The sequence below is a fragment of the Mesoplodon bidens genome, assembly GCF_964165515.1.
Source record: "Mesoplodon bidens genome assembly, chromosome: 6".
NCBI classification, from domain to species: Eukaryota; Metazoa; Chordata; class Mammalia; order Artiodactyla; family Ziphiidae; genus Mesoplodon; species Mesoplodon bidens.
In genome coordinates, this window is record NC_138162.1 from 116,633,254 (window position 1) to 116,758,786 (window position 125,533).

Here is a 125,533-nt window from a genome sequence, read left to right on the forward strand (position 1 = left end):
TTTTTTCTTACAGTCAGCTTTCCTATGAATCCTCACTCCTTGTTTCAGTATTAGTGACATGGCAGCAATGTCTTCCCTAATGTGTAAAAAGTCCACACCAGAAACCTTCCAAGGGAAGGTGTGGAGAAGTAAGGGGAGTGAAGCGGATGGGACGCATCCCTCCTTACGGGAGAGATAGCACACAAACAGGAAGAGCGTGGATGCCACGTGAACTGTACAGAGGAAATGTCTTCTCCCTGGCACTAATTTGTTTATATTTAGTAAGGCTTTATTATGTGGTGGACTTTGCTAAATACTGCAGAAATACCAAAGAAGTGTAAAAGGACTCTTGTCCCCGAGAAATGATCATGTACCTGGAAAGACAGCACGAGCATAGAAAGCAGTCATCTAGAGGGCGGTTAGGGGCTGAAGTCTGAGATGCTGAGCGGGACCTGCCCTGCCTGGGGCACCCGAGGTCAGTCCTCAAGCCCGAGCTGGCTCCTTCTTTCCATAAGAACACAGGACAGGAGCACACCCAGGTCCCTTCGTACCTACAGAGCACTGAGGTGACACCTGTCACAGTAAATTACATCATCAGCCAGCTCAGAGCATCACTATTGCTCCGGTATTATCTCGGCTTTGTTAACGGTATTTGTGTCTGTGTATTTTATTGATTGTCTTATTAATGAGTAATATTGTGTGTGGAGGGCAGTGGGGAGGTTGAGGCAGCGTCCACGGGAAAGACCCCCCAAGCCGTGAGTAGAGGCAATGGGTGAATAGCTTCCCAGCCTGGTTTCCGGTTCCCACAGACACGACTAAAACTATGTTTAAAACGCAAATGTTGGGCTTCCCTGGTGGCGCAGTGGTTGGGAGTCCGCCTGCCGATGCAGGGGACACGGGTTCGTGCCCCGGTCCGGGAGGATCCCACATGCCGCGGAGCGGCTGGGCCCGTGAGCCATGGCCGCTGAGCCTGCGCGTCCGGAGCCTGTGCTCCGCAACGGGAGAGGCCACAACAGTGAGAGGCCCGCGTGCCGCAAAAAAAAAAAAAGTGTCCAGTAGGGCAGGCTGCTTTGGTTTAATCTTCTGGTGTGTTTAGAGGGTAGGTTCGGCAGGGGGAGACCTGAGTGATACAGGAAAGAATAGACTCAGACTAGGGAATTCAACAGCGGGATGATCTAGAGGGTGGATCTGTCAAAACTAAGAAAAATCAATTCATCTGCCCAAAGCCAGACACAATTTTCAGTGAGTCCTCAGGAAGTGTGACATAAACTGCCATTTAGCCACAAAATGCCTTTTTTATTTTTTTAAAAAAGTATGTATTACCTATTGTTATGTTTGGTGATTTATAGAGTTATTTCATTGTGAAATGATGAGACTAGTGATTTTTCTTTCAAAATCAGCAGTTCACATGCTGCTTCTTCATCTCCTACGTGACCATCTCTCCCCTGGTCTGGGCTCTTGTGCTTTAATCCACAAACACAGTCACATTTGTCACCAAGAGTTTGCATTTACTAGACTCCCTAGCTACTACTTTTTTCTCCAAATTAAAAAGAGACAAATAAAATGGTAAGTGCAGCCCTTGACAGCTACAGGAGAGTGAGCTAGAACTTCAAACCTGGGGGTGTCCTGGTTACTGCTGGGTCTGGCCCTGTGTTGTAATGCCTATAAGGGTTCCTGTCAGGGAGGTCCAGGAGGAAATTCCAAAAGCATCAGGCAATACAATAATTGATACTTTCCATGTGGTTTTCCCCGTTTCTCAGAAGAGGTATGGTCTCAGGTTTTGGATTCTCTTTTCAGGCATGTTTTTTTTGATATAGTAACATTTGAAACCTTGCTTTTCATCTCCAAGAAGAGCAGCAAATGTGCATGAAATGCCTCTCTAGGAGTTGCAGAGTGGTGTGCTGATAAGCTCTGTAGTAAAGAATTGCACTCAATTTTGTTCCTCCTGGAAGACCCGATAATTTTCTTCTTGTAATAGCTATTGTCATCTTGTAGACCATGCTAGGAAGCACTGTTATACATGAAAGGGAAGGCATGCAGCATCTGGACCATCAGACTGGATTATAATAAAAGTCTTTTCATTGGACAGGAAGAAACATAATGGAGAGTGCATAACAATAAGTGTTTTTTCCCGCGACACCTGTAAATTAACTGCATATCCTGAATATAAACTGTTGCTGAGTTTTAAGATGCCTGAGATAAAAATAAAATAAATAAACCAGAGCTTATCAATTCAAGTCTCATTTTCATGCTGTTTCCCACAGAAATACACTCCAGGCTTCCAGAGAAATCTCTGGACTTTTCAAATGAACATTCTGAATGTAGCCGAGCTCCATGCCCTGGCTCCTTATTTCACCTGTATAAATAGGTGTGACCCACTGAAAACTGCAGAGATGCAGTTATGTGCCAGGAAAGTACAATTGCAGACATTTTTTTTTTTTCCTGCAAACTGGGATGAAGCCCTCCAGTGGCTAATTTAATCAAGCAGTGATTCCCTACCTAAGCAGAAAAGCATGCAAAGAAGCAGCTTCACTGCAGCTGTAGCCATGACAAGGTGCTCTGAGTCTAAGAGACCTAGGAATAAACAGCCCTGTGACAAATACACATTTCCCTGGGAAGAGGAAATAAAGCCTGAGGACAGAAGGAACAGAGTTTACCTCCTTACTTTGTGGGTGACCTCTGAAGCCATTCTCATCAACTTCATGGCAGTGATTTACCAAGGGAAAGGCCCGGAATTCGGTGCCGCGTCAACAGTGAGAGAATATTTGTGCCTAAAAAAAGGAAACCCACCTATTTCCATGACTCAAATGTCCCAAATGTTAAACGAAAAAGAATTTTCCATTTATCCAGAAATAATTTATCTGGCAGGTGCTATAGGTTGACTGATTGTGTGCCCTGCAAATTCATATGTTAAAAATCTAACGCCCATTGTGATGCTGTGAGGAGGTGGAGCCTTTGGGAGGTCATGAGGTCATGAGGGCAGAGCCCTTATGAGGGAATTAGTGCCCTTATGAAAGTGACCCCATAGAGCTCCCTCGCCCCTACTGCCGATGCGGGTACAGGTACAGCGAAAAGACAGCCGTCAGCTAGGAGGAAGTTCCTCAGCAGACACGGAATCTACCAGCGCCATGATCTCGGGCTCACTGCCTCCAGAGCTACAGGAATAAATGTCTGTTGTGTATAAACCACCAGTTCGTGGGCTTTTGTTACAGCAGCCCTAATGGACTAAGGCAGACGTTGGTACCGAGAGTAGGATGCCGCTGTAACAAATCCATAAAAATGTGGAAGACGTTTTGGAATGGGGTAATGGTGAGAGGCTGGAAGAGCTTTGAGGTTCCTGCTGGAAGAAGCCCAGTTGCCATGAACAGACCACGAAGGGCGATTCTGGTCAGAGACCAGAAAGAAAAGAATAGACTTCTAGAGAAGGCCTCAGTTTTTTAGAGAATACCTAAGGAATCCTGAACAGAGTTTTGGTGGGAATATGGACAACGAAGCCCATTCTGATGAGATCACAGATGGAAATGACAAACAGATGACTGAGTGATGGAGGAGAGGCCAACCTTGTTACAAAGTAGCAACGAGCTTAGAGGAATTATGCTCACCTGGGAGGGTTTTGTGTCAGGTACAGCTTTCCAGGGGTGAAACCGGATATATGGCTGAGAAAATTTCAGTGTCAGAGAAATTGCCTGATGCCTCTTGACTGCTTATAATAAAATGCAAGGAGAGAGGCATGACAAAGATGGAATTGTTAATCAATTATTGTGAGAATCAGGCCTGCCCCTCCCATCACAGGCCCTGAGAGCAAGGGCCTGGGGGCGACCGATTTCAAAGGAGGGGGTCTGCCCCACCCCCTGCACTCCATCGCCCCCCTGGTGGAGCAAAGCTGTGGGGAGGTAGCTGCCTCCTCCCAGACTTCAAAGCATGCCCCCAAGAGCCTCAGGTCCAGGCAGAGAACCGAGGGGGGAGTGGGGCTCCTGCCAAGAGCCCCAGCTAGGGCCACGCCCAGCGGGACAGCAGAGGGGAGCCAGTGGACTCAGCTGTGGTGTGGTGAGTTCCTGTGGAGAGAGCCGCATGCCTGGGCTCCCACCCAGCAAAGCCCCTGGGGCAGGCCCTCTAGAGCCCTCCAAAGGGGGCCTCCAGAATCCCCGTCCCAGTGTGTCTGGAAGGCAGAACCTCCGCGAGGTGGGCCAGAGGCCAGAACACCAGGCCCAAGGTTATTCCTGAACCTTGAGGCGTGATCCACCCTTGCCCTGTTGGATTTTGGAGGTGCTGGGCGCTCTGACCTTCCTATGTCTGTACTATGCCTGCCTCACCACTGTGTTTTGGAACCAGAGATTCACGGCTGGAGTCTCCCCCACATCTGCTTTCGATGGTGTTTAGAGGAGACTTTTAAAAAATAAAATTGGAGGGTAAGGAGAATGACCTCATCCAAGACAGATATTACTCAGCAGAATTCGGTTGCATTCTTGCAGTAACTGCTCCCCAAGCTCCCATCTCCTGTTTCCTTGGCTGTTTTCCTCATTCTTGGTCTTGGCTACTGCTTTTGATGCCCCTCCCCGCTCCGCCCCATAACATCACCAGGTGAAGTCCTTGTTTCAGCTGAGCTTGGTCCCCTAATCAAGTACTAATCAGTACTGCCCTTTGCTGCTGTGTCATTTGTCATTTCCTGGTAGTAACGCTACTTGCTCAGAATTTTAGGTCTGATCAACTCTGTGATCTTCTAAGAATAAAACGATAAGAGCAGTTCTTTGAAGGAGGCTGATCTGGAGCAAGACATCTGGAAGACTGGAGTGTGATAAAGACAACGTGACGCTTCTGCCTCTTTAGGTGGATACGGGATTCTCCGTGTCTCCAGGACTCTTCAGTCGCCTGTGAGCTCCTGGAACACACCACCTGCATCCTCTTGGCTTTTCCAGTGCCTAACACAGTTCTGACCCATAACTGGCACTTAATAAATGTTTCGAATGAGTAAATGACTAAATGGATGGAGGGAAGGGTAACTATTTAATGGTGGTGATGGCTATTTGCTAATGGAGATCAGCCAGTCAATTAATATTTATTGAGAACCCATGATGTGCCACTTTGTGCTTGGAGCTAGATTCCACGAAATTGTAGTAGAGAAAAGGTGCATCAGCTGGACCTGTAATCCAGTGTGAATGTGACGGCTCAGGCATCTGTGAAGCCTTTTTTTTTTTTTTTTTTTTTTTTTGCGGTACGCGGGCCTCTCACTGTTGTGGCCTCTCCCGCTGCAGAGCACAGGCTCTGGACGCGCAGGCTCAGCGGCCATGGCTCACGGGCCCAGCCGCTCCGCGGCATATGGGATCCTCCCGGACCGGGGCACGAACCCGCATCCCCTGCATCAGCAGGCGGACTCTCAACCACTGCGCCACCAGGGAGGCCCTGTGAAGCCTTTTTAAGAGGCGTTTGGATCGTCCTCCTAGTGCTAGCTAAAGGATAAATGGTCCCAGGGCTACTGATCTGGATTAAGCATAGCTGGACAGACCAGGCAGTTTAGTCACTGTTTAGTTGGTAGTCTGCCAGGGTCCAGTGGTCACAGATAGGGTCAGCATGCAGTATCAAAGATTAACTCAAGGGCTTCCCTGGTGGTCCAGCGGTTAAGAATCCGCCTGCCAATGCAGGAGACACAGGTTCGAGCCCTGGTCCGGGAAGATCCCACATGCCTCGGGGCAACTAAGCCCGTGTGCCACAACTACTGAGTCCGTGTGCCTGGAGCCTGTGCTCCACAACAAGAGAAGCCACCGCAATGAGAAGCCCGCGCACCACAACCAAGAGTAGCCCCCGCTCACCGCAACTAGAGAAAGCCCACACGCAGCAACGAAGACCCAGCGCAGCCAAAAAAACCCAAAACACACACACACACACAACAATAACAAAAAACTGAAGTGGATTGCATCAAGGATTTTACATTAAAAAAAGATGAATTCGACAGCTCATCTGCAGTCCATCAGTGTAGCAACCACCTGGGACCAGCTCTGTCTGACTTTTGATCTGGCAACTTAGACAAAAATGGACACTTCCCACCTCTCCCTGTCCTCTGGGTTTAACACAATCACCTGGGTTTCCCTAATTAGGTGCCTCACGATCAACAGTCCCTACAAGAAGTCCTTTCTGCCAGGACAGGCTAGGAGCCTGAATGCCCTAGGGGCTCTGGGCCTTATCAATGCTGGTGCTACCCTCCAGGGGTGGGCAGTGCCTTGTCAGGGGCTCATTCCTGATTGGTAGTGTTAATGGTTCCCACATCCAGAGCCTCATACTGCTTCGGTAGGAGCCTGGTTTCACCCCAGGACCTGGAATTGCAAGTGCATACAGTCTTGTCTTTTATTTGCAGCAGCTCTCATAACAAATGCAGAAAGACGTGTTTATTCCAGAGGCCAGTTGTGACGTCTGTTGCCTTGAAAGCATTAAAAAGATTGGATATAGGGCTTCCCTGGTGGCGCAGTGGTTGAGAGTCCGCCTGCCGATGCAGGGGACACGGGTTCGTGCCCCGGTCTGGGAGGATCCCGCGTGCCGCGGAGCGGCTGGGCCCGTGAGCCGTGGCCGCTGGGCCTGCGCGTCCGGAGCCTGTGCTCCGCAGGGGGAGGGGCCACAGCAGTGGGAGGCCCACATACCGCAAAAAAAAAAAAAAAAAAAAAAAAAAAAAAAAGATTGGAAATAAATATTCCTTTTAAAATCTTATCTTGGATCAGGAGCTTAAAGTTAGCTGAATCCTAGAATCAATCACTCTTAAGGAATAGAGAGGAATTCTGATTCCATTTTCATTGTCTTTTATTAATCCATGTTTCACTAAGTCTAACCCTAAATAGTAACCCCAGTGACTTTTAGCTCTAAAAAAGATATTCATTTGGTAACTACTATTTTTGCAGTGTGTGTTTTCTCAGTCTGTACTGTGATTAGCATCCTTTTCTATTTTAGCATTTTATTGGGTCTGAGAGCCTTCAACTATGCGATCTTAAACATTTCACTGATTTTACTTGTCAATTCCCCTGTTTTCATAGAGAATTTTCCTTCAGAAGTCCACCAGCACCATCACCAACAAAAATATCTGTTTTAAAGTATGTTGGTGATAATTGTGTTACCCCAAATTTGGCAAAAAAAAAAAAAAAAAAAAAATCCAAAGAATTACTCTTTTCCCCCAGCAAGGTCAACAATCTTATACAAGTCTATGGACACACTGTAGCTTAATTCTAGGCAGACTTTAGTTTGTCTTAGTGACAAGCTTTTATTAACAAAAAAGAATACCTTTCAAAGATACAGATCTCAAGAGGATCTTATTTAAGACCGACTCAGTTAAGTAAAACAAAAGCGTGGGTGGATAGAAATTGTGTGATTTCAAACCATTAAAGATGAATCAGGACTGGGCAAGAGGGGCAGAAAGAGGAATCTTTTAAATGAATACAGACGAAGGAGCACCGGCCTTGCCCCAGTGAAGGCCTGGGGAGGAAGGGGACCTCCGCAGCGTCCGAGTCTGGGCCGGGGTCCCTGTGCCCCCGGAGAAGCTCAGGCGGCTCAGCCCGCGGGACGCGCACGCGCGTACGAAGGGAACACCTGCCAGGCTGGCCGGGTGGGCGGGGCCTCGGCCGCGCGCTCGGTTGTGGGGGCGGGCCCTTCCCTATATTTGTGTGCGCCGGGGCGCGGAGAGGTGATTGGTCGCCCTTGAACCGGAAGCAGTCGGCGGCGCACGGTTTCTCGGCGGGACGGGCTTCTTGCAGCGGCTACAGGATGGTGGGTGGCGGCGGGAAGCGCAGGCCCGGCGCGGAGGGGCCGCAGGTACCGCGCGGAGGTCCAAGGGCGGTGGCGGGACTGAGGGCGGCGCGGCGCGTTTGCCCCCAGCCGGAGCGGAGAGCGGCGCCTCGCGTTCCTGCGTCTCCCGGGGGCGGGCCCGGGGCGGGTTACATCCCGGGGTTCCCCCGGGGCCGGGTTGGCGCAGTCAGGAGCCCTCCCCCGGGGGGGCGGGTTGACTCAGCCCGGTCCCCCCACAGCACGCTCCCCCAAGCCTCTGGTCCGGCTGGCCCCGCCGAGTGTAGAAAGAACCGCGGACGCCCCGGAAGGAGGGCGTCCCCGAAGGCGGGAGACGCGGCGGAGGGGTGGCCGGGCGTAGCGCCGAGCTCGGCCGCGGGGAGGCCGGGATGGGGACGGAGGGGCGTCGGCTCAGGCTTTCCTGCGACCTCACACGTTTTGTCTCCACTGCAAGAGCGGCAGGGAGTCAAGCAGGAAAGAAGTAGAGGTTTCCGAAACTCCCTCTGGCTGCGCTGTCAGCTGGATGGGGAGAGACGGTGCAGGAGGGCCGCGTTCTGGGCGTTCTTTACCCCGGCCCCGCTCCCCAGGAGCGGAAGGGTTAAGGATAAGGGCAGCCCCTGAAGGGCCCAGCCGTCCTAAACTCTAGTTATTAGGGATTTGGGGATGCAGCCAGCGTGTGAGCTCAGGCAGAGCTGAAAACACCCTTTTCTCCCTCTGAAAGGGCAGTGAACTTCTTTGCCAGAGTGTTAGTCTTAGAAATAAAGCATCAAAAACTACGATGCGTCTACAGAGACTACGGCCAACAGTAATAGCCAGCATTTATGTATTCTGTGCTAGCACTGTTTGTGTATTTTTACAAATAATTTATTCCTTGTAACAACCCTGTGATAGAGGTACTACACAGGCCTTTTTTTTGTAGATGAGAGAACGGCACAGAGAGGTTAGGTAACTTGCCCAAGGCGACAGAGCTGGAAATGGGAAAAGTCAAGAATCAACCACGGCAGCTTAACCATTATGCAACACTGCCTTTCGGCAAGGTAGATTTAAAGCTCTTCTTTCTAACATCTTAAGTTTGAGCCAGTCTTTGGAAGTCTCACCAAAGGCGGGCATACACACAGAGGGGAGGCTGGGTCAGGACTTGACATGCTCCTGCTGTTGTGTGTTTGCAGCGGGCCAGCCCACCTGGGGGGCCAGCCCACCTGGGGTTAGATGCCTGTTCTCCCACTTTCTAGTTGGGGACCCAGGGGAAGTCAGCTAACCTCAGTTTCCGTGTCTGTAGAATGTGGATAACAGAATCTAGCTCATAAGGAATTTCTGAGGACTAAATGAGTTAATCCATAGAAGGAGTTTCGCACAGTGGCTTGGCACCATAGTAAGTGCATAACAAGTAGCTATTACTTACTGTTTTTACTGTTACATGTATTACTGTTTGCTATTATCACCATCGGTTTTTGGATCCATATTTGAACAGCCTTCTTGTTCAATTTAATTTTTTATGACCTCATATAGACATGTTATAATCCTTGGCGTGATACACTGTTACTCTTGGTCATGGTCCTGTTTTACCTGATTTGTTTAATAATACGACAGACACCTGTGAGGCTGTTGCCCAGGCCAAGCGCTGAAAGGCTGACCGTGGCGCTCCATCTTCATGTTGCTCACCTGTCCTGTCTGCCTAACTCCTTCCTGTCGACCCCATTCGGTGTAGCTACGATCCTGAACTGTTTGTTTTCCTCTGTCTTCTTTTTATGGCTTTATCACCCATGAGTTGATGCCTGAACAGTATTTTTTGAACTTCATAAAAAGGCTATCATGCTGCATATAATCTTCTGGGACGTTTTTCTTCATTCAGCATTATATTATTAAGATTGATCCATACTGTGTGTGGCTCTATTTCCTTTGCACTAAGCGTAATATTCCATCGTTTGAAAGTCCTGTAACCATTCTGTCAACAGGCATTTTCACTTGTCCTGTTTTCCACTCGTAAAACAATGCCATCAAGAACATTCTTGTATATGTCATCTGGTTCATAAATACACTTTGCAGACTTTGAACGATACCCAAAATAACATCAATAAACTTGAGCCTGCTGGAAGAATGTGAATATGAGAAACATCAGGTTAGAATTTCTCAGTCGTGACCCCTGTGGACATCTGGGCCAGATAGGTGTTTGTTAAGGGGCCTCTCCTGTGCACTGTAGGCTGTTTAGCAGCATCCCTGGCCTCTCCCCACTGAACGCCAGCAGCACCCCCCCCCCAAGTTTGTACAACCGAAAAGGTCTCCAGAAACTGCTAACCGTGTCCCCTTGGGGGCAGGTACCTCCGGGTTGGGCAGCACTGATGTCCTGATAGCTGGACAGGAAGGGAAGGATCCAGGTGCCCAGAAAGAACAACACGTACGGCCACTCCCGAGACTGAAGATGCGTCCCCTCCCACCACGCGTTTTATTCTAGTGGGAATAGGTCTCAAATGTAATAAGCATTCTGAAGCCTAGCATACTTACAGGGTGAACCTATACTGCAGAGCTGCTGGAGCTGAGTTTTATAACCTAGTCTGGCCTTAAACGACCTTTTCTGAAATCATTGTTTTAACTAGTAAATCCCGTTGCATCCAGTTATTTCTGGCAATTTGCTTCTGGTGTGGGCACTGAGTCTGTTTAAACGAAAGGCACGATGACACCTGTTTACCAAAACAGGGCAAAGCCTGCTATTTTCTTATTCCTCTTTTCCTGCTGTTTACCTTTTCTTGTATACTTTTTGGTTTTTTGTTTTCTGCGTTTCCATTATCTTAGGGAAATATGTTTAAAGAGTTGCTGTGTGTGTCCCTCTTGACACCTATATATTATAAACTGTTCTTTTTTTCCTCACCCAAAAGAATCCCCAGATTTTACTCAAATACCATGTATAGAGTTTTAAAGGAAACTCATAGAGTTGGGGTGAACAAAAATGAGCAGTATTATTAAGCAGTCCAAGTTGCTGACATTACTTTGGGAGAAACAGTTTTGTGTGTGGGTTTTCAGGGTGAAACAGCAGTCGCCGAGAAGAAGGGTAAATGTGGTGAAGCCGACGTGCCCAGTGACCTTCGAAAAGAGGCAGAAAGTCATTACGGGCTTTCTCTGCCTGAAGACTTCTATCACTTCTGGAGGTTCTGTGAAGGACTTGACCCTGAACAGCCAGCTGGTGAGTTGCTCCAGAATCTTTCTCTGGCTTCTGCCAGTGGAAAAGACAGTAGGAAACTGGACCCAGGATCTAAACAGTTCATGGAAAAGGAACTTTTCCAAAGATGTTTCAAATGAGAGAAATAAAATGTTATACTAGCAAAGGTACATTATTCCACAGCATGCTTTGATGAGAGTTTGAAAGAAAACAAGCACATACTCCTATGTGTTCCAGGACTTTTAGTGTGACCTAGCAGTGCTGCTCCTAGGAACTTGTCTTAAGGGTTAGGTGAACCCAAACTATGTTAAATGATACTGAAACAAAAAGCAGAAAATGGCTTAAATGCTCATCTGTTACCCATCTTTCAGTGGACATATATAGTTTTAAAAGAATCAGGCAGATTTTTAAGTGATGACAAAGTATCATGCCTGGAATATTTCAAAAGAAAAAAGGAGAGTGTGGCATGTGCTACCGTTAGTATTTTTAGGTCCAGAAAACAGAGAGAGAGAGAGAGAGAGAGAGAGAGAGAGAGAGAGAGAGACACACACACACACACACACACACACACACACACACACACACACACACACACACACACACACACACACACACACACACACACACACACACACACACACACACACACACACACACACACACACACACACACACACACACACACACACACACACACACACCCCACCCCCCACCCCCCACATACCTCCCATGTGCGTAGACCCTCTCTGAAAAGGTAACACTAAAAACTGATAATGTGGTAACAGTTACTTTTCATTGTTACCCTTTTGTACTGTTTACAGTTACTTTTCATTGTTACCCTTTTGTACTGTTTAAATGTCTTGAGGTGGGGGGAAGCAGTCCCAGAGACTGCTGACGAAAATGTATACTGGGAGCTAACTGAATTTTGGCAGTATATCAAAACACTGCAACCGTGCAGCACCTTCTCTGAAAGTACTCATGGATGTGTACAAACGTGTTAGCAGAGATATTCACTGAAGCATCGTTTAGAATAAAAAAGAAACAGTAAATGCCTAGCAATGGTAGACATATTAAAGAAACATTTAATAGCCTGAGAAACTATTCAGAAGATTTAAATGAGGACAGGATGAAGAACAAAAAAAACACTACAAAGCAGCACGATCTCTCCCTTTATCTATATATTTATATCTGTCTGTATGGGGGGAAATTAAACTGCCCCCATGCTTGTTTTCCACATTGTTTCCTCCTCCAAGAGTTTTCTTCCTCTCTCCATCCTCACCTCCTTGCATATCCAGGTCCTGCCTGAAGTGCTTGCCTCCCTCTTGGAGGAGCACGAAGGCCCATCTGATGCTGTAAACGTGTACATTTGAACAGACTTGATGACCGATCTGTGGATGGAGGAAGAAGGTGGGCTCATCCAGGATTAGGGTGAGCCGGATGGATGGTCAAGGAGGCAACGAGTCGAGAGTGATCATTAGCTGAGGTGGAGGGAAGGGGAAGGAAATACTTACATTAAACACCTTTTAGTTAAATGGTTCGTCCTCATGTGCTGTCTGTCTCCTCTCCCTTGGTCTGGAGGTGCTACAAATATTTGAGGCCAACAGCAGCATAGTAATGAGACAAGGTAAAGGTTTGCAGTGCATAGGAACACACAGCAGTCTTGTTTTGGCCAAAGTAAGAAACAGCAGGAATGTTTGAAATGTCATCAGTGGTAAAGGTACGAGGGAATCCTAAATGTAAGTGCCACATCTTCATTGCTCTGATTTCTTTTCCACTGAGTATTTACAACTAACATCTTCACGTGTAACTAAAGGCTTCTTTCTTTTCCTTTAGAAGCTCTTTTTTAAGACAACTGCTTAGAAATATTTTCTGAATGAAATGCAGTATTTTCTGTCTGCCTCCAGAAAGGCACTGTCTAAATAAACATATTTAATTTATAGATTCACTTTCTGCAAGCCTCGGACTTCGATTAGTGGGTCCTTATGATATCCTTGCCGGAAAACATAAAATGAAGAAAAAGTCAGCAAGCCTGAATTTTAACCTTCACTGGAGATTTTACTATGATCCTCCTGAGTTCCAGACCATTATTATTGGAGATTCTAAAACTGAGTTCCACATGGGGTATTTCAGGTAAAGGGTCTTTTCTTCTCCTAAAATACAGCTACCGTCCCTGTAACGAGTGTAAGCAGATGGTCACTGGCCTCACCCCACGTGAGGGACATGTACCCTCTCCTGGTGGGTACGCAGGCTGTCTGCCCTTTTAACCTGCTAACCTCCCCTGGGAGGGGTGAGCTCGTTAGGCTAAACCTCTCCAGCTTTTCCTCTGTAGTTATAAACTGTTTTTTTCCTTTTGAGTTCAGAAAAGCTCTTTTAGCCTAGGAAAGGTCATTTAGAGCAGCTGCTGTGACTTAAGTTGGCCTTGTGCTTCCAGGGGCCATAGAATTAAGAACGCGCTTTGGAGGCAGGCTGGTTCTCCTCCTTATTACCTGGCTGACCCTGTGCCAGTGACTTTCTGTGACTCAGTTTCCTGTCCTGTGATCATCAGACACGCCTAACGGGAATGTTCGGAGGGTTAAATGATACATGCAGGAAGCTTAGACTCTTAGAAGTGGGGGTCAGGGGTGGCTCCTCCGCCTGGAGCAGCGCTGGCGCTGACAGAGAGGCCAGGAGAAGAGGACATGGAGAAGGGGTGCAGGGGAGCCAGGGAGCCATGGACGCGCGGGGCTGGGAGCTGGGGCACCTGGGTCTGCTGGCTTCCCGCCGCCTCACCAGGACCTCGGCCAGTCGCTTCGTCTCCATCGGTTCCCTCAGTCGTAGAGTAAAGGGATTTGTTATAGATGTGAACCGGCTCCTTCCGCTGTCAATGTTTTATGATCCTTTCTGGCCTGTTTCTTTTGGTTTTTCCACCTTTCTTTTATTCACGGACTGTTAAACTGGGGTAGAGATGATTGTGTATAATTTCACCTCCTTTTGACAAGCTTTATTCCCTCTTCCTTTGCATTCAGGTATAAAAGTAACTAGGTCCTAAGAATCTTAATTTTAGATTCGTTATATAAATAAGATTTGTCATAGTTATTCATAAGAAAACTAGAGCTTAAACCTGGCAAATCCATTGGCAATTTTTTGAAACATGCAGATATAATTTGTTGTTTATAGACCTAAAATTCTGCTTTGCTGATAATACAAATTATGGGCAGCTAAATTTTTAATATCTTTTGCTTAAACAGGGATTCTCCTGACGAACTTCCTGTATTTGTCGGTACAAATGAAGCAAAGAAAAATTGTGTAATTGTTCAAAATGGAGATAATGTGTTTGCTGCAGTCAAGTAAGAAAATGTTTTATTTCAGTATGTCTCCTATTTATATTGATTTACAATTTTTGTACTGTATCAGCCCGTCTCTGAGGGGAAATGAGGTAACCAAAAATTATTAGGTACCTGGAGATCATTTACGTGACTTTTGCAGGCATCTTATCCACACTTCAACTTTTCGCCAAACAACAGACCTCTTTTATAACTAACTATTTAATGAAAATATTACTTAATCTTGACCTTGTTTGTCCCATGGCAAACTCAAAAGATTTTTTAGGCATCTTAGGTCAAACAGTCTTGAAGAGTTCGTTCCGAGAACCCGTGGTATGTGGTTGAGACGGAAGGTTGAGTGCGGTGAAGCCACGGTCGGCACATCGCAGGGGGCCGGCCGCTGGGGAGCCGGAGTGCCAGCTGCGGCCACACGAGTGCTGCGGGACCGCGTGGTCTGGCAGGACCTGCGCCGGTGAGAGGGGGCCCCTGCCCGCCGCCCCTCCACCCGGGAGGCTGAGACCTCTGCGTGCGGGTGGGGCCGGAGCTGGACCTCCACCCCCCGAGGTCAGGGCCCCATGTCTGCAGCTGGGTGGGGCATTGGCCCCACCCGGAACATGAGCTGAAGCGCAGGGCGGTGGTGCGGCAGCGCTGGGGCGGCTCAGAGCCCAGCCAGGGAGCCGCCCACGGACACAGACACCATCTGGAGCTGCCACAGCAGATGGGCCGTGGACACTCTAATAAAATGAAGAGTGGGCGGCTTGAGCAAAATAAGTAGACCATGTTTTGTGTGACCTTTTTACCCTATTTCTTTTTTAAAATTCTTTGATTTATTTATTTGTTTTTGGCTGCATTGGGTCTTCTTGCTGCATGCAGGCTTTCTCTAGTTGTGTCAAGCAGGGGCTACTCTTCACTGCAGTGGTTTCTCTTGTTGCGGAGCACGGGCTCTAGGTGTGCAGGCTCAGTAGTTGTGGCATGCGGGCTTCAGTAGTTGTGGCTCGCGGGCTCTAGAGCGCAGGCCCAGTAGTTGTGGCATGCGGGCTTCAGTAGTTGTGGCTCGCGGGCTCTAGAGTGCAGGTTCAGTAGTTGTGGCACGTGGGCTCAGTAGTTGTGGCTCACGGGCTCTAGAGCGCAGGTTCAGTAGTTGTGGCATGTGGGCTTCAGTAGTTGTGGCTCTCGGGCTCTAGAGCACAGGCTCAGTAGTTGTGGTGTGTGGACTTTAGTAGTTGTGGCATGCAGGCTTCAGTAGTTGTGGCTCACAGACTCTAGAGCACAGGCTCAGTAGTTGTGGTGCACAGGCTCTAGAGCATAGGCTCATTAGTTGTGGCGTGTGGGCTTCAGTAGTTGTGGCGTGTGGACTTCAGTAGGTGTGGTACGCAGGCTTCAGTAGTTGTGGCACACGGGCTTAAGTAGTTGTGGCACACGGGCTTAAGTAGTTGTGGCTTGTGGGCTCTAGAGCACAGGCTCAGTAGTTGTGGCATGCAGGCTCAGTAGTTGTGGCACGTGGGCTTAGTTGCTACGCGGCACGTGGGATCTTCCCGGACCAGGGCTCGAACCCATGTCCCCTGCACTGTCAGGCGGATTCTTAACTGCTGTGCTACCAGGGAAGTCCCTACCCTACTTTTTAAAAGACTTTCATTCCCTGTGATTTTATAGCACAAATTTGCAGTAAACAGAAAACTAAGTTGATCAGTGCACCTGCTGGGCTGCTGTGTGCATACTGGTGTATCTAAAGGGCATGGGAGATGTCCCAGAAAGGCTCTTTTTTCTCTTCTGATAACTCTGAAATTTATAGAAAACATTGCTTGCTGTTTATAATTTATAGTTCTTTACATCCTTCAGATTTATTGTTGAATTTAAATTGGTGCTGTCTTTATTGGAAACAACTAAAGTTATTTCCTTATTGTCTGTCTCTTGCACTAACATGTAAGTTCATGAGGGCAGAGGCTTTTTCTTGTGCACAGCACCTGCCTTGTAGATGCTCGGTGAATCATTCCACAAACACTCTGACAGCAAAAACAACTAAGTTTTCATTAGTCCTAGTGGTCTTACAAAAAAAAAGGAGAAAGATACAGTTGTTATCGAAAATAATGCAAGATCGTTCTGGTATTTTTTTAGCTTACTGGAGAACACAGAAAAGGAAATAGAAAACAAAAATACATTGGTAATAGATTTATAACTTAGGTGAAGACCAGCAAGTGAGTATATTTGAGTACCTAATGCTATTTCACACAAAAAATGTTTTGCACCTCCAATAATTTATCTCAAACATAAAGGTTAAAAGCTTATTATACTTTTCAAGTGTTACAGTATATATAGTATTCTTTTTTTTGAGACTTTACTTAAATCAGCTAATCAAAACAATTTCTATATCAGCCTCAGTAATGTCTTTTAAGGCAGACCAATTGTTATACACAAATTATTTTTATGCCCAGGGAAACTAGTTCTCTTTGTGTAAGATTTAATAGTAGCCAAAGAAATGCAAATTTCAGCTAGCAAAGATGAGTAAAGATTAAAGAATGGTAATACCCAAGGATGGTTAGGGTATAAGAAACCTTTCTGACATGTGTTAATTGGTAAGACGTTTGTGGAAAACAGTTGGAATAAGGTTGTTTAAATATTTTTTCAAAGATTTCTTAACAGATAATGAACATTGCCAGCTAATATGGTATACCTTAAATCAGCGATTCCATTTCTAGCTATTTATCTGAAGAAATTTTGGATGGGTACACATAAATATCTGTGTATATTTCAGACTGTTTATAAAAAGGAAAAATTAGAAAAAACATACATATCCAGCAGTTAGAGAAAATTAGGTAACTAAAGAGAAAATGTCCATAAAGTGTAACACCAGGATATTGATCTGTTGTTTTGGGAAGGAGTTGATACATTATGTGAAGAGGTCAAATAACAGAGCAGTGTGGAACGGTTGGTTCCCTTTTCACATCCTCTAATGCACATGGAGAGAAATCTAGATAGATTGAAAGTTTTAAAATACTTATCGTTGGACAACAAAATTAGGAATGATTTTCTTTTTATTCTGTTCTTTTCCCTAAAATAATTGTAGCAATAGTTTGGACCTCACAAACCTCCTAAAAGGTCTCAGGGGTCCTTGGGGTCCACAGACCACTATTTGACCACTGCTGTTTAGTTAATGGTTTCAAACCTGACTACACACGGAAGCCTCCCGGGCTCGTGGTTAAGAGCTTCACCTCAGCTTCATTCACTTCAGCATGTCTAGAGCAGGACTCGGGAACGTTCTTTAAAAATACATGTTCCAGGGCTTCCCTGGTGGCGCAGTGGTTGAGAGTCCGCCTGCCGTTGCAGGGGACACGGGTTCGTGCCCCGGTCCGGGAGGATCCCACATGCCGCGGAGCGGCTAGGCCCGTGAGCCATGGCCGCTGAGCCTGCGCGTCCGGAGCCTGTGCTCCGCAATGGGAGAGGCCACAGCGGTGAGAGGCCCGTGTAACGCAAAGGAAAAGAAAAAAAAAAAATACATGTTCCAGGTGTATCTAAGTGTAGATATACTTAGAGATCTCAAACCTGTATGTCTATAATTTTAATTCTTAAGTTTAAAAAATTCATTTCAAGTGAATGAACATTCATTTTAACGAACATTTAATGAATGCTTCCTTTGTACGGGCCCGAAAACCATTTAAAACACTTGGTGCATAGTACAAGAGTACGTGCAGGCAGGGTATCGGCTCTTGGGTCGAGACGCGCTGCTAAATAGTCTCTTTTCCTCTTATCTGCATCCCCCAGCATTCTCTGCCACCCTCCGTTGCTGTACTGGGTACTTTCAACCAGGAACCCAGGAGGTTCTGACGTGTAGTCACGTTTAAAGCCATTAACTAAACAGCAGCTATCAAACAGTGGGGTGTGGCCCCCAGGGGTGCCTGCCCACTTCCCAGGAGGCCTGTGAGCTGCGAACTCTGGGTGATGACAGGGTGTCGTTCTCACACCAACAGCACAAAGGTGGAGGCGGGTAAGCCCTGCTGGAGCCTCGACGGGGTCGGGGCGGTGGACCTGGTGGGCAGTGGACCGTGGGTTATCACAGCTGGGACGTGACGCGGGTGTCACTACGGAGGTCCGTGATGACACAGTAAAGGCGGATCAGATCCCTGCCACTGGGCACGTGTCTTCTTAACGTCCTGTGTGACGGGAGGGGAGGTACGGAAAAGGCACTTCTGCACACTTAGGGTTTGTCTCGAGGAAAAAGGTCTTGTGAGGCCGAGTTGTGAGCTCAGCTTTTTCCACTTTGCTGAAGAGAGGGACTGGCAGACACTGGTTACTCTGACGTGAGTGTTTGGCCGGCGTCTCAAACGAACCGATGGAAACAACTGACTGTGTTGCCAGTGTTAAAATTTAAGATTTCAAAAGCAAACATGAGAATTGGGGAGAGTTGTAACCACCCTTGTGAGCTTGACAGCTTCTCACTTCCTGAAGACTTCGCTAACGAGGTTGGTGGTACTATTAATGAATGTGGTTTTTTCATATTGTGATAGAATGTAGTAAATCAGATACAGTGAAAAGGGTCACTCTTTGGGACATCTGCATAACTTAGTGAACCAGTGTTTTCTGCATGACCGCTGCAGGACTCACTCAAGGTTCACAGTGTCCCACTAGGTTTAATGGGACAGCACAGAATGTTCTGGCTGTTTCTGTGTACACATTGCAGCAGAGTATTGGATTGTAGGTTTGAAGCTGAGAGACAAAAGCTTAATAAACTGGAACGGAAGTGGTCCTATAATGTGGTAAGGATGAGAAGACCAGTACCGAGGGCCGTCAGGAGACGTGGACGTCTTCTGAGAGGGTGTTTCCCGTGGGCCTGATGAAGGCAACAGCCTCCCGGGAGGAAGGGTGCTGTGGACAGAACAGCACAGTGAGGACAGCAGCCCGGGGCCCTGGCGTCGCCGGTGTGCTTTGTATGGTCGTTGTAGATAGAGCCTCTTGATTACTGTGACGCTGTGCTGTAATCATGAGACCGTGGTTTTGGTGGTCTTGGCTTCTGTGGCACTTTAATCCACGCACACTGATTCTGTCAGCTTGGGTAAGTTGATTATCCTCTGTGCCTCAGTTTCCTGATCTGTAAAATGGGGATCAGAATAGCACCCACAGCGCCCAGCCCATAGCAAACTGCTGAATGTTAGTGGTGGGCAGGAGCGGGTTTCCTCCTGGCAGCCTGGTAGTGGCTGCAGGAAGGGGACCAACTGTGTCCAGCTGGGCACTGTGTCCAGCTCTTCCTTTCGCTCTTGCTCTGATGGCAAAAGTCTTTTTTTTTCTTTTGGAGTATAGTTGATTTACAATGTTGTGTTAGTTTCAGGTGTACAGCAAAGTGAATCAGTTATACATATACATATATCCACTCCTTTTTAGATTCTTTTCCCATATAGGCCATTACAGAGTACTGAGTAGAGTTCCCTGTGCTGTACAGTAGGACCTTATTAGTTATCTATTTTGTATATGGTCGTGTGTAGATGTCAGTCCCAATTTCCCAATTTATCCCTCCCCCTTACCCTCTGGTAACCATGTTTGTTTTCTACATCTGTAACTATTTCTGTTTTGTAGATAGGTTCATTTGTACCCTTTTTTTTAGATTCCACATATAAGTGATATATGATATTTGTCTTTCTCTATCTGACTTAGTTCACTCAGTATGACAATCTCTAGGTCCATCCATGTGCTGCAAATGGCATTATTTCGTTCTTTTATAGCTGAGTAATATTCTTTATCCATTCCTGTGTCAGTGGACTTTTAGGTTGCTTCCATGTCCTAGCTATTGTAAATAGTGCTGCAGTGAACATAAGGGTGCATGTAGCTTTTCGAAATAGGGTTTTCTCCAGGCATATGCCCAGGAGTGGGATTGCCGGATCATCTGGTAACCCTAATTTTAGTTTTTAAAGGAACCTCCATGCTGTTTAACATAGTGGCTGTACCAGTTTGCATTCCCACCAGCAGTGTAAGAGGGTTCCCTTTTCTCCACACCCTCTGCAGCATTCTTAACATAAAATTATTTCCGTAACTGGCAATAATATATTGTACTATTCACATACCTTTAAAAAATATTTTTTAAACATTTTTATTAAATAAAAATATTTTATTTTTTTTGGAAACTGCTTTTTTTAAAGAAATTACTGTTGATGACAGAATGTGTCATCAGCACATTGTACGGAAGCACAGTGGACTTCTAGGTTGTGCTTTTGTATCAGCTTATAGAATAGTTCTGCTTTCCTTTTATAGTTTTTAAATTCATCTTAATGCAGATTTGAAAGTAACACTGAAAAGAATCTGCTGATGCTTAAGTATTCTAAACGTCCTCTGGCTCTTTAAAAGTAGAAAATCCTTTTTGGTGTCTCCACACTCTTTTCTTCTGTTACGTCAGACTTCTCCAAGGCGGTACGCCGATCTTAGCCTCAAGCGACGAGACAGGAACTTGGCTTAACCTCATTTTGGTAATACCCTATGTCTTTGTTGTAGACATTACAGAGATAATACAGATAAATCTTGTTTGCTGTTGCTGTGACTGGCAGCTGTTTATTAATAGTGCTTTTCTCTTGCTTGAAGAACCTGCTCGGGATTCTGGGGGCTCTGGTGGTGGTTCTGCGGTCTTTCCCTCGCATGGAGTTTGATGTCTGTAACTCGGCTCCCCGTAACTTCCCAAGGTCTGTGTGCTTAGCACGGTGGCCTGCGTACTAATGAGGGCTTTTACTTCTTTTTCAGATTATTTTTGATGAAAAAACTTAAAGAAGTAACAGATAAAAAGAAAACTAGTCTCTTGAAAACCATAGATGAGAAACTCACAGAAGCAGCCAGAGAACTGGGGTTCTCACTGGAACAGAGAACCGTGAAGATGAAACAGAGAGATAAGGAAGTATGATTCATGTCTGTTCGTCTCTGACGCTTTTGCTGTTCTTTTTTTTTTTGCGGTACGCGGGCCTCTCACTGTTGTGGCCTCTCCCGTTGCGGGGCACAGGCTCCGGACGCGCAGGCTCAGTGGTCATGGCTCACGGGCCCAGCCACTCTGCGGCATGTGGGATCTTCCCGGACCGGGGCACGAACCCGTGTCCCCTGCATCAGCAGGCGGACTCTCAACCACTGTGCCACCAGGGAAGCCCCTGCTTTTGCTGGTTTAATGGGGGGTTTTCCTCTCTCCACTGCTTCCCACCTGCACCTTCTCCCCATCTCTCGCTGCCCTGTCCTGGAGAGAGCTGGACGCTGCCCTTGTGGGGCTCCCGCGGAGGCTGTCCAGGATCTGGCCCGGGAGGTCCTGCAGGTGGGCGGCCAGGCTGGGTCACGTGACGCAGTGCCCTTGCCGCGGGTGCACAGCTCAGCCAGGCCTTCTCACTCGTGGATCTTGATTTACCAGTTTCTCCTGTAGAAGAGTGAAAGCGGCTTTTGCATAATATTTGCTTGATTTTCTTTTTTCAATGGCTAAGGTCTGTTGATTTCGTGCCAGGTGTTTTGGGGGTAGATGTGTAAAGGTCTGCCTTACAGTGCCTTATAGTTATAGCCCCTCAGGCAGTTGGCGTTTGGGAGCCGTGTGTACTGAGGTGTGTAAACTTCTCCGGGAAATGGTGCATGAGGAGGCCCCTCTCCTTTGCCTTATGGAGCCCACCAACCAGCGCTTCCCTTGGCGCCTGCAGTGTGAGTGGTCTTGTAAACAGCAAATACTTCTGGGTTTTGGATCCTTTGGGTTTTTCACTTATAATTGTCAGAGTAAGTTAATAGAGACGCTAGAAGAATTCTGCCCTGGGGTAAATGAGAATCGTGTAGGAGTCTGTCCTAATAACCCTGGGGAAGGAGGGCGGTGTTCACCGGGGTCGGGGCCGCCAGCCTCTCAGCAGCGTCTCCTGCGTGTGCTGCTTCATCTGAGCGTCCTCGGCCAAATGACCCGGAGTCAACTAGTGCTGGCAGCCAAGTACGTCAGCTTACTTAGTTAGTGAAAATCCTACTTCAGTGCTTTTTCTGATCTCGACTCGGCTGCAGGGGTGATGTTCTGATAAGTTACAGTCCCTGAATCGCAGTCTTATCAACTCTTTCTTTAGTCCTTGAGATCAGAAGCAGTTTCTAAACAGGTTGTTCATTTGAATGAAACTCCTTGCAATGGGGCGTTTTTCAGTTGCTCTGAGATTTCATATTGCCATTTCACCTTTCTGGTTTTCACAGGGAGCCTCTCCCACCTTATAGGGTAGGAAGGTGAGCATTTCTCACCCTGTTGTGACGTATTTGTCCTAATTTGTCTTGACTGAAGACTAAGCTGCTCTGAGCAGAACAGCTGCCAGCAGCACATTCTGTCACCAACAGTAACTTCAGGTGAGGCTTCATTAATTCTTCCCCATAACTGTAGATAGATAGGAGTCTAATGTAATCTGAGTCTTAATCTAAACTTATTACATTAAGTTTCATAGGAATGTTTGTCCTGGCCCCCTCCCCCCATGAGGTTTCTTTTTAGTATTTGTTTTTCTTACAAAAATCGCCGGTAAACACAAATTCAGAGAAAAAAAGAACTTCTAATACAACCGTGATTTTATCTTCCCAAAGACAACATGTGGTAATAATGCTTCCAGATCCTTTTCTAAGCTTATTCTTTTATTGTTATTGTGAGATCTTCAGGGAATAATTATTTGTTTAGTCCTGATTTTTTCAACTCAGCTCCACTAGTACATGTGAGTTAGTGACTTGGTCCTTACGTGTGAAACTAGCACGTGCATTCTAGGATGATGGAGCCCTGCACGGCACACGAACAATCTGTGTGTTGATACCAGCCGTGCCTTACAGTGCTTTGGCCGGAAGTCCTTGTGAGCCACCCTGCGACTGACAGGCAAGCGCAGTGGGTCTGCAGAGGCTTTGCTGCTTGTGCAGAATTTTACATGACAGGCCTGAGACCCAAACTCACACCTTTCATAGCTGGCATTCCGTTCACCCTGTCTGACTAGCTGGCTGTGTGCCACTTCACCTCTTCCAGTACCCAGATGTCACTTTTAAAATCGACATGGAGTTAATGTCGCTGTAAAATGAGGGTCCATCATTCTATCCACCTCTGGTTCTGATGCCTCACGACATCACCCACCCTTGGGCAGGGTTTTCCTAAACTGGTAATCTGATTCTTCGTAATACAATTAGGATTCTGATGCTCTACTAACAACTGATACCTCTTTATGGACAATTAGTACAATTTCTCATCAGTGAAAATACGTACATGGCATGGATTTTGTTGGGTGTCACAGCCGTGCCATCACTGTTCCCTTTTGCGTTCATCGTCAGCGCTGCTTTGTGAACGCACTGTGGTCATCACACCATGTGCTGCATGGCAGGTCTGCCTCGTAAGGGCGCTGTGTTTATGTTCAGAGTTTAGGGTGATGAAAACTCCACACGTGCAGACAGCCTGCCATAAATAACGGTTCACACCTTTATTTGCACACTTACCTGATTATTTCCTTAGAAGAAATTCCTAGATGTAGTATTGCCAGGTCCAAAGTGGTTTTTTAAAAAAATTTATACAGGTATAAAAAAAATTGTGTGTGTGTGTTTGTTTGCAGAACTCCCCCCCAGGAGTTGGACTCCTTTGCACCCCACCTGCAGGGGCTGTGCGCCCCTTTCCCTGGGTCCTCGCCGGTGCTGGTCCTACTAATCCCTTTGGTCTTTCCATCCTGAAATGTATAAAATGATCTACCATTGTTTTCATCAGCATTTCTTTGATTGTAAAGGACATTAAGTCGTTTTCATTTCTCCACTGGCCATTTATATTTCTGTGAACTGCTTGAACTTTGCCCGTTTTTCCATCAGGTTAGAATTACTTGTGTTTTCATTAGGGTGTTAAGTCTTTTCCATTATTTGTAAGACTTGCTTTATAGTTTAAAGACATTCATCTTTATTAACTTTATTGTTATATGTATATATTGCAGATATTTTTCATCATTTAATTTGTGTTAATTTTGTTCTTGGGTTTTACTTGATTTTTTTTGTTAATTTTTTTAACCTTTGGCTGCATTGGGTCTTTGTTGCGGCACGCGGGCTTTCTCTGGTTGCGGTGAACGGGGGCTACTCTTCGTTGTGGTGCGCGGGCTTCTCATTGCGGTGGCTTCTCTTGTTGCGGAGCACAGGCTCTAGGCACGCGGGCTTCAGTAGTTGCAGCATGTGAGCTCAGGGGTTGTGGCTCATGGGCTCTAGAGCGTAGGCTCAGTAGATGTGGCACACAGGCTTAGTTGTTCTGCGGCATGTGGGATCTTCCCAGATCGGGGCTCGAACCCGTGTCCCCTGCATTGGGAGGCGGATTCTTAACCACTGCACCACCAGGGAAGTCTGATTTTTTTTTTTTAAATGTAGTCAAGTCTATAAGTCTTTTCCTTCTCCAACCCAAAATCATATAAAATATTTGCCTTTTCTTCTAGTAGTTTTATGGTTTTATTTTTACATTTAATCCTAAAATCCAACTGCAAGTTATTTTGGTATCAGGAGTAAGATACAACATAACTGTGACTTCATTTGTTTTTTCCCAAGGGGTGAGCAGTTGTCTTGGGACTTGTTTGGAATAACCTGTCCCCTGTGTTGCTTAATGAAAGACAGTGAAAGCAGCGAGAGGGTGGAGAGCTGGTACAGAGACTTGGGGGCGAGGACCTTAAAACTGAGAGCGTCCTTCCCTCAGGAATGTCACTGGACTGCACAGAGAGATACTGGAAGCAGATGTTTTGTTCAGGAAAGACCTAAGAAGAATGCCACTAGTGTAAGAGAAAAACGCAGACTGGAAGGGTTATGATGGGGGTTGTGTTTGGACCTCTGTTTGTCTTTGAAAATTAACACTTAAGAGAAGCTCACCGGTTTATGTTATTTGCCTCCACGAGGGGCACCACAACACTAGAAACTGCCCTACTTTGGGGAAGTTTGCTGACGAGCCTGAATTTTCTAGGTAGGAATGGGGGACCTGAATTTCATAAGATGGAAAGGAGTTCTGCCTTCCACGTCTTCCTGCTGAGGAAAACCATCCCTTCTCCTTCAGGGCCCAGTCCCGCAGGCTCTCTGCCTAGAAGATCCCATGGCCGTGGATGGAACTGACACCGCGCCCTGCTTCCTGTAGTGGGACGCACAGCGCAGACTCAGACAGCTGACACAGCTAATGAAAGCCGGCTGTTTCACTGTCGTACTTACTTCAAGTGCTTGACTTCTAGCTAATTTTAAAGGAAAGAAATAATATTAAACTTGTGCCCTGGGGTCCAAATTTACTGAAATAAAAGGACATTGAATGTTGCGTTTTGGCAGAAGTCTTGAGGGTTTGTGTGTGTGCTTTGTTTTGGGGTTTTTTTCCCCCTGTTGTTTTTGTCTATTTACGGTGACTAAATTTTGTTTTTTTTTGTTTTTTCCTTTTATTTAGGTCGTGACAAAGACCTTTCATGGGGCAGGCTTGGTTGTCCCAGTAGATAAAAATGATGTGGGATACAGAGAGCTCCCTGAAACGGATGGTAACGTATTTCTCACGTGAACATGTGCGTGTGTGTTAATGTATGTGGAGAAAGGTTTCCTTATGTTGAGAAGTAGGTGAGGACATGTGCCATGTGGGGGACAGTCACCTCCCCTTAGTGCAGAAGGACGCAGGCTCTACGGTCAGTGAGGCCTGAACTGAAGCTGGGTTTGCTGCTGTGTAGCCTCAGCAAGTTATTGAACTACCCGGAACCGTGGTCTTCTTTACCCGCCACGCGGGTAGTAATGGTGAATACCATCCGTAGGGATGTTTGGGGTGTATCTGAGCACGTAAGTGCTTAGCACACTGCTTGCCTGATAGCGCTCAAAACAGAGTATTTTTACAAGTTTAAAGAATGTGAACCTCTGGTCTAGGTGACTTTTTCTGAACTATTTCAGAGCCATTGACATCGTAGCCAACAACGTACAATATAGTAATTAGTGAAACAGCACATGTTTGTATAGTGCTTTGTGAACAGTCTTTCATCTGTTTGTAAGTCTGTTGAGCTTTTAGAAGCCAGTGCTGAGTTACTTCATCTGTAAGTATAAAAACGACACGAAATCTACTTATTGCCACGTTGAAAAGAGGACGAAAATCGCTTCTCAGCTCCCCGGGCCCACCCCCCTTTACTTGAGCACCCCGAGGGCACCACCTTCTCATCACCCTGCTCCCTGGGGGTCAGCGGGGCGAGGGGCCCACAGCGAGAGGGAATTAGAGGTGCTCCTGCGCAGCACGTAAAATGCAGGCCCTCCCTTGTTCAGAAAAGACCTGTGGCCTCAGCTGCCCTCCGCCTGGAGGACTCCCAGGGAAAAGCATTATTGCACATGGGCCCCGCGGTGGGGGGGCTGAACTTGTAGTCTGGCTTGGTTTTAACTCACTTGGATGTAAAAACTGCAGCAGCATTAAGTTTTTCCTACATTGACCATGTGTAGAAATGATACTGTTTCGGATATGGTGGGCTAAATTAGATAGCTTAAAATTACTTCCACATTTCTGTTTTGGTGTGATGCCAAGGTGGATTAGATGTGCTGCACGTGCGCTGCACATGCTGGGCCTTCCTGGACCGCCCCCCTGAGGCCGGAGGGGAGAGGGTCTCTGTCCCGGGGGCGGGGGGCAAACCCTGGTCTTTGCCGCCTCCCTGTGAGCCACTCCACCCCGAGCTTTAGCAGCTGCTTTACTGTCCTGTTGGGGAGACTGAGGGCATTTGTTACAGCGATCGCGGTGGGTGTTAAACCGCGGTGCCCTGGAATAAACCGTTACCTCCCCTGGTTGGGGTTCTGGGTTTCATGTCCAAGGTCACTTTTAGCTACTTGTACTTTTTTCTAACATCCTAGCATTAGATCCTTCCGCGGTCTGATTATTTCTGAATGAGGAGTGGTGGCAGACATAGTTCAGGATCTGGTGTCTCGCTGTTTTGTTGGCCAGGAGGTGTATGTGGCTGGTGGTCTGTGGACGGTGACAGGGCCCAGCGGGTCACAGGAAGTCTGCTCCTGCCCAGCCTCCCCCGAGGCTCTCGACACGCAACACTGTGACGCGGCCCGGGGGAACCACTTATTGGGCACTGGATCGTGTGGTGGTTGACGCTGTCGGGGACGTGTACACGGCGTTAACTCAGTCCTCGCCCAGGCCTTGGCGCGGCTCTTACTCTCACGTCCGGGAGGCGGGGACCTGAGACGTGACTGAGTGTGGCGTGGTCGCCGAGCCGGCGACCTGACTCCCCTGAGCTGCAGCCCGCGGCCCCGCGGCCGTGCGCCGGGGGCGGCGGGGGTCAGAGCAGAGGCACTGAAGCGCAGTGGCCGTGGAGGCGCTCGCACGGTCTCGCGTTTGGGTTCTGAGGCGACGCGCTGCAGTTGCCGGTGGAAGAACATGTCTGTCCTCCAGTAAACGCGACACTGCTGTCTGTCCAGCGCAGCACTGCCTGCCGCGGGGCGGGGCCGGAGCGCAGCCCGTGAGCTCACGCGCAGGCTGTGTGCCGGGGCGCGCGTTCCGAGGTCAGGCCCTGGCAGACGCTCACCGCGTCGTCAGCCTGCGTGTGTGGTTGGTGTCAGCGGAGTGTGCAACGTCAGGCCCTCCTGCGAGAAACGCGGCACCGCGAGCTCCAGGCGGGGCTGTTCCCGTCGTGACCGACCCCCGTCCCCGCCGGCACGGCCGCCCCGCGTCCAGGACCGTGTCTGTTGCTCCGAGTGAGGGATAGCTCGTCCGCATTATCGGATTTTCCCAGGTTGTCAGAAAGGAAGTCTAATGAGGCATCGTTCGGTGCCTTCCTTCTCACGTGCCTCGCGGGAGCTGACGCGCCCTGGCATCCGAAAGCAGGGAGAGAAACGTTCCAAGTCAGATAGAGATGTTAAAGCACTCGTTTTTATTTAGATAAATGTTAGCAGTTTTCTCTGTTCTCACCTCGGATTACACTTTGGCCGTAGCTGCACTTCTTTCCCCCACTTTGGTAAAAGTACTGGTAAAGGTTTAATTCTACAATGATTTCTTGTCTCTTCTATGTCTTTTTCTGGCTTTTAAGTAAGGTAGGAGGGGGCAAAAAGAGCAGACTTTACTGTCTGGATTTTTTTTAATCCCTCGTTCTCCATATTTTGTTCTTTCCAACCATTTACAAATGGGAAAACACTCTTAGCTTGAGGGCAGTTAGAAACAGGTGGGTCAGGTTTGGCCATAGTCTGTGGACCCTGGACTAGCCCAGGGAAAACCTCTGGAAGCTGGTGTGATTCCTGATTGCAGCTAGGTTCCACTGTGCTAATACAAGAAGTCTTTTTTGTTAAGTAAGCCATTTTTATGCTTGAATCTTAAGTAGAAAAACCATGGCCGTTGTAAAATACAGTGCCAACCAAGGAGGCGCCCGTTGCACTAGGACAGTCATGAGGAAACACCCAGGTTACCGTCTGCACCGTGGTGGTTACAGGCAACCTCGTGTCCTTGATCTTCCAGCCAGTCTCAGGAGAATCTGCAAGACCATCGTGGAGGCCCCCAGTGATGCTGAGAGACTCAAAGCTTTTGCTCCTGTTCAGGAAATGATGACTTACGTGCAGTTTGCTAATGATGAGTGCGATTATGGGATGGGGCTGGAGCTCGGGATGGACCTCTTCTGCCACGGTTCCCACGTGAGTGAGCACACCCCGCCCCCTCCCTCCCCTGCGCCCCCCCACCTACACACTCCCGCTCACTGCTGTCTGCAAGTCCAGCGCGCAGGGTATGGATTCAGCTTGAATTTCAAAATGAACATTTTGAAATGATTTTTAAGCAGATGTTGTGAGCATACTTTTTATTTGAAGTTCCTCTTGTACTCCGGCCGAGGTGAATGACCCGGATGTTCTGCCCAAGTGACTTAACTAGCCACGTGCACGGCTGTGCCTTCACTCGGGGGTGGACACGCCTTCCTGGCTCCACCTCACTTTCCTTGGGGGGTTTGTTCTTGTGCTTGAATTCCTGGATGAAGAGTCAATGGTGTCTGTAAATTTGCTGGAAATTCTTTAACGTAGAGGAGTTGCTGTTTTACCCTGAACTCCCTGCTCGTCACGTAGGAGAAACGTACAAGGCAGCTGCAGGAGGCCGCTGAGCCGCGGCTGGCGGGGGGTCGGGCAGGCGGGCGGAGTGGGGGCCCCGGCCTGCGTCCCGTCTCCCCAGGAATAGCCATGTGAGCGTGGGCCGTGCTCCCCGCACCTCCGCGCCACCTGGGGCCCTCCCAGGCCGTCTGCCCGCTGTGGAGACCACCTAATTCTCCCTTCACCTACCGTGTCACCCGCGGCACAGAAAGAGCCCCGGGTGCTCAAGGCCACACGGGCAGGCGGCTCCTGCATCAGCCTTTACCCCAGAAGCTGACTGTGCAGGCTGTGGAGTGCAGGGTCACCTGGGGACACTGCGGGGCTGGAGCAGCGCCCCACCAGCGTCAGGGTGCCCCGGGGGCTTGTTCCCCACAGGCTGGCGCGCCCCCGACCCCCCAGTCCCCCTGGGCCTCACCGAGTTCCCTTCCCGCGGGGGCCTGAGCATTTGCGTTTCTGGTCGACAGTTACTGGGTCAGGCTGACACCACTGTCGGGGAGTCTGTTTTGGGGACTCCTCGCGTAGGGGCTGTCTGTTAGCAGTAAAAACAATCAGAGTGGTTAACAGCAAAGAGAGTCAGTGACCGATCAGAATAGCTCTTGACCAGCTTCACAGAAACTCGGTTGTCTTGAGAATCCAGCAGCATCGGAGAAGGGACGGTGGAGCCGGCAGCAGGCGCCAACGGCGGTGCCCTCCCTTGTCCTCGGAGCGCGTCTGGGCCCTTGACAGACGGAGGCAGCGACTTCAGGGGTGGAGGCTGACACGGGGCGTGGGGAGAGAAGGAACTGAAGACACGGGGGGGCCTTCAGTGCGACGTGAAAACTCACATTCAGCTCCGTGTTCTGACGGTGCCAGCTAACGGAAATGGTGACTGAAGTCTTAAGTGGTGGGGACACGCCGACGAGAAGGAAAAGGCATTTGAGCGTATTGGGGGCCAAAGGGGGTGAATAAACCGTATCTGAGGGAATAAGGACGCTTGCAGTGTTTACTTGGTTTTCTGGAGTTTCCTTCAAGAAGTGCCCTTCGTCCTGAACAGCTGCACGATGCCCCAGGGACGGTGCCAGGCACTGTCTCAGAACTCACTGTTGTCATGCAGACGCTGGCTGAAACCCAGCGTGTGGGGAGCAGGCTCTGTTAGCAACTGCTTTTTCCAGTATATTACCTGCTGCGTCCTCTGGCTAATGTCATCTTTTGTTTTTCAGTATTTTCATAAAGTTGCTGGCCAGCTTTTACCTCTTGCGTATAATCTGTTGAAGAGGAATCTCTTTGCAGAAATTATTGAAGCTCACCTGGCAGACAGAAGCAGAGAGGACGTGGACCAGCTTGCAGCATGAGTGGGAGGTGCCGCTCTCGGGCGTACAGTATTTCAGAGCTTCAGTATGAAACGGGATGTTTCGTTTTTAAGGGGTACGGAAAATAAATGGACGGAAACATTTGCTAACAACTTTCCTGAAGCTCTCGTGGCCGGTTTTCTTTCTTTCACATGCAGTCAGAGCATGTGCGTGGTGATGCCCTCATCACGTGTGAAGAGGGGATGTAGCCGCCGTGGTCCTCTCCGATGTCATAGGATGTCACGCCTGACACCTGTGGGCGAGCACACGGTCCTCCCCTCCCGGGAGTGAGTCCTGCTTCAGCCTTTAACACATAGGCAGCGAGGAATGTGTTTCTGGGACTTGAGGTGACAAAAGCTTCAGCTGTAAGCACTGGGCTTCTGGGCAGCAGGGAGGGCACAGGGGAGCAGACTCAGGACCCACCCCGGAGCCTCCACAGCTGCATCTGAACAGCAGCTGCAGGCACGCGGGCCTCACCCCACGAGCGTCCACTCGCTCCGTTAGGTTTATTCCTTGCAGCAGCGCCCCTCGGGCTCTGTCTGTACCTGACAATCGACACAGCGTTAGGGTGTCGACACAGTATGCAGTCAGGGTGCCATTCAAGTTTTCCATTGGGTTTCCAGTACAGCCTGTGGGTAGCTGTGTTTGACCAGCTCCAGATCCTTCTTCAACCTGACAGAACGTCCTTCACCTTAAAACCTCAGAGCTCACAGTGAAACACAAAATAACAGCAAACTGTGGATTGGGCCAAAGGGCCCCTTAATGAGGTTTCCCTTGTGAGGTTCAAGGTGGGAAAGCCGCAGGTCACCTGGCTCACCCCCCATCTTGCAGGCCTGACTGGACCTGCCCGCAGAACTCTGCAGAGTTAACTGGGTCAGCCGCCTCCTTAGAACCCACCTGAGACCCGGGCTCTTCATGGCAGAGGGCGAGGAGATGGGCAGGATCAGGTGCCCCTGGTGAGGCTGTGGGCTTTCAGGCCCCTCAGTAGCGCCAACCCTTGGACATACGCGTATCTGTTAACCACCGTGGCCCACACTCAGCGCCCAGGGAACCCACGCTAGCACGGTCTGGGGAACTGCCTGGTGAGATGCCCAGAAGTTGGGGAGCCCTGACCTCTGGGGCCACTAGTCCCCTCTGCTGCAGCCCACGTGCGCAGCCGTCCTCCCGCTGTGGGCAGTTAAGACTCAGCTGATGGCGCCTGTCCCTCCCTTTCACTCCTGTCCAGGAACGTCCTCGTCCTGACATCAGGGCTCCCGTTCTAAGAACGGACGGAGTTCCCTTACGTGACACCCTGCCTGCGGCCACCTGGGCCCAGCTGAACACTGAGCTGCTGTATGTTAAAACGTGACAGGAACAACCAGCTCACACGTGCTTTGATTCAGAAAAAACCAGATCACATTTGGTCTTAAATAACAACCTTTTAAGAAGCTCTTGAGCTTTTTCCCACAGATTTCTTTCTAGAGTGCTTGTCAGTAGTGGCAGTATTTAGAAATAGTTACTAACACATTTATCTAAAATACTGATTACGAAACTCAAGTGTCTTCCACTAAAACGGTTTGCTCAGCTAGAAATCCTAGGTTCCCTTAAACTTGCTATTTGTTGATCCAACAATCTCAAATGTGAGTTTTTAAAATTTGCCTTCTTGTGATCAGTAATGCAGATTTCAACAGGATTTCCTACCAAGGGATAAATGAAAGGGGACAAAAAAATTCAGCTTTTCATCCATACCTTACACAAACCTGAGTGCAAATCTTCAGAAAGCTGGGTATACTGGAGCCAAGACAGGATTTGGACAGGAGTGCCAGGCACGTGGCAGTTACAATTTGGATGCTACAGCTGTGAGCAGAGCTTCCTGAGGACAAGAGTCTTGTGAAATAGAGACATCTCCAGTCTCAAAGCCCAGCGGTTGGGTCCGAGGGCTGGCAGCGCGTTTCAGGAGGGACTGGCCTTCCAAGGACCGAGCCTCAGCCGTTTGAGAACAAGCTCCTCCCGCCAGCCCGACACCAAGCACTCCTTTTTCTACCTTTTTCCTGCACTGAAGGCACAGTCCTTTGAAACCTCGTTTACTAGATATTTTTATCTACTCTTCAATGGCTATTGCGGCCTCCAAATGCCACCTGCCTTCCTGTTCATTTTAAGTACGTGGGCTCTTTCAGCAATAAAGCACCTTGACCCAATCAGTTTAACAAAATCATTACCTAGCTCAAATTTAAGCTCACACCTGGAGCTTGAGAAGTTTTTTCTGTGTTAACCTCTAACACATGTAGAATGATTCACCCAAGAAAATAAGCGGAAGCAATAAACCTCACCCGAGACCGTGATCTCAACTGTCTCCACAAGGACACACCCCCTCGCTCCAGCTCAAAGCTCCCGCTCAAGGCCGCCTGTCCAACCTGCTCCCCGCCCCCTGGAGTCCCTCCTGCTACTCAAGGACCCCCCACCCCGCTCTCAGAACAGTGAGTCTCCCTCAAACATCCCCACTGCTTAAAAGAAGCAAAATCCAACTGAGTAAACCCCGAAGACCTTGCTGGCTGTGTTCAGCGATTCATCCCATCCAGCGAGCAGGAGGGGGTCCGAGGGGCTGTGGAAAACGGGCGGCCCTCCTGGGCCCAAGGGGAGACGGCGCCCTGTTGGGGCTCAGGTGACCTACCTGCGGGGGGCAGAGGGGCCCGTGGCGGATGACTTCACTGGTGCTGACCGGGCACCTCCAGGCTGCCGGGGGCTGGACCTGCCCTTAGCTGAGGGACTAAGCCGTGCTTTGGTGACGTGGGCTTGGTACAGGGCCTCCATCGGGGCCCGCGGTGTCCTTATAACACCACGAACAGCAGCACAAGCCATAGTATCCCGCAGCTTACTCACAACACAGCACCGTCCATCACACACCGCTCTCCCGAAGGCGGCCCCGGATGCATTCAGCCCCTTCCCGTCTCCGCAGGACTCCCTCCAGTCACACTGCGGCCGCCCGATCCCGCTGAACCTGCCCCGGCCAAAGTCATCGGTGACGTCCGAGGGGCCGACTCGTCCTCACTGACTTCACCTGTCGGCGACCGTGACTCACGCGCCCGGGCGGCCCACCTCTCCCACGAAGGGCCTCTGCCCCCGGCCTCACGCTGCCCTGGCCGCTCGACCCCACGGTGGCCTTGTCCTGCCCCCGAGGAGGCTCAGGTCAGGCCTGCGTCCCGAACACGGACCTCAGACACACAACCGCCCACCGGACGCCCTCGCCCAACCCAGCCGGTGCTCCGAGCTCCCTGGCCCGAAGCCCGGGAGACCTGACGGCCGGCACCCCGCTCCAGCCCTGCACGTCCCGAGGGTCCGCACGCCCCGCCCCGCAGGCCGAGCCTCAGGAGCGCCCCCCGCCACGCCACGCCCCGCCCCACGGTCTGGACCCACAGAGCGGCCGGACGCCTGCCCCGCCCACCCTGCTCCTCTCCCGCCCCGCCCCCAGCCCCGCCCCCCCCTGCCGTCCACACCTGCCGGGGCTCCCGCCTCGGGACGCGTGCTCAGCGTGGCTCCTCCCCCCGCGGGGAACTGCGTCAGCCTGCCGCCCCCACGGTGCGCTCACGAGTAACCCTGCCCCTCGGACACGACCAGCATCCCCGCCCCCCGTGGCTCGTGTCCCCCCGACCCGAGTCACCGGCCGGGACAGCGCGCGGTGCCCGGGATCGCGTAAACACACGTGCTCGGCAACCACCAGACACGTGTCGGCATCTGACACCCCGCGTGCCGGGAGGCCTCGGGAGCAGGGAGCAGCGCTGAGCACACAGTCGGTGCTCCGGCACGTGTTGAGCAATGACACAAGGCCCACCGGGCGCGTGGGGCCCGGGCTCCTCCCGCCGGACACCTCAGAGGCCTTTCCACAGCGCACCCGTCACCACCTCCTCGCAGGCAGTTCTCTCAGCAAACCTCTACACTTGTTCTTAGAAGCACACGGTGCCGCTGACGCACGCGTCTCCTTTCAGGGGTGTGACTGCAAACGGAGAGCCATCTCTCTGCGGGCCCGCAGACGCTGCCGACCCCATCGCTGGTCCGTCCACCCGCTGTCACCCCAGCGTCTGTCCCCTGTCGCTCCGGCCCTGTAACGCGAGAGACGCGGGACGACCCTCCCCCAACTTCGAGGCTGCGCGCCGGGCGCCTCGGCTGCACCACGGCTGTAACCGCGGGGGGCAGTGACAGAGGGAATCAAAGGCCAAACCACACACTGTCATACAGATTTTAATAGAGTTGCTGATTGACTCATCACAGTAACCATTTTTACTGTAATGATATGCAGCTTTACTACATGAGTATAAATAAAAACAGATAAATACAGCTCTAGGCAACATCACAGATTAACAAACTAAGCATTCTTCATGAGCCAAAACTGAAAACAATGCTGAATAAGAAGAGATGCTGACACCCTTGCCCATTCTCATCATACCTTCTCTACAAGGGTACTCAAATGAGGCGCTCCACCCACATCGGTCAATCTGTTCGCCCATGAGCCAGGCACATCGATCTCATGGTCTCCAGTGTTCCCTCCATTGGCTGAAAAGCAGACACACCCCAACGTACCAAAAGGAAAAGTGGAACAGAGTGACGCAGACAACCACAAGCGCGCTGGAGACATGGCCCCCCTCCCCTGTCTCAGCAGGGCGGACACACCGAGAAGAAAATCAACATCCGCCCGAGATGTCAGTCTCTGAAGCAGGACCTGAAATCGGAAAGGAAACGTGGGAGACAAAATCCACGCCACGTGTGACTTCGTGAGGCCACGCCTCTCGGGGGCAAATGCACGGATGACAGGTCGAGAGGAGACGCACAGGACCATCATTCAGGAAGGACTGCCCTCCAGACACCAGCAAGAAAGCGTGGAGGCGGCCAAGAGGGGAGGAACGGGGACAAAACACTAACTGCAGGCAAACAGCAAAACTCAGAAGGTCTCGCGAAATTCCTAACATTTTGCTCAGCTCTCAACTGTCACTCTAATCTGGCCTCATGATCTTATAAACCTTCCAGATCGTAAAGATCTTCCGTGATCTCACAGATCTTGCAGATACATTAAGAACCAGGAAGTGAAGAACCACTGCTAAAATGTAAAAACAGCTCATTGCCAGTTATGTTTCAGAAAATGTGCCCGTAAAAATTCATTTTTGCCTCTTTTAGGCCAGTGCTTCAAGTAAACTGCCTTTGCCAATAGTGAATTAAGACCACGATTAAGTCAGATATTTCCAAAACCCACAATTCCAAACACATCCCAGTACATTTTCAACTCATCCTGCAAAAAAGTGCAGTGTGGATTCAAAACGTCACTGGACACCTGGACGCGACCTATGCAAAGATTCACAGGTTCTGTTCAGATTAACGTTTTAACTGCCACCTCTGCAATTCTACTGTTTTCATTTCATTTTTTTTAAAGGTTAACAGTATTTAACTTTTGGTTTTAATCTGCAAAATAATATGTAGTGTTTCAGCTTCCAGTTAATGAGTCAAAATGGACAGGTCAGAAGACAACCCAGGGGATGGCAGTGAAAGATCAGAAAAGGTTTCTGTACACATCTGATCACAGAGAAATAACCATAACCACATCTTAAACCCTTGTTCCCACTGTAAACTTTGTTCATATCTCCATATTTCTAAGTCTGAATTAGTCTACAAAAATCACATTAAAAAGGTAAAATTACTTAAGTGAGATATTAACTGATCTGTATTTTATAAATTTTAATCCATAAAAATATAAATAAGAATGGTAAATTTTTAAGAAAGAAATATACATTTAGTGCAAGTTATGAATTACATTTCTTCTTCAGTGTCAGCAGTAAAACACCTTGAGGAAAGAAAAGAAAAAGACTGATCTAATTTCAAGAAAAAGAAAATTCCAGTGTTTAAACATGCAACTCATACCAGGTGCAGCTAAACAGAATTCTTCCTTCTCGTCACTGTCAAGGAAGCAGCATCTTGTCTCCTTACGCTCAACAGTACGTGTGTATTATAGGAGTTTTAGAAACAGAAAATCTGCATACGACCAGGTCACATTATCCATAAAGTCAGAGAGGGGCGGAAAAAAAAGCAAAAAGAAAACTGTTTATCCTCACAAGTCAAGTTCCCCGTCGTTGGTTCTGAACCACACGGCACCCGAGCAGGAGCTCGTCTCTCCTCTGTGGAGGCCTTCCCGGTGCCACGGCCCGTCGGCGCCCACATGACTGCACCGAGCATCTCGTGACGGGGCAAACTACAGGGTTAAGGGCACAAGAAACACTCCCTTCTTCTGTGTGAAACCTCAGTACAACCTCAGTACATCTCAATATGAGAAAGGACTGCTTCCAAAGGGCACACCAACTTACAGAGGCTTTGTTAGAGCGCGCGAGAGAGGGGCGGCGGGGAGAGGGAGAAGCTCGTCCGGAATGTAGAAAGGTAGCGCCTTAACTGTACACTTCATGAGTTAAACAGAAAAGTTTTGATTAAAAAAGGGCAAGACCTTGCAGTCTTAGAGATGGCTCGATTCAGAGGGATCCCTCCCGCAACAGGCACGTCTCTGCGGTGCTGGAGAGCAGCCCGGGGGCCGGGGTCAGGCTCGGCCGCCCTCCCCGTGGAGGGAGGTCCAGGCTGCACCCCGGGCTGAGCGCATCCAGCGCAGACAGCAGACCACGTGGCCCCCTCGTGGGATGGGAGATACTCACCGGCCTCCTTCTCTCCCTCCTTTCCCTCCCCCAAACAACTCCCCCATTCCACCAGCAGGACTGCAAACCACGCTGCAGCAGCCCGGCTTTTCTATTTCCTTTTCGGAAGGGGGTTAAAGCGCGGCGCTGCTCAGCAGGCGGGCCTCCTCCCCGGCCTCCTCTCCCTCTGACGTCACGGGACTCAGTTGAACATTATGGACGCGGGGTCTTGGTTTGCCGTCTGGGCCATATGACGGAGGATATCTTTTTTTGTGATGATACCAAGGAGGCGTCTGAAAAGGATAAACAGAAGGCTGCCGTTAAAATCAACAGGAAAAGAAGAGAGGAGCTAACTCCACAGCTAAACCCTTTTTGTTGACAGGAGTACAGCAAAGCAAGCAGCCTGATTCTGTATTTTCTAAAAGCATTTTATCGGTGAAGATAATTAAATACCCAGCACCCATCCTTGGATATAGCGAGTACGACGTCACTAACAGCTCGGTGTCCTTTCCCCGAGACTGAGGATGGGCCCCCGTGAAGCAGAGCCACTCTGAGTAACGTGTGCCAGCGAGAAAGGGACAAAGACGGGAGGATGTAGAACAGAAAAGGACGCTGACCCCACCTGAGAAGGAGGATGTGTTCCCACCGCATCAAGAAAGACGTGTCTGATGACCAAATCCCCTCAGTGTTCCGCTTTTTTTAAAGCCAAAATGAACTAACTTTAAAAAAATAACTTAAGGATTGCCCAGTCGTATGCAGAATCTACATGAAAGCACATACAATTGCGATAAAATGCATATAAAATGGTCAACACAGAATTTCAATCCCAAACTTCAGAATCCCAAGAATAAATCTCTGAGACAACCCAAATTTCTAGTACAGTCATCAATGTCTTCCTTTTTTGATTTTGGTCAAAAAAGTTCAGATACAGTGCTTTTATGAAAGTCTGAGTTGTTAATGCTTACATTAAAAGATAGGTGAAAACGTCAAGAAGCAGTCCTGAAAGATGATTATAGATGAAGCAGAAAGCAGAGTGGATGGGTAGCTACTTACTATTCTGGTTAGTAGCTTTTTTTAAAAAAGGATGCATGAAACACTTGTGAAGGGTTAGCGCACAACAGGGGTGCCTGGTCGGTGCTGGACTGGGACAGGTCTCACGGAGGGATGGCAACTGCAGGGCAAGACAGTTCCAGGCAGTAACGGCCAAAGCCAGGCCACTTATCGGATGATTCAAAATCATCTCCAGTCATGACCCCACTGGGACAGAGAGCCAGTTAGAACCACCGCACATGGCTCTCAAAGCTGCTGACAGCGTTCTAGAAACAGCCTGCGAAGGGCACCGGGGCCCACGCCCCAGGGCTCTGCAGGTACGGCAGAGAACGGAGGCCCGTGACAACCACGTCTGAGCCAGAGTCCCCACAAGACGGCCAAAGACCAGGGAACAAGACAGAGACGGGGCGGGGCTGGGGGACACTGTAAGCAGAGCGGCTGTCCTCGAGGGCACGTATTTGCCGCAAGAACGTCCAAGAGGGTCCGCTCGTCCGCCGACCAACTGCCTACAGCCCCACAGCCCCAAATCCAAGGAAAGACCCTGACGGGAGGTGGGACCCGCTGGCCCTCCCTACGGTGGGGCCTGAACACGCCCCCAGCCTTGCGGACAGACTGCGGGCGTGTGGGGGCGGGAGGGTCACGGCCCCCAGGTTCCCGCCTCGGCCCCGGCGGTCTGGCGGCGTGTGCCCGGGTGCACGGTCACATCACAGCGCGCCCCCCACCCCCGGGTCTGGGGAGCAGCTGCGTGATCACCAGGGGCTCGGCGCGCCGCGTCAGCTCCTCCAGATGCTCTACCATGTTCTTCTTGGTGATGATCCCCAAGACGGTCCTGCAACAGACCACGTGATGCTAATGACTGCGGGAGAACTGAGGCGGGAGGGGCTTCCAATCATAATGATAGAGAATGCGAGAAAAAATTAAAACATGAACCATAAGAACGCTTTCATGAGCTTTAGGAAAACAAACACAAAAATGATCTGAAATCCCAGGTCCCACTGCACGAATTGTACTGACTTTCCAAAGTGACATGATCCTATTTGAAACACTGGTGGGTGGTTATCCTTTTTAAATTAAAAATCAAAAGCTCACAATGACGATGACTACAAAAAAGTACAAAGAAACAGCATCCATCACAGCTACGAAACTCTGAAATGGAGCTTCATTTTCTGCGTTCTTCCCACAGAGGAGAGTGTTTCTCTCATTTCTGAAATGTCGCCCGCGGCCCTCCTCACTGGGCCCACCCCGCCGGGGAAAAGGCAGAGGCGGCTCAGGCTCCTCAGGGTCTGGCCTCCAAGCCTCTTGCACGTCAAGAGACTTAAAAAACCCCGTCACTATTACTTGGAATTAAAATAAAAGAAAACGCACACTAAATAAAGCTGACTAATACACGCGCTCCCTGATTTTCAGGACCTGCCAAATTCTGCTTCTTAAAATAAGCTTAATAAAAATGATTTTTTGATTTTATACATTTTTCTCTAAATAATGATTATTTCTCGGTTAATATCATTATTATAACATCAAGCAAGATGATGAACAAATTCTCATGAGGGTACTTGAAAATAATTCAACTGCTTTTTAATCATTAAAACAAAATTCTGGTAACTGGCTTTATAATGGAAGTGAATGACTTCAACTACAATGTATGGCAATACAGACGGTGAATGTCAAGAACCCTAAAAAGCTTTCATCTTTGAATTCTGAAAGCCCATTCAGCGTGCCCTTCAGGGTGACTGGATGTCCCTGTGATCCAGTTGAGTCAGCTCTGTATGGCACTGCCTCAGACCATCCTGACTTCCCAAAGAAGTCACAGGGGACCTCATTCAGTCAAAGGCTCTGGTCCCCCACCGATGTCAGTTATAAAGCTGTCACTGGGGGATGCTCGGGGAGGGGCGGCAAACAGGGAGGGTAGGGAATGGGAAAGGCAGAAACAGGTTCTTTGCTAATGTTTTCTCATTATGTTTTAAAATAACATACTTTGGGCTTCCCGGGTGGCGCAGTGGTTGAGAGTCCGCTTGCCAATGCAGGGGACACGAGTTCGTGCCCCGGTCCGGGAAGATCCCACATGCCACGGAGCAGCTGGGCCCGTGAGCCATGGCCGCTGAGCCCGCACGTCCGGAGCCTGTGCTCCGCCACGGGAGAGGCCACAGCAGTGAGAGGCCCGTGTACCGCAAAAAAAAAATAATAAAATAAAAAATAACGTACTTTTCCTTAAGAACAAAGACAAACTAACTGAACAGTTCTCAGAGCATGGGAGCCAGTTTCCCTCCAAAAAGCTAAAAAAATGCACTACATAAAATAAACACTAACTCAATAGATGTTCTTCTCTGACAAAATGTTTGAGGTAAAACAGACAAAAACCATCTATTCACTTGCATTTATAGCTGGAATCAAGAAATGTGAGCATCTTGACAATTCAGGAAAAGAATCACAGTTTAGTTCTTACTCATTCTTTTCCACCCAGTTACATGCAATGATTAATTTCAGTTAATATGTTAGTAACGTCTGCCAAACCGCAAGGTACACAGTGAGGACAGTCACGAATTTATTAAAGACACAATGGCAAATTTATAGACTTCTAAAGTAATCTTCGTATTTACCAACAGCCCTAAAAAGGAGGAAATACACATATTTCCTCTCTTTAGTTACTGGAGAAAAGAGATTTGATAGTAATAAGGGCAAATCCAGTGCTGCTTTATTACTTTCAGAAGTGCAAGGAAAATCAATGCAAAATGGGATTCACGTAGGAAACAATTTTCTGTTCCCTGGGCGGGGGGCAGCGAACACTGACCTGAGAGTGAACAGGGCGTGACCCAGCATCTTCCCCAAGTATCAATACTGGTTTCCAAGAAACACCAGTCCCAGGAGTTCCTCTGCGCCCGTTTTCCTCCCCTAAAGGGTGCACGTTTGGAAAACCACGTTTGCTGTTCACCCCCCTCTGAGAAGCTCCACTGTATTTAATCCAACCCTTTACAAACGCATATGGTCACGGACCTCTTTTTTGAGCCATTCTAGTTAACATCCTGCTGGTTCCACCAAGACTAAAAGATTTTGAGAAATTCTGCTAATCCGAATACACAACGTGGGGAACCTTCAACGCTGACCGACACCCGCCTAGTCTCACTTTCTCCCTGCATCTCAGAGTCTAGGCTCCTCAGGTCTTCTTCCCCCCAAATACACAGTTATTTTCCACCTCGAAGGGCCCAGCATGAACTGTAACATATTGACCATTAGACTCTCCACTGAAATGCAGAAGAGATGAGCTCTCTTCTTTTATCTACCAGTCTATTTTCCTTGAAGGACATAAGTAAGGAAAATATAATCAAGGCCAATAAACACGAAAAGCCACCCCCCCACCACGCTTTCTTACAAACAGGCCGGATCAGGTAAGATCTTCCTCAGCTGTCCCCCGCCTCCCCCCTTCACTCCTCTCCAGCGTCCGTGCTGCTGAGAACCTGAACTCCGTCAGCAGAGTGCACGACGGGCATGAACCCACACAGCCTGTGACGTGCTCCACCGGGACTGCAGAAGGACATCCACACTTGTTAAGACACAGGAGGACAAGCCACGCCAGGCACAGAGAGCAGCACAGAGCAGGTCAACGTTCAATAAGCCAACTCACTCCACCAGGCTTCCAAGCGAGCCATTCAATACTAAAAGGACCCCAAACCTCCATGAAAAGGTACTCCATTTAGCGTGTACTTATTAAGCTTTTTAAACAATGATGTCTGGCACCATTACTCTTTAAATCAAACATTAAACAGAAGAAAGTAGTTATTTCACAACATACACCTCTTCTCCCATCAGCATCTGTGGCATTTGATCGTCGGACTCCCTGCCCTTGATCAAGAGCTGCAACCCTCCAATGACTTATTTCCTCTTACCTAGACTTAATCTTAACTGGTTGGCACAGTGGAAACACCAATCATGGATCGAGTTCTCTAGCTTTCTGCTTCTGTTCCTAACCCAATACAGGCTAAGAAAGAAAACAGCAGTTTAAGGAATCACAAAGAAAGAAGACAGACTCTATCGGTCAATCTCCACGTAAAGCAGCAAGAGGCTGGGCTTCCGAGCTGGAAGGCTACCTGACCCCTGAGCTACGCCATGCTGATCACGTGCCTGGACACATCTCCCCAGCCTCGACGACCACCTCTGTGCAGGGGGCCGCAGAGGTAAATGAGAAACTCGAGGGAGGTGTCCCATCGGGAGGTGTTCACTTTCCCTCCTTTCTCGACAGAGGGGTCGTGTGTTTTGTCCCTACGGGACTGTTTGTTAAACCGCTGGGTCCTGTAAGTGTGCGGTGTTTCCAGGAGCCTCACGCGGTGCAGGGGAATCATCCCGCCTACACACAGTCCAGCCTTGCTGTCATCCGCCTGCAGGTAAAACACTGTGCCTGAGGATTCCAAGTAGGAAGAGCCACACAGTAGGGATCAAGGGGCCCGGAGAGAAAGGGCAGGAGGCAGATGCCAGCCCAGGAGCAGGGGAGGGACGCCGGGCTGAGGCCCGTGCGCCGGGGCGGGCCCGCAGTGCGTCTCCACGCTGCCTGACACCCGCCAGGCCATGCCTCCCCACACTCCTACCGTGGGGAAACACGTGCAAAGTTTACGTGCAAAGGGCAGAGAAATCAATTTATACATTTTAAATGCACTGGTGTTCATCTGCCAGCTCCTTATTCAAAAGATTTGTGGATGGAGACCACAGAAAAGCAGAAACAAAGCGTCTGCAAAAGGTTTTCATCTAATTCACAAACCTCGTTTAATTATATATGCTTTCCCTCATTACGCGATAAATCAAAGAGTAAACAGCAAAACATTTAGAAAGCTATTACTGTACTGGAGATGAATACTCTAACCATGGAACACTTACAAAAAGAGAACAGGGCGCCGCGGTGCTCCAGGCCGCGGGCTCCGCCGCCCTCTAAGAGGGGAAACGCCCCCGGCCGGGCCCCGCCCATCCCGCACCAGGACGCCCCGGCTCCCTGCAGCTGCGAAGTGCCCCTGACAAATGTCACTTCTTGTTTTGGCAAAGACCTGGCAGTTGACACTCTGCTCGCCATTGGTAAGTGGGACTCCGAGGACCCCCCTCCTCCCGGGAGGGCGATGGGGCTGACCGGGCCCCCCAGAGCGTCCCGCAGGCTGGCGGCGGCCCGGCCAAGCACACTCACCCGTTGTGCGTGACCAGGCACTGCCGCAGGCCCAGCTTCCGGAAGATGTCCACCACGATCTCCATGGGCGTGTGGTCCGTGACCGTGAATGGGCTCATGTCAAGGATGCTGCGGAGCTTCAGTGGCCGGGGACTCTCTGCTGGGAGGGACGGGGTGTGCTGTGCAAAGCACACGCGGGAACTGCCCACTATCCCTTCCTGTTTTTTTCTGGCACTCTCTGAAGAGACAGAGAAGACCAAAAATTAAAAAGCGGTAGGTTTTCTTTGGTTTGTTTTGTTTTCAGGACAACCTGCTTATTCAGAGATTTAAAACAATAAATAAACGTATCCTTTTGTTCCCCTCTTTCTTTTCCCATCTTCCTAACCAAGAAAAAAAAACGAATGAAAAGCCATTTAGCAATTTCTTAAGTTAGACAGAATTAGAATCCACGAATAACAAATCATCTTCATGCAGATAAAATACGTGTGGTATACTTATATCATGGTATAATTTTCTTTGCTGTGGTCTAACTTTGGGGGACAAGGAAGCATATTGGGAATACGGGCTTTTAAAGGTACACAAGTAACGACAGTACCACTGACTACAGGAACGCACCCCCGAGCGGCCTGCCTGTGCCGTGGGCCACTCCTCCTGCCTTGGAAGTGGGAGAATCGCATCCTTGCCTGGACCGTGCTGTCTGTCCTACCCCTGTGAACCAGCTAGTTCTTCCTCTTTTCTGATGTTCAAGCTTAATTTTCCAGGTGCGTCATGAGGTGGGTTGAAAGTACAGCTACACACGTAACGGACGCCGACCGACTTCCGAGGTTTATCTGCACAGGCTCCGTTCGTTCCCGCTCTTCGGGGCTCCGCCTCAAGTGCTCCTGTCCTGTGCCTACTTCCTCCCTGCCACCTCTCAAACTGTGAGACAACAGGTGGCCAAGACGCAGAAAACGGCAGAGCAGGGGCAGAGGCCGTGGGGAGGAGAAGGAATCCCACGAGAGGGAGAGAATACACAAGCAAAGTGAGAGAGCTCACACTCCTCGTTAGTATGAATCCAAAGCTGTGTGTACAAATATCGTATCTGTCATACTGAACATACTCTGAACGTGAGTTTTGCCACAGAAATACGTAAGCCAAAATAACAAGCATCAGCCCTACACGAGCAGTGAGCCCAGCTCATACACACACACCGCGACGCCTTCTCCTCCTCCCGTCCAGCAAGGCCCTGCTTCACTGTGCGGTCACGGTCAGTGACGTTCTAGCGCTAGGGCTCCCTAAAGCACCTCAGAAGCACGAGAAGGGCACAGAGAAAAAGAAAGCCCATCAGCAACGGACATAAATGACTTCTGGAAAATGCTCGTGAAGCTGCTTTTGGCCCGTAGAAGCATCAGGCTAGTGGCTTGTGGACGGAGGAACGGAGGTGCTGTTAGCTTGTATGACAGTTGCTCTGTGAAACCTGGTAGTGACAGATTCCAAAAACACCCCCCAGGGATCTACAGCTCTTTCACTTGTATTAATTTTAGAAACCAAAAAAGTCTCTATACTCATAAAATGGTGCTTCAACTACCTGAGCAGGTACAAAGCTAATTTTAACTCCCACAAAGAGATAAACAAAAGGCTGGTCCACGTACTGCAGTTCGGATTATTGAGTAAACGCTGTTTCACAGTCTAAGGCAGATAATAATACTGCCATGGGAAAAACCTTCAGCAGATCCTCTCTCCCAGGTGCACAAGCTAAACCTTTACTCTGAACAGAAGCTCCCGAGGGGGCAGGAGAAAAGTACAACGAGGGCAGCAGCCTAACTGTCACCATGCCATGTACCTTTCTAATCGTGTTCAACACGTCGGCGGTATTCGAGTTCTCACGCATTAAGAATCTCCCTGTAAAGCTCACAGCTCCTAGCACGTAATCAGAAAGGAGCAAGTACACTTTTATACCTTAAGGTGGAAAATAGGAAAGATGATGCAATTCACACTATAAATGTAGTATTAAATATATGCTTCATTTTAAACAAATCTATAAAAAAGCATTCAGCCTCACTTTTACATCTGGACAAAAAAATGCAGGAGAAATATCTCTCCATTTGGACTAAACTTTAACACAGTAAACTGTCATCTACTCCTGGTGAGAGTCCATGGCAGAACCACGACTTCGTGCAATCTGGAAATACCTTACAAAATTGCAAATGCACTACCCTCTGGTCCAGCGATTCCATTTCTAGTATTTCCCTACATCTGCATAGGCAAAACGTCAAGTACACAAGGTTATCAGATATGTGAGGCGGCAATTTTTATCATAGCAAGGCTGAAAACATCTTAAATGTCCATCAGCGGGAAGCAGATTTTAAAAAATCATGATGTATCCCACAATACATCCACTCAGTGGAGTACTGTGTAGCTGTTAAAAATAAAATGATTTGGAAAGATGTACAAGAAAACATTGCTTAGTGAAAAAAACAAGACACAGAACAGCACGTATTGGGTAGCATGTTATGACTTGTTTTTAAAAAAGGAGAAAACGTATACACTTACTTACACAGGCAGAGAATGATACCTACAGAAAACGTAAGAAGCCAAGGAGACAGCTGCCTACGGAGCTAAACTGGTGATTACGAGGTCGTGGGTGAGAGACTTTTCACTATATACCTTTTTTTTCTTTCTCTGTATGGCAATTCATCACTATAAACTTTTAATCTTCTCAAATTTGAACTATGTGAATGTACTATCTACATACAAACTAAAAAAAGGGACTTCCCTGGTGGCGCAGTGGTTAGGAACCCGCCTGCCAATGCAGGGGACACGGGTTCGAGCCCCGGTCCATGAAGATCCCACATGCCGCGGAGCAACTAAGCCCGTGCGCCACAAACACTGAGCCTGTGCTCTAGAGCCCGCGAGCCACAACTACTGAGTCGCGTGCCACAACTATGGAGCCTGCACGCCCTAGAGCCCATGCTCCACAACGAGAAGCCACTGCAATGAGAAGCCTGCACGCTGCAACCAAGAGTAGCCCCCGCTCACCACAACTAGAGAAAGCCCACGCGCAGCAACATAAATAAAACGCAGCCAAAAATAAAATTAAATTAAAAAAAAGAAACTAAAAAAAAAATTTTAACGATATAACATAAAATTTAATGCCGAGTTTATAAATAAATTTGGAGAAAACTGCTCTTTTAAAATCTTGAGTTTTCCACCCCCAGACAGTATATAGTTCACAATTTATTCAAGCATTCCTTTAGGTCCTTTGATAAACTATTTTATATAAATATCTATAAACTATTATATACAAAACTCTAGTATACAGGTCTATTTCTCCCATTCAAAAACTAAAACTTTACCAAAATATATGTTGGCAAATATTTAAGGTATGTTAAAAAAAATCATGCTGTGACTAACCCTTCTGATGACATGAGTTGCTATTTCACACATCTAAAGTACCCCTATTCCCTTAAACTGACATTATCTGCTGGTCCCCAATGGTCTATTTCTCAAGACAGTAATAAAATCAACTTTTAAAAATCTGTCCACAGAATCAATGGGAATATAAATAATTCTTAACTTTACCACTTTATCTTTTAAAAACCTGGGCTTATTTTCCTTTAAATTTCTACATAAATTCCAAAATTCTGACCCTTTTCTTTTTTGCTTACTATTACAACGTAGTGAACAGCGAAACTTTCTCTGACTGTAGGTCGGCCGTGGTGACGGCTCAGAGGCTGAAACACTTGAACACGGCCACGTCTAACACACACTCTGACCACTCGGACAACTACCAGTCTATTAGCTCAAGGGAATGCTAGGCTTTGAGCAAGTCTCCCAAAGCTGCAGCCTTTCCTTAGCTGAACTGGATATTCTGCATAGGCTCTTTTCTTTCTTTCCTCTTTTTGCTTGAATAGCTCTTGTAAACTGAGAGCTTCCAGTTTGCCTTGAGATATGCTGCCCATCTACACCATCTAGCCTTCCCTCTTCAAATGGCTCAAGAACTGAAATATTTTACAACCCTTTGGCCACAGAGGTTAAGTTGGAGGGAGGTGACTGGCTTACAGGAATGACCTTTGGGGACAGGCTGAACGCTCTACATTTTCAGCTCCGAGTCCTCTACTGAACACCAGGAGTGGCTGGACGAAAATACCCTCTATCACAGGGGTCCCCAACCCCTGGGCCACGGACCAGTACCGGTGCGCGGCCTGTTAGCAACCAAGCCACACGGCAGGAGGTGAGCGGCGGGCGGATGAGCAAATGAAGCTTCATCGGCCGCTCCCCATCACTCGCACCACCGCCTGAGCCATCCCCCATCCCTACCCACCCACCCAGTCCGTGGAAAAACTGTCTGCTGTGAAACCAGTCCCTGATGCCAAAAAGGCTGGGAACCGCTGCTTTAAACTATATATTACAAGTTAATACTGTAAATCTACATCCAAAAATTGAAAAAGCAAAACCCTACGGATCTGACATGAGACACACCAAAGATGATGGAATTTTCAACAACCTGCATTCAAATAAGCCAACTTTATTAACTACAAGAAGGTATTTAGCTGTATGCCTCGGCAGTTACTAAGGCCTTATATTACATGCTATTATGAATACTGTCAACAAGACTTATCTGAGTGAGAAAAGAAAGAGCCGGACTCCAGTCCCTGATAACAATGCCAAGTCAAAAGATAAAACAGTATTTAGCTGGAAAGCATCCCACAGAAAAGGGTAAATTCCCTTCCTAAAGCACCTAAGATATTACGAGACATAAAATACACCACTTGTCCCCACGAACCCAACCAATTAAATTTTATAGCTTTCCTTTCTTTCAGAAATCTATTACATATTTATATTCGTCCACCTAGGTATCTAGATACCAATAGACAGAGCCGTAGATAGACGTATATGTGTGTGTAGTTCTTTAAAAGGGTACCTATTGCAATTGTCAGGTCTCTTCTGAGGGCAAATCCCACTAATCTCTGAGACTCTTTGGACATTATGACAGGAAAGCCGTTGTAGCTGGTCTCGTTAATCATGTTTTCTATGTCATCCACGGTCATGTTGTCCTGGGTCAGGACGGCCAGGGGAGGGTCACTCCTCCGAGGTCTCATGACGTCGGCAGCCAGGGTAGTATGAGTGAATTCTTCTTTTGCATCCAAGAAAGGGTATCCGTTTAGCCGGATGTGAGCTTCATAAATGCCTTCCCGCCCAAAGGCATCTCCAACCCATTTACTGGTCATTACTGCGGCCATCAGGGGAACAATATACTCCAAGCCTCCAGTGAGCTCAAAAACAATGACCACCAGGGACACAGTCATCCTTGTCACACCACCTGAAAAAAATAAGACCACAGGTCAGCAAGGGCAGGGTCCTCACCAATCCACGGTGGAAGAATTTCTGCACTAGGCAGGCGGACACAAATTATAAACGGAACTTAGTGCAAAGGATCATTGCTATTTTAATAAGATCTAGAGAAAACAATCTTCTTTGTTCATAACACAGAAGACTATTAATATAACATTTTTTTTTTTTTTTGTGGTACGCGGGCCTCTCACTGTTGTGGCCTCTCCCGTTGCGGAGCACAGGCTCCGGACGCGCAGGCTCAGCGGCCATGGCTCACGGGCCCAGCCGCTCCGCGGCACGTGGGATCCTCCCGGACCAGGGCACGAACCCGCGTCCCCTACATCGGCAGGCGGACTCTCAACCCCTGCGCCACCAGGGAAGCCCCTAACATAACATTTGAAAACTGGTTTACTTCAGATAAAAAAATCACAGCTGACCAACTAATACAGTTTGCCATTTTGGTTTAGCGCTTTCACAAAGACATAATTTCACCGCTATAAAAGCTTACAATTAATCCTTAAAGAACTTGGTGAAGCACATCATAGCTAACTTGTTTACTACCAATTTACAAATTAAACTCGTGGGTAGAATATTAAATTAATACATTTCTCCCCTCTAAATCTCTTCAAAATGAATAAAACACTCTGACGCCTTGCGGTTTCTGTTAACAGTGTAATGCCCCCGCTTAGAAAACTCACCTGAACTATTCCAGGTACCTACCAAATCACCACTGTGAACCCTGCTCCCTGCTGAGGCCTCCCTGACCCAGGCCCCTCCACCCACGCTGTGTCTGTCCCGTGTCTCTGGCTATCCACACCTTATCTTCCGGCTATGCTGGTCTCATTTCCAACTGTGAAGACTCTGGGGGACCCACTGTCGCAGAAACCACCACACACTCAAAGCCAAACCCCTCTCCTCCCCCAGAGAGCTCCCATCCCGGCCCCCAACTCCAGGACCAGATAGCACGTTCCTCCTGACAACCCAGTGGCCACTCCCGGTTCATCCCTTTACTCTATCCCAACATCTAGACTCTCACCTAGTCCCAGCTGATGTGCTCTGCAAACATCTATCTAGGGGCCCCTTTCTCAGTATTCTCTCTATTACCCACCTAGTCACACCCTCAAGTCTCAGCTCCTGAATTTGAATACTGTTTCATCTAACCTCCCGTTACCTTCCACCCACTTTATAAGCCATGTCCCCAGGTTAATCTTCCCTAAGTGCTACTTTCACCATGTTGCTCCTTTGCTCAAAAACCTACCAAGGCTTGTCAGTTGATACTGTGTGAAGCTAAAGCTCTTCCTTTTTGTTTTTTAACCTAAAAATAGAAGGGAGAAAGAACCTACTATATGTTAGGTATCTACACTATGCCAGGGATGCCCTAGGTGGTTTACAAAGGCTTTTGTTTTTTTTAACCAAGCACGTATTTTACCCGGCACTGTGCTAACAGCTTTATATGCATTTTATTTTACATAATCCTCAAAAACAACTGTAGGAAATAAGTAGTTATTATTTCCATTTTAAAGATAAGAAAGATAAAAATCAAGCAGTAAAGGAATTTTCCCAAAATCATCCCACTAAAAATGGCAAAGCCACAACCCTGCCACGGATCTGACCAATTCCAAATAGAAATTCATCCTGACATAAGTCACTGCCTCCTTCTCACCAATCCACCTTTCTTTCCCAAAGTGCCCAAAATGCACTCTCTACTTCAACACTGCCGGGTTCTCCAAAGCCCCCCGCGTGCCGAGTTCACCCGTCCCGACCTGCTGTCTGCACATCACTCTCCTCTTCAACAAAGGTGGCTCCTTCAAGCCCTGCTCCTCTTCCAGAGCCCCTGCCACCACCCGCCCTCTGGACGCCCGCAGGGCCCATGACGATGCTCCTGCACTGGAGCCTTGTCCCCCACCCACGTCTCGTGAGGGGAGGGCCCACGCTCACACTTCGCTCTGTACCGCCCACCGCACCCCGCGCGGCGCTCAGCACCAAGTGGATGCCTGCTTGCTTCTCTGCAGAAAACGATTATTCCCAACACTTTCCTTTAATATTACACTTTAGAAGATCAATAACTACACAATTCTGGCTCACTGAACAAAACTGAGTCAAAATACCAGTTGTAATTAAATATTATAACCGAAGTTTAGTTGACATTTTAAATATAAAATAAAATAATGATTTTTCATGTCCAAGAGGACAAGAAATAGACTCTTAAGAATGTAATGCAGACATTTTGCTTTTCTTTGCCTTAGAACACTAGTTAGCTTTTTCCTTCGGCTGTAAATGCATCTTAAATGGAGGCAGCCTTGCAAAGGACCTTTTACTAAGGCTGACGGGGAACCTCTGCAGAGGCGGAGTAAAGGTACCCCGAAGCTCTGCTCAGTGCTAACCCAGGAACCCCGCTAGAAGGGCTGCAGGTAAGCCAAGCACCCGACAACAAAAAAACAAACACCTCCTTGGCCAGGATTCAAATCAAGCCTCTGTTGTAGTGAGATGTTTTCTGCCTTACAGCATCACGTGATATTAAAAAGATGTTACCTGCTCCTATGGTTTTGCATGAACAAGTGTGCAGGGGCTGCCGAGATGAAAACCAGTGCCGCACAGGCCACACGCCTCGCCGTGCCCTCCTCCCCCACCCCGCTCCTCTCTCAGCCACAGACACGCGCGCGCACGTGCAGGGCCCCGTTACCTAAGCACGCGGCCGCGCCGACCATGGCGTAAAGGCCAGGGGTGATGCAGTCGGCCCCGACCTCACACCACTCCTTGAAGATGAACCAGTCGTGGTGATAGTAGGCCAGCTGCTCCACTGCAATGCCCACGATGCGGCCGGCGATCGCGCCGATGGCCATGCTGGGGATGAACAAGCCGGACGGGACCTGCAGCGGGGCAAGAGCTCGGTGAGGCACGTCCTCTGCACGCCTGCTCCAGACCGACGGTCTAAGCCTTGAGGCACAACGCAAAATCCTGGTGCAAAGGGAACTACAGCAAACCCTTGTTGTAACTGTAAGGGCAATAATCCCACCAGCTCAGTTACAAAGTAACAACCCACACTCCCCAGCCCAAAGAGAAGGTGACCCAAGGGTTATTTCTCCTTTAGCTCAGGGGTCTCTTCATGCCGGTCCCTTACATACACACACACATGAAATGATTAAAAGGCGCACAGTTTTCTTGATTCAATTTAGTGAGGAAACCAGGAACAGTACAGACCAACTATTTAACCAATATTAAAAGACCAACAAATCCAACCTGCCAGGCACGAAACGAGCCCAGCACAGAGCAATACGTGTTGACGACTGTGTCAGGTCATGAAAAGAATATGCACCTAGAAGGGATCAAAACAAACATTTCACTCTCCCACCAGGTAGGCCCTCGGCCAGAGTGGAGGGCAACGTGGGCCTTGGCGGCCTGCCCGCTGCCTCTGGCTTCCGCGGGAGAAGCTGGATTTACAGAGCAAACTCCCTGCAGAAGGGGGGCTTTAGTGGCTCTTCTAACTTGATTCACTATGAAAAAAGGGGAAACTTCACGGCTTTTCTATGCCTTAACCCTTATGCCCAGCGGACTAAGGCAGAGCACAACAGGAGAGAGAGAGCGTGGTTCAAAGGCTGCTGCCGCTGCAGTCTGCTGAGCTGCAGCTGTCCTCCCGTGGCTCACGGTGGTGTGTCACTAGTGAATGGTAGCAGCTGCGTCAGCCACAGGGGCCGGCCTTTAAAGAACAAGGGTCCGAAGGACAGACATCGGATTCCCACACACATCACTGACGATCGTAAGAATTATATCTCTGGCAAATCACTAACTGATGAATGTTATTTCTCACTTTCATAAATTCAAAAGAAGCGATGTCCCAGGGCACAAGGCCTAGCTGCCTGAAACCCCTGGTGGAAAGGCCTGGTGCCCCCAGGCCTAGTGACTGAGCTCTGAGCCCACAGGGCCCTCTCCAGCCAACATCCCACAGCATACAGGAGGCAGACCAAGGGCTCCCCACAAACACCCACCCCCGAATTCCTGGGCATCGGTCCGCGGTCTGCCGCAGGGCTGTTTAATCAGCTGACCTGAAAACAGGAGGTTACCCCGATGATGTGGCTGGGCCTGAAGTAATCACAAAGGCTTTTCAAAGGTGAAAGAAGGCTTTAGAAGAGATCGTGTCAGAATGCTGAGATAAAGCAAAGACTTGACCAGCCATGGCTCTGAGGATGAAGGACGGGGCCAGGAACCAAGGCACGTGGAGGCTGGAAAAGGCAAGAAGACGGACTCTCCCCCAGAACCTCCGTGAATCCCTGTTTGCACCTTCACTTTAGCCCAGGGAGACCCAATTTGGATTTCTGATGTCCAGAACTGTAATAAATGTATGTGGCTTTGTGGTAATTTGTCACAGCAGCAACAGGAAGCTACTGAAAATGGTTTTAATGGTTTTAAAACATGATGATGAATTCTCTGACACCCCTTCCCACTCTGAGGTAGAGTGTGCGTCCCCTCCCTGAACCCGGGGCCTCTGTGACCACACAGAGGAACAGAACTCAACAGGAGGCATGCTGCAGGACATCCTTGGCTGGGTTAGAAATGGTCCTCTTGGAACCATGCTCTGGGGACCCTGAACTGCCACCATGTGAGGAATCTACCCACCCTGAGGCCACCAACAGGGAAAAACCAGAGACAGCGCAGGAGCCCAGCTGTCTGAACCTGCGCAGCCCAGGTACCTGACACACGAATGGCTCTGAGATGCCTGACACACGAATGGCTCTGAAATGACCCGCCGAGCTGTGTCTTGATGACAACCGTGGAACTGACCACGAACACGATATGCCAAGCTGAGACCTTCCCATCTTACTGACCCAACAACAAGAGCACAGTAAGCGGTTCTCTTAAGCTGCTGGGTTTGGGGTAAGTTGTTAACCCAGCAAGAGATACCATGTTCAACAATATATCCTAAAAAATTCTTTTCATTACTAAAACTTGAACCCAAAAGATAACTTTTTCAGCCTACATTTATGAAGCAACCATCTTTAGATAAAACTTTCATTTCTCGTTCCACATACAAGTTCTGAACACACCAAGACTACTTACGTATCACCTCACAGGCGCACCTACCTTGATACCAAAAGTAAACACTGTCATTATGATTTTAAAGATGAGTGCCAAGCATAACTGCCATATAGCTGAATATACGCCAAGGCCTGCTGGACGATCAGGAATGTCATCAACGATTTTACTGGCGTTCATGTCATTTCTGTAGTCACAGAGAGAAGAGGATTCCAGGGGGCCGCAGTCTGTAAAAAGCTCTTTAATCAGTTCGCTGGTGTTGAGCCTCGTGTAGGGATTAGGGAAGGCTGCCACAGCAGTGATGGCTGCAACAATGATGACCTCGAGAACAGGATACTTTCCAAACTTGGTGGATTTGCGTCGGCGACACCAGGCGATATTTGCCCTAATGAAAAAGGCTCCCCATAGCCCTCCAAATACCCCGAGGAGAATAAAAGGAAACAGTTCAAAAAGGTACCATGGTGTATGATACTCCACATAAAAAAGGACCAGACGGCTATTACCAAATGGATTGATGGATCTCAAAACAAATGCAGCCACTAAAGCAGCAAAAAATGATCTCCATAAAGTTTTTAGAGGAAAATAATAGCTAACCTAAAAAAAAAGGAAAAGAAACGTTAATGCTATAATTTTCTAAGATAGTTCTGATATGTTATAACTTGAACAGTAAACGTCAACACTCTACATTTCGCTGCAGCTAGAGTTTACATATCGTGGATTTTACTGTGGTAAGAAAAATACCACTAGTGAGTAGCTTTGGCTACCACATCATTACTAATTCACTGCGTCAACTGATTTTCAATGTCTAAGAATTATTTAAAATACCGAGCATCGTGTTAGTTTTAAAATGAGCTTCATGCCAATTCAATCATGGTAGTTAAGAATAAATGTACCACCACCAACTCCTGTTAGTTCATAAAGAAGTATTTAATTTCCCTCTTAGGTATTAAAGCAAAAAGAAGAACATAAACAACTGGGGGGGAGAAAAGTAAATGTTAAACATTTCTAAGTCACATTTTTGTGTAGATGTGTAAAAACTCGTAAGCACCAGTGAGAACACAAAAACAAAATATTCCACTGAGGCGACTAGAATTATTTCCTTAAACATCAATAACTGCCACAGAAATAATCACACAAGAAAAACTTTAAAAGATGACTTAGAAACTGATTAAAAATCTTTAAATAAAAACAAGGCTATAATTTAGCCAATAAGGATTGTTTCCAATATTTTCTATTTGTGCTTACTCTTAATTATGTTCAACAAAGTTAAATTTTAAATAATCACTAACATTTTATACATGAATAATATTTTTTAAAGACGTTTCTCAATAAAGAACGTATATATTACTTTTCATGACTTTTTAATGTAAGAAAGTGAAAAATAACTATGAAAATAAATTTGAAAACTTAAAAGCGAAGTCTGTATCTATTACACTAGCTATAAAACTGAAAAGTTCTTTTTTCTCAATAAAGAACATATATATTACTTTTCATGACTTTTTAATGTAAGAAAGAGTGAAAAATAACTATGAAAATAAATTTGAAAACTTAAAAGCAAAGTCTGTATCTATTACACTAGCTATAAAACTGAAAGGTGTGCCAAAACACATGTGTAATGGTAATTATACATAATTTTAATTGCTGGTGGTGGTTGTTTTTAACCTACCTCTTCCAGGCTGAAAAGAACTCCTCCGATTGGTGCACCAAAAGCTACAGAAACACCTGCAGCTGAGGCAGCTGATAGCACCTACAAAGAGGATGTGGGTTATTTCACATGTTCTTATCAACTCAAATATACCAAACACAAATTCTTCATGTTACTCAAATTTTCGAAATGCCCTTCTGAATTTAACTCACATGTCTCCCTCTCTCCAAGCAAAGGCAAATATTTCTTCTAAAAAGATCTTCTTCTCTTCTGCTTTAATTGAAAGGTCACTCATATTCAATATTCAGTCAAAAAAAAACATTTGTGTGAGATATACCAATGTAATAAGCAGGATGTAAAAAAAAGGCAATGACCACAGACAACCTTCGAGATGTGTGCTTGAGGACACCAGTGGAGAGACCAGTGGAGAGAGCTGTTTGTTTGTTTTTAAACAGGATATATTATTTCTTCAGATTTTGGAGCTCACTGTTGCATCATTAATAATTACTCTAGCCCACATCCTAGTGAAATGTCCAGGGAACTTAAAACCTATCGAGCTCCCTACAGGTTCAGTTCCCTAAGTCCTCTGAAGAGACCGCTACTGCTCGCATGGGAGCCTCAGGTGAGGGTACAAACCATGGCCACCCAAGGGCGCACGCCCAGCACAGGTCACAGCGAGGAAGAAACAGCACTCAGGGTCCTCCCTCCAGTCCCCAGGTGGCCACCAAATGCTGCCCACCTCCCACCAGGGCGAACGAAGCCAAACACACATATCAAGTCACTGGGCATCTACTGGTAATCAAGTACTTTTCTAAGTCTTTATTCCTTTTACTACTTTACTCCAGTAAATATCTGAGGCTACCAAAGCATTTCCTCAGATGGTGAATTCTGACATCTCTGAAAGAGAAATTTGAAATAATAAATTGTAAGTGTTAAGAGCATGAACTCCATAGTCAGGCTCCACAGTCAGTAGTTGGTAAACTAAAAATGAACAAATACTTGTTTTAATTAAATTGTACCCAGCTTTAGAAGGCAGACTGCTTATTTGTGGGGAGGAGGGAAAGCAAATCTAACTTACTATTTTGTTTTTTTTTTCCACCAACAGGATTGCAGACAACAGACTTAACTGAATTCTCTGATTCTACATTTAATATAATAGAATTTTACAATCAAGCTAGCACCCACATACCTAAAAGTCACAGATGTTTTCATCTGTTTCATAAATATCTAAGAATCACTTAATTTAAACTCATCAAGGAAGTGGTCAAGGGAAGAAGGCCAAAACACGAAGCCTAAATGCTTTCAACTAACCTGCGAACTCTAGTCATTTACACGCCAAGGTGTCAGAATCAAGTTAATGTCAAAAACATTACTAATCTTCACAGTGTGCACATTAAAATCTGGGTGAATTTAATTTCTATCATGTTTTCTAATAAATTAATTTTTGTACTTTTAATGAATAAATAAAAATTAAAATCTTACCCCACAAATGTCAAGGTACAATAGCAAGTAAAGGAACTGCACTGGGTAGACAAATGCAGTTGAGACTGGGGAAACAGGAAGGGACTGGGCTCCCAAAGTCTAGAGCTAATAAGAAGGTCCCAGGAGCCCACTTTTCTTCTAGAAAATATCCACAGCAACCTAGAAACATCAGGGGAACTCTATGATATATCAAGTTTAAAGGTCTCCTAGAAGACCTCAGGCAAGAGGAAGTCCTGTTTCCCCTTAACGTGAATCTCTGATGTAACCTCAGGAGGTTAAAGACCCTTCGAGCTTCCCTAAGGTGCCAGAGAGCTCTCTGAGATGACACACCTCTCCCACTGGGCATCAGACACCTCCTCCAGAGGAACACAGCTGGTGAGATGGCCCACCCCAGGAGAAACACTGATCCGGATAAACAGGAGTAAAAACAATGTTATATTTGGGAAACACTTCAGAGGAGGAGAGGTGTCAGGCAAAGCAAAAAAACCAAATGCAAATCTTTGTGAAATTCAGCTGAAACCAATGGACACCAGGCCACCTAAACCTCCCTGAAATACAGGAGTAAGCCGCACTGGGGATGGACTCCAGATATTGGAGATCATTTAGAACACATTAAAATTGTAATCTGAATATAGAATGTATCCAATGTGATCCTTACACGAGGAAATTCTTCACCGATTAAGTCTATGTAACAGATGTTCGTCTGTCAAATAAACAACAGAAGACGCTTACCTCTCTTTTCTTAGCTTCATTTGTGCTGTACTTCGGAAAGAGGTAGGAAAAGATATTTCCACAGCAACAGGCAACGTGTACCAAGGGCCCTTCTTTACCTAAACTCAAACCTGATGCCACAGCCAGTACTAATGTGATGGTTTTAATCATTAAAGTCCATTTTCCCAAGTAGCCTCTGATGATGAATCCACTCAAAATAGTTTTAATCTACAAAGGAAAGATCAAGGCAGCTTAATTTCCTTCAAGAAACATGAGACCTTAACTAATAGATCACTCTCTTGTTTTACTCACCCTGCAAACTTTGGTGGACAATGGAAAGATGCACAATTCATTTTCTGAAACCTTGAACTATTATGCTCTATATAATAAATCTGTAATGTATTCTAATTCTCTTCCCCAGCAAGGATAGAAGGCAACCCTATTTCATGAACAAAACTAAAATACCAGGCCATGTTAAGGGGCTACAGACTTCAATGCAAGGGGTATAATTACATAACCAGCAAATGGTAAATTGGGATATTTCTGTTACAGACATATAATACAGTTAGATACATTTCAGACATTCTGTGTCAGAAATAAAGATATTTTGCCTTTAAAGATATTGTGCCTTCTCAGAGTACTGTAATAATGTGTAATATTTTCCTATATATTAAGGATGAGTGACAACTGCTAAATACTACACAGTATTGCTCCTTATCAAAGATATTCTTAATTAACACAGCTTTAAAATCACTAAAATTGTTTTTAAAAGCAATGCACTAGAAAAAGCTAGTAACTTATTTAAGACAGAAAAATAAAAAGGGAAAAGAAATAAGTTCACATCATGTTCAATCCTAAGTATATTCTTCTTTAAGTCATTGTTGATAAAAAATAAAATCCAAAAGTTTGTACTATGGACCCACTATGATCAAATATTTATTTTGAAGTACAAAAGGGTTATAAATGTTATCTGCCAAATTCAAGGATTATTAACTTATCTAATTAAAAGATAGTTATAAAAAGAAAATGAACGTAATCAAATCCAGTTCATATGAGCAAAACATCAACTAAGTCACCAAAGAACTTTAGGCTGCAAGATATTTTCCAGGTTCTTGGTGTTAGCTGAGTGCCGATATTCGTTTAGTCATGTGCGAAATTAGTGGTGAGGAAAAAAAATCAACCTCCACAACAAACAATGAAATGAGTACAGGGAAGAATGTCTTTCAACGATGTGTACTATCAGCTGATATTTAAAATATTTTCTTTTTCATATTACAGACAAACCACTTCCCCAGAAAAACCACTACTTTTCCCCCCTACAGGCAAAAAGATAAGTATCACAACTGCAACATGCTGATGACACTAAACACTGCATGGCTTACCTCTGGAATCCCAGAGCCACAGGCATATGGAGCAAACACCTTCACCAGGGAAACGGCAAGAAAGGCGAAACTCAAGGCCCAGAAGATGTACATTATGTAGTTCATGATGTACGAACCAGGACCCTAAGAAACAAACAGTTCAATAGCATGAACTTAATTTACGGGCACCACTAATTCAAGTGCTTGCCACCTAAGCAGCTTGGGTAAAACCTGTAGAAGGCTCCTGGTTTACTGCCACAATAATAAAAGCTTTACATGAACAAAATATTTAAGTAGAGTCTAAAAACGTATTTGTATACGTACCAAGGAGACCATCTATTTAATATTTTTCCTAGCTTCTTCCTGATCCTCAAAGTCTTGTGGCCAAGAATCTCAGCTGCACTTCAATCTCCGCCAACCCACAAACCACTTTTTGGAAACAGTTGGTGAAGACAAAACTACCTTCACACTCAGATTTCATTTTGCTGCGATTCTCCTGAAGATTAAGTGAGAAACAGCATACTGCCCATCTCACCAGCAGATATATTCTTTTTAGTGCTAAAATTCAGCTATAACAATTTAAAAAACATAGCCATATTTTACCATGTAGCCATATATATAAAATAGAATACTGTAACTTCTAAAATGTTCTTTATAGAACATCAACAATAGTAAAATACTCATTTAAAAACTGTCATCCCACAAAGAAAAATCTAGGCATTTCTGCAAGATATCTCCAGTTAGAAGGCTTATTTTCACTAAAATTTTTGATAATTCATACTTCCCAAACAATTGTGATGAATTATGTTCATAGGCACTTTGTGGGTACACAGCTCCTACTGCACTTCTTTTCTACAATAAGAAACACATTTTACGTCATAACCCAGCAGATTTGTACGTGGCTATGCAGTTAATAGAAGAGCCTCTTGAAACAGTACCTACATTTTACTCACGGCAACGTATTCTCATATTTTCCATTCTATCCTATTACATTTCTTTCTTTATTTTCCTTTAATGCAGCTGCAGTCATCTAACATGTCATTAATTCTATAATTAAATGAACTGGAGACTCATTTCACGGTATCAATTATTAATTCACTTTGAGACAAAGCAAGACTCACCTCCGCTTGCCCTATGATTAACTCCGCCCATGTTTTCCACTGTGGACATTTATCCCTCTCCTCAAATGTGGTTTCATTAGACCCCCAGCAACACTGTTCGTGGTTGTACCACAGTGCGCTAAGGCAGATGCCCTCCTTGAGGTCAGTCATCCAGTCGGCGGCGATGTCTATTAAGCCAGCCAATGCCCCTGGAAAAAATGTTGGAGGTGGTGAAAACAGGCAGTCCATTTCTGGGGAGCCCAGAACTATCAGGTTAAAAGGGTCAAGGAAAGCTGGGGACTCCCTACAAATCAAGGGCCATACAGGGAATACTACACAAATTTAAGATTTCAAATCGTATCAGAAATAAGTTTCTATTACTTTTTAAAAAGTGTAAATAGCTATTCTTTAAAATAAAGTTGTTATTCTTTGCTTGAAATGAACACTACTTACACATCATTAAAATTCACTGTGAATTTTAAAATGTGTCGGAATCTTCCAAAGACAACCACCTGGCGGGAGGGGCTCATCTCAGGCTGTGAAGTCACAGTTTTTACTAGTGTGTTTTCATCTGAAACCTAATCCGTAGATTTACAAAGGATCTCAAGCTCATCAAAATGGAATATCCGTTAGAATTAGTGAAACTCATGGCATTAATGAATTACTGTAACAGACTATCAGGTTTTTGTTTTTTTTTCTTTTAACAGAAAATCAAATACACCAAGATCATCTTACTGACAGAATACAGAGAATCCACAGCTTTATGGTCAAAATCTAGGTCCTTCTCATATGAAAAGATCAATGGGTCACATAAACGGCAGCCAGCCAGTAAGGGGTATCAGACTGCCTCTGCTCTCTACACACATTTTAACTTTCCCTCATGCTCTTCGGGACATAATCTTCCACAGTGGAAGCTGGAAGTCAGAATCACAGCCCATCGTGTTTCTTTTCACATGTTCAACCACTATTAAAGTCTCACCCAGAGGGCCTCTGGGCACGGCGCAGCCCACACGGAGCTTAAGTGCGGGCTCTGACCGTGGCCTGCCGACTCTCTAGCTACATGACCTCGGTCAAGTCGCTTACGCTCCCTGTGCTTAGTCCCCTCGGCTGTTAAGACCCAGACCATAGGACTGCCATGAGGCTTACACACACGTAAAGCTTTCGGAACAGTGCATGACCCACAGGAAGCACTCAGTAAGCATCAGCTGTTTACTGCAATGTTAACATTAAACTATACTTCACTCATCATCGGGTCCAAACCACGTCTTTTACAGATAAAGAAACAGAGCGAGAAAGGTCAGCCCAATTGGATAGACACGTACGGGGACAGAGCGAGACTAGAACTCTGAGCCTCCTGCCTCCTCGTCTTATATTGAGGAAGATTTTTTTTGAAGGAAAGAAACAAAACAAATGCTTCTAAAAATCGAAAAGTACCTGAAAAAAAAAAAATGGCAAGAAGGACGGGAGAACTATTTATTATCCTGTTAACCAAAAAAGGGTTACATTAAAAATTTTCTTTACCTGATGCCAATCCTGTTAGTGTTACTACTAGCCATCCTGACCACGCATCATACAAACTTTTTGTCATTTCCCATGCTGATTCTTTCTTTTTGCTGTTGATCTGAAATTAGAAATGTTTATGCTTCATTTTTCAAACTACGAACAGAAGCCAGAATTCTAGACTCTAACAATTTTCTCAGTTACTATACATGGAACAGTGCTTTCTGAACTAAATAATGGGATAAGTGAGTTTGGCGCAGAATCACGAGGTCAGGCACCTGTGACCCAGATGACAAGCATTTACCCAGAAATCTGTATGTTTAACAAGAACCACAGGATGAGAGCAAAGGGGTCCACAAACCACATAAAGTCTGACAGAGATTGTTTTAAACTGAATCAATCTTAGCTGGTATACATCTTTTATATTAACAGAAATAAGACATTACAGCTTGAAACGTCTGTCATTCCCTGCTCATTCTCTGCTTCTAGCAGTTAAGTGGAACATAATAGTCTTTAAAAGGTAAGGTCCGTGAATAACAGTACTATGCCCATAAATGGAGTACAAAGCAGTCATGTGAATAAAGGGGCTGCCAAAATGTGTAGGCCTGTAATATGCGGGCATGGAGCACTCCAATCCCAGGGGAAGGGTCCCATCACTGTGTAAGGCAGAAGCCTCGTCTACACATTCAGAGCAGGAGGTAAGATTCACAGGACGGCAACAGACGTGACTTCTAGATCTCACTCTAAGACACAAGAGGGCAAGTCTCTCCTCTCTTCCTAAGACACAACCCCTGACTCGCCCAAACCTCTGCTGTCCTAACTACCATGGCTGCTTTACAAATCCACATTCTCGGGCCAGGACTTCAGTGCTCCTTCATCCCACAGGCGGGCTACAGCCGGAATTCAATGATCTGGCCTATTTCAAACATTTGCTCTATTTCAAGCCACAAGGCTCCATTCAAAAGACTCAGTAAGTTCTAAATTGAACGAGGCAATGTTATTCCTTCTATATTATAAGCAACGAATCACAGATATTAACCATTCTTTAGAACTGAAAGTAGGTCATTCCTTTCAAAAACAATAAACCTCATGTTGCTTCTTCCTCTAAGTAAGAATAACTATAATGTTTAATAAGATATAACATTAAGTAAAAATTTGAAAATCATCTAAGTGTTCATCAATATAGTACTGGTTAAATAAATTGCAGTACATCTATGTCATGAAAAACTCTGTAGCCACTAAAAAAGAATGAGATAAATGCAGTACCATTTGGGGGAGAAGCAAGGTATAAGTGTGTATAGGATGCTACCATTTATCTGAGAAAAATAAGTAAATAAATATATATGCTTGTATTTTAAAAAATAAAGGGACAAAACATAACATTGAAAGTGTGAATCATTACCTGTAAGAGGAGGAAGGCAATAAGTTGGGAGGCACAGGGACTATAAAAGAAAGTAATTTGTATGTATAACCCTAGTGGGATAAACACTAAGGACAAAAAGTATCGTAAAAAAAGAAAACACTAAAACTCTTCAGTAAGCATATTGCTGGCGAGAGTGCTGGCAGCATTATTCTGAAATAACACATCTGCTGTGTGTGTGCTGTGAGGAGAATCAATGCACGTGATGCTGAGGTTCTGGGCTTGGCTGAAAGGAGATACAGGTTTAAGGACTAGAAGTCAAATGAAAGCCCTCCAGCATTTAACTTAAATTAGACGGTTCCTCTAAACTTAAGAGGCTAGAAACGAGGGCCAGCCTGCAAGCAGTAAGAGCCTCCAGCGCTCAGGCTGCCTGTGTACCATTTTCCTTCAAAGGAACCAGAGCTCCTTGGAGAGGTCCAGGTTCGGTGCAGGAAACGTGTAACATGAGCCAGGATTATCTTGTCTTCCCAGAATACATCAAAGTGTACTAAGCACGGGCCAAAGGACTCAGACACCAACCTAAATCAGCTGCCACTGGTCAGCAAAGGAGCAACATGGGCATCAATAAGGATACTAATTGTGATGATTAAAACACATCAAATATGTTTAGACCTAGGAAGATACAGAAACAGCAACCAAGCAAGCAAACCAAACCCTCACTGGTCAACTCTGAGGATGCTAGGGCGCCATGAGGTGTCAAACCTCCTCCCTTCTCTGTACAGCCCGAACCTGAGGGAGTCCAGGTAACTGGTGTGGGAAGGTTCTCTTTACAGAGAAAGTCAAGCTAATGAATAAAAATGGAATGAGAATTAGATTGCTACCATCCTGCGAAATAATGACATAAATATTTGAAATGAAATAATGCTGAATTTGCTTCAAAATAAGCTGGGGTAGGAGGGCTACAAGGATAATTAAAAGTTTAGGGGAAAAAGGAATTAGATAGCTATACACACTGAAATAGACAGTTTTCTTTTTTTTTAATTTGATGCTTTAAGAACAACAGTAAGAACATCTACATGTAGAACTTCCCAGCTTTAACAGAGTTTTATGCTTATATAAGCATATATTAAAGCACTGAAAATGATATTTGACTTACTTAGAAAGAGACGATCGATGTGAATAGCCAGGACACTCACTGACTACTTCACTTATTGTTATATTATTTGAAATGTTTTCAAGGACCATGGACTACTTTCATAACCAGAGAAGAAAAGGGATGCGTTGTGGTTTTAGTTTCAGTTTTCTCTGAAATTTTATAAACACGGTATCTATGGACCCTTTCCTACCCCTCACTTGAGAACACATTTAAACCCTCCCTGAATATGTCAGTGACTCTGCAAAGTAATATACTTCCAAGTACAACTGTGTTTACCTAACAATCACACAAGGTACGGAATTTAGAGTATGTGTGATTTAGGCACACTGGATTAAAACAGTGGTTCTCAGGGGCTTCCCTGGTGGCACAGTAGTTAAGAATCCACCTGCCAATGCCGGGGACACGGGTTCGAGCCCTGGCCAGGGAAGATCCCATATGCCGCAGAGCAACTAAGCCCGCGCACCACAACTACTGAGCCTGTACTCTAGAGCCTGTGAGCCACAACTACTGAGCCCATGTGCCACAACTACTGAAGCCTGAGCACCTAGAGCCCATGCTCCGCAACAAGAGAAGCCACCGCAATGAGAAGCCCGCGCACCTCAACGAAGAGTAGCCCCCGCTCACCGCAACTAGAGAAAGCCTGCGCGCAGCAATAAAGATCCAGCACAGCCAAAAATTAAAATTAAAAAAAAAACAAAAAAAACAGTGGTTCTCATGGTGTGGCCCAGACACCCTGTGTGTCCCTGAGACCTTTTCTCAGGGGTCTTCAAGGTCAAAGCTATTTTCATAGTAATATTAAAACATGATGTGCCTTTTTCACCATGTTGATGCTTTCACTGATAACACAAAAGCGATAACATAACTGCTGGGTCCTCAGCAGAGTCAAGGCGGTGGCATCCAAACACCCTGGCAGTCATCACATTCTTCACTGCCACTTAGAGCTAAAAGGTAAGTAAGTGCCAGTTTCACTTTGAAATGTCTTTGAGGAAAAGCAGTAAAAAGTATTGCGCCCAGTCCACTGAGGCTTCCTAACACTGCGTGTGATGACTGAAGTATACACACAGCACTTCCGATGCACACTGAAGCCAGAGGCGAGGCCTTGAGGAAAAGCACCTGTGTGATCTACTTGAGCTGCAAAATAAACCGCTTCCATGGAACACCCATATTACTTGAAAGAAAACCACCAAGCCATGGTTTTTCAGACTTGGAAATTTGACAGGTATTTTTCTCAAAAATGAACCAAGTAAGCCTGTCATTTCAAGTAAAATGTGTATTTGTTTCCAATGATAGAATTTGAGCTTTCAAGTAAAAATGAATTTTAGAAAACTTGTAGCCATCACTATAAGAATGACAGATCCCAGTCCTTAAAGACTTTTCTGAGATCAGTGTTGATATTAACAAATGTGCCTTTTTTGATATTGTATAATGATATGGTGTAATGAAAGTGTCAACTATTGAAAGAACTGCATGAATCAATGAATCACTATTTTTTTCTTTCTTTCTTATTTTTTTATTTTTTTACTATTTTTCAAAGGATCATGGCATAATGTTACAAAATCATCCATTCAAAGTTCAACAGGAACCAACAGATTTTAATGTAATAGGAGACAAAAAGTTCATTGATACAGTTTCAGATTACACACTGCATCTAACCTTTAAGAAACTACCACTTGTCACTGTCACTGTCATGCGGTATCAAAGAATATCCACAATGATCTGAAAAGGTTATTAAAATACTCCTGGCTTTTCCAACTACACATCTGTGTGAGGCTGGATTTTCTTCATGTACTTCAATCAAAACATATCACAACAGACTGCAGCAGCAGATATGAGAAACCAGCGTTTTTAGTAAACCAGACAACAATGAATGAATGATTTATAAAGATTTATAAAGATGTAATACAAGATACTCTCTCACTAAATATTTTTTATTTTGGGAAATAGTTATTTTTCATAGAAATATGTTTTTTATGTTAGCATGTAATGGGTTTGTTATTGTTACTTTTTTTTTTTTTTTTTTTTTTGCGGTACGCAGGCCTCTCACTGTTGTGGCCCCTCCCGTTGCGGAGCACAGGCTCCGGACGCGCAGGCTCAGTGGCCATGGCTCACGGGCCCAGCCGCTCCGCGGCATGTGGGATCTTCCCGGACCAGGGCACGAACCCGTGTCCCCTGCAACGGCAGGCGGACTCTCAACCACTGCGCCACCAGGGAAGCCCCTATTGTTACTTTTAAATGAATTAATATTTTTGAAATTTTTCCGTTTTAGTACCTAATATGGTATTACCTCTTATTTTCAGTTACACTCTAGTTATAATGTTCCCAGAAAAGGTAAATATTGACTAATGAATCTCAGAAGCAGTACTTTTCATAAACAATATAATCTAAGTCCAACTTAAGGTTTAAAACACATATATACATTATTATGAAAGGTAATACCTAATTTGTACGAGCAATTATTTCATTTACAAGTAACTTTCAGAGCTCAAATTTGCAAACGGCCTTTTAGAATTTGGAATTTTATTTTCAAGAGATTTTTTTTCTCTTTTAAAATTATTTTTGAATTATGCTGTATCAGTAAGGCACAATCGACAACAAAAAAGTTAACATAAGTTGTAGTTTTTAGCAAAAGCCATTCTTTTTTAAATTAGTGATTCATTACAACATTCAATATGCCCTATACAGGACTCAATTTGAGAAATATCTCAGAATTTAAAACCAAGAAAGGAGATAAAAGAAAACAGCAAAACCCCAGGAAACTATCTCGCCAGTAAGCTGCTTCTTTTTCCAACAACTGAAATTATGTACTACGTCTCCTCTTTTGCCGTAGCCGCTGTGCTGCTCACAGCCGGATATCATGCTGACTCTGCTACATCCTGAACTTGGCTTCACCCTCCCTCCATTCACAGGCCGCGTTTTCCCTTTCCTTCCCGCTTTGTCTTACTATACTTCCTTGATTTTAAGCTACTTCAAATCCTTTCCAGAAAGACAGGGGATATAAATAAACTTTAAAAAAATTACATAGAGAAAAAACATATTACTTATAAAATGTAGGAATTTACTTGAATGTACTTTTAATGTGTAACATATTTTGGCAGGCCAAGATCACATATTATTAAATGATCTAATTGTGCACCGTCCTTTTAAAGATTACTGCAAACACTCACCCGTCTATGCCTTTCCCTGTCTTTACATCTCTCCCGCACCCAGTCAATGGTGTGGAAATCGTCATAGGTACCAACCCCGGGGATGGGTTCATCCAGAAGGTCCAGCAGGTGGGTGGAACTGCTGACGCTGCCGCCGTTTGTCATTGTGTAATGAGCTCCTACAAAGCAGAAAGGGGACAACGAGCGTGTTCTGTGAGACACAATGGTGAGCTATGCGGCCTCCTCAGCAGTTCATCAGGGATTCATAAAGAAATAGTCATCGCTTGAAATAATTACACTAAAACAGAGGAAGGAAAGCATTAGAAAAATTCATCTGAGACTTGGAAATAGGCAAAAAGACGATGGCACGTCCTTTCCAACTCACACACTATCCCCTAAATCAGCTTTGTCGTCAAGCTGGTTCCCTCATTAGAGTTAAATAAATATTTGACAAGTGTCCACTATGTAACAGACTTGAAGGTACAAGGAAGTGGAGACAAAGACAATTCACAGAAAATAAAAACTGGCTATTAAACTTGAAAAGAAGTTCAATCTAACACAGAAAAAGAAATGCAGATAAAACCTACAATATCATTTTCCTCTATCAGATGGGTAAAGATGAAAAAAGCTGGCTAATGCACTGAGTTGGCAGAGTTATGGGGAAAAGAGGTCCTGCCACAAAAGCATTAGTTTCAGTATAAACTTGTATAACCTCTTTGGGCAGGCAAAGCTACACAATCTCCAACCCAGTGGCCACATATCTAGGAATTCTTCCTGCACGTATCCTTGTACAAGTCCATAAGTCATGCACAGTGTGGGGAGAACATCTTACTAGTGCTCCAGAAAGTAAGCAAAAACAAATGCCAGATGCTTACGATCTAAAAGAGGGGTCAGCAAAAGAGCCAGAGAGTATATCTTTTCGGCTTTGGAGGCCGTATAGTCAGAACTACTCAACTTTGCCACGGTAGCACAAAAGAAGGCATAGACAATATATAAATGAATGAATATGGCTGTGTTTCAATAATAGTTTACTTACAGGTGAAGAGCGAGATCTGACCTAACCCCTGACCTTATTTTCAAGTGCAGATCAGCATGTTTAATTTGAAAATTATTTAGTAAGATTTATTTTGGTTTACAAGTTACGCTTACATGTATATTTAAATACAGAGAAAACATGTATATTTAAATACAGAGAAAACAGTATGAAGAGATATGAAACAACATGTTAATAATGGTTACCTCTGGCAAGTAGATTTGTTAGAAAAAGCAGAGAATGAACTTTGTCTGCATAACCCTTGTAGGTATATGAATATACCTATCAATATCAATGAAAATTACTTTTCTAAATAAACACACACACTATTAACAGGGATGTGAACGGGACTGAGAATAAAGGAACCTAATGGATCTAACCATTAGGGAAGTGAAAAGAGCAACAAACTGCTACCAAAGGCCCAGGTTCTAGTCCTAGACAGCTAAGTAACTTTGGACAAGTCATTTTCAAATATTAAGCATCTAAATGATATATGTTATACATCATTTTGTTATACCTTATAACAAAGACATATAAGCAAAGAAGCATTTGGAATTTTTCTAAAGCCCTAAAAACTTAGAAAAGCTGATACATAATTTCAAACAGGTGATCTTAGCATAAGTGATTACAGATTACATCTTCAAATTATGTAGCAGTAATATAGATTTTATGCCAAAAATAATCATCTAAAAGTGTGTCATTTTAATAAAAATGTACTAACTGATATAGAATATAAGCAGTGGCACTATACTCACGTTTAAACAAACACTATAGAAAGAAACCCAAGAAACCAGTTTATTTTATTCTGTGGCTTTTAAGGAACAGAGTAAAATTTCCAGACTACTCCTGCAGTCTGATGGTTTAAACTGACTTGTTCTCTTTCGTTTACAAAGAAACTATCATAAATGTGAAGTCATTCACCAAAGGATCACGTGGCAAAGCCAGAATCTGAACTTTCCCCCCTCGCTATAGACAACGCCTAGATTAGAGCAGGAGGGGGTCTTGAAGCAGTGGGGCAGTGGGAGGGAGAGACACACACAGCCACCATGCCAAGACAGGGACTCATTTTGTTACTGTTCAGACAGAAACCAAACAGACGTCACTGTGGGTTGCAAGCTCTGTTTCTTGATCATTCAAAGAGGCAGTATTAGGAACACGCATTAACACAAAAAGGGTTAGTATTTCAAACAATGTAATAAATACTGAATATTGTACTAATAAACTTCATGTCTCTTTACTTCTACGAGATAGAACAGAGTTCTCTCTTACCTCCCCATTTAATACATTTGTGCTTGCCTTGGAACGGTGTAAAACTTCTAAAAGGAGAGGAGTGTACTGATTTCAGTGTTTCGGCAGAAGCCCTCCAGGAATAAATAATTCACCATTTTGGCTGAGGGTTTAAAGGCCCAAGCCCTGCAATGGCCCATGCTTGCTTACATAAAACATATGCTCTAAACCTTCCTCTTCAGCCTTTACATACACTAGCTCTTTCTTCCTCCCTCTACCCTGACTTTATTCACTAATTTCCACTTTGTGAAAGCTAACTGAAAGGCCACACATCTTCTTAAGAAAAAGCGACAGGAGAGTAAAAATAATAAGAGTATGTATAACATCTGACGAATTTCAGAAATCTGACTCTGCTTTCTGTACGATAATACTAAAACTGGTCATTGTGAAGACGGTTTCTGGAGGGAAGCACCACAGCCTCTGTACCATTTAAGAAGACTTCTGGATGCTCTGCCCAAAACGCATGATCAACACTACAAATCCAAGCTGAGGGAAATTCTGCAAGATAAATGGTTTGCATTCTTCAACAATGGCAAAGTCACGAAAGACAAAGCATGACTGAGGAGCGGCTCTAGATTAAAGGAGACCAAAGAGACAGCCACAGAACATAACCTGTGCCCTGGACGAGCAGAGCAGGACGGGGACAGACATGTTTGTGCTTTTGTATTAAAGGACACACGGCAACAAGCAGCAAATCTGAAAACAGCCTGTAGCTCTAATAACAGTACTGTATCAATGTCAATTTTCTGAGGTTGAAAACTGTACTTAGCTATACATAAGCTATATATCCTTCCATAAGGAAATACACACTGACGTATTTAGAGGTTAAAGTGTATCACGTCTGCATCTTACCCTTATAGAGTTCAGGAAAAAATTATGTGGTAATTATATGCACCACATACATATAAATACCCGTATATATTATGTATTACACAGAAAACAGTACATATAACAGCGAGAGAAAGAACAAGACACAGGATGAACAAATGTAAAATGTTAACATTTCAGGAATCTGGGTGAAGGGTATATGGGATTCTCTGCACTATTTTTCAACATCTCGAAGTTTGAAATTAAAAGAAAAAAATGTTTTTAGTCTACTGTGATATATTTTGCAAACTTCAAACTTTTCCCCTGTTTGCCTTTATCTGGATAGAGTTGAAGAGACATGAACTCCTGATCTTTATTATTATCTTCTATGAAAAATCAAAAGCAAAATTTCTATAGCACTTAACATGCACGCACACAATAGGTCACCAGCCCCATGATGAGAATTCCCAACCGTGTGCACCATGCGGGTACTAAGCAAACAGAGTGTATCCCTCCCACAGGCTTCTGAGCTAGGGAGGGGCGGGGAGAGACCACTAGGCCTAATTTCGGAGGCTGCCCCACACACACGTCCACAGAAGCCCTGTGTCTTGCCTCAGTGACTTTCAAATCATTCGTCTGTAGAAACTACCCTGACATCTAACTTACATAACTACACAGTAACTCAAAAGTCCTGGACGTCAGATATAAAGTATTCACCTTTTTAAACCAAGGACCCTGTGCACCAATGATTTATGTTTGGGGACTTCTATGTGTGTCCCTTGGAATTTCTGGGGCTGCCACTGCACATTGTAGCGTAGGAATTAGCCAGAGCAGTTTGTGTCCCCAACAGACGATTTGAAGTCAGTCTGTCCTCTCACGCCTATTTGCTTCTACCTGACACAGCAATGCTGTTTGAAAAAAGCAGAGTATGGGAGAAATGCTGATTGGTCTTGGTTTGGGGGGAGCCCGAAGAAACAGAGGTTCACTGTTTTCCCCTTTAAATTATTCCAAGAAGAGGTCTGAGTCCTTCTTGTGACTCTTGCTATCAAATCGGCTTAGAAAGTAACCAAGATGGATTTTGCTATGAAAGTAACATAACACCTTTTTGCTAGTTGATCAGAATATTTCTCTGGCACTGATAAATATAATTAAAAGGAATCTCCCGGAAGAAAAAGGCAGACATTTCTTTTTTTTTTTCTTTTTTTGGCTGTGCCACGTGGCATGCGGGTTCTTAGTTCCCCCACCAGGGATAGAACCCATGCCCCCTGCGGTGGAAGCACGGAGTCTTAGCCACTGGACCGCCAGGGAAGTCCCAAAACAGACATTTCAATCTGGCTTTAACCTCTCTCCTTTCATCCTGTTCCTTACTGGGTTATTATTAACAAATGAAAGATATATCACATTGAATGCAAAATCAATTAACATATTTTTTATATTTAAAGTCTGCTTTGGACTTCCCTGGTGGCACAGGGGTTAAGAATCCGCCTGCCAATGCAGGGGACACAGGTTCGAGCCCTGGTCCAGGAGGATCCCACATGCCGCGGAGCAACTAAGCCCGTGCGCCACAACTATGGAACCTGCGCTCTAGAACCCATGAGCCACAACTACTGAGCCCACATGCCACAACTACTGAAGCCCACGTGCCTAGAGCTCATGCTCCGCAACAAGAGAAGCCACTGCAATGAGAAGCCCATGCATCACAATGAAGAGTAGCCTCCGCTCGCTGCAACTAGAGAAAGCCCATGCGCAGCAGCGAAAACCCAATGCAGCCAAAAATTAAATAAAATAAAATAATTTATTAAAAAAAAATACAAAGACTCCGCGCTCCCAATGCAGGGGGCCTGGGTTCGATCCCTGCTCAGGGAACTAAGATCCCACATGCCACAACTACTGAGCCTGCACGCCGCAACCAAGAGCCCACGTGCTGCAACGAAGATCCAGTGCGGCCACAATAAATAAATAAATAATAAATTTTAAAGTTCTCTCATGTGTTAAGTGCATCTCTCTTTCTTTCCTAAAATATTATTTCAAGGGTTGGTTAATTAGGAAATTATAACATGGCTTTCCTAAAGCTGTTCTCTGTCCAGAAGACAAAGAGGTCGACAGGATGAAATAAAGGGGTGAGGCCGCACTTCCCCGACAAGGCCTCTCTTTGCCTCAGTAAAAACTCTTGCTATAGACGCATGAACAGAAAAATGACATGATTTACTTGGACCTCCCATTTCTCAAAGCATGTGCAGCTCTCACTGATCTATCTGTGGAGACGGTAGCAGAGACGTACCAGGACACCTTTTGGAAATACTACTCATCAGGTTCCTTATCCGACACGATCGCCTCGTCCTCTCCACACGTGTTCCCCACCAATTCAGGAAACACTCACCACCACAGGGAAAGAAACACACAGCAGAACACAGAAAACAAGATTCAGCACTGTGGCTTGTACGAGTTTCCAACTTAGGCTTTTGAAACCCATGTAAAAGGCAAAGTCTTAAAAGCCAATACCTTTGAGTTGTAAGCAACGGGTTTCTGGGTTTCAAAATGTTTTAAGTAAAAAAGAGAGTTTCTGCAATAAGCCTTGGATTGAAAAAGGAACAGATGAAGAAGCAATTCTACACAGTTACATAAGGTTTGTGGGAGAAGCAAGGAGAGGGAATTGAGTAAACAAGAGAGTTTAAAATAGTTACACTGGCAACTGGTTTCAGCTTTTAACATTTTATGCAAGAAAAAAAGATAAGATCTAATTAGCCACATTTATTTATAAGCTTGTAGCATATTTTCATTACCCAACATACTTTCTAAAAACCATCTCATGTCATTAAATGCATAGGCACATCATTTTCAAAGGACTTCAGACTAGTGCAACTGTTGTGATGTACTCTATCATTTAGGTTAGTTTGCATTAAAAACAGTATAATATACAATGAACATACGTGTACCTAGTCGTCCTCTTTTCCATTTTTAAAATTTTAATCTTGTTCTTGTCCTTAACTTTTCTCCCAACCCTATGTCCAGATATTCAATATTAATAACCAGATATATCGCCAAACTTAAAATAACCACATGACCTAGTAACTGTCCTCAGATTAGGTTAATATTTATGTAATGGATCCTTATTGTCTCTGCCCACCTAGTAACCCTTTCCCCTCCTTTCTGAAACAGAACCCAATTATTTTTGGGAAACTTCTACTCCTCACTGCACGCAATCTTGATGGGGGCATCAATCAAAGTATCTTCCCCGGTCCAGCTAAGAAAACGGCACACAATCCAAGGTAGGTTAATCAAACTCTACCTCTTGAAAATATAGACCCTGAGCAGAGTGATACAAAGACAGTAGTTCATTAATGTTAACACCTGAACTTCAAAAGGATATAGGATAGTCCCTGCTCCCTAGATCCCCAGATCTTAGAGTATAAGAAAGCAGGATCTGAAGGTGGTAGCTCCCAGATTTAAGACAAAAACTTTTCTGGAGGTCTGGCTACCAGATGCCAGTGACTACCCTTCCACTACCCAATGGCTGAAAAACAGTCACAAGGAAAGACCAGAGAAAAGATCACCTTCTTTTCAGAGTGGACCAGTAGAGAAATTCCACAACTTTAATGCACTTTGACGTCAGAAAGACCTAGAGTCAAATCCCACACAAGCCAGCACCAACTATGAATTAACCTCTTAGAGGTACCGGGGTGATCTCACCCACTTTTAGAATGTGGTGTGTGGACTGGAGATAAAACACGTAAAATACCAACTAGTGTATCTGACAAACAGTAGGAAATCAATAAACACAAGTTATTGTTTCTGCTCAAATATTTTGGCATTTAAAATTTCATCAGGCTTAATTATGTTACTCATATGGTATTAATCTTAACCAGAAGACTGAAATATGACAAAGGGAAGAAAAGGGGTCTTACAAATTTGAGCAATGAGTTCTTCTGTAACTGTATACTAGGCAAAAATCCTGTAGAGTTTTAAAAGATAACTTAATTCATTACACCTGGTATGGACACAAAAACAAATTTCTAAAATGTATGGTCGGACTTCCCTGGTGGCACAGTGGTTAAGAATCCGCCTGCCAATGCAGGGGACACGGGTTCGAACCCTGGTCTGGGAAGATCCCACACACCTCGGAGCAACTAAGCCCGTGAGCCACAACTACTGAGCCTGTGCTCTAGAGCCCGAGAGCTACAACTACTGAAGCCCACACACCTAGAGCCCGTGCTCCGCAAGAGAAGCCGCCGCAATGAGAAGCCCACACACTGCAACGAAGAGTAGCCCCCACTCGCTCCAACTAGAGAAAGCCCACACACAGCAACGAAGACCCAATGCAGCCAATAAATTAACTAATTAATTAAAAAAGGAAATACCATTAAAAAATAAAATAAAATGTATGCTCAATGACCAACCTTTCCACAAAATGTACATCGTATAACTTAAATATCACCAACAATATTTCATAGTTCAAGTATCACTAACACTAAAATATCAATACCTCAGCAAGTAGGAAAAATTATCCAGTCAATGAGCTGTAACTGTAACTGGTTTGCAGCTTTCTTGCAAAAATAACTTTATTGATAAGAGGACTTTTTGCCTTATTTTTTCCCCAGACACAAAAGCATACCTATGTAAACACAACTTTATTATTAACGTCTATAATCTAAACAAAGAGTTTTTAAATTATCTGTCGGAAAATTTTAATTTATGTTATTTTGTTTTGGTTTTGGTTTTTGTATTGAAGTATAGTTGATTTACAGTGTTACGCTAGTTTTAGGTGTACAGCAAAATGATTCAGTTATACGTATATATCTATTCTTTTTCAGATTCTTTTCCCTTATAGGTTATTACAAAATATTGAGTAGAGTTCTCTGTGCTATACAGTAGGTCCTTGTTGGTTATCTATTTTATATATAGTAGTGTGTATATGTTAATCCGAAACTCCTCATTTATTCCCGCTTTCCCCCCTTTGGTAACCATAAGTTTGTTTTCTGTGTCTGTGGGTATATTTCTGTTTTGTATAAAAGTTCATTTGTATCACATTTTTTTTAGATTCCACATATAAGCAATATCATGTATTTGTCTTTCTTTGTCCAGTATGCTTCACTTAATATGATAATCTCTAGGTCCATCCATGTTGCTGAAAATGGCATTATTTCATTTTTTATGGCTGAGTAATATTCCATTGTATATATATATATATACCACATCTTCATTATCCATTCATCCGTCAATGGACATTTAGGTTGCTTCCATGTCTTGGCTATTGTAACTAGTGCTGCTATGAACACTGGGGTGCATGTATCTTTTCAAATTATGGTTTTCTCCAGATATATGTCCAGGAATGGGATTGCAGGATCATATGGTAGCTCTATTTTTAGTTTTTTAAGGAACCTCCATACTGTTCTCCATAGTGGTTGTACCAATTTACATTCCCACCAACAGTGTAGGAGGGTTCCTTTTTCTCCACACCCTCTCCTGAATTTATCATTTGTAGATGTTTTAATGATGGCCATTCTGAGCATTGTGAGGTGATACGTCACTGTAGCTTTTATTTGCATTTCTTTAATAATTAGCAATATTGAGCATCTTTTCATGTGCTTTTTGTCTATCTGTCTTCTTTGGAGAAATGTCTATTTAGATCTTCTGCCTATTTTCTGAATAGGCTGTGGGGTTTTTTTGATATTGAACTGTATGAGCTGTTTGTATATATGAGCTGTTTGTATATTTTGGAGATTAATCCCTTGTCAGTCACATTGTTTGCAAATATTTTCTCCCATTCTGTAGGTTTCCTTTTCATTTTGTTTATGGTTTCCTTTGCTGTGCTAAAGCTTTTAAGTTTAATTAGGTCCCATTTGTTTATTTTTGTTTTTATTTCTATTGCTCTAGGAAATGGATCCAAACAGATACTGTTAACGATGTATGTCACTGTTCTGCCTATGTTTTCCTCTAGAAGTTTTAGAGTATCTGGTCTTACATTTAGGCCTTTAATCCATTTTGAGTTTACTTTCGTGTATGGTGTTACAGAATGTTCTAATTTCATTTTTTTTACAGGTAGCTGTCCAGTTTTCCCAGCACCACTTACTGAAGAGACTGTCTTTTCTCCACTGTATATTCTTGCCTCCTTTGTTGTTGATTAATTGACTGTAAGTGCATGGGTTTATTTCTGGGCTTTCCCTCCTGTTCCATTGATCTATATGTCTGTTTTTCTACCAGGACCATACTGTTTTGATTACTGTAGCTTTGTAGTATGGTCTGAAGTCAGGGAGCCTGATTCCTCCAGCTCCATTTTTCTTTCTAAAGATTGCTTTGGCTATCCGGGGGTCTTCTGTACTTCCGTACAAATTTTAACATTGGTAATTTCATAGGGATTGCACTGAATCTATAGATTGCCTTGGGTAGTATAGTCATTTTGACAATATTGATTCCTCCAATCCAAGAACATGGTATATCTTTTAATCTGTTTGTGTCATCTTCGATTTCTTTCATCAGTATCTTATGGTTTTTGGAGTACAGGTCTTTTGCCTCCTTAGGTAGGTTTATTTCCAGGTGTTTTATTCTTTTTGATGCGATGGTAAATGGGACTGTTTCCTTAATTTCTCTTTCTGATCTTTTGTTGTTAGTGTGTAGAAATGCAACAGATTTCTGTGTATTAATTTTACATCCTGCAACTTTACCGAATTCTTTAATGAGCTCTAGTAGTTTTCTCGTTACATTATTATTTAAAGAAATATTTTCATCAATGGGAAAAGAACAGTCTCTTCAACAAACGACGCTGGGACAATGGGCTAGCTATATGTGAAAGAATGAAGTTGGACCCTACCTACCTCACACCATACATGAAAATTAACTCAAAATGGATCACAGACCCAAATGTAAGGGCTAACATTATTAAACTCTTAAAAGGAAACAGAGGAGTATATCCTTGTGACCTTGGGTGAGGCAATGGTTCTGCAGGTAAGACACCAAAGCACAGGTGGCAAAAGAAAAAACAGATAAAGAGAGACTACATCAGAATTAAGATAATCGTTCCCACCTAGAGGCCAGACATTGTGTGTAATACTAACAATAAAAGAATTAACATGTATTGAGTGCTTACTGTGTGCTAGACACTGTTCTCAGCACTTTACATATATTAGCTCATTTAATCCTCACCACCACCCCAGGAGACAGGTATTACGATCTCCATTTTACAAATTAGAAAAGGCAGGCACAGAGAGTTAAGAGATATGCCCAGGGCCACATAGTACGTAGTGGAACATGGATTCCAACTCAAGTAGTTGGATTCCAAAGGCATTTCTTAGCACGGTGAGTGCTGCCTAAACACAGCTTCACGGTTTGTCTGCTTGTTGCTCTGCGAGTAGATTAAGGCTGTTGATGCTGCCTCCTCCCCAAACACCTGCGCACATGCACTGAGCGCTCACACAGTTAACACAACCCGACCCTTCACCGGCACCGGCCCTCTCTGCCTGTGGCCCAGACCACAAGTCTGCTGCACAAGTCGTCACTGGCACTGCTGTGGTACCAGCACTCACAACCCTGTGCTGCAGCAGAGGTCAGTGACAATGACACATCCCATTCTCATCCTCAGGTTCTTCCAAACTCATCCTAGGCACAGGAAGCAGAGCCAACTGCCCCTCCAGGGCTTTACTTAGAAACTGGTTTTCAAACTATTTTTTTTTTTTTTGCGGTACGCGAGCCTCTCACTGTTGTGGCCTCTCCCGTTGTGGAGCACAGGCTCCGGACGCGCAGGCTCAGCGGCCATGGCTCACGGGCCCAGCTGCTCCATGGCATGTGGGATCTTCCCGGACCGGGGCACGAACCCGTGTCCCCTGCATCGGGCAGGCAGACTCTCAACCACTGTACCACCTGGGAAGCCCTCAAACTTTTTTAACGGTGGCCCACAGCAAGAAATATTTCTCACTGACACAGTATACAGATATGCACCTAAGTAAAACCAAAGTTTAGCATATTTACTGTTTGGCATATACTCTGGTATTTTTACTTTGTTTCCTTCCTTCCTCTTTTTTTCTTTTTTTAAATATTGGTCACAACCCAACATGCTGAAACCTGTAATTTGACAAACACTGAACTAGAGAAATACAGACATCAATGAAATTATCTGCTTTCCCACAAATAAAAACCTTTATATTCCCACCCACTAGTCCTCAATATATATTTGCTGAACTGAGCTACAAAAAAATAGTACTTAATTGTTACACCTTAGAGTGAACTAATTTATTAGTAAATTTCTCCATCACACTTCTTCTGCAGTCTAAGTCTTTTCTCAAAGGGGAATATCCAAATAATAGTTCTACATGCAAACAGTAGGTATATATTTGTTTACTAAGACTATAGCTTATTATGGCTGGGGTCAGTCTCAAAAGCTTTGAGAGCAGTGATCCCTGCCATTGAAGCTCATAGGCAGATTACTGTGCTACCACACACGTATACAACATATATGCTTTTGTTTTACATTATGGAATAAGGCAGAGATCTAAAATTCTGCACATTCCCTGACAGCCCAGTTTCAGCTGTGTATTAAGAGCAGGAAGTCTAGTCCCCAGTGGATCTTCTCCTCCCTCTGTGACCCTACTGATAAGAAATGGTCACCCTGGTGAGGGAGGGGAAAGTGAGTGTTGTAAGTTGATAGTGGAACTCCCAGAATGTCAGCAGATTTCCAAATGGAAGATTAAACGTGTAACAGCACAGTGCTGGTACTTAGGAGGTGGTCAATGGGACATCTGCTGGATAAATTAATATGATAAATAAAGTATTTACTCTCTGAATTTGTTCTGCCATTCACAGTCATACTTAACTGCCACCTATTTAAACGGCAAAGCCTTGGAAATTAAAACCAAATGGCAAAGAAGTTGACAGAAGATACACAACCAGTAAGTAGCAATGCTAAATTACCCAATTCACTGTTTCCTTCTCTGTTCTATTGACACCCCAAAACAAAAAGCCACATTCTTAGGTAGGGATGATAAAGTGGGTATTAAGACATCTGTATAACTGGAAACAAGTTGCATGTTCATTTATTATCTCTGCACATAAGATGGTTTGTAGATTACATGAATAAAAAGATTCATGGAATTTGCTCTCTTAAATGGCGGAGGGAATAAATTGACAAACTAAAGCAAATCCATCTTTGATCTAGTTAAGGTTGTAAAGGACTACCAAAAAACTATGAATTAAACATCTGTTTATTAAAAAACAAAAACAAAACTTTAAAATACAATTTAAGCCACCAGTCTCCTGTGGCCTCGTGTCAGCACGAAACAGAGACCTCAATGCTGGGAAAACAGCCAAAATCACAAACCTAATCTACGTGGCAAGAGACCTGCTCACGTTTTGATATCTTGAAACACAAAGCATTTTTAACTTACAACAAGCCATGAGATGGTATAAAATTAATCATACTAAAAGTGTCAGCTAATTTTAGAAAACAGAGCTAGAGATAGTAATATCAAACACATTTAATTGAAGATTTTAAATTCATATACTGTGGGCAAAATAAATCTAAAGACAGGCTTTGTTTTATACTATTATTTTAGAATACAAAGACTTTTTGACATCAGATGAATTAATTTTTTTTTTTTTTTTTTTTGTGGTACGCGGGCCTCTCGCCGTCGTGGCCTCTCCAGTTGGGGAGCACAGGTTCTGGACACACAGGCTCAGCGGCCATGGCTCACGGGCCCAGCCGCTCCATGGCATGTGGGATCTTCCCGGACCGGGGCACGAACCAGTGTCCCCTGCATTGGAAGGCGGACTCTCAACCACTGCGCCATCAGGGAAGCCCAGATGAATTAATTTATAAGAAGAGATTTAATTTTCTAGTTGGCTAGAAGATTAAAGGTAAGAGAAGTACAATAAGGACTCGAATCCTAAAATAATTTTACAAAAAACCTACACAATGCCCCTATGGCAATAAGAATCTAACACCTGGATTTTCAAATAACGTGCAAAAAATGCTAACTACTGATACTTTCAGGAGGGAATAAAAATGAACAAATTCATCTATTCTAATAGGAAGAAAAAAGCTTTACTTATATATATGTCTGAGCTAATGGATGTCAAGAAATGATTTCAGGTAGAAACTTTAAAAAACAAAACAAAACAAAAAAAACTTTGGGAATTCCCTGGTGGTCCAGTGGTTAGGACTCAGCACTTTCACTGCTCTGGGCCCGGGTTCATTCCCTGGTCAGAGAACTAAGATCTCGCAAGCCGCTCGGCGGAGCAAAAAAAAAAAATTTTTTTTAACGCAAAAAAAGCCCCTCAAACTTTATTTCAGAAGGAAAGCCACACCTCTTGTGGTTTAAGATCAGTATTAGTCTAGCATTCAAGTTCCTCTGGGATCTGGCACTCTTCTACCTTCCTAAAGGACCCCTTTAGCTGACCCAGTGACACAACAAAACTAATCAGGGAACAACATACTAGGCACTTGGTCCCATCAGAGCACTTACTAGCCTATCTTCCCCACCAGGAACGCGTATCAAATCCCCTGTGGACGTGGAAACTCGGCCGACTTTGATAACACTTGTCAAAAGAAGACTGGTCTCCACACCCCCACCCCCCAAAAACAGACTCACAGAACATGCAGTCTGTACCATTCACGAGAAATTAGCTTCCTTGGGGTTTTGTTTGTTTGTCTGTAAACCTGGGAAGCCTTCTTACGCTCCTACCAGACTGCACATGCCAAGTTATCACAGGGACAGACACAGTGCAAAGCAGTGTATCTCCACAATCAGACTATGGGTCTCATCATCTGCACTGAATCCTGACTTTTCTTGAACATTTCTTTTTTTTTTTTTTTTTGCGGTACGCGGGCCTCTCACTGCTGTGGCCTCTCCCGTTGCGGAGCACAGGCTCCGGACGTGCAGGATCAACGGCCATGGCTCACGGGCTCAGCCGCTCTGCGGCATGTGGGATCTTCCCGGACCGGGGCACGAACCCGTGTCCCCTGCATCGGCAGGCGGGCTCTCAACCACTGCGCCACCAGGGAAGCCCCTTGAACATTTCTTTACCTCAGTTTTGTCAACAGGAAAATGGGGATTATAACCGTTCCTACTTCACAGTCTGTGACAGGGATTAAAATAATTTGTTACATATCAATGAACTGACACATGTAAAGCACTTACTAGAACAGCGTACAGGTATTAGCTTTTATTCATATCACCATTACTACTCCCACCAGTTCTCCACAGCACCTGAGAGTGCCTTATACACACAAGAGAGCACAACACAAACTTCAAATGAAACAATATTCAAATAATGCTAGAAGTCCCAAAGATCAAATCCACTATAAGGGCCTGTTAGAATAAAAAAGAATTCAACCTCCAAACTACCTAAACTTCATGAACAAATAAGGAAAAAAGTCAGAGTATAAAACTAACAATCCAGGGGCTTCCCTGGTGGCGCAGTGGTTGAGAGTCCGCCTGCCGATGCAGGGGACACGGGTTCGTGCCCCTATCCCGGAAGATCCCACATGCCGCGCAGCGGCTGGGCCCGCGAGCCATGGCCGTGGAGCCTGTGTGTCCGGAGCCTGTGCTCCGCAACGGGAGAGGCCACAGCAGTGAGAGGCCCGCGTACCGCAAAAAAAAAAAAAAAAAAAAAAAAAAAAAAAAAAAACTAACAATCCAAATAAACCAAAGGTTTTCTTCCCCCCACGATGAAAATGGAAGAGACATTTTATGAAAGAACTTAATTGTGTCTGATAGGAAATTTACCCCCAAAGATAATTATTCTAAAATGTCATATTAATTTCTAATTTCTAATCCATCAATAATATATTAATTCTATTTTTTTAATAAATTTACTTATTTTATTTATTTATTTATTTTTGGCTGTACTGGGTCTCCGTTGCTGCATGCAGGCCTTCTCTAGTTGTGGTGAGCAGAGGCTGCTCTTCGTTGCGGTGCACGGGCTTCTCATTGTGGTGGCTTCTCTTGTTGTGGAGCACAGGCTCTATGCATGCGGGCTTCAGTAGTTGTGGCACACGGGCTTAGCTGCTCCATGGCATGTGGGATCTTCCCGGACCAGGGCTCGAACCCGTCTCCCCTGCATTGGCAGGTGGATTCTTAACCATTGTGCCACCAGGGAAGCCTTAATTCTATTTTTAATTTACATACGTTTCTAGTCTCTGTATTATTCACTTAAGTGGGAACCGTCATATTTACCATCTTGCCTGGACAAGGAGCATTAAATCTAATTTATTCCACAAAGGTAATTCCTAACTCTAGCACTCACGGATTCAGTAAACAGTCTATGTTTCCTTCACTGATATCCTTTACAATTTTATACTTGGGTTATCTGCCTCTTTGCTCTTTCCCAGTCCCAAGAGATATTTCTAGTCATTGCAATTTAGTCCTTACAGGGTAGCTGATTCTTTTTCTTGATTCATGTTAACTGCTTGTGTCCACATCTCCAGTTCCTTTGTTTTGACCCATGGCCAGAAAAGGTCATAAATTATGGAACGCAAATAACCTCTTACCCACAGATGCTAGGATGCTACAGAACGGTCAAGTGAGCCTAATAACCAACTGACCTGTACTACAAAGACACAGTGTTACTCTCAAACAAAACGGCTTAGGTTGGCTGAGGAAGGTCTTGTCAAGGGATAAGGAACCCGTTTGAGCGGCCAAGAGTGGGACTGACTTAGACCTTAAGCAAGGTTCCTAAAGGACTATTTGTGAAAATATAATAGAAGCCAAAAGCTTCTAGTTTAGTAATAATCATGCCAGGAACCATGCCTACTCGCACATAAGCTTTGGCTTACTTCTTATTACTTGCACACCTTATACAGAGGTGGGGTCCATGCGCCAGGTCATGTGAAGGATTGCCACGGCTAACAATGGGAATTAAATTTCCCAACCCCAGGTCTTCTGGTTTGTTATAAATCAACAAACGGAGGTTGAAACAGCTCAAAGAAAACACAGTTTAATTACTGATTAGCAAATACTGTGACATCTGAACAGTCATCATTCATTCAGGTTGCTTGCTGTTTAAAGAAATCCCTACCAGAAAAGGCATGATGGGAACACAGAAAAAAAGGAAAGCACAGAAACACATTAGAACTGGAAAAACAAACAAACGCAACAATTCTAGGTGCTAAGATTATGAGAAAATTTAATTTTCTTCTTTATGCTTTTAGGTATTTCCCCAAATGTTCTAAAATAATTTATATATACATATATATGTATATTTTACTAAAAAGGTAACTAAGAGAAAGCACAATATATAACATGATCTTCATATAGTTTTTCTCAAAATCTGAAAAGCACGCTTTTACTAACAACAGAATACTATGGGATATATAATGTTACAACTGTTCAGAGCCTAAAATATTGTCTATAAGACACAAGTCAACCAATAAGTATTTGTTAAATATATTACCATTTTTTTCATCCTAATGGAACTTAATACTAAAGAAAGGTGTTATCAGAATACAAACTATATTTTAAATAAGAGGCTAAATATGCTCAGGAAAATCATGACTTCCTTACTTACAAAATGAGTTCGTAATATCATGCAGGAAATTCAAACTAACGTGGCTCATAAATGAAGTCATCTGGCTAAGAGATTTTTCTTGAGGTTCCGTTTTTTTTCTAGAACTGCCAGTCTATTTTCAGAATAATCAGTTTAAGAAAAATGAAAAAGGGGCAGTTTAATTAACATGTAATCAGTTCTGGCAGTGCCTGCCGAAAGACTTACATGAATGCTGGGCGCTTTTCTGGCTTTTACAAACTACTGACTCTTATTTTTTCTGATGTGTAAAAATGATCGTATATGTTTTTATCATATAAATTTTTACCAGATACCTGTGGAAGACAATGTAGTTAATCTGCTGAATGCACGCTAAATAAAAAGATTCATATAAAACAGTGCTCCTCTCTACTGCCATTTGAAAGTGTTCTAAAAGGCAGGTAGAGCTTCTCCTAGGAATTGACGTTAAGGTGCAGGGGCTCCACGGTAACCGGCAGCAGCTGAAATCCAATGGCACCGGGACACGCACAGGATTTCGCGGTGTGAATTAAGGTGGAGAAGAGCCACTGCCCGCGCCACCCGGCAGGACCAGGGCGCGCTGTGACGGCGGCCGCGATGCGCACGCAGGGGAACAGCCGGACCAGGACCCTCCAAGGCCCTCGACACCCGCGGCCCGGGAGCAGCCCCGCCGCCCGACCGCATTACCTCGCCTGTGCAGCTCCCGCAGAGGGATGCAGTCTCCTCCCCCGTCGTAGGGCAGGTAGGGGTCGGAGGCGGCGTCCATGGCCGAGGTCCGCAGGAAGAAGCGGAGGGAAAGCTCGCGAGCTCACCGCCCGCGCGCGCCCCGCAGCCCCGCCGCAGCAGGCTGGGCAGCCGCCATGCCCGACCGGTCGGCGCGCGCAGCCCCGCGGGCTGACGTCACCAAGGTGCCACGGTTGCCAGAGCGACGGGCTCGCCTCCCCATCAAGCAGGCCCTGCTACGTGTGACGGTGACTAAGCCCGGGGGTGACAGACCAAACAGCTTCCACAGCAAGGGGGCAACCACAGGACGGCGACAGAAACCGTACTTCTTCTCGGTTTCCGACACAGAGCTGTGAACGGAAATTCTGCGTGTCCAAAACGCATGATCCTTTTCACTCCTAATGGAGATAAATGCGAGCAACACAAATAAGGCCGTGTGATTTTACAGTAAAAATATACTAATTTGTAGGTAGTAACGTCACGTGAATCATAAAGACCTAGAAGATACCAAGGGCTTCAAGAAACTTAGGTTTAAAAGCCTATTCCTAATTATCTAAAATGTACTAATGTGGACTTCTACTGTGGATTCAAAATTCCAGTAACTGGATCGGTACTAATCCCCTTCAGCAGCCTCTTATTTCCTTCCTTCAAGGAACTGGCTAGTAAGACATTCCAGGTTTGAAGAGAAAGAAACGTAACATCCTAAGTAAATAACTTAGCTAGTTGTGAAACTATGCAAAAAGAGATGTACTAGGTGGGAGATTTCCTCTCTCATGACTTCTTTTCCTACCTCACACAGATTTTTGTTGTGCTAAAAAATAAATAAAATTAAAAGGCTTTTAGTGAAATATGTCTCAAAGTGCACTCTGTCTCTTTGCTAGACATTTTATGAAATTCAGAAATAAAGGAACTCTTTCTGTTTCAAACTGTCATTCCAACCAAAAGAAGAAAAAAAAAAGCTGATGCTCATTTAAGCTGAGTTCAGACTTTTAAAGCTGCCTCTCAGGTGATTAGAGTAGGAGATTCTCCTTCTGAAATAGCGATGGCGGGACGATGCCACTAATCAAAAATGTGCTGTTCATTAGAAGCAGTTCCACAGGACTCAGAGGCTTTGTAAAATTTGTTTTCCTAAGTACTGAATGAGCCAACCCTAAGGTCTACTCCAGTTCAATGATTTTATATGAGATTTGGGGGCAAGAGAAGGAAAAAGAGGACTCAGATGGCAGTAAAGAGAGAAATTCTATTCGTCTAGTACATCTTAGTTATTTGGGAACTTTTTAAAAATTAGATTAAATAAAGTTTTTATATTTCAAAAAGTTTGAACCTCAGAAAGACATACCTTCTTATAAAATCCCACCTGGGATTTGGGAAAAAAGGTTCTGGGAAAGGAATATAGACTAGTTACTGCCATAGGACTATTCCATCTAATTCTGATTCTGGCTATTAACATGTATGAAATGACCATGGGTGGCTTTCTCCTTCTATTTTCTCTATTTTTCCAATTTTCTTGGAAATGATTTTTCTCTTTTTTCTGCATGGAGAAAGGCATCAGAACCCAGCAACTCCACTGCCCCCCCGGCCCTGGCACGACCCTGTCCCGTCTGAGCCCCCAACCACCCGAAATGATTTTTTTTTTTTTTTTGGCAGTACGCGGGCCTCTCACTGCTGTGGCCTCTCCCACTGTGGAGCACAGGCTCCGGACGCGCAGGCTCAGCGGCCATGGCTCACGGGCCCAGCCGCTCCGTGGCATGTGGGATCTTCCCGGACCGGGGCACGAACCCGTGTCCCCTGTATCGGCAGGCGGACTCTCAACCACTGCGCCACCAGGGAAGCCCTCTACCATGCCTTTTTATAAAATGAAAAGCTATCTACAAGATTTCCTGGTAATTTGTAGGCACTCTCTTAACCTGTTTTTCCTGATTTACAACTTGGTCATACAAGAAAAATAAAAATGATAGCTAGGGCCTCCCTGGTGGCGCAGTGGTTGAGAGTCCGCCTGCCGATGCAGGGGATACGGGTTCGTGCCCCGGTCTGGGAGGATCCCATATGCCGCGGAGCGGCTGGGCCCGTGAGCCATGGCCGCTGAGCCTGCGTGTCTGGAGCCTGTGCTCCGCAACGGGAGAGGCCACAACAGTGAGAGGCCCGCATACCGCAAAAAGAAAAAAAAAAAAAAAAAAGAAGGCACCTCTTCTCTGAATCCTGTTGGGGGCTTCCCTGGTGGCGCAGTGGTTGAGAGTCCGCCTGCCGATGCAGGGGACGCGGGTTCGTGCCCCGGTCTGGGAGGATCCCACATGCTGCGGAGCGGCTGGGCCCGTGAGCCATGGCCGCTGGGCCTGTGCATCCGGAGCCTGTGCTCCGCAACGGGAAAGGCCACAGCAGTGAGAGGCCCGCGTACCGCAAAAAAAAAAAAAAAAAATGATAGCTAGCTAACACTAACTAGAAGGGGAAGAATACCTCCCCTATAAAATACATCGACAGTGTTGCATAGGTAAAAGTTCTGTAGCATAAGTAAAAAGTTTTGAATATTTTTAAAGAACAAAACATTTGTATATGTATGCATGTATATATAATATGTCGTGTATCTGCATAGAGTTACGTTTAAAATGAGATATACCAAACTTCACAATTATCACTGAGGAAGGAATGAGGTGGAAGTGGGGAGGATGATGGTACATTGTTTTTACTTTATATAAAGTTCTACACTGTTTAAAGTTTTTAAACAAATATATTACTTATTTAATTTTGAAATAAATGATTACTTTTGTAATGATAAATCTGAAAATTAAAAAAAATTGCAGAAATGAACGTATTTCTCATGCTTATGGGGTCCATGGCTGACACTTTCTCCTAAAGTAAAAGAATTATTATTCAGGCTAAGGTGCTTTCCAATTACACTTCAGAAAGGGAAGAGGTAAACTGGAAGGTGTGGCCAAAGGGGACTTGGACACAGATTAGGTATTATCAGACTAAGAAGCTGAATTACAGTTAAAGAGAGCAGAAGACAAATTCAAGAATTCCTAGGCACGGCTGTGGGGCAGGGCAGGGGAATGCTCACGTCACCTACAAATTGGCACTTGCCATCTATCTCTACAAGGATCAAATCCTGAGCCGCTGAGGCTGCTGACCCTCAGCACCCCCTGAGAGGAGTTCAGGGTGGAGAGCAGGAATGAGGCAGGTGCTCTGGGCTCTGGGGAAAACGGGCAGAACAGGTCTTCAGATAGTTAGATATTTTCAGGAGCCAATTTTATGAGCCCAATTCTTGCATCTCCTCGTATCAGAAAAGCACTAAAATCTTTCTTGGTGACGTCTGCTCCTCGTGACTAGCAGAAACCTTCTGCAAAAAATATGTGCTTGACTGCATGTACTCCCCCTTCGCCAAAATCACATGTATATTGACCTTGACCCCAGCCTCTTTGGAGCACTTTCTCAGAGCTCTCTGAAATGCTGTCTCCCGGGCTATAGTCCTCATTTTGCCCCAAATAAAATTTAACTCACAACTCTCACATTGCGGGTTGTTTTTTTTTTTTTTTAGTCGACACGCGGGACAGAACCTCTGAAGAAACAAAACACTTAAGTGGCAGCATAAAAAAGGACTTAGAATTTCAAAAGGGGCAGGTCCTTCTCCTTCCAAATGCACCCTCGATTCTAACCGCAAACTGATGTGGGATTCTGGAGGTGTGACAATCAGGGAGGCACAGGGCATGATTATATGATTATAACCATGCACTATAACTACACATACATAACTACATGTAATGTTCAACCTTCAAGCCCCTCTGAACCCACATGATCCAAGAAATCTACAACATTAGAAGTGCTTAAAAAATAAAAAAAACAAAAATGTTTTTTATCTTTAGATATAACTACCAATTTACAGGAAATACAGGAAACAGAGAAACATGTTAAATGACAGCTCAGGAACACAATCAGGAAAACTCAAAATGAGAAACAAATGATCTGATTTGTTTGTTTCTTCAACAAATACACAGTAAGAAAAAAAAAAAGGGAAGGGGAACCCTATAGAATTTTTTTTAAAGATTTAAAAGATATCAACCAGTTTCAATGTACAATTTTTTATGAAACAATTGGGGAAATGTGAAATAGACAAGATCATTGATTATAAGGAATTATTTATTTTTTAGATGTAATAGCCTTTAAAAGAATTATTATCTTTTAGACATACATAATGCAATATATATAGAAAAACAGCAACCCAGAGCTGAAGAGTAGTTAAAACAGACCCCAATGAAGAACTTGGCTCAGTGTTCTTTGGATTAGGATTTGCATGCTCCTTTTTTATTTTTTATTTTTAATTCCTTTAAAAAAAAGACTTGCAGGGCTTCGCTGGTGGCGCAGTGGTTGAGAGTCCGCCTGCCAATGCAGGGGACACAGGTTCGTGCCCTGGTCTGGAAAGATCCCACATGCCGTGGAGCGGCTGGGCCTGTGAGCCATGGCCGCTGAGCCTGCGCATCCGGAGCCTGTGCTCCGCAACGGGAGAGGCCACAGCAGTGAGAGGCCCGCGTACCACAAAAAACAAAAAAAAACAAAAAACAGGAGCTAACACAGTACTGTAAATCAACTATACTTCAATTTAAAAACAAAACAAAACCCCAACAGGCGTTTCTGTGACAAACTCAGCTAAAATTTACATGGAAATGAAAAGGCCCAGGAATAATTAAGACACTCTTAAAGATAAGTGAGAGGACTTGCTTTACCAGACACTGAGACTGTTTATAAAGTTAGAGTGATTAAAACAGAGTGCTTTTGACATAAAGCTAGAAAAATAACCAACAGTACAGAATAGGGAGTCTAGAAATAGACCCTCCTTTACATATGACCCTTGATATATATCAGAGGTGGCTCTATAAAAGAGTGGGTAAGAAAATGGTTTTCTTAGTAAGTAGCATTGGTACCACAGGCTACCTCCATGGAAAAAAAAATTAAATACACCCTTATCCATACACACCCACAAAAATCACTCAGATGGTTACAGACTTGAATGTGAGAGGCAAATAAAACTCTTACAAAATAATAGAGAAAAATATCTTCATGACCTCAGGGTAGGGAAATTTTTCTTACGACCAAAAGCATTAGCCGTAACACAAAAGATTATGACACAGGACCACATTACAATTAAGAACATCTGTTTATAGTCTGTCCATTAGGAGAATGTTATAGACTGAATGGTTGTATCCCACCAAAATTTATATATTGAAAACTAAAAATTTTATATATTGAATCCCCAATGTAGTGGTATTTGGAGGTGACTGGATCATGAGGGTGGAGCCCTCGTGAATAGGGTTAATGCCCTTATAACAGAAACCCCAGAGAGCTCCCTAGCGGACACAGAAAAAGATGGCAGACTATGAACCAGAAGCAGCTCCTTCTCACCAGACATGGAGTCAGCTAGTGCCTCAGTCTTAGACTCCCGGCCTCTAGAACTGTGAGAAATCAATGTCTGTTGTTGAACCTACCCAGTCTGTGGTATTTTTGTTACAGCAGCCCAAACAGACCAAGACAGAGAGTGAAATACCACCCACAGAATAAAAGATATTTACAACACATTTAACAAAAAGCTTGTTTATAGAAAATAAATAACTTTTACATACCTCTAAGACAGATATGGCAATAGAAAAATCAACAAATGACTTGAATAGGTACTTCAAAAATTTTTTCAAATGGCTCATCAGCATGACAAGATGCTGAATCTCTTTGGCTACCAAGGAAATGCAAATTAAAACCACAATCAGAATCCATAACCTAGCCAGCAGATGGACAAACTTAAAAGTCGGACATCATCAAGTGGTCGGTGAATGTGGAGCCAGGGAAGCTCTCATACATGCTTACCTGAGTGTAAAGTGGAACACCACCATGGAGAACATAGCCTACGACCCAACAAGTTCACACCCAGACCAATGAAATTTGTGCACATACCCACTAGGATACATGGATAGGATTCAAAATAGCACTGTCTGTACCCATCAAAAACTGTTAAGAACTCAAAGATCCATTAGTAGTAAAATGAGCAGGTGTACTGTGGTGTATTTATAAAAAAGAATGGTATAGTCTAGAGCAACATCACAACACTACTACTTGCAGCAAAGAAGATTCTTCGAAATCATGCTGCATAAAAGCAAGAAACAGGGCTTCCCTGGTGGCACAGTGGTTAAGAATCTGCCTGCCAATGCAGGGGACATGGGTTCGAGCCCTGGTCCAGGAAGATCCCACATGCTGCAGAGCAACTAAGCCCAAGCACCACAACTACTAAGCCTGCGCTCTAGAGCCTACGAGCCACAACTACTGAGCCCATGTGCCACAACTACTGAAGTCCACACGCCTAGAGCCCATGCTCCACAACAAGAGAAGCCACCGCAATGAGAAACCCACGCACTGCAACAAAGAGTAGCCCCCACTCACCACAACTAGAGAAAGCCCAAGCACAGCAACGAAGACCCAACACAGCCAAAATTTAATTAATTAATTAATTAAGTTTTTTTAAAAAGCAAGACAAAAACATTTACTGTATGATTCCATTTATTTAACCTTCAAAAACAGGGCAAAGCTAAATTATAATCCCATTGATGCATACTTAGATGCTCAAACCATAAAGTAAAGTGAAAAAAGTGACTAGACAAAGAGAAAACGGTATTTATCTCTAGGGAAAGGGAAGGGGTTGTGATCAGCAAGCTTCTGGAGTACAGTAATCCTTTATTTTCTTAACCTGAGTGGGTTGCAAAGGTGCTTGCCTTGTAATAATTCATTAAGCTGCACAAGTATGCTTTACGCATTTTTCTGACGTGTTATACCTCACAATTCAAAAGTCTGAAAAGTTAGAAATTTATCCTAAATATCTCTAATTCTACTAACATTTAGTGTGGATTTATTATTCTTTTTTTCTTCCCTATCCTAAACCTCTCTAGTCAAATCTTATTTACAGTGTCAATCAGTTACAGATAACAGGTTCGTAAGTATCTACACTGACTTTCATTTGTTCTAAGCACAGGTTCTTCCAAAGAACTTCCTCTAAATGATAGTGTTTTAGAAATGTTTAAACAGGTCCACAGACTCCCTATGATTTTATGTATTTACTTCAGCGGATGATTTTATAGGCTTAGTTCATAACTCCTGAAGCCTTTTTTAACTGAAATTTTTAACTGGAACCACAACACAAAACGGGATTTACCCGACTATTTTCTCAATTCTCCCAAGAACAGTTCATAAGTAATGCTCTATGTGCACAGGAACAAAGTAAATTCACTACATCATGACATTAGAGTAAGAGGGGTAGAGTACATGTACCAAACAATTATTCATTGACCGAGTAATTTTAGTTAACTTTCTATGGACTTCTTTTTGTGGAGCAAGACAATAATTACAGGTGACATTTGAGGTACAAATCCTCAGGCTCTATATATGAAAATCAAAACTAAGCTCACTTCTTTCCAATGACCTTCCTGAGGATATCCAACCAGTATTTGATTGGCTTTCCATTGGTATTTTAGGCTAATTTCATCAAGGCACCACTTTACAATACCAAGTTCTTTTTAGTAACATCTTGAATTATAGCACTTCATAAACTTAGTATGGGTTAGTTCTCCCTAAATGTGTGACCTAACCCTTATCCAAGCACACAAATTTGGGAAGTCCCCTACTCCACACATATTAGGTAGGAAATACAGATGCAGAAAATGTTTATAAGGTAGTTGTCAACAGAAGGTGAAGGGTGTCAAACGTATTAAGGACACTGCTTAGAATAAGTATCAGATGAACCCTAGAATTATTTGCTCATTTCTAAAAATAATTCTGAGTAGACTGTTCGAAAGAGTTTTGACCTTCTGCTGACAGATAACCATTAAATGGTAGTGCAGTGTTTTATTAACTTGATTTTAAGAATTTCTAAAAAACCCTTGACTGAGGATTCACGATTTAACCATTTCATGTTTTTAAAAGGGTTGAATTTACATTGCCAAATTCAACTTTAGGGCCAAATGCCTCACTCATTAGAACCAAGCCACCAATGTCATAGGTAGATGCCAGATGAAACTAAAATCAACTTGTCACCTACTGATGACATCATGAACAAACGTAACCTCTGAAAAGCTGTAGCAAAGTCAGATTATCCTAACTCAGAATGCATTTCTTGGATTTCTGAGCTATACCACAACTTTACGCTATCAGTAATTTGTTTTTGCTTACAAATCTCCATGCAAGGAACTGAGTTCACTAAAAAATTACTCTTGGCTTACTTTATTAATGTTTTCTACCTGCCGCTGACATCAAACAAAGAACTTCATTATTCTTGTTCACAGGAAGCGACCAGCTCCAACTGTCTTAGCAGCATTTAGGGTCTTTAGCAACAATTCTACCACCCATTTTCAAACCACTGTATTCACTACACATAAACAGATATTAATAAATGCCTTCCTCCCAGTAATTTTTGCTAGGAATTTAGAATACATTCATGTGTTCAAATATTACGCGACCATTAAAAATTATTAAGGTAAGCTTTTGTAACACAGGCAATGCTTTGAATATTAACTGAAAAAGGTCCCACTCGTATATGGCATCACCAGCTTCATGCGCTAGGAATACAGAACGCTTAACTCTCCTTTCACCCCCAAACCACATCCAAACAATCAGCACGTCTGCCTGGTTTCACCTCAGAAGCTACACTGAACCCGTCTGCTCTGCATCCGTCACTCTGCCCGTCAGAGATCCATCACCTCCCTTTGACCTACCACACCTACCTCCCTGCCCTCACTACCTTCCAACCCACCTGCTCACATGGCAGCCGAATCATCTTCTAAAATTACTAACATGTTACTCCCCCGTCACTCTTTAGGAAAAAGTGCCCAAACCTTAAAATGCAGGATTTCAACCTCGCTTAACTACCTCTTCAGCCTCAGCCCCTTCCGCCTCTAGCTCCTAACTCCTTCCTCCCTGAGGGTCCCCCGCCTGTACGAACTCCCAGGGCCCCCCGCTCCACCCTCCCTGACCTGCCCGACCCCTCATTTTTCAGTTCTCGCCTCCCATGGTGCATCTTAGATTCCCCCCCACACGTCCTCACGCCCGTACTGCTTCTTTACAGCATTTCCCACAACACCACTGAAACTGGTTCTCGTGGGATTATCACTTATTGTAATGGCGCTCGCTCTCTCTCAGTAGAGCACAGACTCCATGAGACAGACTCACATCACTCTTGTTTGCTGCTCTATCCCGAGCTCCTGGCATGGTGCCTGGCCCCTAAAGGAGGCTAAGAATTATTTGCTGAATGGAACATACATAGAATTAAGTCTAGAAAAAAGATACGAAAACTATCAGCTATCCATGGGTAGTAGGGTTACGAGTGGTCTCAATTTACTACCTTTTCTCATTCACATCTTCTGCAATAAGCACGTCTGCTTTTATTATTTACAAGTTAATTCTTTCCTACCCATATTTTACAATAAACATTACTTGGGACTAATTTTAGATTTATAAAAAAAAGTTGCAAAGATTGTACAAAGAGGTCCCGAGTCCCTCTCACTCAGTTTCCCAGACTGTTAACATCTTATGTGTCCAGGGCACATTTTTCTCAGCTAAGAAACTGACATTGGTACGTTACCACTAAGTCAAGCCCAGACATTCTCTGGCTCACCAGCTTCTCTTTTACTGTCCTGTCTCTATTCCAGGGTCCCATCCAGGGCATCACATTGCATTTGGTCAATGCATCTCCCTCCACTCCTCTGGTCTTGACAGTTTCTCAGTCTTTCCTTGTTTTTCATGACCTTGTCCTGCAAAACATGCCCTCAGTCTAGCTTTGCCTATTGTTTCTCTTGTGCTTAGACTGGGGTTATGGGTCTTTGGAAAGAATATCACAAAGGCAAGTGCCCTTCTCGTCACATACTGGGGGTATGTGACATCCACATGGCCTCAGGGCTGGTGGGAACGTCCAGTACTCGGCTATAACAGTGTTCGCCAGCTTTCTCCACTGCAGAGTTACCATTTTCCCCTCCTCTATTCTTTGGAAGTAAGTCACTAAGTCTAGCCCACCCTCAAAGGAGGAGGTAGGAATTAAGCTCCTCCTCCATGAGGGTGGAATAGCTACATAAATTATTTGGAATTCTACATGGGAGACTTGTCTTTTCCCCCCCCATTTATTTATTTGTATGTATATGTACTCATTTATATTTATCTTACACTTTGGTTATAATCCAATTCTACCTTATTGGTTTTTGCTCAAATGGCTCCAAGTTTGGTCACTAGGTACTCTCTCAGGTTAGTTTCAGTGCTCCTTTGACACGCCTTCATCTTTTTGTCTTTGAGCACTTCCTTCCGCTGGTACTACACATACCCTGGGCTCATCTTGTACTTTCCCTGCCCCAGGTCTAGAATTAGCACTCCTCCAAGGCAAGCCAAGTCACCACTAAGCCCTGAAGTTAACCATATAAGATTATTGTGAACCCAGGATAATCTACATGAATGTCATGATGCAATCTGTTTAATGGCTACACTAAGTGTAAGTAAGTTTAACCTCTGAGCACCCAAAGCCAAAACTGCCACAAAGGACTCTCAGGTATAAGAGCAACATTGGCACCATTTCTTTTACTATATTCTTCTATTTTGTTTTCAAAACGAATCTGAGTTGAGTGGGTAGAATAGATTTGATATTTTGTCTTCATTTTTCAGATAAGAAAAATGAGAAACAGAAGTGATGACAGTGATTACCGTCAGGGAGCTGGATGTAACATAGACAGTATATTCCAGCCTGTGCCTTTTCCCTCCTGGATGACGATGACACTGCCACTTTGGGCCCCTGTGCAATACAGCTGTAACAACATGGGTGAATGACAGTTCCTACCACTCCACTGAATATCCTACTGGCTTCATAGATGTCCAGTTAAACCAAAACTTTTCTCAATACACCAATATTCGTTCAATAAATAAAAAGGAAAGATGACTCCTAAACACTATAAAATAAGACTAGCTAATATGTTAAACAGATAAATATTTTATAAAGTAGCCAACTTTTAACAAGCTTCTACTGGATGTATGCCAATAGATTAAACACGTAAGAAGGGAGGATGAAATAAACAACATCCGTGGCTGTCCACGGTTCACTAGTATCCCAGCCCCACAACATTTAGAAATGAGGAAAATAGCATTGCTCATCAAGAGTTAAGATATGTCACCAGTACATAATGGATCAGCTCTAAACAGAACAATGCAGACAGAAAAATAACTGACTTACAGACCAACACAAATTAGTAGGATAATTAGACAGAAAGGTAGTGGGCTTAGTCTAGGAGGAAGGCAAGCTACAACCAAAACAAATAAGAAAAGTCAGGAAAGCAAACATACAACAGAAGCAACACAGTTCACAACACAGGAGAGGCCCCTAAGCCAAACCTGAGAAGTCAGGGAAGGCCTTCTAGGGACGTGAGGTGTAACCTGAGAAGCAAAGCACATGTACTAACTGGTATTACAGGCAGAGGAAACATGTTCAAAGACCTGGAGATATGCCGGCCAGGCACAAGCCCCAGCCTGACATTTACAACGCCCAGCACAAGAGAACCAAAGAAGGCCCATTTGCCACATGGCTAAATTTTAAGTTATAAAGCAAGTTAAACTATTCATGAAATATGTTCTATCTTCCTACGTTGACAAATACACCTTATAGTGAGTTGGAAGTTTTGGTTCAGTTTTATAAATCTGAAGACAAATTGGTGACAATTTGGAAAACACTGCAAAGCATTAAAAAAAAAAAAAAAATCCATCACCCAGGGAAAAAAATCATTATTTTGGTGTATCTCCCTCCAAATTTGTGTGGGGTATGTGTGTGTATATAGTATTTTAAGAGAACTGGGATCACATTATACAAACAGATTTTACCCTTTTTGTATAAGCCCTTCCATTCTTACAGCTTATAATACAACACAGCACGTCACCTTATTCAGTTACCCAATGTGCATTTTAAAGCTGGCTTATCTTAAGTCATAATTCTCACAGTATGGGCACGTGTGCCCCGCAGACCCCCTGGAGATGCCCAAGATCTTTTTCAGGGGGTCTGTGGGGTTAAAACATTTTCATAATAACACATTTGTGTATGACTGAAATGATACATTTGCACCAGTTTCCTATTATACTGTAACAGATTGCCACAAACTGAGTGGTCTGAAACAACACAAATGTGTTCTCTTCCAGCGGCGGAAGTCAGGCGTGCACAATCAAGGTGTCTGCCGGGATGCGCTCCTTCTGGAGGCTCCGGGGGAGACTTCTCCCCTTGCCCTTTTCAGCTTCCTTCTCCGGTTGGGCCGCGGCCCCTTCCTCTTAGTACCCCAGGCTTGGGTCTCGGACTCAGCCTCCTGCCTCCGCCTTGCAAGGAGCTACCCAGATAATCCAAGAGAAATCGCTCCATCTCAAGACTCCTCACTTACTCAAAACTGGAAAGTCCTTCTACCATGTAAAGTAACCTGTTTACAGGCCCTGGGAATCTCGGAGTGGGGGTGGGAGGGTCAGTGAGCCTCCACAACAGCATCTGTCTTTTTCACTCTCCAGTATTTATGGTACATGAGCAATAGCAGGTGCACGGCTGGCACCTAGCACAAAGCCAAGCAGGGGCACCAAGATGGACCAGCAGGCACTGTACTCTGTGCCACCATGTCACCACGGGAGAACAAAGGCCTGTTTCCCTTCCAAACGTCCTTCATAAAACAGTAAAAGTTATTCGCTTTACGAAATTGCAACTCTTGAGTATACATCCTTTGAACGGGAAGAATACACAAAGCCTTTTTTGTGTATACTGTGGAACAATGGTTCCTTCTTGAGGAAAAGCAAAAATTAAATTTTGGAAAACCTGTATTCACCAGTGTGAGCCTGAGAGCTGCCCAGCACTTAAAGACGTCTGATGGGATTGTGGGATTGGTGGCAACAAAATGTGACTTGTTGGTTTTCTGTAATAAAATGTGTGAACATTAGCAAGATCTGCATAAATCTGAATTATGGGCTGAACCGTGTCCCACCAGATGTGTATGATAAAAGCCCTCACCGCCAGCACCTCAGAATGTGACCAGACTTGGAGGTAAGGCCTTTAAAAAGGTAACTGAGGCTCAGTAAGGTCACTGGGGCAAGGCCTAATCCAGTAGGACTAGTACCCTCAAGGAAGAAGCGATGAGGACACAGATATACACAGACCATGTGAGGACACAGGGAGAAGACTGCCATTTACAAGCCAAGGAGAGAGGCCTCAGAGGAAACGAACAACCCTGCCAAAACCTCCATCTTGGACCTTCAGCCTCCAGAACTGTGAGGAAATTAATTTCTGTCGTTTAAGCCACCCAGTCTGTGGTACTTTGCTACCGCAACCCTAGCAAACTGATAAATCAGTGCCTCAATTTCCAAAGGACTAATGCATATTATAAAAGCATGCATGGGTAACAGATCCACTCAAAAGCACAAGATAGGCCAATGGATTTTAATGTAACGCAACGCAGGAAGTTCATTAGTATGGGTTCACTTACCACATTGCAATTAACCTTTAAGAAATTACCCTCTGTCGAGTTTGGGTGTAGTATCAAAGCAGGATATCCACAATGATCGCAAAGGCTATGAAATTATTTCTTCTTTAACTATGTATTTGTATAAGGCCAAATTTTCTTACCTATTTCTCATGGGTTTCAACTGAACAACACATTACACGAGGTTGAATGAGGAAGCAGATCTATGAATCTAGATGTTTCCTATGAAGCCAGACATTAGAGATAGTGAAACATGAAACGTCGCTCTTCTCAATTTATTTTTACTTTGGAAAACAGTTATTTTTTCATAAAAAGTGTTATTAATGTTATAATATAACTAGTTATTGTTATTTTTAAGTGAATTAATAAAGGACTGAAATTTAATTTTTAATATGGTAAGTATGGATAGCTATAACCTACATTAAAAAAAAAAACCTTGTTAGGGTCCTCAATAATCTTTTAAGAATACAAAGGTATCTTGAGAACAAAAGGTCTGAGAACTATTGCCTTAAAAGGTATACTTAAATATTAGTCAAAGCGGGCTTCCCTGGTGGCGCAGTGGTTGAGAGTCCGCCTGCCGATGCAGGGGACACGGGTTCGTGCCCCTATCCCGGAAGATCCCACATGCCGCAGGAGCGGCTGGGCCCGCGAGCCATGGCCGCGGAGCCTGTGTGTCCGGAGCCTGTGCTCCGCAACGGGAGAGGCCACAGCAGTGAGAGGCCCGCGTACAGCAAAAAAAAAAAAAAAAAAAAAAAAAAATATTAGTCAAAGCCAGGCATTTTGTGGATACTTTTTTTTTTTTAATGTCTGTGGAAGCTACTCCCTTTAAAATCTATCATAGCTGCAATCATCATGACCTTGTCACATGGAACATAAGTTTTGGACCTTCTGTTAATCATTTACCTATGACTTCCAGTAGGCACAAAATTATTTTCAAAACAAAGACCCCCAACCCTGCCCACTTTTCATTAAGAGGGCTTCTAGTGGCTTTTATTCAGTCTTAGGTTTTGTTAGGCTTTTCAACTTCTTAAGGAAAACGACCTGAATGTAAGTAAATAGCTCTGTTATAATTCCAAAATATAATTCTAAAATCACTGCTATCTAACATATATCAAACCTTCAGCAAAAAAAAAATCACAATAATAATATACCTTGATGACTTCTGAAACGCTTCATACTGTCCATCTATTCCAAGATACTCTAAAATACATCTATGGATCCTGCCAGATCATCATAAATAATCAATGCCTGTACCATATAATACAGTACCCTTGTGGAATTAGGTCTTGTGATTCAAGTCAGCAATACTGATGGATGTTATCACGAAAGCCCTGTGAAAAGCACTGCTGTTTACTCCAAGCACAGTCTTGAAAATCAGTCTAGTACATAGATAGGAACCACTTCATAAAGTTACTCAAAAATGGATTATCTTAATATCAGCAATAGGGCTTCTGCTGAGAAACTGATTGGGTTTTTCTCTCATAAACACTGTGAATCACTTAACCAAACAGGTTCCCTCATTTCACTTGCTGCTACAAAGCTTAGAGCCAAATTCCTAGTCTCCCCTCAGAAAGTAAGTACTATGTCGCTAATAAGTTTTCATTGGCCTCATTCATCTCTACATTTTATGTCATTTCAACCTGTTTTCCCTTTGCTTCAGCCTTCTCAAATACTTATGTTAATTACTGAATTTCGTGTATCTTTATACGCTGCTTTACATCCTTTCTTTCAAATGAAGTAAAGCATTATATTACTCACTGTAAATACACAAGCACTTTTACCTAACAAGATATAAGATCCTGGTTAATATGAATCCACTTCTAAGAAGCAGCTCAGTTCCCTGGGGCTGATACCATGCTTCTGTGTCTGCAGGACAAAGGACTGGACCCTGGACTGTGAGGTTTGGCCATATCCTAAGAGGTATCCTGTAGATGGTCAGCCAGCTTCTGGCATGGTCCCTCTGCATCCACGTCACCAGGCCTTTCCTGCTGACATTTCTAGTAGAGACAGTTCTGACAAACACACCAGCCAGAGGGTATGTGACAAATAAAATCACAACATTTTGAATAAAGCTAAATCTAACAGTAGATATGCAAATGAAACTGCTGGAATCTCTTGTAACAGCTCAGAAGGTAAGTTAAGTTTGAGCAGAGGTGGAAGGGTCACAAGACCTAGAACTGAACAATCCACCTCTCAGCCCACACAGCTGTACGTGGTTTCTGGGTTCTGAGGCTCAGGATGCGATACATATGTGAAACAGAATACAACAATCTATGTGATGTCTCTGCATTCCATTCCCAGTGATTATATGTCCCAAGGTCTTGGAAAAAAACATAACACCTGACATTTGAATTTAGTATTTCCAAAGTTTGTTTAAGGTTCTCTAGAGACAGGAAATGGAAGCAATCAGGAGTGAGCCCTCTGGATGCTACCGTTCCTTGCCCACTTCCTCTCTCAGTTTGTGACACTACCATTTACACACAATCTAGAAAGCTGGGAGTGACTCCTGATACAGCAAGTAAGCCACACTATTCACAATTCACGCATGACGAAGAGGGATATAAGAATCTAAATGTCAGACTCATTACCGTCGTTAACACAGATTAATCGTTGAGAGTTAATTTGCTGAACAGAGGCCGACTCTAGTTTTTACCCCGTCAGTCAGTCTTCTTACTCCCAGTGAGAGCCGTACATTTAAGAATAACACTGCAGTTGTACAGAGGAACGCTCGTGTGTTTCATCTTCAATGAAGCAAGAACCTTATGGTTCTCTTTAATGAATACAACTCTGACGACAAAACCTTGGCACTCTCTTCCTGCTACTTGTAATGAAAAATTTTGCATTTTCCAAAGAACCTGAATTTTAGACTAAAGTGACTCACTCAATATACTTAATATAAATATACATCAAGCCTAATTTTTCAGCTTTTCACTAGTTTAGATTTTCGATACTACTAATTAGTCATCATTGTTAAGGATAACTTCTATTTTTTAGTCACAGTGTGTTCTGGATTATTTAGGAGTCACTCTGAGCAGACAAGGCTGATTTCATTTTTTTTTTTCTTTTTTTTTGCGGTGCACGGGCCTCTCACTGCCGTGGCCTCTCCCGTTGCGGAAGTACAGGCTCCGGACGCGCAGGCTCAGCGGCCATGGCTCTCGGGCCTAGCCGCTCCGCGGCACGTGGGATCCTCCCGGACCGGGGCACGAACCCATATCCCCTGCATTGGCAGGCGGACTCTCAACCACTGCGCCACCAAGGAAGCCCTGATTTCATTTTTGAGATATGGGTCCATCTCTGTTTTCAAAACAAGGGCTAGCTATGTAACAAATAAGTAACTCAATTATCCACTGGAGTCAGGGGAGTCCAAAGTGGTTTATCTCTACAACCTAAATCCTAATCCAGAGTCGGATTTTAGTTTTAGAGCTATATCTCTTTTTAATACTACCAGAAATGTTCCTGACACCTCACTTGAATGCTAAATTAAAAGGAAATTGTTCAAGTTGGGGGAACAAAGTCTAATACACCTAAAGGGGAAGGAACACAGGAGAAAAGGGTACCACTGCTAGTTAGAGGAAAAAACTCAGGTAAAGTGACTTGCAAGGGTTACAGGGTGAGTAACTGGCACAGCCAAGATGTAAGTTCAGGTCTACAACTTGAAAGCTGATGAACATAAGATTTCTACTCAATACATATGCCAAACACTACCAGTTCTTTCCAGTGATTAATTATTCTTTGGTATTCTAGAGAGATATTGAGTCATAAAAGAATATTTAAGATTCAACTGCTTGTCCACTGTCTATGTCCATGCTCCATACACAGAGATGAGCTCTCTTCTTGGGCACCTGCCTTGGCCCGGGCAGGGAGGTCTCTCTGAGGCCCGCACTTCCACCACAGGACTGTCCTCTCCCAGCTACTGTGAACAGAACCACTTCAGCTCTGCTGAAAGAAAGGATATCACCATCCTACCAAGGACATTCACTGTCTCACAACCTAATACCTTTTCCTACCGCTGGGCCTTCATGCATTATCTCCCTTTCCAGAACACTCCACAATTCTAAACAGGTACTGAAATAATGTCCTCTTTGCGAGATGTAAAATTTATAATCTGTACCACCCAATTTGACACTTAGATAGTTGTCATCAACTGCTGTTCCACAACTTGTACCTTCAACTAGGCTAACTCAGAGGACAGGCTCTGTATGAGAAACATTAATGGTTGCTTACTCTACGGTCATTCCAACTTCTCCCTTGTTCACAGAACCTTTTGTTTGGTTGGTAATGTGCCTAAATGCAAGGAATAAATCATGATTGCTCTAACCAGTCAATAAGCCTCCTAGTCAGTGATCAGTCTAGGTGAGGTCATGTAATCCACTTCTGGCCAGTGATGTAAGAGTGTGTTCTGTGATCTAGAAAAGTGTCCTCCCTGATAAAGAAAAAAAAAAAAGACCCTTTCTTCCCCCCTTGCCCCTTCCTTCCTACGTGACACTGTGTCCTTTGGAAAACCGTGAGTGAAGACATCACCAACACTGGACGGCAGTGTGGAAAGCTGGAAAGAGCTAGGTCCTCCTGTGTCTTTCTACTGCCCTGCGTTACTTCTCTGGTTCACATACAGGGCCAAGGAGCCACTTAAACACAGAAAAGTGGGTATGCTGTTAAATTTCACCTGATTTTTCAAATTATGAATACATGTGTTTAGCTGGTTTATAACTTGTAGTTAAAATTAGGAAAATCTCCATCAATGATGAGGCAAGCCAATGATTAATAACAGCAAAATACTGCTGCTGCTGTTTTTAAATCAAAGAACATTTAACAAAATAGCCGGAGAAGACACAAGGCAGTGAGAAGCTGAAGTGCCAACATTGTGAGAAGAAGTCAAACAGGTAAACCCAACAGCCTTGGTCACTGTTTGCCCTGAGTCGTTTCCTGGTTCAGAGCAGCACCGTGACGGAGAGGCCCAGCTGGGAGCTTTCGCCAGTCTCACGGGGCCACGGAGACAAAACCACCAAGGCAAGTGGACTTGAACGGGCGAACATCCTGGAGAAAAGAGAACAGTTCATGCCATGATGCCTTTCCCTAAAAATATCTACAATTCCTAAACTTCATGAGCAAGAGGCTGAGAAACCAAGCACACGGCAGTGGTTAAGAGACTAAAATGATAAGCAGAGCTGTCATCAGTTTCAAAATGTCAGAGAGACAGAAACTGAATTTCAGGGCCCAAAAAAAAGAAAGAGTCTTCGTAAACACACTTTAGTAGGCTTTCCACTAAAATCCTCAAGGGGCTGTGCCCTAAAAATAAAGTCAGTCCAAAATAGACTAACCCTCAGAAAGTCTGAAACCAGGCTGCAAATTCTCTCCATCTTTGATGGGATCATTGTAACTGGATCCTAGACTACCTGCCTGCCAAAAAAAACTAAATACACTACGGTGAAGATATCATCCAGAACATCTATAATCCAGCATTTCGTAAAAAAATTACAAAGCCCATCCACAGTCAGGGCCAAAAGACTGAAAACCAAGAGGAAAAAGAGGCAAAAGATACAGACCCACAGGTGATCCATACATTAGAAGACTCAGACACAGACTTTAAACAAGTGATTAATATGGAAACACACACACACACACAAACACATAATTTCTCCCAGAATACAGAAGTCTATTTAAAAATAATCAAATGGAGGGACTTCCTTGGTGGTCCAGCATCAAAGAATCTGCCTTCCAATGCAGGGGACACGGGTTCAATCCCTGGTCAGGGAGCTAAGATCCCACATGCCATGGGGCAACTAAGCCCACGTGCCACAACTACTGAGCTTGCATGCCTCAACAAGAGAGCCTGCGTGCCGCAAGCTATAGAACACACGCACCCTGGAGCCTGCACGCCACAACTAGAGAGAAGCCCATGCGCCACAAGGAAGTGCCCACACCACAACGAAAGATCCTGCGTGCCGCAACGAAGACCCTGCGTGCCGCAACTAAGACCCAATGCAGCCAAAACAATAAAGAAAAAAATAATCAAATGGAAATTTTATGACTGATAAATAACTGAAATTCAAAACTTGATAGAAAACAATGAGATAGCGCTACACACCTGTTGCAACAAATCCAGAACACTGACAACACCACATGCTGACAAGGATGTGGAGCACTGGAATGCTCATTCATTGCCAGTGGGAATGCAAAATGGTACAGCCACTTTGGAAGACAGTTTGTCAGTTTCTCACAAAACTAAACATAGTATTTGATCCAGCTATCATGTTCCCCGGTATTTACCCGAATGAGTTGAAATATCCAAATGAGAAAAGGAAAATACAGAAACGAGCATAAGAGACGCAAGGATCTCAGTGAAAAGATGTAACACATGTGATTGGAGTCCTAAAAGCGGGGGTGGGGGGGAGCAGGGGAGATGGCAGAAACAGTATGTGAGGACACACTGGTCAAAAGTATCCAAAGATGGGCTTCCCTGGTGGCGCAGTGGTTGAGAGTCCGCCTGCCGATGCAGGGGACACAGGTTCGTGCCCCGGTCCGGGAAGATCCCACATGCCGCGGAGCGGCTGGGCCCGTGAGCCATGGCCGCTGAGCCTGTGCGTCCGGAGCCTGTGCTCCGCAACGGGAGAGGCCACAACAGTGAGAGGCCCGCGTACCGCAAAAAACAAAAACAAAAAAAGTATCCAAAGATGAAATTAAAAATAAATAAATAAATAAAGTCACAATTCAGGAGTTCTAGTAACCCCAGCCAGAATAAATACAAAGAAAACCAGTTAGGCACACTATGGTTAAGCTTCTAAAAAACCAAAGACGAAGAAAAAAGCCTTAAAAGAAGCCAGAGTAGGGGAAAATACAACTGATAGCTGACTTTTCAGCAGAAGGCAAATGACACCAAAATTACATCTTTAAAGTGTTCAAAGAAGAAAACTGTAGATCTGGAATACAGCTGCAAAAATATCCTTCAAAAACAAAGGTGAAACAAAGGCTTGTAACTGTGTGAATTTATTGCTAGTAGATTATAATTAAAAGAAATACTAATGAGAGTTCTTCAGGCAGAAAGATAACTATCCCAAACAGAAACATGAAAATGCAGGATAGAATGAAGAGCAATGGAAAAAGTAAAGCCACAAAATCTAATTAGGCATTGACATAAGATGACAATAATAATGTCTCATGCAGTTTAAAATATATAAAGAATTAACAGAGAGGATAACAATGGCACAAAAAGCAGGAGGGGCCATAAAAAGAGGTAAAGTATCGTAAGGCCCTTAACATTTCCCATAAAGTGGTAAAAGTAGTAATTTATAGTAGAACTAATAAGAGTGCATGTTATAATCTCTAGAGTAACCCACCAAACAGAATATAAGAGAATACATAACTAACAGGGTACTGGGGGGAAGAGAAAGAAAGAAAGGAAAAAAACCCAGCTGTGACAAATAGAAAATAAATATAGATTTGAATTTAAATACATCAGTGGTTACATTAAATGTAAATGGACTACATTTACATAAAACCAATGTGAACAACAAAACTCATATATATGCTGGGTTTTGGTACAAAGATAGCCAAATATTTCAATGTAACCGAGTAAAAAGTCAAGAAACAGACCTACAGAAATAAATCTACTTGACAGATGACAAAGATGTCCGTGCAGTACACTGGAGAATGGAAGGTTTTTTCAATATAGGGGCCAACTAGTTATCCATATGGGGAAAAAAATGAATCTGAACACTTAACTCACATCACATATAAAAATTAATTGCAGGTAGATTATAAATCTAAATGCGAAAGACACAAAAAATAAAACTTCTAGAAGAAAACGAGAGAATATCTTCTTGACCTTGAGGTATGGGAAGCTATCTTAAACAGAACACAAAAAAGTATAAAAAATAAAGGAAAAGATTAACTGCTTTTCATTAAAATTGACGACACCTTCATCAAAAGATTCCATTAAGAGTGAAAAGGGGGGCCTCCCTGGTGGTGCAGTGGTTGAGAGTCCGCCTGCCGATGCAGGGGATACGGGTTCGTGCCCCGGTCTGGGAGGATCCCGTATGCCGTGGAGCGGCTGGGCCCGTGGGTCGTGGCCGCTGGGCCTGCGCGTCCGGAGCCTGTGCTCCGCAGCGGGAGAGGCCGCAACAGTGAGAGGCCCGCATACCGCAAAAAAGAAAAAAAAAAAAAAGAGTGAAAAGGGGGCTTCCCTGGTGGCGCAGAGGTTGAGAGTCCACCTGCCGATGCAGGGGACATGGGTTCATGCCCCGGTCCGGGAAGATCCCACATGCCACAGAGCATTTGGGCCCTTGAGCCATGGCCACTGAGCCTGCACATCCGGAGCCTGTGCTCCGCAACGGGAGAGGCCACAACAGTGAGAGGCCCGCGTACCACAAAAAAAAAAAAAAAAAAAAGAGTGAAAAGGCATACCACAGAGCAAGAGAAGACATTTGCAATACATAAACCTAACAAAGGACTCAATCAGAATGCATAAAGAACTCTTATACAGTAGGCAAAAAAATTGAACAGGGACTTCAAAAGAGGCTACCTAAAACGCCAATCAACATATCAAAGGCATTTAAACTCACAGGTCATCAGGCAAATGTAAATTAAAACCAAAATATGAGATTACTACACCCACAATTAGAATAGCTAAAATTTTAAAAACTGATAACGTCAAGTATTGGTGAAGGTGTGAAGCAACCAAAAGTCACACACTGATGACAGAATGTACAGGTTACAACCACTTTGGGACTATCTTTAACAATATCTAGTAGCACTGAGACCCACACACCCTGTCATCTAAGATGCCATTCTGAGGTATAAATCCTACAGAATTATGTACATGATATGCACTAAAATATATGTATATGAAAATTCTCAGCACCATTATTATTAATAGCCAAAATCTAAAAAACTATATTTTAATTAAAAAACCTAAATACCCTTTAGAAATATATGATGGGTAGAATAGATAAATTGCAGCATATTTACACAATGGCATACTACACGGCAATGAAAATAAATTTAACTACTGTTATATAAACAGATGAATCAAGACATAAGTAAATGACACCAGACTCAAAAGAGTATATATAGTACAAATCCATTTATATGAAGTTTAAATACCTGCAAAAGTAATCTGTGGTGATAGAAATCAAAATAGTAGTTACCTTTGAAACTGGAAGGGGGAACAAGGGAGGAGGATTCTGGGGGAACCAGTCGTGTTTTATTTCTTGACTGAGGTATATGAGTGTGTTCACTTTGTAGAAATTCATTACTTTCCACGCTTGTGATGTGACGACTGTTGTGATGGTTAATTTTATGTGTCAACTTGACTGGACTTCAGGATGCCCAGATAGCTGGCAGAACATCATTTCTGGGTGTGTCCGTGAGGGTCTTTCCAGAAGAGATAAGCATTTGAATCAGCAGACTACAGACTCTGCTCTCTGCTCCGTTTGGGATATCTTTCTTCTGCCCTGGGGCATCAGCACTCCTGGGTCTGGGCCTTGGCACTCAGACTGGGATTACGCCACTGGCTGCCCTGGTGCTCAGGCCACCACCAGCTCTCCCGGGTCCCCAGTTTGCAGATGGCAGACGGTGGGACTTAGCCTTCACAATCACATGAGCCAATCTTTCATAATAAATCTCTTTCTACGTGCTTCTCTCTCTCTCTATCCCATCAGTTCTGTTCTTCTGACAGCTCCAATTACAGCTGTATACCTCTCTATACTATGTATACTAAAACTTTAAACTTTACCCATACACAAGGCTTTCTTTTGGGGTAATGAAAACTAGACACAAATGGTAGTTGCATAACACTGTAAAGGTACTAAATGCCACTGAATCGTACACTCTTAAAATGGTTAAGTTTGGGCTTCCCTGGTGGCGCAGTGGTTGAGAATCTGCCTGTCGATGCAGGGGACACGGGTTCGAGCCCTGGTCTGGGAAGATCCCACATGCTGCGGAGCAACTAGGCCCGTGAGCCACAACTACTGAGCCTGCGCGTCTGGAGCCTGTGCTCCGCAACAAGAGAGGCCGCGATAGTGAGAGGCCCGCGCACCGCGATGAAGAGTGGACCCCGCTCGCCGCAACTAGAGAAAGCCCTCGCACAGAAACGGAGACCCAACACAGCCAAGGTTAAGTTTATGTTACATGAAATATCACAGTTAAAAAGAAAAGTAACCCCAAAACTTAACCTCAATAAAACAATGTATATATTTATTAGCAGACATTCATGACTATAAATATTAAGAGTTGTAATGCCAAACTTACCAACTGCTGTGTCACCATCTAACAAGTTATCATCTTCAGAAGTCTGAAAGTCCATAATCACACCTGCTCCATCTAAAAGCTCCTCATCACTACTTGCACTGGTTATACTGTTGTAGCTGTTTCTATAGTAGCCTCTATGAAACAGCTGCTCAGACTCCATTTAGCTGTCTGGTTATCTGAAAAAACAAAGGGGGAAAAATGGCTTTAACATTTTCCCAACGTATAATAAAAATTATCTACTTTAATAAGTCGAAGGAAACTTCTGAACTCTGTATTAAAAAATAAATATACTAACTTCATTCACTATAACAATAGCTAACTCTATTGTGTTCAGTTTTGGGGGATCATTTGATAATTCTATTCTCACCAAGAAGCTGTAAAAAGGAATGAAGAATTTCTTCAGGTGGTGGTATAAAACAATCTCCAAGATCAACTGTTAAGTTAAAAGACAAAGTACAGAAAAGGGATTATAGTACACTACAATATATGTGGGGGGTCCCCCCGAAAAAGGGGGGCTGTGGTAGAGGATGAAATACAGTACACAACTGGTTGTGTACGTACAGATCATCTCCGGAGGGAGTTCCAAGAAAGCTGCCCACAGGGAAAAGGAACAGTGGCTGAAGCACCAGGTCTGAGAGGGAAACTGTATGTCCCTTTGGAATATCTTACCAGATGCAAATACTAATTTTAAAATACTGTCATTTAAACATTTTTAAAATTTCATTCTCCTTTCATCATTTTAAAATTTAATTATTTATTTATTTTATTTATTTATTTTTGGCTGCGTTGGGTCTTAGTTGCTGCGCGCAGGCTTTCTCTAGTTGCGGCGAGCGGGGGCTACTCTTCGCTGTGGTGCACGGGCTTCTCATTGCGGTGGCTTCTCTTGTTGCGGAGCACGGGCTCTAGGCGCGCAGGCTTCAGTAGTTGTGGTGCACGGGCTCAGTAGTTGTGGCTCACGGGCTCTAGAGCGCAGGCTCAGTAGTTGTGGCGCATGGGCTTAGTGGCACTGCGGCATGTGGGATCCTCCCGGACCAGGGCTCCAACCCATGTCCCCTGCATTGGCAGGCAGATTCTTAATCACTGCGCCACCAGGGAAGTCCCCATTTTAAAATTTAAACCTTCAGAGCCCATGGTCAAATATCAGCCATGAAAGTATGATAATAGGTCACGATTTCTATTTTTTCCCAGCAGATAACAAATAAGCACACGTTTCACTGTTCTTACTCCATACTTTAAAAACAATGTAACTCCTAAATAGTTTGATGTTTTAAATGCATCTATCTACTTGCTCAACATCCAAATGACAGTTCAACATTAGTGAGCTAGACACCAGCAACAGGCTTGAGAGGTTCATGTGTGGGACTTGAAAGGTGAAGCCGTAGGAGAGGTCCACCCAGTAAGCCTGGTAAAGCAAGACTTAGCTTTGTCATGATGAGTACACACAGAAAGTAAAGGATGAATGGAGTGACAAGCACTCCAATTCGAGTGCTGAATTCTAGCACCGAACATTTGAAGGGTTTTAAGACAATCTCTTGTCCTCAGTAAATGTTCCTTCGGCACATGGAAAAACAACCTCAAAGAGCTGCAACGATTAAAAATTATTTGTAAAGCTTTTACACTTTTTAGAAAAATAAAATACTGATAACTACTTTTAAAAGGTATACTATATAAATTCCCTAACTTAAAGACCACCTGAGAGAAGGTGAAGCTTGAGAACTCTAGTCTCAGCATCTGGCACAGTGACTGGAACGTAATATACGGATAATAGTGGTCAAAATGCCAGACTGTTTTCTCAATCAACCAGGTGAAAAAAGAGAAATGAATTCAGTCTTCAATAAACAAAATCCTCTCTACAACAGTGTTAATCTGGTCTTGGGAGAATAACCAAAACCTAGCACCTAAGTTACAAAGAAAACATTAAGTATTTACCACTTTGAAATTTTATTAATGTTTTATGATTACCTCTACCAAAGAGAGCCTATTATACTGAGACTTGTTAGAATATACTAATTAAAACAAGGGTTTTATTTTAAGGTAAATGTTAAAATAGAATAGCATGAAAATAACTGTTTATGCTAAGAACTCTGCAGTATCCATAGAGGTGATCAAATTCAATATTGTGGCTCTTGAGTAAATAACTAAAAGGCTTTTAAAAGAAAATAAGGATTAATAGTTCAAGAGTCATTTTAATTTTGATGCAGCAAAGCACATATGCTAAGATTTTGCAAAGGACACAGACATTCTATTCTTCACTTCTTTACATGACGGTCACACTAGAAGCGCTAATACATGTGATAACATACGTCAATGAACGTTAATTCGCTAGAGGCTATAGAGCCTGAGAAATCGCTCTAAGATAAAACTGTCTGTGTCGTAGGCCCTCAATCAGCAAGTTCCAACATAGCTCCTACATTTTATCCCTGAAAGTCCTCAAAAACCACTAGTGATAACTGCTAACTTAACCCTTTCAAAATGTCTAAAAACTTCATTTCACGAACACCTCTGAGACATCTAGACTCCATACCTTTCCTTATAACAAGAGCAACCCACTCTGTTCCAAAGGTTTATTAAACTCAGGCCTGCATGGGTTCCTATTTCTATAAATTCAATAACTTTAAAAAAACTACTCTTATTAACCCAGAAACCTGCAGAGCTGAACTGTGTGATCAGCAGCCACTAGTCCTGAAACATGGCTCTAAGGAGAAACACCTACTGGACTTGTAGGACTTCAGGACAAAAAAGAATGTCAAGGATTTCGTTAAAAATTTCATATTGATTCCATGCTGAAATAACACTTTAGATATACTGGGTTTAATAGAATATATTATTAAAATTAATCTCACGGGCTTCCCTGGTGGCGCACTGGTTGGGGGTCCGCCTGCCAATGCAGGGGGTGCGGGAAGATCCCACATGCCGCGGAGCGGCTGGGCCCGTGAGCCATGGCCGCTGAGCCTGTGCTCCGCAGCGGGAGAGGCCGCGGCAATGAGAGGCCCGCACACTGCAAAAAAAAAAAAAAATTAATCTCACCATTTCCTTTTTACCTTTTTCATGTGTACACTAAGAAATTGAAAATTTCATGTGTCTTGAATTTGCAGCACAAATGTTTTCATTGCACAGCACTGCTATGGAATAGTCAAGGTTCTATGGTAGCATAAAAGAAATACACAGAAGGAATCTGGACACCAGTGTTAAATCACTCTAGGTTTCAAACTCGATTCCCAGGCTTGACTACAAAAGGCTATTTAAACCATAATACAGCAGCTGAAATTTGGCGTATAAAAAATGAAAACAATACTACAAAGTCATTTTTTCCTTTTAAATTGTCAAAAATATATTTAAAACCATTACAGAACATTATAATAGACACAGCAGCTTGCAAATATATGCTTGCAGAGCTAGGAAGAGGAGAGCTAACCCATGAAAATCTCTAGGGAGAAGGCCTGGTGCACTGCAGTGAGTTCCCAAATGATCTATGTACAGTCACCCTGACCTCTGTCATCTGGTCACACAGCAGCCAGCATGGTCTTTTCTAAACGCAGGTCTGATGGGTCATCTCCGCGCATGCCACGGATTTAGGTCTTAGTCACTTCTCACCATGCTTAGCAGACAAACTCTTCCACGCGGCGCACGACGCCCACGCAGCCCGGCCTCTGCTGCCTCTCCCGGGGCGCGCGTCTCCCTCTCAGCCCCACCAGGCCGGCCCCAGCTCCTGCCCTAGGCTTAGCTGCTCCCTAAGCCTGGAACAGACCCTCACCTCCTCATCTAGGTAATGCTCCGAGGCATTCTTCAGCTCTCACCTCAAGCATCCCTTTATTCAGTTAACAAACTCTCAAGCAGGGACTTCCCTGGTGGCTCAGTGGTTAAGAATCCACCTGCCAGTGCAGGGGACACGGGTCCGTGCCCTGGTCCAGGAAGATCCCACATGCCATGGAGCAACTAAGCCTGTGCGCCACAGCGACTGAGCCTGCGCTCTAGAGCCCACGAGCCACAACTACTGAAGCCTGCGTGCCTAGAGCCCGTGCTCCGCCACAAGAGAAGCCACCGCAATGAGAAGCCCGTGCACCGCAACGAAGAGTAGCCCCCGCTCGCCACAACTAGAGAAAGCCTGTGCATAGCAATGAAGACCCAACGCAGCCAAAAATGAAAATTAATTGATTAGTTTAAAAAAAACATCTCAAGCAGAGTTTACTACGTCAGGCAGCATCCTAAGCATGTTACAAGCTAACTCATCTAAGCTCGGTACTAAATACAACCAAAACCCTAAATCTCAGGTGCTGTTCCCATCCTCATTTAACAGATGAGGAAACGGAGGCACAAGGGTTGCAGCAACCAGCCCAAAGTCATGCAGCTGTAAGGAAAGCCTTCCTAGCCTACCTCCTACCCGGGCCAGGCTTCCCCGACCAGGTCAAATTCTCACTGTGAGTTCTCACACCTCTCCTTGACAGCACTTAGCCCAGGTGTAACGGCACCCCGATTCACGTGATAAGTCCTCCCCTCCAGAGGGTGGCATGAGACCCGGCTATGCCCATCTGTACTCAACTCTGCAATGCTGAGCACAGTACCACCACCTACGAGGGGTTCACTTTCTTAAATTAAACTTTTTATTCCGAGATATTGTGATTTCACATGTGGCTGTACATAATGCAGAGAGCTCCCATATACCCTTCACTCAGCTTCTTCCAATGGTAACTCTGGCACAATCATGATACTGACAGACTGACACAGAACTTTCCATCACAAGGCCCCCTCGTGCTGCCCTTTACAGCCTCACCCACTTTCTTCCCCTCCCCCACCCCTTCCTTAACCCCTGGCGACCCATAATCTGCTTTCTATTTCTAAAACTCTTCCACTTCCACAACGCTGTATAAATGGAAGCGTGCAGTCAACGACTTCGGGGGTTAGCTCTGCACTCAGCATGACTCCCTGGAGAGCCATCCAGGGGTCGTGCATGTCAACAGGTCTTCCCTCTTCGTTGCTAAATAGTGCTCCACGATACGGACACACCATGTGTGTTTGTTTAACCATTCACCTGTGGAAGAATGATCTGGCTCTTTCCTAGGTTTGGGCTATTATAAACAAAGCCGCTATAAATATCCACGTACAGATTTTTTGTGAACTTAAGGCTTCATTTCTCTGGGATAAAAGCCAAGGAGTGCAACAGCTGGGCCATATGGTAACTGCATGGCTGGCTTTTAAAGAAACTGCCAATTTAACATCCCAATTTTACAGCCCTACCAACAATGTATGGGTGAGCCTGTTTCTCCACATCCTTACCGGCACTTGGTGGTGTCGGGTTTTTTTTCTTTTTTTTAGCCATTCTGATAGGTGTGTAGTGGTATCTCACTGTTCTTTTCGTTTGTATTTCCCTAATGGCTGATGATGTTGAACATATTTTTATGCACTCACTTGCTACCTGCACGTCCTCCTCAGTGAAATGACTGTTCATATCTTTTGCCGATCTTCTAACTGGACTGTTTTACTTCCGAGTTTCATATTTTAGAATATATATTCTAGAGACTAGTCCTTTGTCAGGTATGTTGCTTGCAAATATTTTCTCCCACTCTGTAGCTTGGTTTTCTTCCTTTTGATAGGGTCTATCACAGAGCAAAAGTAATTTTGATGAAGTTCAACTTGTCAGTATTTCCCTTAAGGAGTATGCTTTTGGCGTCAACCCTAGGAAATTTACCTACCAAAGATTTCCTCCTAAATTTTTTCCCAAAATTTTTATAGCCTTACATGTTACATTTAAGTCTGTGGTCCATGTTGAGTGAATCTTTGTATAAGTTGTAAGACACAGGTTGAAGTTTGTTTTTGTTTTTGGACGTATGGATATCCAACTGCTCCAATGCCATTTGCCAAAAAAGTTATCTTCCTTCCACTGAATTGTTTGGGGGTCTCGGTCAAAAATTAGTGGGGCGGGGCTTCCCTGGTGGCGCAGTGGTTGAGAGTCCGCCTGCCGATGCAGGGGACACGGGTTCGTGCCCCGGTCCGGGAAGATCCCACATGCCGCGGAGCGGCTGGGCCCATGAGCCATGGCCGCTGAGCCTGCACGTCCGGAGCCTGTGCTCTGCAACGGGAGAGGCCACAACAGTGAGAGGCCCGCGTACCGCAAAAAAAAAAAAAAAAAAAATTAGTGGGGCATATTTGTGTGAGTCTATTTCAGACTGCTCTGCTCTGTTTTGTTGATCTGTGTGTCTATACCTACAGCAGTAAGGACAGTATTGACTACTGGAGCTCTTGAAATTGGATAGATTGATTTCTCACACTTGGTTCTTATTTTTCAAAATTGTTTTGGTTATTCTAGTTCCTTTGCCTTTCCATATAAATGCTGGAATAGTCTGGTCTATATCTACAGAACCTTGCTGGGTCAATTAATGTCTATAGTATGAATGAATAACAAATGCCTGACGGATGACTGATACATCTGTACTTGGATGTTGCATAGGAACTCGAATTCAACAAGACCTAAGCCAAACACACATTTGCCCCAAACCTGCTCGCTCTCCCCCTCCCCCATCTCAGTTTACAGGATCACCATCTACCTAGGAGCCAAAGTCAGTTTGGAGAGTCACTGATTAACGTATTTAACAACCGCCTGCTGAGCGCCCAGCATGTGCTGGGGTGATGAGTAAGAAGTGGTCCCTATTCAAAGGCAGGGAAGGTGACAGACAGACAAACAATGACATATGGTGTGAGCAGTGCCACAGGAGAAGTATGCACAAGGTACGTGATGACACTGAGCAGGAACAAGCTGCTGCCTGGGGAAGTCTGCAAACACTGAGAGAGGAAATGAGCACTGAAGGATTAAGGACGCATCAACTAGGCCAACTACGAGGTGCCGAGTCAGTAAAGGAAAAGAAAAAAGGACGTGCAAAAGCACAGCAGCATAATAAGACCCGCTCGGGTAGCTTACGGAAGAGGCAGGGGCTGGAGAGGAGCCAGGGAGGTGGACGGACGCCAGAGAAAGGCAGGCGCTCCTACGTCCTGCTGAGGAACTTACTCGTGACAACACGTGGGAAACCATTAAGAGGTTTAAGAGAGTAATCACCTGATCAGATACAAACTTCAACAAGCCAACGGCAGCAGCAGCGTGGAAGGCAGAGGAGAAGGGCAAGAGTGACCCGGGGAGGGGACTCCAGGAGACCTTGAAGAGCCATGGACACAGCCCGGTGAGGTCATCACCGAACTGAGTCATGGCCACATGAAGAAGTCGGAAGGGCTGCGAGGGACATTTAAGAGGCCACGGTAGCTAACAAAACGCGAGGAAAGTGAAGGAGAAATTTAAGGTATCTGCTCGGCTTCTCACTTGATTGATTCAAAACAGCTGGAAGAAACAAAGTGCAGTCTCCAGCAGCTTGTGGGGACTCAGAACCAGAGCGCTCTTTCCAACAGCAGGATTACACACCCAGGCTTTAGTCCTATTCCAGGCCAGACTACAGTGAGGGGATGGCGACCCTGAGTGCACCCGTCCAGCCCCCCAGCTGCAGACACTGAGCGGTTCAGCACCAGCACTGGGGGTGGGGAGCAGAACGAGGGAGACCTGGAACCCTGAGCCTGAGGGGGGCACGCTGCTTCTTCATAGCTTCCAACAAGGCTTTGCCCTCTCATCGAGGGGACTGGGTAGGGCTGAGGACCATGGCCAAGCTGCAAAGGCATGTCAGTCAGCTATCTGACAGAACAGCAGGCACAATCAACCCCAGAGAAAGAAGAAAAGAAAATCCCAAACGTCAGCAGCCAGAGAGATGAACAAAAGTCTCAAGAGCAGGGCTTCCCTGGTGGTACAGTGGTTAGGAATCTGCCTGCCAGTGCAGGGAACACGGGTTCGAGCCCTGGTCCGGGAAGATCCCACATGCCGCGGAGCAACTAAGCCCATGAGCCACAACTACTGAGCCTGTGCTCTAGAACCCGTGAGCCACAACTACTGAGCCCACGTGCCACAACTACTGAAGCCCGAGTGCCTAGAGCCCACGCTCCGCAACAAGAGAAGCCACCACAACGAGAAGCCTGCACACCGCAACGAAGACCCAACACAGCCAAAAATTTAAAAACAAACAAACAAACAAAAAGTCTCAACAGCAATGACTGCAGGGAGGTAGAACTCTGACTGATGTAGTCACTTGGAAGTAAGGAGCTTCCTCATGTAAATATTTCAAGAACTGGGTGTGCGAAAGACTTGTCAAAGATTAAAACGTGACGATAGTTTTCAACACGATCACTTACACATTTACTAAAGTTTGTAAAATGGCTACTCATGTACCAGAAACTGTAAAAAAAAAAAAAAAAATAGATAAAATTTTTATTTATTAATGGCATCATATCTGTATAGGCCTTACAGCTTTCAATAAACTTCAGCATAAATTACATAATATACTGTCCTCAAAAGGGATATGGTAATTTTTTCCTATAAATTACTATATATCCATATAATGACAGGCAAGTCATGACAGACGTCACAGAAGACACTGAAATTGGTATAAGAGCTCGGGGAAAAGATAGCATCCGTCTCTAATGGATGATGAGAAGACTTCTTTGCAAGAGACACACTTGAATTGGACCTTAAAAGGTAAGTGGGAGGGATTCTCTGGCGGTCCAGTGGTCAGGACTCGTGCTTTCACTGCCAGGGGTCCAGGCTCAAACTCTGGGAGGGGAATTAAGATCCTGCAAGGCACGTGGTGTGGCCAAAAAAAAGGTAAGTGGGATTTTACGGGGCACAGGTGGGAGAAGAGGTTAGTTCGTTGAAGCAACATTGCAGCATTGGCGTGAATCAAGCCATGGAGCCAAGAAGGTGACAAAGACATTTGGAGATGAGTGAGTGTGTGCAGAGAACACGAGTCCAACAAAAGGTTTCGTGGTCAGATAAGTTTGGGTGATAAAATATACCCTGTCTAGAACTGTAATGGCTAACAGCATAAGAAAGGTTCTTGAGAAAACCTGTAGTAAACATTAAGCTCATAAACAGAATTTATTACAAGTTTCTCAAATTAACGTTACCAGGGAATGACCCCTCTACCCATTGTAACATCATGAAACTTAGATCACAGCATCACCATGTTAAAAAAGACCTTTTACCCCAATACAAATTGTCAGTACTCACAAGAGATGACAGTAATGGAGCGGATTTCTCCCCCAAGTGACGTTTCCTGGTATTGTATCCTACTGTCCATTAAGTTAGCTGCATGTCCAAATCGCTGCACCTTAGATATTTCTCTTCAAAAAAGTATTAAATGCTAAAGAAAGTGGCTTTCTAGTCCGAAGAAAATTTCCCAGATTCGTAAATATTTTTAGATCCAGTCAAAACATAACTGCGAGATGATTTTAAAAGGAAAAACACACACACAAATATAAAAGTCAGACTATACCAAGTAAACAGGTAAACAATCCAACAAAAAGATGCTGTGGAATGGAAGACTTAGACTTTGAAGACTAAAATTTAATTTCCATGACTTTACAAGACAGAAACTGTTCAACTACTTCCCACGAGGGCAAGAAATGTATTTACCTGACGTGGTTCCAATCAAAGTTGCAGATCAAATCTCTCTATATTTCAGCAATGCAAATAGGCATTTTCCCCACGTGGGTTCATCTTTCATTTTATACTTAACCTTATACGTAACCGAAGAACACTGATCTTTAAGAATCAAAATGTATCATAGCTACAATGTTTATAGACATGTGAAAGTGCATAATTAAAAAACACAAGAAAAGAGTTTTAGAGTAGTGGCATGAGGATTAAAAAAAATTTTTCCAGAGTTTCTGTAATTTTACATTATTTGTATAACTGAAGAATAAATGGACCTGCGGTGCCATCTCTCTCACCCCATCTTTTCTTCCAGCATTTTGTTGACTCTTGCTCGCAATGAAGTGCAGCCACTGAGAGCAAGAGCTCTGAAATCACACTGCCAGGCTTCAGGCTCAGTTCTGACACTGACTGAGACCCTGGGCAAATTAATTAAATCCTCTATGCCTCAGTTTCCACAGCTCTATAACGGGAAAAATGAAAGTACCTTCTTCAAGGGGTTGGAGTGAGAATTGAGATAATCCACAAAACCACTTAGGAAAGATCCTGAACCACAGAATTCACTCAATAAATATTAACACATCATATTTTAGATCCCTGCTGAAAAGTTTGACTAGAAACTAAGATGAAAGTTCTACAAAGCAGTGATAGCGGCCAAAAACCTCACAGGACACTGCTTTGATATCTGACCCACCACAGAGATCAAATCTGGCTTCCTGAGCCATCTGAAAATTATTACCAACATGTCACAACAGGAAATGGAAAGCCTATCACCAACATGACCTGGAAAACAGCCAATTCACTAACATAAAATCCTAACCTCAGCAAATCCTTCCCCTAAACTGTATATATCCAAAACCGGGTTAAATATTGGCATTCCTAATGAGCTATGTATGATTGAAAACACATGCTGAAACACAAGTTCCAACTCAAGTTGTAGGTACTATACATTCATATTGACCTCTTAAAATAATGTGACCTGTTCTTCAAAGATTCAGTCTTTGAAGTGTGGGGAGTCAGGTGTGGGAGAGCTGCAATCTGCCATGGGTTCTTCCAACAGTGGCTGTTCTTATTAACCAGAGGTCATAAAAGCTGGCGTAACCTGAATAAATAACCGCAGGGCGCACACCTGGTTTTTAAGCCACCGTCTTGTAACAAGCAAATTAGCAACAGCACCTTTTAAGATGAAATCAACAACCTATACACGAGCATTTTAACTTCTCTGTGTACTCCTGTGCTACACAGACAGTATTTTCCACTGACTCACAGAGGCAAGTAAAATTGACTGACACCGGTTAAATTATTTCCATGCTGACCTCATCAAGAAAAGATTCTTCTAAATTAACTCTTGAGAGATGCAAAGTAAAGCATTTCTGGAAAGATTCAACAATCAAAGACCTAAACCACAGTGATGCTGCTGTAACTGAACTGCATGCTGTAAACTCAAAAAAGTTTATAGTTTGCAGAACTAAACTTTTGAATTACCGAAGAGAAAAAAATGGTACGGTCACTGTTGATTCATTTCTTATTTAAAAAAAATTTTTTTTCTTCCAAAGGAAACACAAATCTCGGCCTCTAATATGCATAAAGTATGTGTAATTATCTTCTAGGTGCTCCGGTTTTGAAATGCTATACAAATAAAGCACATTATATACAAATCGATTTGAGTCTAACGTGGTTTCCGGTCCAAGTTTAAGAACAAAACACAAATGTTACATATACACACAAACTATGTCTTGATATACACATAAATGTAAAGAAAGAGACACTGAACTTTATATTTGGGCAAATTTCGCAAAAGTAAAACCCACAATTAATCTCTTCCTGGCACCTACGTCCATTCTGCTCAAAGGTCTTTCGGCGGTTCCCGAAGGAAACAGGTGAAAGCTCAGAGAACGCCCGCGGGCCACGCCTGCTGCGGGCAGGGTCAGCGTCCCAGGACGGAGAGGCGAGCGGCCCGCCCCTGCCGCGTGGACGCCACGGCCCCCGACCCGCTGCCGCCGCCGCCGCCGCCGCCGCCGCCACTCACCTCGCCGCTCAGAGGCAGACAGCAGCCCCGGGGCCGCGTCCTGCGCCGCCGGCGGGCTCCGCATCTGAGGGCGGCCGGCGCGGCCAGCCCCACCGCGACCGCAACCCACGGGCTCAGCCGGGAGGGAGCCGCATCAAGTTGCAGCCGCCGGCTCCGGGGCCCTGGACTCGACCTGCTGCTGCCCCGAATCAAACAAGACCGCCTCCGAGCTCACCTCCCTCTGGAGGGACCGCAGCTGCAGCCATGCTCCAAGTCGGGGAGGAACTGGAGCGGCCGGCCACCAGCACCCCTCCTCGGCGTTCGGCCCGACTCCGGCCGCGGGCGACGGGACTGCAGGAAGGGCTGCGGCTCGGGACCGTTCCGACCGACCGACCCACCGACCCCGGGAAGCCGACAGGAGCGGCGCTAGCAGGGCCGACAGGTGCGTCGGCGCCTGACGTCACCGCGTAGCCGTGGACGTCCGGTCGGAGCCGCGTCGATGCCCATTGGGCCGTGTGGGAACAGGGGGCGGGACGCGTGGAGGCAGTAGGCGGGACCTTTGGAAGCAGGGGCGGGGCTTGTGGAGGATGGGGAGGGACTTGTGGCGGCAGGGGGCGGGCCGCGTGGGAGCAGTGGGCGGGCCTAGTGGAGACGCGGGGCGGGCCTTGTGGAAGCAGTGGGAGAACCAGGTGGGAGCAGGGCTCTGACCGTGTGGAGGCAGGAACCGGCCTTGTGGGAACAGGGGGCAGGCCATGTGGGTCAGTGAACGAACCAGGTGGGAGCAGGAGGCGGGCCGTGTGTGGGTAGTGGGAGGGCCGTGCGATGCAGTGGGCGGGGCCGTGGCGCCTTGGGGCGGGGCCGGCTGCGGGCGCGACCTTTCCCAGTGGTTGGTCACGCCCCTCGCGGTGTGGAGGTCCTCCTCGTGGTGACCTCGCGAGAAGACTGAGGTGGTACCGGGCCGCTCTCCCCGAAGGGCACTGCGCGCGGTCCGGCGGATCTCAGGTTCGGGTTCGGCGCCGGCCGGACCTCGGCGTCCAGCAGCGCGGAGACTGGGCTACCGTGGCGGGAGCGTTGATTCCGTGGGCAGCCGGTCTGTCTGAGCCGGCACCCTGTTAGCCGTTACGAATTGTTAAAAATAATGCTTGTTAATTGACTACTTTGGAGAAGACATGTAACCTGAGGACTCGAATGGCAGAGCTGAGTTGATTTCCTTTTGGCAGACACCTGTGGAACTCCTCAGGCGCGCCAGTGCGGAATCCCAGAGTAGGGAGGGCCGCTCAAGGACAGTCCAGGACGCGGCTCTGCGGCGTGGGGACGACCTGAATCCCACAGGTGACCTCTGACCTGGAGCTGGGGGGGCGGGGGGGATGTCCAACAGTACCTGGTGGAATGAGAGGACGGGGCTCTGCGGCGTGGGGACGTCCTGAATCCCGCAGGTGACCTCTGACCTGGAGCTGGGGGGGCGGGGGGGGATGTCCAACAGCACCTGGTGGCAAGGAAAGGAAGAAGTGTAAAGGCGAATGGTGCCCTGGCGTTACTGGAATGTAGGTGGAAGAGGGATGAGGAGGTGGGTCGCTGATGCAGTTGTATGGAAGAGTTTGTGTTTTATCCCAGATAACTGGGAGTTGTTGAAACAGTTGTGGTGGTTGTTGTTGTTGTTTGAGTAGTTTTTTTGCACAATTTTTATTATGAAAGTTTTCAAACCCAAAATACCTGAGAGTATGAAATGAGTTTATTGCATACTCAAATATGGTTTTTCATTCCTTTAAGGTATGTGATAAACACTCTCAAATTTTCTGTCTTCAAAGTCTAAAGTCGGGCTTCCCTGGTGGCGCAGTGGTTAAGAACCCGCCTGCCAACACAGGGGACACGGGTTCGAGCCCTGGTCCGGGAAGATCCCACGTGCCGCAGAGCAACTAAGCCCGTGCGCCACAACTACTGAGCCCACGTGCCACAACTACTGAGCCCACGCGCGTAGAGCCCGTGCTCCGGAACAAGAGAAGCCACCACAACGAAGAGTAACCCCCGCTCACCGCAAATAGAGAAAGCCCACGCACAGCAATGAAGACCCAATGCAGCCAAAGATAAATAAATGAATAAGATTTTTTTTTTAAGTCTAACATCAACTTACAGTAGCTGCATGTAACATGGAGATGTTTTAATCATGGGCATGACGGGATCAGTCATCTAGATGCAAAAATCCTGCTGTATTAGCTTCATCTGTATTCGGGTGTAATTTTTTACCCTGAAACTTGTGACAGTCGGAGGCAGACATTATGAAACTCTCCCCAAAGATACTTCAGCGTGCATCTCCTAAGAACAACACCTCTCCAACGCGATCACATATCACAGCTAGGAAGTTAATAAGAAATCCCTCGTATCATCTGATAACCAGGCTATATTTAAATTTTGCCAGTTGTCAACAACAATGAAACATCTTTTGAAGACTTTTTTTTCAAACCAGGATCCAGACAAGTTTTAAACGTTGCATTTTGGTTATGTTTCTTACATCTCTTTTGTTCTTCAACAGCCCCTCCAATTTTTCATAGCACTGATGTTTTAAAGAGACAAGTTGCCTTGTAGAATGTTGCACGTTGAACCGTTGTCTTTTCATCGTAAGAGTAATCATGGCTTGTGTAGATTGACTGTGTCCCCAAAGAACCCCCTCCCTCCCTTACCCCATGCTTTATTTGGAAGTAGGGTCTTACAGATGTGATCAAGGAAGGTCATTAGGATGGGCCCTAATTCAACAGGACTGGTGTCCTCAGAAGAGAAGAGACACAAAGACAGACATACAGGAAGATGGCATGTGAAAATGGAGGCAGAGACTGGAGTGATGCTGTCCGGAGCTAAGGAGTGCTGGGGGCACCAGAAGCTGGCAGAAGTAAGGAAGGATTCTCCCCGAGAGCCCTGTGGGAGAGCAGAACCCTGCTGACACCTTCATTTCAGACTTCTAGCCTCCAGAACTGTGTGAGAATACAGTTCTGTTGTTTTAAGACCCCCCGTTTGTGGTACTTTGTATGAAAGTATGAAATGCGAGCTGGTGTCGCCCTGTACAACCTGACCAACCTTAGTGCCCCTCGCCACAATAAGATACTATTAAGTGTGTCTTGGATATCTTTCCAGGGACTTTTTAGGCATGTACAAACATATTACGTACATGAAATGATGGAGGAAACTTTATTCACCAGTAGCCCTGTTAAGAGAGAACTGTCTTGGCTTGACCAAACCTTCTGGTAAGTGTAGAGTAGGAGACCCTAGATAGGTCTCAGCTGGTTCCTAGAGTCCAGGGAAGCACGTGGAGGGAGAGGAGGCTGTTTTCCTTTGGAGAGAGGAAAGGGGGGGAAAGGAGCCCTGTCGACCGGGAGAAGGTGGGGTAAGTGCTGGAGGAGAGTTTGCTGCCGAGTGTTGCACAGCAGGGTGTGCAAGAGGAGCTTCTTTGCCTCCCTACCAAATTGTATCAAACTCTGTATCACACACTAATGCTTTTGATTATGTACACTTTGGGGGCCCTCCAGTAAAAACACAGGAGAGTAATGAATATCTGATCTAAATATGTATTTTTTGTATCTTTGAGGCACATAGCACTCTATAAGCATTAATATCAACATTCTAGATTCAACTCATCCTTTTTGATAGCTACATACAACATATCACATAAAAGGTCTTTAAGTAGGGTCCGGTGACATGATTCTACTTGTTGTTGTAGGACTGAGGCCGCTGTTTTGTTGCCTTCTTGCCAGCTGTTAACCAGAGATCACCCTCAGCTCCTAGAGATTGGTCTCAAGTCCCACCCACATGCCTCTCACAATGTAGTGACTTACCTCTTCAAAGCCAGCAGAATTTCTCTTCCTTTCCCTTGAATCTGACTCCTTTGAAGGGCAGGAGGGGTTATGTCATTAGGTCAAGCCCACCCATCATAATGTCATTTTTTTATGAACTCAAAGTCAATTGACTAATAACGTTATCATGGAAGTGAAGTCCACCATGTTTACAGTCCTGCCCACACTCAAGGAGCAGCAGTTACGCCAGGCACGTACACCAGGGCCTGGGAATCTCGGGGCCGCATCAGAATTCTGCCTGCAGCAGCCCCTCCTCCAGCCCCTAATGATTCACGGGTAAAGTGCATTCACCCCTTCCCAACGTTCGCAAGGGCCTCGTGCCAGTACAGCATCTGCGTGAAGTCCAGGGTCTCGTCTAAATCTAAATCTCATCTGTTCAGTGTCCAAAAGCTCTTCCATGTCAGGTGAAGATGGGGCCCCTGGGTGTGATCCACTAATTCCTCTTCGTCTGTGGACCAGTGGCCCTGAAGAGCCAAGTTACCTGCTCCCAACACACGCGAAACACAGGGCTGGGGCAGGCAGAGCAACAGTGGCAGGCCTTCCAGCCCACAGGGAGAGGCAGGAAGATGGGGGCCTGTTCTCAACACGCAGCCGCCTTCCACGGTGGCGAGGCTGCCCCTCTCTTCCCTGAGTGCAGTAGTTGGATTTGGGGTGGTTTTGTGTTTTTGAGAAAAGGAAATCCCCTTTGTGTTGCCCTCACCCAAGAGGATTTTGTGCCTTCAGAGGCTAGAGCATCAGCTTCCCCAGATCCTGTATCTGCTTCACTGGCTGACAGCCTCTTCACTTCCTGACTCAGCACCGGCACCAGCTCACAAAGCAGGTTTTTCTCACTGTGACTTTATTTCATAACCCCCTTTGCCCTTCCCTGTCGCTAGGCCTCACATATAATTATAGGAGTTTACACAGCAGATTTCCTTAACTCCAAATCTCAGGCTAGGCCATTTAAACAAACAGGCAGAACACACCCAAAGTTCTTGCTATCTAAGCCCGGAACCATGAGGCCTAGTCACCCAACGTGTGTGGTAGTCAGAGGGCCACTCAGGTCACCTTTGTAGGATCAAGAAATTCAGCTTCTTGCAATTAAAATAAACTATGCCCCAGAATATTAAAAAAACTGTGTCTGGTTTATTTGAAAAGCCTAAAGATTCAAAAGTCTTCTAAGGACATACCTTAGGACCTGCCAAAATTAGGGATCCTTTCCCTTGTTACCAGGAAAGTCTACTCTCCCTTGTATACTTCTGAGTGCAAAGAGTTGAAAATTGTAGGATATCAGGCAAAAGACTTTCACTCCTTTTAAATTATTTTTAATATACAGGGCCGAGTAATACCCAGAGATTACCTGCTTGGTGTTTTATGGGAGGTTACCTCTGTGCAAAGGTACCCTCCAAATACACGAGCCCACAAGCTATCCCAGAGGTCAGGGAAAGAAAGCCAGCACACCCTGAGACGCCAGGGAGAAAGAAAGTCAACACAGTTAGATAGGGTACAAGGGGGGTGGAAAGATTAAAACCTGTGGTCACGCAATGTACATACGTCCTGTCTCTTTTTGGTGTGTCAGCCTCCTGTGGACGGTGGGGTAAGTCGAACCAGAGGTGAGGTTTGAGCGAGGGTGCAGAAATGGAAGGTGCCCTAAGCCAACGACACACTCTGGCTCTGTCAGAGAGATGCAAAGCGAGAGGGCCTGGCCACAGCCCCAGGTTGTCAGCTAACCTGCTGAGCACTTTTTGGGCAGGACACGTAGGACACAGTAAGAGTGTTGCCTCTGGGTGGCAGGATTAAGACCCATGAATGTTGGGTGTCTCATGGGCATTTAGTGTGTCGTGAAGATATGGTGCTTGATGCATATTCGATGCCTCTTGTATGTTTAGTGCCTCATGAACATGTGGCATCTCTTGGGCTTTCCAGCCTTTTCAATCTCTGTTCACAAGTATCA

General features: G+C 44.8%; 2 protein-coding genes across 9 annotated transcripts; one reads left to right on the plus strand and one right to left on the minus strand.

Annotated features, from left to right (window-relative positions):
- Positions 1 to 7,658: 7,658 nt before the first annotated feature.
- On the plus strand, positions 7,659 to 30,647 carry HPF1 (histone PARylation factor 1). 2 transcript variants are annotated; one of them, XM_081237709.1, is made up of 8 exons: positions 7,659 to 7,767; positions 10,756 to 10,915; positions 12,832 to 13,021; positions 14,119 to 14,217; positions 20,911 to 21,061; positions 25,559 to 25,646; positions 28,583 to 28,755; positions 30,396 to 30,647. In XM_081237709.1, exons 1-8 carry the CDS (start codon positions 7,720 to 7,722, stop codon positions 30,525 to 30,527), a joined length of 1,041 nt encoding a protein of 346 aa, XP_081093835.1. In that variant the 5' UTR covers positions 7,659 to 7,719; the 3' UTR covers positions 30,528 to 30,647. The 2 variants fall into 2 exon arrangements, with proteins under 2 accessions (XP_081093835.1, XP_081093836.1); XM_081237710.1 differs by having other exon boundaries at positions 30,466 to 30,647.
- Positions 30,648 to 34,723: 4,076 nt separating this feature from the next.
- Positions 34,724 to 120,218, minus strand: CLCN3 (chloride voltage-gated channel 3). Of its 7 annotated transcripts, none has more exons than XM_081236664.1 (14): positions 119,994 to 120,218; positions 108,234 to 108,409; positions 67,176 to 67,333; positions 61,517 to 61,616; positions 60,017 to 60,204; positions 58,917 to 59,039; positions 57,556 to 57,762; positions 55,363 to 55,443; positions 53,745 to 54,290; positions 51,349 to 51,535; positions 48,256 to 48,654; positions 43,374 to 43,590; positions 38,966 to 39,041; positions 34,724 to 37,455 (listed from the first exon to the last, which is right to left on the minus strand). In XM_081236664.1, exons 2-14 carry the CDS (start codon positions 108,391 to 108,393, stop codon positions 37,297 to 37,299), a joined length of 2,601 nt encoding a protein of 866 aa, XP_081092790.1. In that variant the 5' UTR covers positions 108,394 to 108,409; positions 119,994 to 120,218; the 3' UTR covers positions 34,724 to 37,296. The 7 variants fall into 7 exon arrangements, with proteins under 7 accessions (XP_081092790.1, XP_081092791.1, XP_081092794.1 ...); XM_081236665.1 differs by lacking the exon at positions 119,994 to 120,218 and adding an exon at positions 119,780 to 119,870; XM_081236668.1 differs by lacking the exon at positions 108,234 to 108,409.
- Positions 120,219 to 125,533: the final 5,315 nt, after the last annotated feature.

Coding starts and splice junctions, on each gene's coding strand:
- CLCN3 (XM_081236664.1), bottom strand. CDS start 108,393: ATGGAGTCTGAGCAGCTGTTTCATAGAGGCTACTATAGAAACAGCTAC. Junction 55,444..57,555: donor ATGAAGCTAAGAAAAGAGAG/GTAAGCGTCTTC, acceptor TCCTCTTTGTAG/GTGCTATCAGCTGCCTCAGC. Junction 39,042..43,373: donor TGCCTGGTCACGCACAACGG/GTGAGTGTGCTT, acceptor GGTCTGTTGCAG/GACCGTCTTGGGGATCATCA.
- HPF1 (XM_081237709.1), top strand. CDS start 7,720: ATGGTGGGTGGCGGCGGGAAGCGCAGGCCCGGCGCGGAGGGGCCGCAG. Junction 10,916..12,831: donor TGACCCTGAACAGCCAGCTG/GTGAGTTGCTCC, acceptor TTTAATTTATAG/ATTCACTTTCTGCAAGCCTC. Junction 28,756..30,395: donor TCTTCTGCCACGGTTCCCAC/GTGAGTGAGCAC, acceptor TTTGTTTTTCAG/TATTTTCATAAAGTTGCTGG.